General features: G+C 37.4%; 1 protein-coding gene across 2 annotated transcripts; it reads right to left on the bottom strand.

The window, feature by feature from the left end:
- Window positions 41418-135695, bottom strand: KCTD8 (potassium channel tetramerization domain containing 8). 2 transcript variants are annotated; one of them, XM_021396290.1, is made up of 2 exons: window positions 134776-135691; window positions 41418-42719 (listed from the first exon to the last, which is right to left on the bottom strand). In XM_021396290.1, exons 1-2 carry the CDS (start codon window positions 135617-135619, stop codon window positions 42259-42261), a joined length of 1305 nt encoding a protein of 434 aa, XP_021251965.1. In that variant the 5' UTR covers window positions 135620-135691; the 3' UTR covers window positions 41418-42258. The 2 variants fall into 2 exon arrangements, with proteins under 2 accessions (XP_021251965.1, XP_021251966.1); XM_021396291.1 differs by lacking the exon at window positions 41418-42719 and adding an exon at window positions 122996-123285 and having other exon boundaries at window positions 134776-135695.

Raw genomic sequence — 144179 nt, 5'->3', positions numbered from 1 at the left:
AACAGCAAGAAGACTTTACCTACATGCACACTGAGCAATTTGTTTGTTGCAGCTGTTACATCCTTTTACTTAGATGCACACACAAAAAACCACACAGCCTTCTTGGTTCAATGCTTCTTGCCCCTCCTCTCCGTGGCACAAACCATAGAATAACCCAAGGTGGAAGGGACCCACTAGGATCATCAAACATTCACCAGCAAGGCATAACAACATCCTCTACTAATCCACCCTGACTCAATATTTTCTCTCTTACATCTTTGGCTCATCCTTTTGTCTTGAGAAATTCAGCAAAAACTACTGCAAAGTCATCTTTTTATCAAAGCAATGCTATTTCTGTGGAATATCTCCTTGTTTTAAATTCTTACAATCATTTTTATCAAATTCAGGTTTGTATCTAAGAGTGACTTTGTATTTATTTGTTTTTTTTGTGAAGAGTAGGATTTGATACATCTCATTTTGACTATCTGAAAGTTAATGATCTATCTATGCTAGTTATATAGTCCTCTTGAAGACAGTGGAAGGAGATGAACTTGAGTCAGGAAATGGTTCAGGTTACGAAGATAGATATCTAAGATCTGTCTCCACTGACTGAGGGAACAAAGTTGTTAGATAATTGATAGCTATCTCAGTTAAGACGATTTTTTTGGTAGGTAAAGCTAAGGGAGATGCATCTCTGTTTCTGTCTTTCACTGGAGGGTTTCTGGATAAATTTATCAAATCTAACAGGGAACAAAATTCCTCTGGTAAGAACATGGAACTTCGGTCCAGGTTTCAGTGAATATTATTTACATGAAAAGAAAAAGTTCTAAGACAGAGAGAGGCAGATCAGGATATATTTTTAGTTTTCTGGCTTTTTTTTTTTTTTTTTTTGACATCTTTTTGGATTTGGGACAATCATAGAGTGGCTTGGGTTGGAAGGGACCTCAAGGATCATCAAGCTCCAAACCCCCAGGCTGTCCAGGGTCCCATCCAACCTGGCCTTGAACACCTCCAGGGACAGGGCATCCACAACCTCTCTGGGCAGCCTGTTCTAGCATCTCGCCACTCTTTTGGTAAAGAACTGCCCCATGATATCCAACTTAAATCTTCCCTCCTTCAACTTAAAACCATTTCCCCTTGTCCTGCTATTATCTACCCTTGTAAAGAGTTGACTACCCTCCTGTTCGTAGGCTCCCTTCAGGTACTGGAAGGCTGCAGTGAGGTCACCGTGCAACCTTATCTTCTCCAGGCTGAACAATCTTTCTGAGCACTCCACAAAATTTCTGTCCCAGTCCTAAAGAGGACAGAAACAAAACATAAAAATAGAGTTCTGATTCTAAAACATTGCCTACATGTTTGGTTTAAATACACTCTTTTTCAATGCAAAGTCTCTGAGATAAATTACTGGTGTTATATTTTAAAACGTCATATCTTATTCTGTACTGAGCTGTTTCTTTGTCTCTTCAATATTGCAGTATACCAGATTGTTTTTTGAGGAACCTCTTACCCCAATTTTTTTTTTCCCCTACTTCCCTCAGTACAGGCAGCAGCTATAGTTTCTTGCATGTTACTTGAAACTGAAAAAACCTCCTGGACTTCTTCCAAGAAGAAAGGACATATCCAAAGAAAGCATCAAAGTGTATAAAAATACATTCATCATGTACTAGAATTCATCTGAAGACATCCAAAGAGAAACCAGTCATCTGGGTTTATTTTTATCTAGCAGGTGGCCAACTTTATACCTTACTGAAGTCAATGGTAAGTACCTGTTGACTCCAATGACACCAGGATTTTGCTCAGACAGCTCAGCATTGTATCTGAAAGTCTTCCTTCCAGTCACAGACAGCAAGAAAAAGTAATTCAGAAGTACACTTAGAAAGAGAGAAATCACTTCACAGTAGTTTCTTATGATAGAATTTAATCTACAATATCTTATTTCAACAGGATGTAGGAACTCTCCCCCCACCATGACTCGTATTATCACTAAGAAGAGAAAAGATTCACTTATAGATTTTAAATTCCCTAACATTTACTTTTTTTTTTTATTATTTTGGGGGGAGGAGGAGAGCAAAATTATATTAGAAAAATGACAAATGTGAAAAACAACTGGTTTGTCAATTCTTGTCAGTTTTGCACCTTCTTGTCCTGGAAAAAAACACCATTATCAGTTTAAGAAGGGATGTTCTCAATTTTTCTTTCATTACTGGTGAATTAAGATTAGCAAAGGTAGTTTTGTTCTGAGCCATATGAGACTTCATGAAAGTACTAAACTTTGAGATATAAGAAGAGATATGGAGTGTTTTTACTTCAAGTCACAGCTGTCACATGGGATTAAATTCCATTTCTGTAATGAAGAAGCTTCAATAAAGTCATTCATTATCATTATGGATTGCTTGTAAATATCCTTTTTTTGACTTCATCAAATTACCTAAATACAATATACTCTTAACTGTAGACACTTTACTTGAAAGCAGTGTAGTACCTATTTTTTTTTTCATCCGATTGATGTTAGCAGAAAAAACTAGAAGTACTAGCAGTACTCAATACCTTGAATGTTTCTGATCACTGAATACGTCCTCTAAAAGCCAATAGTCTTGCACGTATGTGTTTGCAGTATTTAGTAGTAGCTTACATGGAACTGCAGAGCCAGGAGATGGACTCAAGGGTCCTTGTGAGTCCCTTCCAACCTCTGATAGAATATTCAACCAGATACTCCATGATTTCATGATTCGTTCTAAACAGGATGAGATTACACAGATGTTGCACCTGAATGACTGGTCAAGATATGGCAAAAAAATAGAAGTGGTACCACATATATATCACTACTTTTTTTTTTTTTTGATAGTTGAACACATAATGGATTTTTCTAAGCTGTTTTGGAAATACATAGCTGCCTTTGCAAGTTGATTTATATCTCCTTCTCAGCTCCAGTGGGATAAAGAGACAGAGCTTTGTCTTGTATCCACATTCCCTCCCTGTATACTGTAGACGAATTTCTGCAATGGCTATGTTTAAGGATAAATCATTCAAACTGCTGTCTTGTGGCATGGTGTTCTACTGATACTTCTCTTATTACTGCATACTGATGCTGAAAATTAATAACTTCTCCTTCAGTGAAGAGAAAGGAAGTTAAATTGTGCCTAAGAAAAACACTCTCTAAGCTTAGTGCTAGAGCATGTTAATAAGAGCAGAGCAATCCTGCCAGTGGCATCACCAAAGGCATGATTTTAGACAGTGAAAGGGAAGTCAGACTGTTCCTTATTAGCAAATGCTAATTCCTTTTAGAATTTAATATTTAATTGTGGAATGGTGTCACTCAATTATCAGGTTTCCACTGGGCTATACGTACAGTCCTTACTGGCAAAGCTAAAGCTAAACCTTTTGTCTTGTACAAATGAATTCTGGGTTTGATTGCTGGTGGTTATGAAACCATTGTTCAAAATTCCATGAATAATTCAAAACATACTTTTGTTTGCAGCAAGAAGCCCAGAGGAAAGAGTTCCTGAATTGCTTTTGTAATTTTCCATGAAGCACACCTGACTTTGCCAGGAGATAACACACTGAGATATAACTCACAGTCAAAGAGTACTTTGCTACTGGGGCTGAGTAATAAACATGGAAATTCAGAATTATCTTGATTATATTATCCTTGGTTTCAGCGTTGGTGTGATCCTGCTCTATTCTTTGAACTGAAGGCACAGTCTCATTCTTTGAAAAAGCATGTTCTAGCTTTGCTGACTAGCAGCCTTTGAGAGCATGTGTCTGAAAAGGTATCACCATTGTGCTGACATCTGAATTTGCCAAGAAAGTCACACCAATATTCCTCTGATGTAGCTCTGCATCCTATTGTAGGAAGAAGAATCAGCAAAGGATTCTCTTCCTGCCTTTGCAGTAGAGCTGGCAGTGATGGCTTGCTCACTTCCTAAAAATAATAATGCAAGTAAATCCCCTTACATAAGGTGACAGGAAGTGGAATGACACATATTAGATATGTTCTGGGAAAAGAGCATATATTGGACAAGAAGAACACACCTCAAGAAGCTAAACTTCTGTTTCACAGTGGTCTTCTGGGAATGTACATTAAAGTGTGATACAAGGCAGCTCTGAAACCCATCCAGAAATAGGCTCCTTGAGCCTCTCCTTTACATGACCTCAGCCAAAAGGGAGGATAATCAGTGAGAACTAGTCTGACTCAAAAAAAGGGCAGACTTATACTGACTGTACAACGATAAAAATATTGATAAAGCTGTAAAAAGATCATCCTTCAAAATGAAATTCTTTACATGTACAAGCCAGAATTGCTTGCAAAAGATTAGTGCAATTAAAATAGATATTCTCTGTACAGGTGCAGCAAATTACCATCTGTAATTTCCTGAATCAAGCAAATAGAGTGGATTATAAAAATTAACTAAAATAAAAATATCCCTGAAATGAAACCTTTTCATTGGAAAATGGTAATGAAGGTTTGATAATAGAAAACCTGTCAGTGCATGGAATGAAAAAAGACTGGATAGAAGGATTATATTATTGCACAAAAACCTACAAAGCTGGAATCTGATGCTTTGTCAGGTGGGTCATATTTATCAACTTTAATACATACCCCGTTAGAATGGGAACAAAGATACGTTAATTTAGAACATCAGTTTGTAACTATTTTACATAAACACTGAGGGATCAGTTACATTCTATTCTTTTTTTTTATTCTTCCACACTTCTACTAATCAAAGCTCTCTGCAGACTGTATTCCCACACCAGAAGTATTTTAGAATAAGAGAAATAAGATATGAGGCCTGCTCTGTTCTTTCCCAAGAAAGTGTCATAGAATGGTTTGGGTTGGACAAGACTTGAAAGATCATTTAGTTCCAACCCCCCCGTTGTAATCAGGGACACTTCCCACTAAACCAGGTTGCTCAAAGCCCCATCCAGACTGACCTTGAATATCTCTAGGGAAGGGCTGAGGAACAAGGGAACAAATACTGTATGTGATATTCATGCAAATACATCTGTGAATTAATTCAAGGCTCCATGAAGCTGAGGTACATATCCCCAGTGGACACATTTTTCTATACATTTTTGAAAGCATAAGTATTTGTCTTTTTTTTTGGTCTCAGCTTTTCATTAAATATTTATTGAAACAAGGATCTTACAACTCAGTTCAGTAATGATTATCTCTTGACTTATCTCAAAGTCATTTGATTTTTTTTTGGAGCAAAGACTTTCGCTCACTGGTAACTAGTCTGCAAGATACAAATTCATCTCCAATAAGATCAATATACTTCCATTGTTTAGGCTATATTTTGATTTCTATGGCTATCCTTATTACATGTTGATATATTTCTCCTATACTCAGAAGAAATAATCCTACCTCAAATTTACTGAAATATGTATGTTAGTACTTACTAGAAGATATTCTTGTCACTTTTTCCTTGTTTTCAGATATCAGGTATAAGCTTACAGTTATTTTAGTGTTGTAGTCAAATGTAAAATAGATGAAGGCAATGAAAATTATGTTTATATTGAGTCTGCAGAGAGGTGGGATACACAGGAGAACTTCCAATCAGAGCCTGATCATTTTAGGCAGGCTTCTGGTGAATTTGCTTTTAATCTATTTGGCTTTTAAATTCAGGTCTGAATGCAATGTATCTAATTTAATGTAATTAACAGAAGTGTTTCTATTAAGATTACAACCACCCTCTGCTTATTTAATAGTCAATGGAGAAAATAAACACATACAGACAACATCTTAGTTCAGACTTCTCAATTTTTGTTTAAGGAGGCTCATTCCTGTCTTCCTGGTAATGGGAAGACTCTGAGGGGACAATATTCCTATCTCCTGTGCTTTACTGCAGTGGAATTATATCAGGGAAGATGTAGGAGTTTGTCCAAACTCAGGCATGGTCAAAAATAAAATCAAAGTAAATATGCTGAATCTAAAATTCAAGCTCCTTAAAAATATTTTTATTTTGGTTTGTGGTTTGCACATGTACCATTCTGAAATAAATTGATTCAGAACTTTACTGAGATGTATTGAATTGTTCCTTGGGAAATGGTTAAAGTTATAGATCACTGTTACCATATCCCTCTTCCTTCTCCAAACCACATTTCATGGTAGGTCTTGTCATTTGATTGCACAGTAAATATCAGGTAGTGGCAATCTAATTATAAGATGATTACTATAGACATTACAAAGGAAATAAAGACAGCATCATTTACACAGCAATTATTCCTTGCCCTACTTAGCATTTTACCAAGTAATCTGCAAGAACATGTAATTATATTCACATGAAAGAAAATTAAAACTACCTTCTCAACTTTCACATTCTTCATGATCTCCTTACAGATTTGCTACATGCTGATCCTATGTCTCAATCTCCTTACGAAGCCACTCATTTCTGTGCTCCCCATTAGATGATATATATATCAACATAAGGCAGTGAGTTCCCTATCTTGCCATATTACAAATGCAAACATTTGCATTTCTTATTTTTTAGGTAACCATTCAAACATATATAAACTACTGCTTACGTTCACGCTCTAGGAAGACACAGAACCATTAAGAAGGTTTTGTTTTCTGAAAAATTCCTGTGAAGGGATTTCTGCAGCTTTACAAGAGACTAGCACTTTTCTAATGCAATTTTTGCTAGTGTGAGTTTTGAGAACATTTGTTTGTTTGCTACATCTTGAATGACAAGAACAGCTTTTCTATATTGTGAGAACAGCCCTTCACATAACTTGAGCAGATATAAACTGAAGGACAGGAGGCTTCTGTAAATGTAAGCTCAAGAACAGAATACAGAGGAAGCTGCAGAACTTGTTGTCAAGTGAAGATAAGAAAGTAGAACAGATGTCCTGTTGTTGAAGATAAGATGGCAAAACAGATGGCTCAGCTCAGCATAACATCAGTGGGAACTGGTTTGGGCTACTCCCCCCTACGGGGTTGGAAATTTACGGTGAGGATGTATCCCAGGTTAATTATGTTAAGGTGTTAATTATTTCTTGGAATTTCTGCCCATGTCCTTGGAATGTAATGAATATGCATACACTAGACCTTTAAATATGTAGTTGCTGCTTCTCTTGGTGTGCACGTTGGTGGAGCAATCCACCAAGCACCCAGCACTGTAATAAAGGGAATACCTGCTTGACATAACTCATTGGCATGTCAAGTTACTTTTTGTCGATTCTCTCAGCTTCAAGTTATACCTAGGATTTTCATAGTTCACTGTCAATATATAGAACTTCCTCTTTGTTCTACTTCCTCATTTGTCCAGTTCTCTGTCATAGTGAGGAAAAAAATGATGTGGCAGAAACAGATAACATTTTGCTTTATATTTCATATTTCTACTACTTATCTGATAGTTAAGCATCTGATGATATTGAGAAAAACAATTCAGTATTTAGTGTAGAGGGATAATGAAGACAAGACAAGAGCCCATGGTCCACCAGTATTGAAGAAGTTCTTCAGCATTTTTTCCTTAGCTGACGTTTTTCTTTCAGTTTAAATAGGAATGGCAGTTGCTGAACTACTTCACTAGGGTATGTATATGCTAATTTGTAGCTAATTTCTGCCTCCATTAACAAGCTTTTCAGCAGCCATAAGTAGTAGGAAAGACAATATTTGCAGCTATTAACAAAGGCACCGTTTAATGACATTATAACCCAGACTGACTGTAGTCTTTCACTAGATGCTGGATTGCTTGTTGAAAGTCAATTTTAAAATAAAATAACTGTTTTAGTGACAAATCTCACTGTTTTAGTTTTCAGATGTAGTTATATACCATACACTCCAAAGAAAAAACATAACATGTGCAAATGAATTTAGATACACAGCAACTGCATTTCCACTGGTGATATAATTAAGGTTATAAAAATAGCACATGTACATAACAGCTACTGTGGGAGCCCCTCTCATGCTCTTCTATGAATGATAATGATATTTTTTTCTAGGTTTCTTGTCACATTTTGCTTGCCTTTTTGTAAAGTAACCAAATTATTCAGTGTCTAAAAAGTTTCTAAAAGAATGAGAAACATAATTAGACCACTCAGACTCAAACTTTGCATTAGAGAAAAATAAACATTGCTGAATCAAAACGCATCCAGTTTGTTAGTGTTCTCATTATATACATATATACCTCATGAGAACAAAGTTAACGTTCCTATTTTCAGTTCTTTTCCAGGATTATCACCTGATGTCTGAGACGAACATCCATTAGCACTTCTCTTGCTTTAAGACAAAAATATTGATCCACTTTGGCTTCACTTATGATCAGGACACTACCAAGTAGGCACAGTGCAATACTTTCTTGTGTATCAAGGGAGGCTTCATTGCTTTTTTCCCCTTTACTACTACCAAAGGAACTGACTAAGTGCTGCAATTACAGGCACAATTCATCTTTCTGTTCTCTTTGTTCACCTGAGAAAGAAGATAAGTGATTGCGGCTCTCTGTCAGATATAGCACTAGGTCGGAGAAAGGGGGCTGCTGAGTGTTGTAAGCACAAGAGTAGAAGGAAAGGGAATATAGACACCGAAACACAATGAGCTAAGATCCATCACTGATCTTAACTTTTTTAAAATACATTTTGGAATTCATGAATAAGAATGTATTAAACCAGCAGTTTAAAAGTTCATAAATATTAATAAATTGAACTTCACTCAGTATTATGAAGTGGAGAATTATCTCAATAGATAGTCAGAGCCACTTTTAGCTCATGTTCTGCATGTAAAATAAATTTCATAGGTTTCTCGGGGAGCTTTGTTTCACTCATAAACTCAAAATGGAACAAATCAAACAAGTAAAAACAAAAAAAAATAGATATTCTGTTACACAATAAAATGAAATTATTTCCCTTCCATCACAAACTAAGCAAGTGCAATACTTAATAGTCAAGTCAGGACAAACATTTCACTCCCGGTAAACTGCTTAATTGGGATTAACCAGTGCATTTTTTTCCCCCTCCTTGAAAATAACTGCTTTCAAAAGAAATGATGGTACTATGCTAGAAAACCAAGTGTTGGAGAAATGAAACCTTTGAAGTTTTGAATGAGAACAATATTTTCCAAAAGATGAAGAAAAATAAACTCAGTGAAATTTTCTGCTGTGAATTATACTAGTTAATTGAATTCTAGCTCATAAATCATGCAACATGTCCCACAACTTCATTAAGAGGTGATAAAGAAATGAATAATGTGAGAAATAGCCAGGATGAAGAGCCCATCAAAACAGAAGAATGAGATTATAAATCCTGAGTAAAAATTATAACAATGCCTTCATTTGGCATGTGCCACCAGTTTGAAGAGAGTACATCAACATATATCAATTTCGGATCAGTTACTGAAAAATTGAACTTTTCCTCCTTACAACTGTGAAGTCTTAAAGCACTCTCAAATCTATTAAAATATTTGCTACATATTTTCATCTTTTTATGTAATACACATGCTCACAAGGCACCATTCTGCACAAGATGTAATTTGTACCTTATTGAGACTATTATTCCCTTATTGCCAACTGAACTCCCAACTTCAATATTTTTGGACCCTTGCTTCACTTTCATTACACATGCTCATGGAGCCTCCATGGTTAAATTTGCTGGTGCTTTAGATCTCAGATTATATCCACATAACAGCTGTCAAAAAAAATCAGAGACACTTTCACAGCCAGCATCAGGAGTAATAAAGATCTATAACATGCTATTAAAAAAATAATAATAGGGGGCTGCAAGGATGTCATTCAGTCCATTTGTTGTACATCACTGCTATTCTTTGCCAAAAAAAATTCATTTTGGAGGTTTTGATAAAAAGAGAGGGTTTTTTTCCTCCCTTCCCTCTAATTTAACCACTTAAAAGCTCTTCATAATGCCCTGTTCTCCCTCAAAACACCTTTAAAACAGTACTAGAAATAATGATATTTCAAGCTGCAAGTCCCATATACCCTTGAAATCATATAATCCTATCCTTAAGTCAATACACAATTAAATCTGTTGCAATATTTCCATTCACACACGACTATTTCAAAGCTCCACAAGTTCAGAAATGAAATATATCTGCTCTTCATAATTTTCTATTCACCTGCTACAAACTCCAAAAACTTTTGTCAGAATCAGGAAAAAAAAAAATTGTGATGACCTCTTCATCACCCTTCAATAGAAGGGCATTTGGATACTTGAGAACAGTTCATAGAATTCAGTCCCACTGTCTCTCATCATTCAAAAGTGAGGAAAACAGTTGGCAATGTTCCATAAAATTTTTAAATACTTGAAAAAATAATGAATGTTCACAGTGATTTATTGCATCATAGCCCTGGGTTGCTTCCAGTATTCTGGTTGTGGGTTTGTTTTTTTTTTTTTAAGGAGTGATCACATGAGCTCATTGAAATTTAAGTTTTGCTTCTACCCACAGGAGAACAAAAGGAGTCAACTCTACAGTATGATTACAGGATCTTTCATGTTTTCCAGGCTTTTCATGATATTACATGATACAAAAGTATACTCTGTTGATTCTCAGCTACTTAACAGGTTAGTTTGTTCTGCGATAACAAAGAAACACCAAGTGCTTGGACACACAAGACAGACCTCATTCTTAATAATACCCTGGTGATCTGCGGCTCTTGAAGCAAAACATCAGAAATGTAGCAGCATATTTAGAATGTTTCTTTTTTGGCTACTGTTGCAGTAGCATGTGATTCCACCAGCTCTAGACTTGACATCTCAGCCTGTTATTAGAAATTTGTTGGTTATCTGTGATGGTTTTCCTTATTTTCATTATTGTTGTAAGCAATTGAAAGCACAAAATAAATGCTGACTTCTGAACATGCTTAGTGTGACAACTGGTTTCACAACAGCGAAGACTTTTAAACAAATGAACTCACAGCTGCTTCTTTGGTATACCTTGAGGGGCAACAGACAATTACAAAGGGGTATATAAAGAGAATCTAAGTAACACTTTTGCTGAATGTGGAGAGAGGAGGGAAACATTTCTACACAACATTAGCTTACCTCACAACTATTATCACCTGCATCTCAGCAGTTACAATCAATTAGCAGGTGATACTCCTTCAAACAGTCTGAAGTTACAAAGAGAAGAGTCATTACATTATACATGGAAGATAATGGATGATATGATCAATGGTGTCTCATGCTTTAAGACAGGTATTTCATATAAACACTAACACTGTAATACTAAATAAGATCACCTGAATGAGTAAACATTCACAAACATGAGCAAGGGGTACACAAGATCCAGATATATAATTTTCTACCAACTTGAAAATGATAGTTTTAATTTCCCACAGTAGAAACAACAAAACCAGAACTTTGCTTCTCCTAGAAGACTTCAAAACTGCCAAAGCGATAGAGAATTGTAAGGTCTCTCCTTACAATATAAAATATTTTCCATCAGGTTTAGTGGAGCTCAAGTTGAAGAGCATGAAGCAAAAACTAATTTAAGATAAACTTCCTCCTCAGGCTCCCAGTGCATCCCAGGCTTGGAAGCAACATGCTCCAGTGGAAAGTTACTCTTTTATTCAACATGAGGTTACTCTTTTATTCAACATTTGTTCCATTGTACTGTATAATAAATAAAGAGCATTAAATAAATTTATTTTGAGATCCATGTGCATCTCAATTCAGATGCTGAGAGTCATTTTAAAGACAGCTTTTCAGAACTGTGTTGCTGAAACCATACCATTTGAGCAAAATAAATGAGCGATGGTGAGTACTAATTTTACAGAAATGAGAACTAGGAATTGAACTGCAGGGAGAACATAGGTTAGACTAAAAGAAAAAGGCACCATTCTGAATCCATTTTGTCCAGTTATTCTATGAGAGGTCATAATAAAATATTCTAAATACTAGAGAAGGAGGAGGCTCATGGTGGTAAATATGCCTTCTCGCATCCCTAGTGACAGATTTCATCCCCATTTCCAATATTTATATAAAATACATAATTCCTTATGTTATATATAGTTTTTAATTTGGATCAAATAAAATGTAATATAAAATATTAATTTCAAAATGAAAGCTATGCTTGCAAAGGCAGAATTTAAATATTGTCTCCAAAACAAGTAATGTTACTGGGATCACCAGTTTATTTTCTGCTTCAGGTTACTTCCTATATGCATTTTGTTTACAAAATTTTTTAGTGTTGTTTGGAAGATAAATTACTACTGTGCAATGAAGGTGAGGTCATTGCTGCTCATTCAACCTTTTAACTGATTATTCTGAATTCAGAGGATTCTGATTTCATAGAACAAGGGATCAGCAAAGTTAAACAGGAAGGTAAAAGCTACAGCCCTCTTTTTAATCTACAATAATAATACATTTATTATATCTTAATATAATAAATATAAAATGCCACAGGTTAGTCATAGTGCTGATCAATGGCTTATAATTTGCTTAATAGTGTTTCACAGCCTCTTCCAACACAGTTACATAGCTTAAGCATTGTGGGAAAATATCTACATGACAACGGACATGTTTACTTGGACGTGCTGGACGCTTGAGTTGTCCTTGATACCTTGGAACAAGTAACTTGCAAGAACAGCAAGAAGCATAGCGCTGGGAAAAGCAGAAACTTTGAAACAGCAAAAGCATACAGAGACTTGCTTAAGCCAACCAATCAAGTAATGCCATGTTGCAGCATGCCTTTCACAAATGCACAAGTCTGATTGTTCTATCAATAAATGAATCACTTGCCTAACCATGTTGGTATTGTCTCGTGATCTCCGGCGTGCGTGCTGCGACAAAGCATAGCTAGGCAATAAAAGCCTACAACCATCAGAGAATGAAAAAACTGCATATATCATATTAAACAGTAGAATCGGGGTCAGAAATGAGTCACTATCTCTGTCCAAAGCCAATTTAATAAATCAGTGATATTATTGTTCTTAGACTTCATAACCCATCATCAAACAACTATGGTAAAAAGTACTGAAATTCTGTTAGTTGCATATGAGCTATTGGTTTCACCTGGTAGACACCAGCTTTTCAGCTGTGTTGAATTTGGTGCTTCCATGGAGATAAGAAGAGGTTTTCCTGTCCTGCTAAATCACCCCTACATATTTTTAGAATCCTCTTGTATTTATTCACACAGCGCTCATCAGTGTGTGAAATTAAAGCATGAACTGATCAGGATGCAAAAGTGAGGTTCCTAGAGTTAATTGTAACAGGAATGCTGAATACATTTAAGAATGGCTGCACAGCCTGCTTAAATGAGCTACTGCTACCTCACTGACAGCTGAGACAGGAATGACTGAAAGTGGAGATTGGCTTGTATTTACTAATGCTAGGCAGATATTAGCAAGTTACTTAATAAGGGAAATTAATTTTGCTAGGATGGCTGGTATGAAATCATATCTTTAAACATGAAAAGTGAGATCATAGAAGGTCTGTTTTACTGTCTTTACACTGTACATCTTTACAGTGTTTTTATCTATTGAAATTGCTTACATGTAAACAGCACTTCTCTGCTCGTGTTATTGAAATCAATGCTTCCAGATGTAGTTATATTATCTGTGCATTAGGAATATTAGTGCTTTTTCTCCTTATAGGCATTTTGAAGCAATAAGTGGACTTACCTGTTTAAGTTAGCCTGGAGTGCCTAAATAAACTATCACTTTCATACAGTTTGCTCTCAAAGAGATTGTGAGCCAAACATGGAACCAGGAGTACAATGAAAGGAAAATAACACTGCAGATATGTTGTAGCAAAATGCTCCATTAAACATGAAATCCTCTGGAAACTCAAAGTCTCTGGGAAAGATTTAAGCTGTACACAGTGTACTGGTAGGAATACAATCAGAAGGTAACCTGATTTGCACTGATAGAAAGTTCCAGTGCACTGGAGACATCTAGGCAGACAATCATGCATGCCAAAACAACTTTGCTGGAGATAGGATACCTAGCACAGTAACATCAGACACTATTGAGAGCTTATGCTCCACTTCACAATGGAATGATGGGCTAAGAGTAATATAGAGCTATTTTACAGCACTTGGTAAGAAGTATTATGTGGAATTCTGTGGATATGATGATGGAGAAAAGAAATAGAATGCAGACTACCTCCTCATCTTCTAAAGTTTTCAGAAACGCTCTCTTCCTAAGAGCAAGTTCTGAGCTGTTCCACCAGAATTTGACAAGTAGAGTGATGCAGACGATAAAATTATGAAACAATGGAAAACTGATGACAGATACTCTCCTAGAAAATTCTTTCAAAATTGTAAGTTTGAAATTATATTTTTAAAACATGATCATATATGCACAAATACTGTATAAAGTTGGAGATATGCACCTACGGTAAAGCTGCTGCTAAACTGGAAGACATGTTCAAGTCTAGAAACTACTAAAATTAATGAAAACGCTTTCAGAGTATCTGTTCCAGCCTGGTAATAGCCACCAAAAGGAAACAACATCCTTCAGTTTTGTACACCATGACAGCTGTGTTACTCTGCTATAAAAATACAGATTTCTAATTAAATAACCTAAGAGAAAAATAAAAGCAATTATTTCATTTTTTTAAGTAACAGCAAAGGGTGCATAGCTCACTGCATCTTGTCACTGGTAGGTATGGGAGGGATGGAAGAACCAAGTTTGAGAGAACTTGGGTAATTATTCTTTCCAGCGTGCATCAAGAACAAGGTTAATCATATGTAAGCTAAACCCCAGCACTGAGATTATCTTTCCATATTCTTAGAGCGGGAAGATACTGATTTTCAGATTCTTCTGTGCTGTGAGATCTCCCTTTTTCATTTCTTTCTACCTATTTATGTCAGCAGACAAGGTGGTTCCCTGACATGATTACACTTCTCTACTACAACAAAACTAAAATTAAGTACACAATTTCCAGTACTCTATGCTTCTTTTTTTGGTCATCTTTCCCAAATGAATTTATATTAATGTAAATCTGTTCCCTGAGAATTTTACTCACCTAGCAGTAGATAGGACACTTCTGTGACACAATTCCACTTCTTTAATCCCACAAAGAGAAGATACTGCTCATGATTTCCAGTTTTCAGTGCTTCCCTTTTTCCTTTTTGTCTTTTTCTCTAAAGGAATTTATATTAATGCAAATCTTCTGTTCTCTGAGCTTTGTCTTGCTCTCATGTATCTTTTCCTTTCTATTGTCTTACTGATCTTGACTTGTTTACTCTATTTCCTGTCATTCACAGCAATTTTCTTGTGCCTCCATAGGTTCCAATTTCTATGTTAGTAATTTCATTGACTACCCTTCAACTTAAGTATTTTGAATTAAAATTGAACAAACAATATATATGGTATGGAGACTACATTCAGTTTAGAGATTTTTCTCTTCAGGTGTGGAAGATCCATTTATTCCTAGCTAATAACATTGTTTTGATACCCTCCTCTAACTTCTCTAAAAATAACTAGGAGGAAAGAAAAACGTACAACTCAGCCCCACGCAAGCATTTAATTACCCCTCGAGAGGGATGAGGGGGAGAATTAGAAGGAAAGTAGAACTTGGGTAATAAGATAAAAATCATTTACTAAAACAGCAAAAGAAAAATGGAAATAAAAAATGTGATAATATAAATCCACAATACAATTACTCACTATCCAATGCCCAGCTAGCAATACAACTGTCCTTAGACAAACAGCCTACAGACTAACACCCACCCAACTCCTCACAGCTTTATGGCCTTCTGCATGTCACCTGGCATGGAATAGCCCTAGGCCTAATTCAGGCCACCTGTCCTGACTACACCCTGCCATAAAGGCAGTGGCTCTTGCCCAGGTGTGCACTCATCACTCAGTAACAACCAAAATAATTCTGTGTATTAACATAGTTTTGGCTCAAACTAGAGTGAAAACCATGTTCTACTGGGAAGTTTTACAGAAGTGTAAATGTTCAAAACACAAACTCAACGAAAACATCATCACAAATTTCAAGCATACACATAAGAGCATGATTCCCAGGAAACTGCATGTTTCCTCAAACATTTGAGTAAATCAAGATTAAACTATTCTTCCTTAGTTAACTATCAGAAAACTCTCCAGCTTTTATTATCCAATTTTTAACTTGCTTTTGGCTGGAAGCACACATATCACCTGAAAGGACACAGCCATTTTTGCTCCTGTTAGGACCACTTTTATGGTACCCTTTACCTTTGAAGGGAAATGAAATGTTCTAAGTTTATTTAAAAGCAAACAGGTTTCTAGACATAAAAATGGAAATGTGATCACCTGTATATGCGTAAGTTGTACATAATTTACATTTTAAAAGTCTGTAATCCTCTGTGTTCTCTTGTTGTTTCACGTATAAAAGTACAACCTCATGCGCAATTAAATCATAGAGAGAATATATTAAGGGCTCTAATGCTGCTGTGTATGGCTTGTGAAATAATGAACATGTTCTGCTCACAGCCTTGGCCATTATAATGTTATTACATAGTCATTAAATTGAAGCTGTTATTCCACTTCTAAAAAAACTGATCAATATCCATTACCATTCAGCGATGGTTGGAGCCAAAATGCGATTATACTGCAAATGAGCCACAGACAAGGTAATGATCCCTCTACTTCAATATATTTAAAGGCATTCCCTAAAGCAGATAATTTCCTTAAGCAAAACAGCAACTTTTCTATCAAGTCTCCAATCTAGGTGAAAAAAATATGCTTTAATTATCAAGAATCTTATGTAATATGGTTTGTAATGAAATAATTGTGTCCTAGGCAAAGATAACTACTGCTTGATCAATGAAATTTTCTAGCTTCCACCGCGTTCTGTAAATTCTGCAGTTTTACATGCTGTGTGAGGTTGAGCCTATGCCTTACCAAATAAACTTAGCAACTGATATAGGCCAGAATTCAGTCTCTTAATGGGGTAAATTTTAGTTTGTCCAAAAATAAAAATAATAATGAATGGAGAAAAGTCCTTAGAAGGATTTTTGTGTCACCTCCGTATGAAATCCGTGGTAATTTTTTTGTTCCTTTTCTAACAATTTTTAAAGTTCTGTTTAAAACTCTTTCTAGTTGTTCTTGGGTAGTTCCTTCAAAGGCCCTTCAGTCATTGACTTGAGAGATCTTCCCTATCATCTCGCTGGCTCTCTAAAGTGTTTTATTTATTTGTTTGTTTGTTTATTTATTTATTTATTTTTCCTTTATTTTAATCTGATATCCTCACAAAACAGATGCCCTACAGTCCAGGTGTCTGCGTCTCCTTTACATTCCACATTTCCTTATGGCATGCAATACTGTGTCCAGTTCTGGTCTCCTAGTTGGAGAAAGATAGGGACCTTCTAGAGAAAGTCCAGCAGAGGGCCACAAAGATGATGAGGGGCCTGGATCATCTCCCATATGAGGAAAGGTTGGCAGACCTGGGACTGTTCAGCCTGGAGAAGAGGAAATTGAAGGTGGAACTTAACAATGCTTGTAAATATGTAAGATGTGGGTTTCAAGGGGATGGGGCCAGGCTCATTTCAGTGTTGCCCTAAAGCAGGACAAAGGGCAACGGGCACAAACTGGAACACTGGAAGTTCCACAGAAACAGGAGGAAAAGCCTTGAGGGTGACTGAGCACTGGAACAAGCTGCCCCGAGGTGCTGTAGAGTATCCTTCTCTGCAGATGTTCAAAACCCACCTGGATGCTTTCCTACGCAACCTGCTAAAGGGAGCCTGCTTTAGCGGGGGGTTGGACTGGATGACTTCCAGAGGTGCCTTCCAGCCCCTACAGCTCTGTGATTCTGTGATTGAATGTATTCTAGAATATTAAGAGCACCGTAACCCTCATTTATACAAAGCAGTTGAAAAAGTACAGCCTTACTTTTGAGACTATATTGACTATCTTGAAGGAAAAACTACTAGCAATTACGATAGGATTACATAGGAAATTTTACACTAAGTATAAATGCTTCTAGTGTCTAAAAGAATATTTCCAGTGCTAATGTAAACATATTGAAAGTCTAATAACTCCTCCTTGCACACCTACTTGTTCCTGTGAGACGTAGTCTCTGTCATACAGTTCAGTCTGAGCTCTGCAGCAAGATCAGAAAGACTTTTGGAGTGTCCAGATGTCAATTTCTCTGCAAATGTGCTGAACTAAATAGACAAAGAAGCTCAAGTTTTAACCATGCATATCCATTAAACAGAAGCTACAAAATTGACATGTTGTCTGTGTGAAGTATGAAGTAGAAAAACCCTGTTGTTTATAGGCTGGGTTCTGATAGAAAAATATGCCATTGCCCCCTCTCTCTCTCTCTCTCTCTTTTTTTTTTTTTTTAGTGTAAAACTATGAACTCATATTTTTCACAAAGGCCATGTTTCCAGACCATTTCTTTGAACAAGTCACCCTTAGTTGCTCCTTTACCGAGCTTGTTCTTTTGTTGTTCTCATGAAGTTTTCTCTCTTACCAACCCTATTTGCTATCTCTTTTTTTACCAAATACAACTGGGTTTTCTCTATTATTACCCCTGAGGCTTGAAAGGACTCTACACAAATATTTAGTGAGTTATTTCCCAAACCTCCTCTCTTTAGAAGCCTTGAATAAAAACTTTACTAGATAGGCAGCTGGTGTTATGTGACTAATGCAAAGAAGCTTCATTCTTTCCTCTATTGCCTGTCTGCCTGTGTTATTACACCTTGTCATACATCTTCGCTTGTTCATTGTCCGCTTCTTCCTTCTGTTCCAGCCATGAGAACACCCGTTTCCATTTCTGTCCTTCCACAGGGGCAACTGGCACCGACACTGGTGCCTCCTGTGGTTGCTCAGGTTTAGCCTGGGGACTTCCCCCTCTGGTTTGAATCTCAGCCAGGAAACTCTCAAGAGCAGTGTTATATAGAGCTTGATAAGCACAAGCCAGGCCCCAAATAAGTTGTGCCTCCTCAACCTCACCACAGTGCTGTTTGTAAAACTAGCCACTCCCTCAGGGAGGTACAAGCACCAGGCTGGTATCTCCATGAGTGCCATTATGTAGTTAAATGTACACACAACTCCAACACAGAACATGATAAACTTAACCAGAAACCAGTACGTTCCGAGGAACATGATGGTCGTTAATCCTTTCTACAGTGCTCCAAAAATGAAAAACAGATTCAATGCCTGCATTCTCCACCAATATTTGTTACAGTGTTATCTAAAGATCTGCCTCCGTGACAAGGGGGACAGGCCCGGAAAAAAAGAAAAATTGTCGTTGGGTAGGGGCCAGCCCCAAGTGGTCCAGTGGCTAAAGTGGCAGGGAAGCCACGGACCCACACCCTGGGGAAAAAAAAGGGAAAAGGGGAAAGGTAGGGAATTTGTAGACAGATCTAAAACAAAACAGCGGCACCAATCTGAGGAGGAACAACCAATTTTACTAAATGTATCGAAATTGAGGCCAGTAAATCAGAACAGAGAGAGTTTACAAGCTGAGATTCTTACACCGTAAACTGCAGGAGGACCACGTGCTTCTCCACCGGGCAGGAAGGAAGGTGAAGCCAGGCGGCTTCACCAGCCCCGCCAAACACAAAGACCCCTGGGGAGTGCATCTCGTCCCCTCCCCCTCAGAGGACCACACACCAAAAAAGGCAGTTTGCAGTAACCAGGGAATTAACTCTTTAACTGCCAGTGCTTTACATGATGTTATGATGTGAAATACCGACAACAAAAATCACAAAACCATGACACCATAATGACGTTCAGCAAATGTTCAGCTACCTGGCTTGGTCACCACCACCATCGCTGTTGCACCACAGACTTCAGTGGGAGCACTGTAAGACCATCCAGGATTGCAGGAATGGGCTGAGGTAGCTACTGTATGTGTAACAGTGATTTTGCTGCCATGTTACCCGCGGTAGAATGAGCTGACTCAGGCTTGCCTGTTATGCTGTGTTTCTGCCTCTGATTGCTCATTAAGCATACTTTCAATCATAAGTTCCTTGGCAGAACTGTGTACTCCAGTGAGATCCATTGGATCATAGTCCGTGGCTACTCGGAGGCACAATAATAATATCAATAATAAATAATAAACAACAGCAATAACCTTGCATCATTTGGTTGCTCAAAGGCATATTTAATGCAAAAATAAATAAATCAGTGTTGTGAACAGACTCTTACAGTCCCTTCTGTACTACTGTATTCTGCTTCATTTAACGTAAAGTATGCAACCCAGTCTGACAGCCCTGATAGCAGAGCTGTCAGAAGATTTAGTGGAATTGTATGATTTTCCTTCTCTGATCAAACTGAGAACCTCCTTGTCTTGGCAAATCTGTAATGAGGTTTTGAATGTTGACAGAAGAAGGGCATGGTGGGGGGAGGCACAGGTCATAAAAGCTATCTAATCTAATGAATATTATAATTCTTATTAGACTGTGTCTTTTTTTTTCTTCCAGTTGTTTTTAGGCAGTCTTCTAGTCTTCATTTATGTATTCTATATGGATGCACTAATTACATCTCAGCTTTCAGAGATCTGAGGCTTGTGCTGGTAGCAAAACTAGACGCTCCTATTTTTAACAACTGTTTGATCAATAATATATTGCAGATGCACATCCCATAGTATGGTGTTACAAACATACATGTGGGATGCCTTCTTACAGCACCCACACTGTGGTAACTCGCTTTGCAGTGCCCAGTGCTCTTTACACCAGATTAGAAGCCTGTGGAAATCTTGCTATTTAGTTGTGTGACCATTAGAAAAATGCTATAGCTTAAATTACTGCAGTACTGATAATTAACTGGTAAATAGACAAAGCCGAAACTGCAGAAAGGAAGTGTGATGTTATTTTTATTGCATGAAAGGAACAACTGTACTGAAGTCATAAGGATATTTCTGCTGTTATTTCAGACCTATATAATCCTTGGCTTTGGCTGAATATAATAACAGAAAAAAAGAGGAACTTAATTTTCTTTTACTTACACTTGCCTCATTAAGACTAACTACATTGCATTAATTATGTAGGTGAGCTGATTCTGATAGACTTATTCTTACTTTTATGACATAAATACCAACTGAATAGAATCAGATTTTCTCATTACTTCGTTAAGTTTGGTTGACACAATTGAGAATAATCACCAACATAATGCAATGCAGTATAGACAGGAGGTATATTTAGATTTATTGTCATTACAACAAAAAAAGATACTCTGACAAGTGATAATGAACAACTTATAAATGCCTCAGCTTGACAGAGTGGCTTAAATAGCTCTAAGATACATACATAGTAATGAGAAAATGTGTTATTTTTCATAAATAAAGATTCCAAAACTGCCATTTCCTGATCTGGATGCAAAACCTTTTGGTAAAATTTTACTCTTTTGTTAAACAGAACAATATAATGGTCTCTTTTAGTTTTAAAGCTAATAATATTACCTTTTGTAGCATTACTATCATTATTTATAACGTCAGTATTATACATAAGCAGCATATTCAACATCACTTAAATGATAACACACATTAAAATAAAGACATTTTGTTGTTTTCAAAAGCTAAGTTAAAAGTTCTTAACATACTAAACTGAAAAGTTTGCTGTCATTCTTAAGTTTTCTTTTCAGTGAGTCTCTTTTGTTATGTTTATTGTTATACACTGTCTTGCACAACTCCCACTGTCTTCATAAATGTTTAGCCATTCCAGTCAGACTTCACATAGTCCATTTGAATCAACTAATGTTAACTGAGTGGCCAAAGATTCTGGTGTTTGAGAATAATTCAGAAGATAATAGTTTTCTGATTATTTAAGATAAACTTGATAATAAAATCTTTCTTATGTACTAAAAAAAATTACAAACTTTGATTGCCAAAGCCATTCTGTAGGTAGAATACTTACAGTAATGTTTACAGGCTAGCTGGTAATCCTAACTCTATTTTATTAAATTTTATTATTATTTTTTTTAGTATTGGTCTTATATTTCTGAATAAAATTGCATAAGTTTATCCTTTGTTGTTTGATCCTGCTGTTTTCCTAAAAGGTCTTTTTTTGTACGTGAAAATAAAAATGACAGCTATATAGTGTTTTATATCTATGCAACACTTCAGTGTATAAAATGAAAAAAAAGACAAATTGTTCCAACTCATCTGTGTTTTCTTGCCTTCTAAGCACATCACTGATGTGTGTAGTGTTGTCCGTGGGATATCACTAAATGATTGATGGTACTTCTTTCTTACCTAAATACTGTAAGTGTTTAGAATAAAATTAGTTTTTCTAATGGAGTTTACTGGATTATGAACATCATCAGGGAGTGCACTAGCAACTTTTAGTTTAAACAGTCCAGTCCTGCTCCAGCTGAGGTCAAAGAAATATTTCCATTAATTTTCAGGTACACTGGTTTAGACTACAAGAAATTAAAGATAAGAAGTCATAAAGCATGAAGATACAGTGGCTAGATTCCAGAATCCTTTATACCAACTTTTATGTGTGTAACTCTGTCAATATCACTGGAGCTTTTCCAAATGTGCATTGATATATAAAACAAGTAGGCCCACCCAGAGATTAAAATAGGTCACACAAAGCTTCACCTGATGCAGTAATTCTTGTTCATCAAAATAAGCAATCTAATTTCTGCAGGGTTACCTCCATAGACTAAAGTGTCCAAAGTTCAAACCAAAGCAATAGGTGTCTACAGTTTTTCTGCACCATTAGTTTAATCATAGTGGAAGATCGCACGAAGGTTTTATGCATCCATATGTATGTTTGGCATGTCTCTGAGGAGCTGGATGTTCATGACTTTGACCCTAAGTAAAAAGGGGAAAAATGCATCTTTTTCTTTTAGGAACTTGATCTACCATCACACTAAGCACATTGTGGAAATGTCAAGGGCTTTGAATTGCCATAAAAGTCAGAAGCTTGAAAGGTTGAGTCATACAGACATTTATTTTATAGCAATTAATAACTTGAGACATGAAGTCACTAATATGCTATATATCTTAATTAGAAGCCACATCTTCAGTTCAATTTAATTACCCTCCTCTTTCACATCTTCAACTCAATTATTTTCCTTTGCAGCTTGCACAACAAAGGTATCTATTCATTGTAAGATTTACACTGGATTTAACTGTTGTTTTGTTGTTTGTTTATATGAAACTTGATGAGAAGACGGATGAACACTAAGTGATTGATTTACACTCATCAGTTATTCCTCCCCAGAAAAGCCCATTCCTTAAACAGGAGCCTCATGACACTGCCCATGCCTTAGTCTGACATTCTGAACACACATCAGCCACCAGTGTCCCAGTTTTTCACTTTCTCATGTATGTGCTAAAACAAGAATGAGTACTCACACGTCTCCCTCATACTGTAGCCTCCTTTGAGCAACAAGTTAGACGTTACTCAGCGACTCAAGTCACATGTACAGTTGGAAAACACAACAGAATATATTATACTGGCTCATCTTCCAAATCTGCTTAGAAGGATGCTAGTATTTTGTTTTTTTTCAGCTGTGGCTTAATGATTGGATTAGTGCTCTGGGCTGGGTTTTATGTCTTTTTCTGCCTGAAGGATTTCAAACCAACATCTCTTCTTCTGTGAGCTACACTAGCATATAGGGCTCTTCCTCTGCTGAGTCATACAAGTCCACACAGCATATCTGAAGTCTTCTTGATAAATGAAGAATGAGACAACTGTGGTCCTATCCTCCAGTGGTAGAATATGAGAAAAGGAAACTTAAATCTTTGTAAGTGCTCCACAGAATTTATTTTTGTTAAATACATAAAGATAATAGAGACGTGAACTACCCTGAGTTCAAGGACTAGAAAGAAATTCTCTCTTGCTGAGGGTCAAAATCTCTACTTTACAGATTTCTGCTTCTTTTTCACTCTTCTGAAATAATTAATTATATTCAAGACTTAGGAAAATAACTTGAACAAGGTAGAGTTAAAACAGCCATGCTACTCCCTAACTATTCTATAACTTGGTGGGTACAGCACATATGGTTTTCTATTATAGGCATGAAACTGAGGGCTAAGTTAACTGAACCCAAATGTCACACATCTGTGTTGAATATGCTAATCACCCAAGTTTAATGGAAGAAAGAATTAGCCATTGAACTGTAAAAGCATAGATCTACAAATTTACACAACACTCAGAGAGGGTTAGATGAATCCTGAGCTGAATCCCAAGGAAAACTTCACATAAATCCTTTGCTCAGTTTTCCTACTAGTAAGTTCAGGGCCTGAGTGCTTAGTGTTGATTTCAGTAGTCTCTGTGTTGCAGTAATTTCTCCATATTTTGCATAAAGAAGCCAAGATCACTAAATCAGGGCTGTGGATCCTGCTTCTATGAGGGCTTCTATGAAAACAATTCCTTGTATTCTATTATGTTGGCCCACTATGTCAGAGGCATTTCCCCACACTTGGAGATATTCAAGGTCAGGCTGGACAGGGCTCTGGGCAACCTGATCTAGCTGTAGGTGTTCATTGCAGAGGAGTTGGACTAGATGATCTTTAAACATCCCTTCCACCTCAAACGATTCTGTGATTCTGTAAAAGTATAAACGTGTTCATAGACACAGTCTCAGAGAATAGATGGCTATCAAATATTATGACCATTCTTTTATGTCAGGAAAGCCTCCAGCGGCTGACTATCAGTTATAGGGTGATTGGGTGTGAAGATAAGGACACTCTGTTCTACAATGTTTCCAGAGATGCCTATTACAAATGGCTTTCCAATACAAGCCATTGAATGGGATGGGTGTTGTGATCGTGCAGAGATGTTCATAAGTAGTTTAGATGCCTAGATTAAGATATATTTTGATTTAAGATACTTGAGTTTCCAGAATAAATTCAAAATGAATCATTGTTATCTGAAAAGAGAATTGCCAACACTGGGGAGATTAAATTTTGTTATAAATATTATCCTTGAGCAAAGGGCAAAATTAATAACGATGAATTCTTCAGATAACAAAGTTCCTTCATTATAAGGTTATATATTCCTTAATTATAAGGTTCCTTCCTTAATGTAATTTTTTTTTTGTCCCAGTGAACTGTGCATTAAAAAGCTTAACTTAGTTGTATCATAAATATACAATAACAACAACTGAAAAATATATGTACGTACGTACATGCATGTGGAATTCTGCAGATTTTATCTGTGAAATATTAAGAAACTAAGTGTTGATGTTAAGGATATATTGACAAGGAGAAGAAATGAGAGAAAAAAAAGCAACACTTAAAATAGTAGCTTTAAAAGTTGCACTGACAATATTAGGAATTCTGTGAATAGGCTAAGCCACTATTGTCTCTCCTGAAGCTAGTGGATTTTTTAACTGTTTTCTCTGATTCTTTGTACAGCAAACTGATAGATAGAGTAAATCTACCCTCACAACTCTCCAAAGACAGTTACTTTTCTGACATTTTAATGGCCCCAATTCACATTTGATTACCATCGCTGTGGTGTCAGAGCCTTTCCAAAAATAGGGGTATTTCCAGCAGCTGTGTTTCTATCTCTTTGCTTGCAAATGTTAGGCCACCGGTTCTTAAATAAATATGCTGTAGAAATAGTGATCAGGGAGTGTTCTTTTGATGGATGGTTCACCTCTTGAGTCCCAGACTGTTAGATTTGTTCAAGCTAGTAGAATAAAAGGAAAAAAATTCCTGGATTGACAAAAATGATGTGCACTGTTTTTCAAAAACCTACTTAGTAGAAAGATTTCTGTAAGAGGATTTCAAAAACTATTTTGGCGGAGCAGATACAGACCACAGAAAAAAAAAAAGAAATAAAATAAAACAGAATAAAGAGGGCTGCAGTAACCCTTTATCCACCTGCAAGGAAGGGTTATACATGACTAAGTAATTTTTTACAACCTGACTGAGAGCAGCTCTCTTCCAGCTGGTGTTAACTTGGCCGGCTCAATGTTTGTGAATAGATCTTTGCCTTTTCAGAAAGCAGATGAAGCTGAGGAAGGGAAGTAGTCCAAGCCCATGGAGACACACAGAGGCCATCTGAAGGAGGAACATGAGAGAATTTGCAAGTCATAACATCAATAAGCATATGATTGACAAAAATATACTGCAAAATATATTATTTATCCATATCTCATTCAAATTTATTCTCCCATATCTTCTTTGAACTAGCTCCAAATCAGGTTTTTCAAGCCTCACTGACAAAGAATCCAGGTATCGCACTCTTCACAGGCAGTGCGCAAAGGCCTCCCATAATGACAAGACAATATCTTGAGGAGCTCTACTGGTAGCCTGTCAGTCTGCTGAGCAGCCAAAGCCTAAAACTGTCCTTCAAAGAAGGCATCAACAGAATTTCTTCTTGAAGAACTCTCTCACTTGTGGTAGAATGTACACAATTATAATCTCATAATTTAGCAGTCAGAATATCTCATGGGCTTCCACCATATCTCTGGGCAACCTGTTCCATTGCTTCACTACGCTTCTTGTACCTTTTTTCCCTTATATCCAGTCTAAATCTTCATCTTTTAGTTTGAAACCAATTCCCTTTGTCCTACCACAGCAGACCCTGCTAAAGAGTCTGTCCTTACTGATAGCTCCCCTTTAGATGCTGAAAGGCTGTACGTGTTGTTGCCATACAGTGCCACTGAAAGGCTCAGGCACATCCCTCTGCTGATATTTTGCTATCCCCTGTGCATTTCTGTCAGCGTCTGCACTGTGCTCCTTTGGCATCCATCACTCAGATATTAGGATAGAAGCAGAGGATTAACAATCAGTATATCATTTCTCCATGTTAACTTGTATGAATATAATGAGAAAGTTTTCTCTCTCAGATCAGAGCTAGTGAGAATTCAGAAATCGCCACAGGCAAGAATGCATCCCCTTATTCCTTTTTCCAGTTTGACACTTTCAAGACAACCGTGAGCCTTGTGCTGTGTTGCTCTCCTGGGCAGAGCACAAAGGTCAGTGGATGGTTTGCCAGGAATGTTCCACATCCCTACCATGATGTCCTTTGTTCACTGCATTCCCTGCCTAAAGCATTTCTATCTAGCGGAAGCACTTCTGATTCAAACAGCCCAGCAACTCTGAACAATGAGCTGCACTCCAACAGGTACCTGCCAATTAATGGTGCAAAGTCCTTCATAGAGGCTACTATAGCATCTCCCCATGAAAAATCACTCACATCCTGGGGACTGAGAGCAATAACCACTCCAGACTCTCAGCTGTTAGCGCAGATCTGAGTGACTTGACCCCTTCAGGTCTCTGAATACCTTTAGGCTTTGAAAAGCCTTTCTTCAGAGTATCTCTTCATGTCCTAAGTTCAGCCAGCTATATTCTTCATAAGCCTCATTCTAGAATGGTTAAAGTCCATTTCCATAAATGTTATGGATGTCAAAACAATTTGCTTTCTTTTCTTTCTTTCTATCTTTTTTTTACCACTATATTAAATTCTACACCAGAGAACTTGAGCTCTTGAAAACACCTTAGCCTCTGCTATTCTTTCTGACGATGTTAAAAGTAATAACAAAGTACAAACTCCAGGATAAATTCAAGAGACGATGAAAAGCATTCAGAGATTTATACATAGTATTATCAAGTATTTTTGAAGAAGTTAAAAAAACAAAAAACACAAAACAGAGACTCCTCTGCTGCAAATGAGTGCACAGGTGCATGACAAAGGGAGTGGGGAAGACAACTTTTTTGTAACGTTTGCAAACATTTACAATCAAGAAAATGACAATTTCTCAAATCTAATTTTTTTTAAGTATTTAATATTAGAAACAGTTGACAACATAGCAGATACTCATCATGTGCAGTAGGTCACAAAGGTTTTTCTGTGTCATGTGAAATGGAAAATTTTGGATAGTACTGATAATATTCATAACTCGGTAGATCTAGGTTAGGTGAAACCAGGTTAGGTTCTTTTGAATCTCTGAGAAATGATCGATTATAGTCAACTGCTCCTTATGAAATATTCTCCTTAGAACTCTTCTCCCATCCTGGAAGATTAAGAGAAGACTAGGACAGAAGGTGAAGAATTTCAGAAAGCCAAAATGATCAAGGAGGCCTCAGCTCTTGAGAATGCCCAGTTCCGGAAACTGATCTTTCAAGTTATGAGGAGATAGAAATCAGTACAAATAATAGATGCTTGGTTGCAGTTTTAGCTGTAGAGACCTAGCTAATTAACTTGCTACTTGAAGCCATTAGTACAAATGCAGATCCACGGTAATAATAATTCCATTATTTTGTTTTCTGAATATACTTGCAGGTTTAGGTTTTGCAGAGAAAGGATGATCTCAAATACTGTCATATTAAATCAGGACACCAGATTCACTCCATACACTTTAAATTAAAGAGCACTAATAAAGATCAAAATTCAACCGGCTTCATGTTTCAAATTCTTATTAAAGTAGAAACTGGGACTCTCCAGTTTAAAACTGTTACTGTCTAAACATACACGACTCATCAGAAGTCAAAGACCTTATCTAAGACTTATTAATATTGCTGCGAACGTCCTTGCTAATTTCAATTGGCAATTTCTAATTTCAATTGGCTGCAGGAAATTTAACTGAAAATGCATTTGACTACATTTGTAATTAGAAAGAGATAGGGATTCCAGGATCTCTGGGTCACACATGATGGCTAGAGGTTAAATTTCATTCATAAACATCTTAGTTTGAAACTGTCGTCTACTGCCTACTTTTGGTAAATTGATTTTGCAATTTTTTTCCTTGTTCTGATCATTACTATTTGTTCCATCAGAACTGATAGAAAGTTTAGTTTGTTAAGACAGATGGTGCTATCTTAATAATCTTTCTCACAGTTCTTCCTTACACTACAGAAAACAAATTTGCAAAGACAACGCTCCATTAATCAGATTGAATATAATCATTAATGACTGGTAATTACAATTTACAAATAAACAAACATATCCCTCAGTTGTTTTGCTCCCTTCCAGAGACTCCTTTACAGACTTTTGAAACTTAGATTATTTTTAAAATGAATATGCTCCACTTCATCGGTAATATACTTTAATTTTAATATAATATGCTATGATTCCAGATTAAAGTTTTTGTAAAACAGTAATGTATTTTTACTAAGATAATGGTTTGTGTTTCACTATATTAATATTTCATTTCTATTCTTATGATTTTAATATGATGCAAACTAAATGATTGTTCACTGAAACAGAAATAGTTATTCCAAACAGAATTGCTCTATACAGTAAAATATTAATAACTTTTAATTATATATACATACATAAATTATATATATATAATTATATATAATTATATAATGGATATACGTAACTTCCTTTCCCCAGTGCTTCTTGAATGAAATAGTGTAAAACTTTTACTTCAGAGCAATGTTTCATAGTAAATAATTAGAAATCTGTCAAAAACAGAATACCACTGAATTAAAATGTTATTGGGGAAAAAAAAAAAAAAGAGTAAAACCACAACTTCCACACAAATATCTTAGATATTTTTCTAATCAGAGCATCCAAGTCAGTGAAAACTCAAGAAGACTCACAGTCAAAATACTTGCTATCTTAATTGTGTTTGGTTGGGTTCATAGGCAACTGAATCTCTGTCTTTGAGAAATGAATAACACAATTTGCATCAGCAGGCTCCCAAAAATTGTACTAAGTTTCAAAAACAAGTGAACGTAATATGGTTTCTGCTTCTTCTCAGCAACGTCCAACTCACTTCTGGGAGAGGACAAATAACTTCATTATCCAGCATTTATACTAATACATGCATAGTCTCCTCATCTGTGGCAGCTGCTGCGGAGCACTTGCTCCAGGTTTACACATATCCATAGTTTATACATCTTCATCTGTTTGTCCACAGCTTAAATTCAAGTGAAAGTTTAGAATGTTATTGTCAGTAAATTTAGCAGCAATTGTCCCACCAACTACAGACTTTCAAGATAATACTTTTCAAGCTTTCCTTATTGATGAATAATTAAGAAAAAAATAGACAACTTCTTATTGCAGGTCACTGCTGTGAATGGAAAAGCTATTATTTGATGCTGTGAAGTATGTAAGTTTTGCTAGTATGATAGATGGCTAAGAAGTGGAATTTAATTATTTACAGGGAGAACTAGTGTTCTAAAAAGTAGAATAAAAAATGCCATAGGCTCTTGCGTCAACAAATATGAAAAATCGTGCATGGATTTTTTATTTTAAAAGGCTACCCCTTTCGTTTAAAATCATAGAAAATAAATCTGACAGGCTATATGATGTGAGAGGAAAAGAATTATTGAGTGTGAGCTGCAGATCACAGGGGGAAAGAGCTGAAAGTAAAACTAAATGGAGAATTTTCCCTGATAGATTGGGTACTTACCTACATTTTACATACACATAAAGAAGAGGTAGTCTGAATTGTACGCCTCTGTTAGAGTGATATGTTATCCTTTGTTTTAAAATATGGCTTTGTCTTAAGGATATATTTCAAAGATTCTTCAACAGAACTTCAGCCAATATATGATAGCAACCATAAATAGAAAAAAATAGGAGCAGAGAATTTTAATTGAAGATTTTTGGAAAAAAAAAAAAAAAACGCAAACTCCAAAGGTAGAAATAAATACATAATGATAACCTTAAAGGGGTTGGAGGGGAACAAAGTGTAGGTTGTATTTATTTGGCAGAGCATGTCTGTCATAAAGACCGATGTGAGAACTGAACAGGAAAGAACTCCAAGATGTGACAGGGAGACAGATGAGAAGTTTGGGTTATCAGGGAAACAGGTTTAATTGCAGTGTTTCTGCAGGTAGCTGAAACCACACTGATGAGCAGAGCGTGGCAGAAGAGCAGGGAGCAGCTCTATAGATGACACCCACACATCTTTGCACTTTGAAAGGAGAGTAGAAGGGAAGTAGATGCCACAATTGGCACCAACAAGTGTTCGTAGAGTCAGTAGCAGATATTTGTATTAACACAATTCCCGAGTTACATTCTTGCTGGGCAGAATGAAAGAAAACATCTGTTGCAGAGAATGCAGAGGCTTTGCATTCAGGAGACATTTGAGCTTTTATGCACAATTCAGACTTTTATGCATATTATGAGACTTTTATAGTGGAGCCTCAAATAAACTGTGTCTCTCTTGTGAAATCTCACATTGGGTTGGTTATGGGAAGACAGTAGCCATTACAATGGTAATTTGAGCTGGGACAGAGTAATAGCACCACATTATGAAGGAGTAATGGGATACTAATGTTTGTAGTGCACCCTGGTAGTGCATAATAATGAAGGGGAAATATAAGTTTGAAATCAATCCTTAATTAGGTGAGTGACTTTCTGATTCTGAGAAATATTGACACTTGCCCAGAACTTCAGTACTGATTCAAAGTTTTTGCAGTTTTTCTACCTTAGAACACACAAGTACCTGCCCAGCAGTTTTTCAGGGGCCATTTGCTTTAGCTTTGATTGAATACAGCCACCTGAGTCTCAGAGTAGCTTCTCAAATCCCTTAGATTTGCATACAGCTTTATTCCTGTAGTGCAAATTATTTTATGCCTTTTGGCATCACCTGCCACTGTGATGAATAAATTGCATGATGGCAGCAGAATGAGAAAGCGATGAAAAGGAAAAATGCTGGCATTTTGGGTGCACTTGTCTTCATTTTGATAAGTGTGAGGAAACAGCTGCTGAAAATGATTTCAGTAAATCCAGTCTAAACGTACATCCAAGCACTTCAGGTGCTTCCCAGCATGGGTCATGGCTGGCCAGAAGATTAAACCACATGGTTGTGTCAGATCCAGTGCAAATGGCACCCGCAGGCATGATGTGGGGACAGCATTCTTCAGCTCCTGGATGGCCTGAATATCATACCTTAGTCATACGTGGTGGGGGAATTGGTAAAATAAACAAACATATGGCATGATTAAATCTGCCATAGTTCTTACATGCTGGCCCAAAGACGTTTATGCTGAGCAATGGCTTTGGTCAATGTAAATGGGAGTAAGATTGGGATCCTCAAAAGCTAGACTGTGGAATTTCATTTTTACTTTAATATTTGTGGTTCCTTTTAAAAATTTATTCATTTATTTATTGCAAATGATGTGTAAGAATTCTGCCCTTGGGTTCAGCTCACCAGCTTCATAGTCCATTAAGTTAAACGTCCCTACTATTCTCACTAATTGTATAGATGTGGTGTAAGGGTTAGGCAACTCTGCTAAATATCTTGGAAACACATTATCATCTGAAGAGTACAGATACTGTATATAGAGCATGTTCATCAATCTATGTCTTCACACACCTGGAAAGCTGACAGACTGCTTGTTGGGCACTTGCAGCACAAGGGAGACAGGAGTTTGTGAAGGCAGCAAAACAGTAGCAGGAGGCAAGCCCTCCAGTTCTCAATTCCTGCTTTAAATGCTCATTTTGGGAATTCCTTCATTCATAATACTATTTGAAGTCCCTTTGCTGAAGCCTGTGGGTGTTCCTAGAAAAGAATAGAAACATATTTATAATGGTAATCTTTATGGGTCAGGAATTAAATGATATAAATATTTTGTGTTTTCATAAATAAGTGTGTTTTCTTCTTCTTAGAGTATTAGTAATTCCACCTCACATTGCTATTTACTGCTTGTTCACTGGTTAGGTCAAGCAGTTTGATTTTTTACTGTCCAATCATGATTTTAGGTCATTTCATTTAGAGCAATTAAGTAAGTTGCTAGAAATTTCAGGACATTTCAGGTCAATTCATTAAGTTTTAGAATTCTTCTGACGTTTAATTTTAACACATTTCAGCTGAATTACAGCTCTAATTAATTATCCTCTACACTTTGCATCAAAAGCAGTAATCTTCTATCTTAATCCGCTAATAAACGGCAGTGTTTATGAAAAGGAATTTGCCAGATTCTCATTTTCACCAAGGCACTCCACAAAAAAATGACAGTAGAAGAGTTTTAAAGATACTTCTCTTCTGATATAATGGACAGGTTTTTTATAGTATCTAAATAAGGAAAGATCTAAGATTTTGTGAGTAGAGAGGAAAGAGGCAAAAAATGAAACATGCTAGATCTAGGATTTAGAACCCATTTTGTGTATATATATAAATATAATATATATATGTACACTCGCTTTTGGTTGACATAATGTTTTATATTGCTGTGGGAAGAGATCTTTTCTCAGTATCCCCAGGGACATGCCTAACTCTCTCCCTCTTGACAAGCCTTTTTAAGGTTCATATGTTTTCTTCTACCAGCTTTGTTGTTTTTAAAAGCCAGCCTTAGCAGTTTTATAAATCGAAGAGATTGGAGTGGGAGTGGGAGGGCAGAGAATGGGGTTATTTTTTTTGTTTCTCTGACAAATGGTTATTTGCAGAAATATGCTGACAGTTTATCATCCTCAGGTCTTTTCTGGTCTGGAAGGAGAGCTGTATTTTGTGTGCGACTGCTTCTGATCCAGAAAGTAACAGCTTCATTCCTGTCCTGTATAAGCACATAACCTTTTTTGTCCCGAACAAAATCACTACGAGCTGTTTAGAATGCAAGGAAGAAGAGATGAACAGTGAGCAGATCTGTCCAAGGCAGGTATTTGCACAGATTCTATTCTTTGACCTGAAAAATACAATAAAATTGGAGGAAAGAGATTATTTTTAAACAACCAAAATTGCATTATGGTAATGCATTATTGCTGAACTTTGGTAGTTTTTTTTTTTTTTTTTTTTAAATTACTATTTTAGTATTCCAGTCTAATTTTTCTTCCTAAAAATGGATCTAGTTAAACAGCTCCTGTACTCATACACATGGTCAGGAACTTGAAGCAGGGGGAAACCAGGGCCAGCTCAACCCCTCAGTCAGGACCAGGGCAACCAGAGGGCAGCCTGAAATAGCTCCAGCCCTAGGCATGAAGGCCCTTCTCTGGGATTGGGAATGGAGAGAATCCAGGATGTCAGACCCCAGGTAGAGTTCCTTAAGAAGCAGAATGGCAGCTTTGTTTGCAGTCTGGGCATCTCAGACATTGTTTAAACTGTAATTCATCTGATGCCTCCTGGAATACCCTTGCTGCTCCAGATTTCTCGGAAAGGTTGTTTTCTTCACACTGAGGCAAGGAAGGGACCTGTCATGCAGTCATGCTGAAGCTGAGTAGTCAGTCCCCATCACAGAACTATGTCCCACAATTAACCCTGCTGCTAAGCAATTTTTCAGAGGGCATCTGGTGAAGAAAACCACATCAGCAAATGGCTAAGGAGGGGGAGAGGCTAGGTCTGCTTTGGCACTTCATTTATCTCTGGGGGCATGTGTCTATTCTCTGTGGCTTGCAAGGGAGAAGGAAAAAATAGTGTTTTATTTCCCATTTCACACTCACCATCTGAACAGCCTCTGTTTATTTTAATGTTCCCAGTCCTAGCCTCAACCTCTGTCACAACCTCTCTCAGGATCCCAAGAGCTTCTGATGGCTTCCTCACAGCAAATTCACCAACAGTTTCCACTTCAGCCTGGGCAGACCACATTGGCTAAGCACAACACACCTGCTTCAGCCTCTTCCAGGCCCCCTGGGATCACTTTTCAATGGTGGTGCCAGGACAGCATTTCAGCGCTGTGTCCTTAGGAGGAACTGAGATTGGTTCATCAGCATCACTCCCAGGGCTCTGCTTGGCCAGAAACCTCCCTTCTGCAAGTGGCTGACTATCCATGTAGCACAGTCTGCGCAAGCATCACTTGGTTGATATAAGCAAGCTGTGCAGTCTTCCGCTGCCCTCTCTGCTCAGTCTTATTTTTATTCAAGAAGAGACAAAGTTGGCTGCAGGCCCAGATTTGCAGCTGGTGTCTCCAGAAGAGAGCTTACAGAAGGAAAAGAATTACAAACCAATAAACAAAATGACCCAAATTCCATGCTGAATTTGCAGGCTATGCAGTTGGCATTGTTCAGCCATGTAAGATACTGGAGATGTAGAAGAAGGTTAAGGCTTAAGCTAAGCAGAGAGTAGTAGTAGCCACATTTCTCATCTGATCAATAAGCTGAGAATCCCAGGGGAGGCAGTGCTTTTAGTTACATGGCTCTGCTGTACAGTCCAGGAATTATAGCCTAAGAAAGAAGAAAGAAGAAAGAAGAAAATGGGGATTTGCTGATCATGACTTGCAGGGAATACATTATACTTCTGTCATAAAATATCCCCATTGCCAGAAACAAATTGTTGTCTTGAAAAAAATTTATGTATTTTTAAAAAGCAGATTGTTTTCCCACCTGAACTGTACATAAAACAACAGAGTCAGAAGGTAAAGAAAGGGATATTCTGCAAGGAGGAGAACACAGGTCTTTTCTACCATTCACATTGTGCTTGGGTAATTTTAGCATACTTACAAATGTAAGTATTACAATGGTTGAAAATAGTGATGGACCAAGAAAATTGTTTTGGACAAGTGTGTTCCACAGAGGATAAGCAGTCCATTTTCATGGGCTTTTTTGAGAAAAGTGGAGTATCCTATATGAAAGTGAGCAGAAAGATGCCCCAGTAAACAAAGAATTCTGCTGTATGGCATCCAGATTGAGAGACTAACCAGAATCTCAGGAATGGTCTGGATCTGTTTTTACAGGCAGTTGAACTTGTAGAACTCCTAAATGTTCACTTTTTGGTTTTTTTTTTTTACTCTTCTCAAAAACCATGATGCTCTTTCCACTATCATTAGAAACCTTGGAGCTTACCTTCTAACTGACACAAGACAAAATTTCTCAGGTATCACACACCAACTGGAATGCTCAGTACTGAGATAGATTGTATGTAAGGTCTTTTTCCTCTATCTTGCATTCATATGATGTGATTTCTAAATTAGCTGATCACACAATTGGCGCAACCTAACTGACAATGATTTTCATTGATTTAAAAACAAAAGAGCTATGAAGGGATTGTGATCATACTCCACATTGTAATAAAGTTTAAAGAGCCGTTCTAGGGAATACTAATAGAAATGACATGAAAAAAACCCAATCTCATTGTATTTATGTTATATGCATTTCAACTGTCCCAGTTCCTGTTTTGTCATTTTCAATTGTTTTAAGACAGGAGACAAGTTTGCATGCTTAGCTGTAAAGCACTAACCATGTATCTCATACAAAATATATAAAAAATGAAAGAATCATTACAGGCATTCAGTGTTATTAAGTAAATCAGCACACACCTACTGCATCAATAATTATTTCTACTAAATATCCTTCAGTGAATGAGATGCCAGCAGGGAAGGGGAAAAATAAATTATGTATTTTCAGAAGTGGGAGGAAGCATCAAGCAGATAATTGCACAAGCAAGCATACAGCTTCCAACCCTGGTCACATAACAGCTGAAAATAATCCCTTAACAGCTAAAGAGTAAGAACACAGCAATTCTGGACATAAGTCCTGCCTAATATTGCCATTTTGCTGAGATTTGAATTCACAGATTATGGTGGGATGTGGTATGCATCCAAGAATGTAATTCCTGTGGGTAGTATATGCCCTTCCCACCATCATTACAGGTACGATCTATAAACTTACCTCCCTGATTTCTATGGTGGTATATTGAAGGTTTTAGGGAGATGAAGTCCATGATGGCTATTTAGAAGTAATGCAGGATCTCATCTCCTGAGTACCAGCTAGGAACTATAAACAAGGAACAATAAACAAGGGGCTCCAGCCCATAGGCTGCCCATCAGCATGAATCAAGGTAATCATATACAGAAGATAATTTCAAAAGACCTACAGATCTCTTAGCTTCCCAGATACTAAGAGTGGAAGAAAGGTCTCAAATCACTTTCAAAGCAAAGCCATGCAGATTTTTTTTGTCCTTTTTTTTTTTTTTGCTTTATTTTGCCACTCTTCCCTCCCCACAGCAGCTTCACTGTGTATAGACATAGAAGGGGTTAGGGTTAGGGGTTAGGGTGACAAAAACCTTCAAAAAGCTTTTGCAAGTTTTCAGAAACACTGATGTACATCTAATGTATTGGTAGCCTGTATGTATGAGTTCTCATTTCTGTACCCCAGAGAGCAGGACAGTGGCTTCCCTCCTGCTGAGATGCCTCTCACAGGCTGCTCAGGCAATTGCTGTTTACTGCAGTGTGAGAATGAGACAGACTCACAAGGAGTATTAAAACATAGCTCTTGTCAGACAAACTTGATTATTCCTTTTAGTAAGCACTACACAGTTAGTGGATGAAGGGAATGGGAGGTATAATCATGTCTGATTTTAATGTTAAGAAACCTTTCTTGTATGATAAATTCCAATTGCCTTGGAGTGGAAGAGGAAAGCTGCAGTGAAAAATGATTGACAAGTCCTACTGAGATGAGGGGAAAGGCATAGATAATAGATTTTCAGAGGTAGAAAGAAAGAGTCAGGTACCCAAGTCTCAATAAAAGCCATGGAGAATTAGGTCTTTCTCACCTGTGTGTCTTTGAAAATCTCTCTCATATTTTCATTTGCCATCTTCTCTAATTATGTAAGATAAAGTAAGTGAGATGTTCATAAAATTAAAAAAAAGAAGAAGATACAAATACTCATGACTAATTAGAATTGTAGAGGAAGTTCAAATGTATCTGACTTTGTGAAGAAAGTGATCTGGTCAGAAATAATTGAAAATCGGTGTATTTTCAGGGGGCTGAAGAAACCAGGAATACCAACTAAAAGAGATAACAAGAGAGAAGAGAAAGAGAGAGAAAAAAAAGAGAAAGAGAAAGAGAGAGAGAGAGAAAGAGAAAGAGAGAGAGAGAGAAAGAGAAAGAGAGAGAGAGAGAGAAGGAAAGAAAGAAAGGAAGAAAGAAAGAAAGGGAGAAAGAAAGAAAGGAAGAAAGAAAGAAAAGAAGGAAGGAAGAAAGGAAGAAAGGAAGGAAGGCAACGAAAGAAAGATAAGGAAAGAAAGAAAGAAAAAGAAGGAAAGAAAGAAAGAAAAACAAGGAAGGAGAGAAAGAAAGTGATTCTAACTAAACTTCAGGCCAGACGTGAGTTTGCAATACAAAGAAGCAATAAAAAAGTGACCATAAAATAATGAATTCTATAAACGTGACCAACCTTTTACAGTGCAGGAAGAGAATTACTTTTTTTCTACCTCTGTCCTTCCATTACTAATCAAAACAAAAATATGTGCATCTGTGGGTACTTATTTCCCAAAAGAGTATGGAAGAGTTGGAAGATGTTCAAGGAAAGTAAGAAGACATGTTTGAAGGGATGAAATAAATCCTGGTGTCAGCAGAGATACTTGCCAGGGAAATTCTGGACAACTATTTGCATAATTTAGTGACTAGTCATAAAAACAGGAGCCAACATTTCTTTCTATTTAGGGATCACGAGGACATTCTGGATCGGCATCATAAAATCTGTGAAAGAGCAACATTTTCTTCTGCAAAGACTTGGCCTAGTTCTGTGAAATGGTGAAACCAGGCTTTCCTTGGAGAAGGAATACAGGGAGCTCCTTCCCTTCCTGCCTGGAGAGAGAAGCATCGCGGGCTGTGTTCCACATCCACAGCAGCATGGAGGATTATTTTTAACACAGTCTTCTTAAAAACCCATTTCCCCAGGCAAGGTCTCTGGGGCAGACTGCATGGCAATTTTTTCACCACTCAGCAGTCATCTCAATTGCTGCTGTCAGAAGCTTACGAATGTAATTTATATCAAAGGTAGGTATAAATCAAAATAATTCAGGACCAATGTGCCAGTGACTGTTTTGTACCGCACTGGATCTTATACTACAGTCAACAGATAAATAACATCAAATGAAACACACAATTCACCTAAACAGGGACAAAAGCAGAAAAAAAAAGCATTTTAAGGCCACTGATTGATGGTTCCTACACTTCATCCTAGGCCAAACTAGCAATCTAGTAGGGATGAGAAATATTCCATCAGGTGTAGCCTGCTGTCAAAATTTACATTTACTATTCTCAATTTGTATTTATGAACTAAACAGCCTGTCAGAAATTTAGCATGAGATGTTGGGCACATTACGAATTGATCAATATTAAATTAATGAATTGCATGCATGATAAGCAGACAGTAGATAAAATGTTGGCATTTCAGCATTAAATGTTGCTTCAGAATCTAGAAAGATTATTTATTACCAATTGTGATCTCCCTTATTTTTATGTTAATTTAATTTTCTTCTTGTTACTGGTACTCATTTATTATTGGGTGAATTATTGCTAAGAATTACACAGTATTTGAATCAAAATGCTTACTATGCTCAATACTAGAACTTCATACAATATGCGTATGAAAGATTACAGTTTAGTATCTCAAAATCAAACTCATCAAGCTATTCCTACACTCCTTCTATCTGTACATAATGGAAGATAAAGCAAAATTTTATACAAGCATAGTATTTCTAAAAGGCAATACAACACAGAGACTGAGATATTCCCACTACCTCTGTCACTTTCCCTTTCTTTTTTATCTGAGGAAAAGAGATGGCCCAGCAAAAAAACTGGACAAGTTCTCAGGGGAAGAGAAAATTCTCAAATGCTTATTCCCTTATATTCATCATTCACTGCACTCCCTCCATTTGCTCTTTTCCCCATTTTTCAAAATACAGTGTCTGTAATTGAGGGGTACTAGGGTGCCAGGCTCCAAAGAAATGGGAGCACAGTTAGTGTTGTATTTCTCTTCTGGGCACCTTTTATACTCTGTTTTCTCAGTACCCAGTGTGCACCTCTGTGAGGCCAGTTCCACGGATGGATGAGTGTGCCAATGCAGCAGAGATCACCATCTTCTGCTCTGGAGCTGCATGCAAAAATATGGTCCCATGGAACAGTTGTCTTCAGTGCAAATAGTGCTGATCCAGCAGGATGAACCAGTGGTCCCAATTTAGATGATCAAGGGTTTGCCTCTGAGAAGGCAGATACCCACCACAGCCCACAGCAGATGGTGTACCTCCACAAACAGATATTGCATGAGTGGTAGCTCTTACCTGCTTTGTACAACACAGCATTACCATATCTGAACTTGGATTATCATCTCGGTTGCAGTACCAACACAAGGCATGGGTGGTAAACTGAATGTTGACAGTATCAGACTCTCATTTGTCTGTGGATAATGCATTTTGTTATTGCTTCATTTAATGACCAGACAACACTAAAAAGATGTATAGCGATGCCCCTGATTTAACCTTCCAGCTTGTGCTAGGCCAAACTAGCAGTCTAGTAGGGATTTCTCATCCCCACTAGAAATGATAAATGTAATGCCAGCAATGCTTAAGGTTCTGCAAACCAGCAATACTCCCCTATGTACTCAGTTTCACCCCTCCCCCTCCCCTTTCTGATGCAAAACTTGCCGTAGTCCCTTCCATATCTGGTTATGTGGCTTTAAGTAAAGAACATATATGCTCCTAAATAAAAGTGATTGTAAGAAAGTCCATATTAAAACAATGGAGAAGAGAGAGAGGCAGAGCAAAAAAAATATGAAATGGGATAAAAATTACTTCTAGATAACAGAGCCTGGAAAAAAATAAAACTATTTGTTGGCCTGCAATATATAAGCTGAAGTAAAGTGTGAATGCTATTTTTATAGCTATACCAGTGGTGTCATCCTGCAAAAAGCTAAAGCCCTCTTGAGAATTTCTGAGCACTCCCAAGCATCTTGATTCAAGACATGAATCACTTGTACAGTGAACATAGCATTGCCCTTTTGTTATCAAATATACTAAACTGAGTCTTCCACCTCCAGTAGGAAGTGTAATTTTGAATATCATTACTGGAACCAAGACAGCATTAGAAAGTCAAATGATTTTGCATAAGCACAGTTTTTAAAGGTGGACACAAAATGACATTTTTAATAAAATTTAGTACTTTTAAAATTCATTCAAAGTGAATCAAACTGAATTCTGAAGTATACTTGAATTAATTTCAAGTCATATGCTTGGTGATAGTATTATGAACACCAGTGATTTCTGTCTAAACACTTTTGCTCATCCAATTTATTTAGTAGATTTTTCTTTCAGTAGATAAACTGAAAAATCAAATCTAATTCTAGTAAATTTAGGTTAGTGGAAGAAAGGCTCAGAAATAATCATTCACCATTAATTATTGCACCATGTGATTATGATCTTTTTTCACACATTATAAAGGTGCCAACTCAATTGCATGTACCACTATTCCCCATCTGTTCAGTTAGGACAATAATAATATAAAAATAGGCAAATATAACATCCATCATGTGGTCTAAAATTAATTTTTATAGTGAGTAAACATGAGTGATAAGATTTTTTTTTTGGCAGATGCTGAATAGAATAGAATAGAATAGAATAGAATAGAATAGAATAGAATAGAATAGAATAGAATAGAATAGAATAGAATAGAATAGAATAGAATAGAATNTAGAATAGAATAGAATAGAATAGAATAGAATAGAATAGAATAGAATAGAATAGAATAGAATAGAATAGAATAGAATAGAATAGAATAGAATAGTTTGTGAAAACACTCAGATTTTTGTTCATCCCCCCTCTGCTTCCTTCTGGAGAGTCTGCATGATGATTTCAATTAACTACACTAGCACTACTCTAAACAGTGTTTACCCACTCCTGAATTTTTTTTTGTTTCACTTTGGGTTTTTTTTCAGCAAAGTGGTATGAAAACATTGGCAAAATATAACAATTGCTTGACTCTTTTAAAAAGAGATAGGAGATACCGATAGTCAAGAAATTCTACCAGATGGTTCTTTCAATAAATACACCAAAGTCTCTTTTATTTTTCTCAAGTTTTAGCAACTAACATAACAGAAACTTTCAGACCATCAAATAAGTTTTCAAAATCTGCCATAAGTTTGCATTTCACAGAAATACTCCTGACAAGCACTAATAGATGAACGTTGTTGGTGCAATAATAAAACATTATAAGGCATATTTACACCATCCTTACATACAGAACATTTTACACACAAAGAAATCACAGACCCAGAACAAAGCAAATTCAATTCCTTAGACGTTTTATGCTTATAGGCTTGGAATCAAAGAAATAATTCTCCAAGCAACAGACAACCTCTTGTTCTTGTGTGATTTATTTGTCACATTGTGCTCATGCAAAATAGGTATTTGCTTTATTGCATTAACATTGAAAGAACATTGGGATTTAGTTTTGAAACCAGTTCAATCAAATTTTCAACCCTGTTTCTCTTCGTCCATAGCAAGTCTGAGTCATTTATACTTGTGACATAAAACAAGGCATTAACTGATGATTGAGATTTTTATTTGACAAGTTCCAAAATGATAATGAAGCTCAAATGACTACAGTTTGAGAACCATCTTTCTTCACCATGCACATTTTTCTTTGTTATTATGAGGTGGTTTAGATGAGACACTTCTTGTATTTTTAAGTTTCTATCTTTTTATATATATATTTTAAAGAAACCATGTACTATCCAACATCCACTGTTCACAGAAAGAAATAAGCAGCAGGAATAGCTCTTGTGGCAGCACTGGCCAGAAGAAGAACATCAGTAAGTTAGTGGCAACTCAAAAAACAACAAACGTCCCAGAAATATGTCATGAAAGAGCTGAGTACTATAACCCATATTTCTGTAAGAGTTCGGACTGCCAGGGACGTTTGCGCTCTGGGAAGTAATCTGGAATGTGGATTTTTTTAAAATCTTGGATACATTTTCTCATTTCTTCTTCAATACTCAGCTTCTCACATACCTTCTTTTTGGAAAGATTTGTTTCTCTGGACTTGCTAATGAGAGTTTGAAAAAGTTCACTGTTCCTGCGTTTGTCTGGTGGTGGCATCCACTGCACTGGGGCCTTCTTAGACGGACGATCCAAAGTTAGAGTATTTGGCTGGTGGGCTGTGGACTGCTGAGTGCCAGAGGCATTTTCTTGAGGAGTGCTTGCATCTGAGTGGCTGTCACAGCTCGAAGTGGACAATTCGTTACAGGAAGTTCCACTTTCACTGCCCTTGTCCAAGACTTTGTCGTGCTTCCTTTCCTCATGGTCTTGTTTGGGGGAAACAGTTCTCTGTGGGGGCCCTAATACAAAGGAGGAAAGAAAAAGTATTAAACAAGTACTGGTTTACACAGAAAACTGATCAGTTAGCATTCACAAAAACATGACATGGAGTCTTGGCTGGGATAAAATAGTGGTAACATTTTCTTTGAGTCAAAAGAACTACAACAGATTGGTGCGCATCTTGAAAGTCTGGTCCTACACATGAGTTCAGCTGAAAACATCCTCACACTTAAAAATGTTTTAGGCAAGAATTAATTCACTGCCTGCCTAAGAATTCAGGTAATGAAATGTGCATAATCCTAGCAGATTATCTGCACCACAAATCCCTGCAGGCAAGTTTAAATGAGCTATTTTGCCATTACACTCCAATAAGCTTATTATGAGAAATCAGATTTTGTAGTATTAGGAAAATACTGCCATACAAATTGCAAACCTTCTTTTTCTTAAATAAAAATATTCCAAGAGCATCAATATTTTTTTTGGAAACTCTAATTTACATTATCAGAGCAGTTGACTGGCAGCCCTGCAGATGTCATCCGTGCAGAAGCCCCAGCCTGCAAAAGAATATTAATCCTGAAATAACAGATTCCTCTCTACTGACAGTCTTTAGGGTGTGTTTTTTTCTTTTTTTTTTTTTCTTTTTATCCTATAGCTAGTGATTTCACTGCACTTCTTACTGCCAGTTGTTATCCTTCCCTTGCCTCAGTGCAAGTTTGTGATTCAGTTGTACATCTCTTACTGCATAAGCTGGCAAGGAAAAGAAGGCTATGAAGTTATCAGCAAAGAAACACTCCATAGCAGCAGCAGAGAGAGATCTGGTGGCCTATCAGCAGGAACTGCTCAATGCTTCATGCAACTGAAAGTGGAATCAAGGCTGTATTAGCTCCAGATATTATTTTTGCTTTGAAGTCTTGAGCAGAATATGAAAGTGAAGAATTAGATGGTTGTCACTAAATCTTTACAAGCATTTTCAGTTCCAAAACCCTATTTGAAAACCTTAGCTGTGAGATGATGCTAGGCTGACATAATATAAATGTTGTGATCTCAGTTCAGGACTCTCTAAAGCTCCCAGGAATATCCACAGAGTTTAGCAGGCTTTGGATCAGACAAAAGAGAAAACTTTCAGAGATGTTTAAACATCAAAATGAAAATGAAGAGTGAGATTTCAGTGGCAGTTGTGTGTCTGCTAGGAATTCCAAAAGAGTCCAAACAGTTTTAGGTATCTAAATGTCTTGTCAAGCCTTGCTTATCCTTACAGTTTATCCAAGAATCACCAGTGTCAGTTATTGTCTTTGCCTGGACCAAACCTAACAGGTATGACAGGCCACTCCTAGGACAAAGTTGGAAGGAAATTTTTGAGTCACTTGTAAATGTTTTTCAGAATTACAAACTGGATATATAATTAAAATTATAAAGAATGCAGGAGCAGTAGGAACACACTACTGTCTTTGACAGTGCAGATTATGATTCAAAGAAGATTGCAGTATTTTATATGAGACAAAGGAGAAAACAAAACAAAAAAAAAAGCAAATAAAAAATAACCTAACAACTACAGTACTCAGCAATTCTCTTTTGTTTTGAACAGTATCCTACAATACTATGTCATTTGTCTGTAGTCCACCTAGAGAAACTCATGAATAAGCAAGATCAAAAGAGGAGAGATATTATCCATCAGGGCTTGTACTTACATTATTCTGAGTGGAAATCACAAGTGATTTTCTACTTCTTTGTATTCACTCCAAATACTTAGTGCATGGCTGCAGTATTTTCCCTCCTCCTTCTCTTCCAGAAATACGTTCCCCTTCTTAAATAGATTTACATGTCTGCCTTCTATTATATCTGGCATTGCATTTCACACCTCAATACTGTTGTATGAATATGCTAAATCTAGAGAGTCAGCTGACATTATGGAATTACTCTGGCTGTGCAGCATGTGATTACAAAACCAAGCAATTAGTCAGATAATTATTTCAGTATTGTTACTCTGATTTTCAATAACATAATTAACACCAATGTCTAATTTACAGTCTGAGCTTCTTCAAATGTAACAACATACTCTATGACTGAGAAATCAGTTTACTGCTTACTACATCCTGTACTCTCTAACTCTCTCTTGCCCCTTTTTTTTTCCTGTAACTTCATGAATGATGTCTAGTTGCTGTATTTATAATTACTTCCTTGTTGCTACTGCTTGCTTCTCCAGGACTCAATCCCACAATGTACTAAGAAGACATTGAAATATACATATATACCTTCAAGAATATGAAAAATTCCATTTCCCACTACAAGATTATTCAAGTCCTTGACATTAGCAAGTATTTAAATGCTTTTTTGGATCAGAGCCCTGAGGTTCAGTGCCTTTCAGCACTGAGCTCCCTATGCTTCACTGAATTGCCTAAATTCACAATGAATTTAATCCATGCAAAGGTTTCTCTCACACCTCTCCTTTTAAAAATTAACAAATACTCCCTCAGAAAGAATTCTTTATATGCTTCTGCACTTCTTTCTCAATAGTATGTTATTAACAGAAGTGATAGTTCTGCTGGGGGAGAGTTTTTTCGCACAACGTTTTCTGCCTGCTGAAACCCAAAAAGAATTTATAAATACACAACAAAAGATCCTCAGAAGACATTTGTTTTATTTTCAGAATTAGAGATCATCAGATAAATTCAGATATCTCTCTAATTCAGAAAGTATCTACTTATTGTCCTCATTTGTAGCTGGGACTGTATGATGGGATGCTGGCTCTACTGTACCTCCTCAGCCCTTCAAGACTATCATCAGAGACGTTCAAACAGGCCAGTTAAATCTATTTACTTTCCAGGAGTGTATAAAAATTCAGAGAAAGCATATTTGCTCCACCATGCATGCAACTCCGAAAAACTTTACACTGATTTCCAGCCTTCACCCTTTCCTGCCTCTCCTTCTCCTGTTCTTTTTAGAATCTCTCACTGCTGCTGCTTCTCCAGTTTAGAGAACTCAAAGTTATGGCATTATGCAAACACTTCTTGAGCACTGACAGGCACAAGGCATCAGCCACCTAGCTAGGAAGCCTATTCCAGTATTTGACTGCTCTCATGATAAAGAAATGTTTGACCCTCCCCTGGCACAGCTTTGTGCCTTTCCGTCGTGTTGTATTGCTGGTTCCCAGGAACAGAGCCCAGCATCTCCCTCTGCTTCCCCTCCTCGGGGAGCTGCAGCAAGCAGTGGGGTCATCACACAGCCTTCCCTTCTCCAGACTAGGCAACCTGAGTGTCCTTGAGCTCTCCTCATCGGAGAGACTTTGTCACCAGCTTTTGTAAACTTCTCTTGGTGCTTTCACGAACCTTAACATCCTTGTTATATTGTAGAGCCCAGAACTCCACACAATACTTTAGGTGAGACAGCAAAAACACTAAATAATAGCAAGGGAATAACTTCTCTGACCAGTCAGCTAAACTGTGCTTAATGCACACCAAAATGCAGCTTGCCATATTGGCTGCCGGGGCACAGTGCTGGCTCATGCTGAGTTGCTGTCACTATCACCCCCAGGTCCCTTCATGCTGAGCTGCTCCCAGCCACTCATCTCCCATCATCTGCATGTGTCCAGCATTACTCCATCGCATGTGCAGCACCCTGCATTTTCCTTTGTTGAACATCATGCTGTTGCTTATTGTCCAATGCTCCAATCTATCTAGATCCCTCTGCAAGATCTCTCATCCCTCCAGAGAGTCAACAGCATCTCCCAGTTAGGTATCATATTCCTCCAGTACCCAGACCACTGATAAAAATGTTGAACAAGACTGACACTAGAACTAGCCTGGAGGAGCACTGCTAGTGATCAGCCGCCAGCAGGTGAAGCCCCATTCACTTCGATCCTATGACTCCATGACTCTGTGTTTCTATGAGTCTATGACCCTTTGAACTCTGCCTTTCAATCACTTCGTCACCCAATGTAGTGTGAAACAGTTTATCTCACAGTCGGACAGTTTGTCCAGAAGGATATTCTGAGGGCCAGTACCAAATTTCAGAAAGGCTACAGTGGACTTCAGTGATACATAACCCTGTTAATACCCCTGACTGAATTTTTCTTCTACTTATGTCGTCCAGTTACATTATATTGAGTGACTATAACATGCATTCCATTGTGTTTTATGCTTTCATTTTAAGAATCTAAGTCAATTTAGTTAGTAAACTATCATAGAAAAAATGCAAATCAAATCTCACATTGTGATGGACTCATTCACCTTGCATATCTTGTTTTTTTTTATTACTTTTCACCAGCATTCAAAATATTACTTTAAGCTGAAAGCTTAGAGAGAAGTCACCTGTGAAATGTAATGACAGGTTATGGCTACTATGGGAACATTTTCATTACCAGACATTTGTGTACTTAGTATCACACTTAAATGGTAAGGAACTACGTTTCATATCTAATTTCACTTTGATTTTATTTTCAAAAAAGATTTTTTTAAGAGCTATAACAAGATAGTTCTATAAACCCAATATTTTCTGTGACATCTTAAAGGTATTTCCCCTGTTAGGAGAAAATCCTGTTCTCAGAGCCCAGCTCACTCCTTGAGACCAGCATGGGATTCAGCTTGGCTCTTACCACTGAAGCTGTAAGCTAAAACTAGGAACCATAACTTCTGTGCTTCATCATCTCACTGAAATCTCTGTATGAGCTTTATGACAGATAAGCTCACGAGAGGACCGCTGCACTCTGTCCTCTTTAATACACAGCAAAATAAAGCAAAATTCACTGTTCCATGGCCAGAAAAAAAATAATTTACTTTGTGTTTTTTGTTGCTGATGCTTTGTTTTGAAACACTATATAGTTTCTCAAGAAAAATTCTGTAGCTATTATAGGTCCTGCAGTTTGTACCTAATTAACTCCTGTTGGTAGAGTAGAGAAAGGGAGACATCCATGCACCACTTAATTGCAATTCTGAGACTACTATTCAGGCCTACACAGGAGTTAGACAGTATTCAGTCACAGAAGCTCAGCACAGCTGAGGATGGCAGGGACCTCCTGGTCCCTCTGATCCAGCCCCAGCTCCAGCAGGGACACCAGAGCAGGTGCCCAGGTCCATGGCCAGGCAGCTGCTGAAGATCTCCAAGGAGGAGACCCCACAGCCTCTGGGCAGCCTGTGCCAGGGCTCCATCACCAAAACAGTACTTATCTGACACTTGGCCTACGGATGAATTCTATTTATTGTTAACATCTCAAGCAAGCAATACTACTAAATAAGTATTTTATGTGAGATATATCTAAATGCTCTTGACAAACAGTACTCTTGACTAAAATATTCAGCATACAAATTTCAGTGGAGGAAAACTTTCCAAGACTATGGAGGTATGTGTTTGACTGTGTGGTTTCAATCACTTAAGGCAGTAAATAAATAAATAAATAAGCACAAATCCAGTTTTCAGTTTGGGCCTCATCTGGAACTAACTTGAAAACCACTTTTTGGATTAAAGGCCTGATCCAAAAAAAATGCTTAGTATAAAATAATGAAGTATTTTTTAAAAGGAGGGTTGAAACTCAGGTTTTCCTATGTTTATCCTCCTTTCAGATGAGTGACCATTTGTTATGGGTAGCCAAATGTTTACACTTTTATTTACTTTGACCTAGCTGAGACTTGGCTTTAGTTAATGCAAAGTAGAATAGCTTCAATAAACTGAAAAGAATGTTCCCTTCAGCTTCGATTACTCCAGAGCCTTCAGGGTAATATCTACAGTTGGAAAAAGTGAGTTAACTTCTATCAAGCACCAGAGAGAATTAGTATCTGGGAGGCTTTGATTTATTAATACTTGAAGTTCTGAACTCCTGTGTTAAAGGCCAGCACTGTTGACAAACCAACTTCAGTACTTAGAGCAGGACCTAAACTTTATGTGACCTAAGAAGTCCAGGCAAGTCAGCTTGCAGATGAAACTGCCACAGAAAAATCTTGTAAATCTCAACAGGGCTTCCATAACATGAAGAATAGCACTTCAGTTACTCACACTTTATCAAAACAGATTTGTAAATATGACCTATGTTCTGGCAAAGTTTCAAGTTCCTATCTGCAGGGCATTGGTTTGGCTTCATAAACAAGCATGAATCTGGTTCCAAAAGTGCTCCCATTTAAGTAAAAAAAAGTTTTAGATTAAAATGTTGACCTCATTCAAGTCAGAGGCAACATAATCTGTGACCTTAAACTACAAACAATTGATTTCAAAAGAAAGCGTGTTCTTTGTAGAGTGAACACAAAAAAATAAAAAATAACAAAGAAATCAAAGATCTTAGAAGGAAAGCAGTTTAATGGTGAAAGTACAAGGGGTGAAATATGCTGTCTTCTAGGTCCCAAATATTTGTGCAGGAACATGTGAAAATATTACATTCTAAAGAAAATCTCACCATAGAGCTAACTATCATCTTTGGTAGAATAAAGTATCTACAATTACAGGGTGTTCAGTGAGTCACTGTAGGAAACCAAAGAAATGATGAGAAATAAAAAAAAATAATAATATCATGGCTATTATGTGATGAAGGCAAAATATATTCCTTGATTATTCTGCTACATTTTGCTACATTCAGAACTTAATAGGAAATTCAGTTTTCCCCATGTTTCCTGCTATCTATTGCTATGCTCAGGAGAAATCTCACATACTTTGATTTCAATAAAAAATTTCAAAATGGAAACCATACAAAAAGTCTTGTTAATGTTTGGGAGCATTAAAATTTTTAGGATTGTTCACTTGTTGTTTGAATACGTGGATGCTTCAATAGCAAGAATATGAGTGTGACTGCATACCTGGTGAAGTCTTTTATTTAAATCCCCTTATCTGCCACAGGAAGTTTAATAAGCAATGCGTGGAAACTAGCAGTCCTGGGCATAGATCCCACAGGAGAAATTACTCTTTAATAGTGTTAAGCTTGGTGGTGTGTGAATGGTTATGTGGTACTTGAAGGGAGTGAACCAATTCATCTTTCAAATTAGGACCACATGCCTGAAAGTGATAAGTGGTCTGTCTCAAAAGAAAAAAAAAGGACACAACATAAATAAATTTTTTTCAGTCAAATTTACTACCATCTGATGATAAACTAACTTCTAGAAAAGGTATGGTAGAATGAGTTAAGTAAATCAAGGAGTTTTTTTGTTTACTTCCAGTTAGGCTGTATTTAAAGTGTTAACATCATTCACAATATAAAAAAGATTAACTTACATAGAGGAAACTACTTTTGTTATTTGAATGATTGAAGATAAGCAATAAACTCTCCTGTGCCCAACTTGAATTCGTTAGATAATTCACCCTAATCTTGTTTTGAACAGATAGCAAAACTATACCCTTTCCATTTATTAGTTTTCAGAGTGGATTTTGTTGCAGGCAGAACAGTATTTCCATACAGGAGTCAGTGATATTCTGACAATCTGTTGTGTTTCAATAAAATCAATGAGGTGTCCACAAATTTGTTTTTAAGAATCTTAATCTGAAAACTGTGAAGTTGTTCTGAGAAATGCCTTTTCATGGACCCAAATCTGAAAATGTAGGCATTTAAGATAGTTTTGGTACTTCAAGAAAAAATAAAAAGAAATGCATTGGTGACAAATGAGAAATACTTTCATAGACATCAAGTGTCTTCTTGCAACAGTGAACAGGAAAACTCAGTTTTTCAGTAATATCTCAGCATCTTCTGGTATACATCCTTGCCATTCATTTCCAAACCATCAAGTTGGTTTGTGCTCAGCTCTGTGTGCCAATATTGCCTGCCTCTTTTTTGACTGGTTATTTTTCAGCGGCTAGCAGAGTTAAGAGCAAAAATCTTTAGCTCTGTCCATGAAAAATATTAATTAGTTCTCACAAATGATGTAATATTATTCCTTTAAGATATAGATCTTTAAAAATAGTTGTTTAAGGAACAGTTCCCCTACCTAAAGCTGGGAGAAAGCTGTAAATATTCATCACTGGACATTAATCCTTGACACAGATGCCAGACTTCCAGGTCCCACTTGAAAGCTAAAAGGAAAAGTGCCTTCTCAATTCTTTTGAAACCAGAATAGTGGTCACTTCCAGAGAATCCCAATTTCAAGGATCCAGATGTCTTTAAGTTGTTCTGTCTAAACTATTTTCTTCAAATCACCTCTTCCGCAGCACTAAATTACAAGAAAAAAAAAATCAAAAACAGACAATGCACTTGCAAAATCTTTATGTAAGCAGAAGTGACAAGAAAAAACAATCACTCCATCTTTGTGTGGCAGAAACAAATCCTATATGTTTCTCCCTCTGAGGATTCACAGGACATACTAAAAATTACTGCTCAGCCTATGGGTTTGGTGACTCACTATTCTCTTTCCTATTGTATAACCTCAGACTGTATTCAGAGAAAACAGCTGTGGTGCTGGGGAAGGACAGTGACTTTGAGATCCCTGTGCTTTCCTCGAATCTCTGAGGTTGACAAATATTATCACTGACCTTCTGCACTCCCTTTCTTCTAAGAACCTACTTATGGATGATCAGGAATTTCAGCCTGTCATGAACTGCATTACTAGCTGCTGCCTTCTGCTTTGTAACTATTTATATCAGTTGGACATTTGCTCAGCTGTGAAATTGTCTTCTAGCCACTGACTGTGTTTGGCAAAGACATAATCAGAGTTTTAGGCAAAGAGAAGGTGAATCCCTTTCCACCAAAATAAGCCACATTTTTCTTTGAACCACTCACATTTTGTTTTTCCTAAGTTAGGTTTAACTTCTCAGGTGTCAGATGTGGCTCCCTGCATGGCCACACAAATGCTTGTGCCGGAACAAAAGACACCAGAGTGACAGGAACAAATACTAGGGAAGAGATTGCACTTTTCAGCAACGTCTTATGGAAACTTGAATCTGTAACTAGTCTTTTTGTGGCACACACATACAGCAAATATACCAACAAAATAACATCCTCATCAGGATACAGTTTACTTTCAAGAGAAGTTTGTTTGCATCACAAAAATTACCATCCCAAATAAGATCTACCAAACACAAACTTATTTCAGTGGGACTTCAGGGATTCTGTCACTGCTCCTCCCTTAGAAGCTCCAACATGATTTCAAAGCTGAAGGAGAGGGATTATGACCACTATCTCAGGAATCTTTGTCATAACATTTTCTTCTATGTTAAGTTCATTCACAGCTCTTACATCTGTAAGAACTCTTCTCTTTGTGGAGAACAGTATGAGCAACAGGAAAAAAAGAATAAAAAGGAGGCACACTCAATTGCTGGCTCACTTCCTGATTCAATTTCAGATACTAAACCAAATCTTTTCCTCCATAATTTTAATTCCAGTTTGTTTGGTATCATCTAACATTTCTTTGCTTTGACAGTTACTTTGTCAGTTGCTTTAGATAAAATGCGTAATCTTCACTTCTTCCTTCCAGCTCTTTCAATTTTACAGATTTCTTTCCTTCTGGCATGCAAAATAAATTAATTTTAATGTGAATTTACAGAATATGTCTAAAGCATGCCAGCTTAAAATTGCTGAAATACCATGTGCTGGCTTTAGAAAAAGCGTCTCTTTAAAGAAATATTTTAGACACCAGTAATCTTGTCAGGCTTATATGATACTAATGATAGCATTTTAGGCAATACACAAGTGCAAAACAATGAGAGAGAAACTCTTGAGTTAAGTCTGTATTTTAATTTTGGTTATTGGAAATTAGCAGATAAATCAACAGGGTAAGAGTTCATAGTGAATTTTTCCTAAAGGTTCAAAAAGTAAGAGAGCAGCAATTCAAAATATACACAGATTACATTTGTGTAGTTTTATGCCTTTCCTTGCTGATTCCTGGAATATTGAAAGTGTGTCAGCCTTCAAGAATTCTATGAAGGAACCAGAAATGTTTGCTGAAAGATTTTCTTAATGGCCATAAACAAGATCTTTTTCACTTCTCTGGTTGGACTTGATGATCTTTAAGGTCTTATCCAACCTGAGCAGTTCTATGATTCTATGATTCTATGTACAAACTTTGAAGTGCCATTCATATATTTTAGCATTAAGGTCCGGTATATGGAAAATATAATAAAATGTTATGAAATGAATGAGTCCTTGCATTCTAAACTTAGTAAAAGACATGCTCATAATAATACACTATCTTTAGATCTAAATTCCTAGATCAGCCTTATGGACCATTCAAAGCATTCACTGTAATAACTACAGAAAATACGAAAACATGCCAAAAAACAAACTTATTTATGTCTTATATGTTTAAACAAAATAAAAGTTATTGAATAATGAATTCACTCCACACGTCTTCTCATCTACAAAAACCAAGAGTGGAAATGATTTGTATCTAAAAATATTATATATACATACTTATACAACCAAAATATTATGACTATGTTATATAAACCCACAAACAGATAGAAACAAAGATTGAAAGCTGAATTCCTTAAATTAATGATCCCTGGGAAACATTGAGACTTCGCAGATTACAAGTGCAGTGCAGTAAAGTCAGTGTGAAATTCTTAGTAGAAATCCTGAGTATTTGCAGAAGAGCAAACTACATTTGAGACAACAGAGAACTAAAAGCGTTTAAGGAACAGAGGTACACCAATCACATTCAAAAATTCAAAACATATCCCTAACAGCAATATTTGAAACATCACAAAATTTTCTTCTCAGATGATACTTGATAAAAGTGATGTTATATATATTCAACTAAATATTATCATCTAACCCTATACAAGTAATAGAAAAAAAGGCCCAGGAAGGATTTACCACTATTAACAAGGTGCCTGCGGTTGTTAATATTAAATTCATTCCCCTTGCAGAATATGTACTCCAGTAATGGGCTACATTGCACACAATGTAGTTGGACTGCATCAGCATTAATTAATTGATGACCTTTGCCACCAAACAGTTAAAAATCTAAGAACAAGAGGAGAAACAACAGATGGGAAGATACAGACAGATGGGAAAGTACCAAAAAATTCAGTATTGGTCAGCACGATGGGCTGCTTGTCTCAGACCTCCAGCTGTCTAATCTTTTGTCAAGACTTATATGAGCAGCATTGAAACAGAGAGTTTTAAGGAGGATTTTGAAGTAGAACAATGAAGAAGCTGCTCAGATTTAAGTGGTATCTTCTCAGTCAGGTAAGAAGAAAAATCAGAGATAACATGAATGTGAGCAGTAGATAAAGTCACCAAGGTCTGGTTGGAGCAAAGAATTATATGTAATATTTGGGGTAAGGTGAGGATAGTCAACCAAAGGTTTTGATATGAGGACAAAGAGCCCACATTTGGCATAAAATGGAGAGGGACTAATAAACAAGGCTCAAAGTAAGAAACTACAAAAGTAATATTTTTATTAACAATACAAAGCAGATGCTCTGGAAGGAGATAAGTTGTGTTTTTCACAGTTAGACACTTAAAAATTGGATGGAAGAGGTAGAAAATAAAAACCTTTTCTTAAAAATATGGTTCACTAGTTAATGTTTCTAAGCAAGCCTGTGTAAGACTAAAAATCCATTTTGTTGTTAATATACACAGAACTGCCCTTGAGCAATTTTCATCCTAGCGCAAGAATCTGCTTCGTTGGTGCATCTGAATGTCACCTGAATACACCATTTGCCAGAAATTGTATATCCATTGTTGAAAATGCCAGTTACCAGAAGATTTTTCTGTGTCCTTGGCAAAGCAGCTACTTATGCCTATGGAGCAGGCTGGTCCTGGTTAGTTTTCTATCCTTTCTTCAACACTCCCTACAATACTTTCCTATAATGACTTTTATAGCTCTTACTAATGAACTCTTCCCATTTTACTGCAGTACCCATCAAGGGATGAATGACACTAGAACTGTTCTGAGCTTTGAGCTTGTAAGGTTTGTCCTGCAGACGCTATATACCTTTCTGATTCTGACTAGCTTATACATGCAATATGACATGTACATTGCAAGCAGAGAGATCTTGCCTACAAAATATATTTATTGTTTACATCTCTCATCAGAAAAAAATGCTGCAAAGATGCTATTAGTTGTGTCCAATAATTGTATTTACACATGACACTTCCACTCCTGACACTGGTTCCTACTTCAAAGGAAGCTAAGATTAAGAAGAGTTGTACGAAGTAATCTACCTCCTACTTCCAAAGTTTCAGATGTCTAATCAGGAAACACAATAAGTATACATAATTGAGATATTTAATCACTTAACACTGTTGTAATGAATAAATTATACCCAGCTCAGACTGAAATAAGTCAATTTAAACTTGTACTTTGTTGAAATATTAACTAGGTTTGAAAAGATTTTAAATAAAAATGTTAAATAATAAAACATGGACCGATTTTCTACTATCTCACAAATTGAATACAAAATGAATCCAAAAGACTATCGCTTCTTAGATTATTGTTACAATTTGGGTTTTTATGTAACGTACCATATCTTGAGAGATTTACAAAATTTGTCTTAGCAGTATTGAAATATAGGTACTATTAGTCCAGATATAATTTAGCCCTAATAGAGGCAACACAGACAAATGAGAAAAAAACCTTATAAGAAATAGTATGAGAATATTGGAGGAAAAGTACACATTCGTTTATACATTTTACAGTAACCCTAGATTTCAGCAATATATCTGAAGAAAGCCTCAGTTAAGAAGAGAGAGGCTTCTGTACTTTTGCATGGAAAGCAGAAGAACAAGAGCTGAAAGGAAAAAATATATTAAAAGTAATTTTGGGAGACTGGAAAGTACTATTGAAAAATTTAACATCAAATTTCATTTGCCAAACAAATCAGAGCAATTTTCATTTTAACATAGTAATCTACCTTATAGTAAAAATACTTCATAGAAAATTATAACTTCAGTCTAATTATTAGTAACAGTTCTGCCTTAACACGACCAAAGTAAATAACTGTTTTACTAGAGTTTCACTAAGTCTAAACTAATTTACTTTGTTTATTTTATTTTTCCATCTTGGACTGGCTCAACAGAGGATTGACCAGCAAATGGAATAAGTGTTTAGACATATCATCACAAAAAGCCACTGGGTTAGATCAGCAGCATTCAATGTATTTTAGAAAGCAATCATTCACAATGATTGCTATTTTGTATTAATTGGCATTTTCATTGCATTCATCTTAGTTGTACAAAAAAAATTAAAAGGCACAAAACATGAAAATAAGGGACAGTTGATATGAAAACACTTCTTTCTTCTAATAACCATAAGGCTGGGGAACACTCACTCCTTCAGAGCATAAGACTCATTTGCGACCTTACAGATGATGAAAAGAGCCAAGAATAACAGTTGCAGTTCTGCACTGGGAAGTTTCCAGCAACAGACTAAACTGAAACTGAATTCTGATGACAGCTGGGATGGTGTCTCCCTTCTATCATTACCAAGCTATGATAAAAGATTAAACACAAGGACTGGCAGAGGGCAATGTTGTACCTGTAGTAACTCCAACTTCCAAGTACAATCTATAAGGTGATTGATCAAGGAAAGGGTAAATTGCCATTTCATCTCCCTCTATTTCCCAAAAAGAAACTCAGGGTTAAAATAATCCTCTCTTTTTACATTCATTGGCCTCATCGCTTTTGTACTGAAAAACTTTGCTTCCAACGTGCTTCTTTCTCTTAATATTACTCATTTGGTTGACTTAATGCTAGCTTCATTTAACGAATGATATACTAGCAATGCAATCTTTCCTATTCAGCTATACATTGAGCTGTCAAATGCAAGAAGACATTTACCCAGAACAAACTGTTTTTGTGCCTGACAATGTTATTTTCTTCTGCTTTTCAGTGTCATTATGAAAATCAGAGTGCCTCTGCCTTTGTGCCTGAGTTTCTCCAGCTGTTAAATTTGGGTGTTCTCTTCCATAAGGCTTCAAGATCTACCACTTGAAAACAGTGCGTGACAACTGGATATTAATAATATTAAACCAAAATAAATTCTACTGAGAATTCCTACTATTTAGGAGATAAATTATATCTGGGGGAAAGAGAAACTAAAATCAAGATCATAAACTCAGTATTCTTGGTCTGCTAATGGGTGATAAACCATGGTCTTATTGTGGTTTAACAAATTTAGGAAAGTAAAGTAAATCTTCTGAGCTGCCTGTATTCCAGGCAAAGTCTTAAATGTGAGATTAACATTGGCAGAGACTTTTACTAAGAGATACGCATAACAAGAAAAAGGAAAATTATTTGTAATATCATAGTCATAGTGGAAGTTTTGTATTTTTTAAATATATGAGGTCTCCTCTGAAAGTAGTGCATCTTATTTTATTATGTTGGCCTACAACGTTAGAGGCAAATGTTGGTGGTATGGCACTGGAGGTTGAACCTTCCCGTCAATATTCAATTACATTTTGTTGCCATGTGACAGATGGCAGCAGAGGGACACTGACAAAATGACAGCTGACATGGAAGTGCATATGAAGCAAAGGCGTGTCACTGAATTCCTTCATGTGGAAAAATCTGTGGGCAGTGACATTGGGTCACCTCCACTGGTGCAGACTCTTATGAGTGCAGCATGCAAGCTCTTGTTGATCACTGGTGAAAATACATAGCTAATGGTGGTGACTATGTTGAAAAATAGTGTTTTGTAGCTGAGAATTTTCTCTAATAGTGTTATTGTGCTCTTTGTAGCTATTGTAGTCTCAAAGGAAATAAATAGGAAGCATTACTTTTGGAGTGACCTATGCATGCTTGACAAGAGTAGATTTCTGTTTTCTTTTGCTCGGTGTTTTTCATCTTTTGTCTCCCATTTTATGACATAATTTTGCCATTTCAGCAAGTGAGATGCTTGTTCTTTTTTATCTATAATGTAAAAGAAAAAAAAATCCATATAATTTAAAAAAATAATTAAATTTACTAAATGAACTTCCAAAACATTGGAAATTGTTCATTTTTTTTATTTTTTTTAATAGGAATAAATTCAGTTAAATCCAAGTGCTTCAAATGTTTTAGCTTCTGATAAAACCCTAATTTTTAATAGAAAAAAATATTTTAGTAGATTTTTCTGAACAGAACCAGTACCATAAATACATCCTCCACTTTCTATATTTCCATATGTCTGGGACACAACAAATCGATAGATCCACAGATTATTCTTTTACGATATATTTCTTAAGCTACTTAAAGTCTTTATATGAAAGACTAAAAGGAAGAAAGGGGCAAAGGATACAAGTAATTTTAATGTGTATGGTAAAGTAATTAGAAGAAGAGTATCTATGTATTATGCAGAATCCATAGATAATCCATTCTGCATTATCCACAGATAATGAAGACAGGGAACTAAAAATATAGGTATATGAATACATTGATACTAATGGCAAGGCATTATATAATACAATGTACAATACAGCACTTTTTCTCAGCAGATGGAGGCAGGCAATTATTTTACTATCATCATATTCTTTGCTTCCTATCACTATTGTTGTGCTCAACAATGAGAATTTCAGTTCTGGCACGTTCATAAGAATAATCTGAGAGTGTGGATCAGATCCTGATTCAAGTTGCAATGCTCTGAATCTAACTTCACTTAAGCAGTGCTGACGAAGGTGCTCTGGTCTTTCACCAGGCAAACAGAACGTGAGTTAGGTTCGGTGAGCAGTTCTGATTTATTCTCATGCATCAACCTGAATATATGGTGAGAGCCACAGTCCCATATTCATAAATGTTATAGTTGGACCTGGAGGAACATAGCACCTTATTAAACATCTCTGTTTCCAAAAACTCATAAATGCTTTCACAGTCATCATTAAACAGCATTGCTAGGATTGGAACCAATGTATTTCTCCCGCAGTTTTTTATCGTTTGCTTATTTTGATATATTTTTAAAGCATAGCTGCTAGGAAGGGATTCATCATTTTTAGATGATTATTTTCTGCCTTGTGGAACGATCTCAGTAGGCGGTCCAGGCACACAGACATGGGAAGCTAAAAGCCTGGAAAATGGAAAACTGCTGTAGATCACAAGCGCGTCCACAATGAAGAAATAGCTGAATCAGGTTTCTTAGGATGACATATCTGAACTTGTCTGAATTCATGAATTCATGAATGCCTAAATCTTTTTTTTTTTTTTTAATGTGATTTTCCATTTTTCCCCAACTGATACATAACTTAGAGATATTTGAAAAATAGTTGTTTGATTGAATGCTGTTCTCCTGTCATGTAAGCAACTGACAATTCAGTCATGCCTTCCTCCCTCATATTTCTTTGATAAAGACTTCACCAAGTGTATTCAGTATTTCAGTTTAGACAAAGTACTTGGAAAAAATGTATGACTAGGAAGTGAATGAGTGAAAGAGGCTTGGAAATGGTATATGATAGTGTATGGTTGATAAGGTACTATACGGTGCTATGCACTAGCAGAATCCCTGACCCTTGCTTGAGTTCTTTCATCAGGACAAAGTAGACATAGGTGAGAGCCCTATTTTTCAAAATAAAAATGAAGCTCTTGCTTGCATCAAGGGATATCCTGAGAATGGGCTTAATATATAGAGAAGCAAATATTGCCTGATACGCACCATTTCAGACATAAGAAATAGTGATAGTCACTGAATGGGAGTATGCAGCATTAAACTAAACCCCCTCTGTGAGCAGCATGTCTTTTCAGGATTAACAATTTATGAAGTTAATGCAAATCTAAGTATGCAGCTGTTCAGATTGTTCAGTCTGGAGAAGAGGAGGCTCAGGGGAGACCTCATTGCTCTCTATAACTACCTGAAGGGAGGTTGTAGTGAGCTGGGGGTCAGCCTCTTCTCTCTTGTAACTAGTGACAGGACGAGGGGGAATGGCTTCAAGTTGCGCCAGGGGAGATTTAGACTGGACATTAGGAAATACTACTTTTCTGAAAGAGTGGTCAGACGCTGGAACAGGCTGCCCAGGGAGGTGGTTGACTCGCCGTCCCTGGAGGTGTTCAAGAAACGTTTAGATATAGCGTTGAGAGACCTGGTTTAGTGGGGTTATGTTGGTGGTAGGTGGATGGTTGGACTGGGTGATCTTGTAGGTCTTTTCCAACCTAGCTAATTCTATGATTCTATGATTCTATATTTAATAACCAAAAAGAAAATGTCACCAAATAAAGGGGAAAAAAGCTGCTTCTCACCTGGGACTGCACAGAAAACAGTGAACACATTATTCTCTGGGGTGTAGAATGGTACTAACTAATTTTGTCGTGGAGCTTAAATTTACAAGATAGACAAAAGTTTTAATTCATTTTCCCTTCATCTTATTAAACTGTTCTTTGAATGAACTTCTTTTAACTGAGCATAAGATAAATATGACTTTATGTGTCATGGTGTGGTATAAACAAGCATTGCTACTCTAAATATTCCAGTATTTCATTGAGTTTTCTTTACTGTTTTACACAAGAATTAATATACATAATGCCTATCTTTCCTTAGTCATTTAAGCATAAAGAATCCTTAAGTGTTTTTCATAATTATAAACACAAAGGAAAACCTTTCAGTGTTTTAATGCAGCAATCCTGTGAGTTGGCTTTATATAAATGTATTTCCATTCACTATGTGTTTGGTGACGGGTGCACTATAAATACTTTGATAAGAATAGAATCTGCAGCTGCATGAAAAGTTTAATTCTGAGCACTAAATATTTTGTTTAGACATCAGCACAACTTCTCACCCTTTTGAAGAGTTTTGTGGAACTTTTATAGCAATGATGTGCAAAAAGCCAGACAAGAAGAAGGCCAATATATGAACACAAAAGTGGCTACAGCATTGACTAAATGGGAGGTGAAGATGCACTGCAAATTGAATTGTTGAGCTAGAGAAAAGTGACAAGTGGTTTCCCCTAGGAATCATTCTTGAGAGGAGAGTCTCATTTAATATTAGTAGTAATGACCTCTGTGCAATAGCATGCTGCTAAAATGTGTTGTTGACACAAAGCTGTAAGATATGGCCATTAAGAGGGAAGCTCAGGACATCATATTGGAGAAATGAAGTGATGCTGTAGACCAAAACGATGAAATCAGGATCAACATTTTGAATATTTTTAACATGAATTTATTCCTTAAGCATCTAAGCTAGAAAAAAAAGGAGAAGAAATAATTGGTTGTGCTAACTGATCACAGTGCCTCTGAACAAAGGAATGCAGACACAAAAGAATAAGATCTATGCAATTCCTCAGCACAAGTGAGGCATGCTCAGAAATATACTGAGCTGCTCCTTGAGGCAAAGGTAAGTCCTGACCCAGAATATCGCATTTAATTACAGCTTTCCAAACCCATGGAAGACAGTTTCAAACCAAAGGAGCTGTAGGAAGAGCTACTATCTTTTTTCTTCCTTTCTTGATCTTTTATATTTTTTTTTGTTTGTTTCAGAAACGACAGAGCTGGTACAAAGGTAAGTTGATTTCAACCAGTTATGAATACTGTAGCTTTTTAACAATCAAAACGGCAAGGTTTTTCGAAATTTGATATATTTATGATCAGGGCTATGTATTAATGCTTGTGATAGTACGTGATAGTACAGGAACAATTCAGTGAAATAGTAATTGTTTTCCAACTACATCTACGATGAGCCATCCAGATCAGCTACAACTTTGGAATGAATTTGCCAAGCAGCTTTCCTTGTTGATGGCAGCTTTCCTTATTGATGCTTCTCCAAGGTTCTTATTAAATGAGAAAAAAAAAAAAAAAAAGAAAAAGAAAAAGGAAAAATGGACAGAACAAAGACAGGTTTTCCTTGAATTGTTTCTGCTGTAGGCTACCAGATTTTTTCTGAGAATTATGCACAACACATCTTCACAGACCTTTTCACTTCCAAGTGACCCAGTGAGTGCACCAGGTGAAAGCAATTCTTCGTTTTCTCTGCCTGCGTAAAAGATTGCAGAGTACCAGCTTGAGGCAAAACAAATGCAACGCTTGCTGTCATGACTCCATGCCCAACTTGAAACTGGTCAGCTATACAAAACATATTTTTATATGAATCCTGCACCTTAATCAGAAAAGTAAACAAGCAAACAAAACACCCTACCTTATAAGAGTTTCTGAGATTTTGCTCTGTAGTTCCCCGTAGCACACGCATTATAATGTGGTGCTGAGAACATGGGAATTTTGGCCAAGGTGTGGGACCAAGACTCCCTGGGAAGAAGAGGCTACAAAATATTTTGAAGCCAAAGGAGGAAAATAAGAAAAAGAGAAGGGTGGAAAAAATATATTACAGTTCAGACTTTCTACTGATACACAGTAGAGGATGAGACTACTTTAGAAGAGCTTCTGGATTTGACGAACTTTGTTTATTTATTTAAAGCAAAACTTGATTCTCTTGATCATTTGCTAACAGATGTCTGTCTTATCAGTTCAGTTTGGGTGTAATGATTGTGGGTCTACCGTTCAGTGAAACCCTGCCATCATAATTGCCGAATATATACCAGTATATGCTGTTGATTTCCTAAGATTTCATCACTTCTGTGGCTGTCAGACTCAGCACTCTCAACACTATGTTTCCTCCTCCCACATTCTCTTTAATTTCCTTAGCATAGGGCAAGTAGTGGAGCATGATGCTTGTGCTGCTATCTCTGCTGCTTTTGCTTCCACATCTAACAAACTGTGAGACAAGTTGTTAAGTCATTTTGAGAATAACATACATTATGAAACAGGATACTTTATTATAAGGGAACTATAAAGAAATACTATTTTTAATATAAAAATAATTTTGCTTCATTACAAAAGTCTGCATAGGACCAGTTAAAAGTCTGGCAAAGAATCATATTCCAGGGTCATTATTACTCTAAGTTTCTAAGTTCATAAACAAATATGAAAACGTTTCTTCTAAATCAATAACGCAACTCTTTTGAGGTTATGTTAATAAGCTGTACATTTCCTCAGTGTACCTGTAGTAGATATCAGTTACTCTGAAAACAACAGTAAACTATACCTCTTTCTGGGGCAAAATCAAACATATTTCCACACTTTGAAGGTCTCAGCAGCAACTGTGTGTAATACAGTGTTCACTACCCATTGGAACTAAATATATGCTCATGGGAGATAAACTTTAGAAGTTTCTTCCATGCTCACCCTGAAAACCCAAGAGTTCTATGATTCTCTATGAAATTTAGACTTTCTAGTCCCTCTAGAAGACAAAGCGTTGCCACCGCATAGCTGTGTATGTACAGTTATCTGTTCTTTTTGTATATCTGTAGGGCAGATACCAATATACATCAACTCAAGTGGTCATCAAGAGGGATAAAATTTAGGGGCAGTATAAAATTAACAAGGACAGACATAATCTGGTGAATCTTACTAAAGGGGGATAGAAGATCTTAAGCTTAGTCTCATCTGTTCTCTGTGCACCTCTGAAGAGTGTGTGGATCCCTGAAACAGTAAAAGAAAATAATGCGCTTGATCAGCTACCTTAAATCACAGCCCTGAAGTCAAATCTATTAATTAAAGAAAAAAAAAATAGAGTTGGCTTAAAGGAATAAACACTAATAAATAGCTTTCTTGTTTGGTTCCATCATCAGACATGAGAAATGTTCTTTATATCACTGAGATATCATGCATTTCTGATGTTACCAACAGTACAGCCTGTTAATTTATATCTCGTATTTTTTACAGTCTGTTTTGCTGAATTATCCTGTATTCCACAAATAATATTCTTGGTAAAGAAATCTACTGGTATGTAGCAAACACTTCTTACTCGTAATGGAATATTTTCACGTGGATTCATATTCTCTAAAAGTTCACAATTAACACTGAAAATCAAGAGAAATTGCAGACAGGTATAGCACCTCGGTGATTAGCATCACACTGCGTGCAAAACAGTCCACAAGAATGCAAGCTTTTGTATATTATGCTAAGAGATTGCAAAGAATATCTATTAAGACTTGCATCTTGACTCTAAATATTGGATGGCGTCTATATAAAATAGTCTAAATTGTCTTGATATCAGTGCTATTATGAATGTTTGTTACAGGAATCTATTTGGACTTATGTTTATTTTTCAATTTTGTATGTTGCCCAGTCTGACTTTTACTACTCTGAACAGACATTTAAGTGTTGATTTTTATTACACCATGACATTTATTAATGAAATACAGTGCAATCCTTGGATCATAGCATAAGACTGAATTGTGCAAAGGAAAGCTCCACAGATAAATAAACACTATTAAATAAAGAAGAATTCAGCTACCGGCCAAGGGTTGTCTAGAATGTATAATTGCAAGCAGTTTTCTTCGGACAATTATACTGAATGCCAACAAGATCTTTTCCAAACAATAACCTAACCACAGTAACCCCAATAAATCTAATAAAGAAAATAATTCTAGCTTGAAAGCGGGTCATGCTGAAAGTAATGCCTCCTGTTTATTTCTGTGGAAACCAACTGATACAAAGAGCAAAATAACACCTTTTGATAGAGTGGAATATCAGCTACAGAACACAGTTTTTCAACATAGTTGCCCCCATTAACTATGCATTTTCACTGGAGATGAACAAGAGCCTGCATGCCGCGCTCATAGAGATCTGCATGGCCATCCAGAATGTGACTAGTCTTTCATGTCTGTCACCACTGTTGAAATGTACCATCCACCACCTCACTGCGCTCACATCCACTGTTTGGTAACCATAAATATTCAGCAAGCATCAACAAATGTCAGTGGGTGCCATTTTCTCCTCATGAGAAGTGACACACCTTTGCTTCATCCACTCTTCCATGTCAGATGCCATTTTGTCAGACTGCCCCTCTGCTGCCATCTGTCACACAGCAACAAAATGTAATGGAATACTGGTGGGAAGATTCCACCTCTATTTCCACACCACCATACCATTCACCTCTGATATTGTGGGCCAACATAATAAATTTGGAGGCATTACCTTTGGAGATTAATTTGTCTACTTAAGGGAAGTATTTTGGAAAAAGAGAGAATGTAGGTGAAGAAAAAAAGGATGTATAAGATGTCTTCCAGGTATATAAGCATACATCTTCATGTCTTGGATGCTTCCTACATGTAAAACTTTTTTTCTATATGGAAACCTCAACATCTTAATTAAAAAGAACTATGTTTAAAAACTGAGGAAGAAACATTTCCTTATCGTATACGGCAAAGTGATAAAAAGGCAGCTAAAAGCATAATGAGATAAGGAATACAGCCTAATTGGTGATAAAATGTCAATATTCCAATAGGTGCATACCATCAGTCCATTAGATTTAATTAGGCTCTCTCAGCAAGCAATAAATCATGCAAAAGACAACCTGAAAATGAAATCAGCTGACTGATGTGAAACACTCATGGGCTGGTTTACCAAAACTAATCTCTGGGCAAATTAAGGACCAGCACAGACATGTTAAGCTGAGGATTTGAAAAAAAGACCAATGTCTAATATTAGTACAGGATTAAGAGATTACACATGAAGATCTAAAGGCACTGTTGATCTGCTCAGTTTTTAATTATGATCTCATTTATTGATATTGTAAATAAGTATTAGGAAAGATTTGAATGAAGTGAAGCACTAGACTGGAAAACCAGGCTGCTTACACACAGCCCAGTTCTAGAAACTGTTAATAATTAGTTTGCAGCTTCATCCTGTGTTCAGAAGGGATCAATATGCCTGCTTCTGTACACACTAGATTAAAACCTACAGTTCACAGGGCATGAAAGGAAAATGAAATGCAAATGACTCAGAGACCTCATTTGCAGAATTAGGGCAGAAGAGTGGGAAGTGCAACATGCACTGATTGAACATATAAAGACAAAGCAGAGGGTATGCAACTACAAAATAATAAAAGTACTCTTTCTTGGATTTCACTATACAGTGAAAATCCAATAAGATATAATACACGTCTGAATTAAAATTACTTTTAGATTGAGATCAAGGATGGGATTTTATTTTGCTACGACTCTTCTTTGCTCTTTATCAAAAGATGTCTGAAAAAGAAAATGTGACATCTTGAAAAGCTTTCAAAAGGGACATAAGGAAGAAAAAGAAGTGTAGTTTTTGTGCTAATATTTGGTGGAAGCCAAAGCATGACAGGAATAAGAGAATATAAGAAAACATACTTTCAGACCAAATATGAAAACAACAATTTAAAATATTTTTTTTCCCAAACTTATCTCAATAGTTTAGTTTTTACTTTATATAAAATGTATCTGATGAAAATGGGATAGAATTGGCACAGAGCTCAATTTCCCACATGTTAAAAGTGCTGTAGTCACGTGCAAAGCACAGTAAATAATTTTCATTTATTCAAAAGTGATGCTCTGACAGTTCGCATTAAGTACTGAGACAGGCATTCAGTCTGCACAGTATGAATAGAATGGGACTGGCAAGAGAGAATTTTCTGGGTTTTTTGGGGGGAGGGTCATCCTGGTAAAATTCTATATTCTTCTATATTTCTGGCCTTAATCTGCCCTCTGGGAAATTAAGGGGAAGAGGAAAAGGAGAGGAAGTTAGAAGTAAAGTCTGACAAATGTTTGCTGCATTTAATTATTACTTTGAGCTTGCTTTCTTTTAACTGTATATTAATATTCTATGAAATTATCTCATTGGTAAAAATGCTAACTGGAACAGTGATTTGCAGTGAATAATGGAGAATAGCAGCAGAAAATAAGCTTTCAATTTGTAATCCTGTAAACTCTCAATTTGTGTTTCTCTGTGGGAGATTGCCTTAATGTAGTATCAAAAATATTTAAAATTGAAAGTTAATAACCCATCTGTCAGTGCAGTAAAGATAAGTTGAATATTGGCCTTTTTAAAAGTTGTGCTTGAGATTTGCATAAAATTGATTAAGGAAGAGAAATTTTGTACTTTGCTTTTAAAATAATTACCTAATCTTCTTCTGTATCCTGCTCCTCTCTCTGTCAAACAGCCATGTGATTTCCTCTGTAAAATATGACCTCTCAAAAGAAGCCATATTTAGCTTGGAAAAAGTGGTCCGAGAGAGTTCGGTGTAGATCTGGATTGAGTATCCTGTACCCTCTGAGTATCCCATTGAACAGAAATCTTGGCTCCATGTTTACAGTGTATTTGCCCTGTCCACTTACAAGAAAAGGCTCCAATGGATGCTGCTTTTCCAGTTGTGCTTCATTTCTTCACATAGCAAATGGCATAATTCAAATCCAGGTGTCAATATCACATGGCTCACTAAGTCTACAACAATGTTGTAAGAACAAAAGTAGTGCTTAATTTAATGTGCTGCAGACAGGAGTATGGATTTATTAAACTCTTTTCACTCTGATAACAACCATTTGCTCTGTTAAGCTTGGGACAATCCAAGTTATGGGCAGTTAATACATTACAGCAATAAATATCTACGGCATATACTATACCTGATCGCCAGGGTACTGCTAAGAAGCATCAAATATATAATTTCTAGCATGGGGTGAGCTTCGTCAGCAGCAGCTTGGAGATGTGCTCCACTTCATCGTGCAGACCTACCCTATAGGAGTGAAGGGATATTCAAGTGCTCAAGCACACCTCAAGCAACTCATTCTCCTTCATTTTGTTCTTCATTATTGATTTGGAGATGATGTTTATATTTTCCATTTGTAGAAACAGAAGTCTCTCCGTACAATTTCTACATGGTTACTATGTTTTATATGCATTACTATTACATCAGCAAACAGTGACTCTACATGGGAAAATTTACTCGATAATATTTCGATAGTGTGGTTTCTGGAAGGCTGGACCTTGTCATCTGTCACTTGCTGGTAAATAATACTTTTCAACTTCCATTTTTTGCTAAGTTTCCTGTGAAAGTCTGTTTTTCCTGGGGGATAAAGATATTGGAAAAGTAGAACTCTACATGTAAGTTTACTTGATGGATTTTTTTTCATGATTACATCCATGAATGTAGTGTAGATGCTAAAGCACAGCCTTCTGACAGTATTAAAGTGCTTAGCTATTCAAATTATTGAATAAAACAATTCTGAGAAAATTCTTTAGTTAGGATCTGTACATCAGGGCTGCTGCCACTACCTTAGACTAACTTAGAATACATATAAATATAGGCCATTTCTGGTATTTGCTTGAAGATTTAATTGGTTTGATTATTAAATTTGAGTTCAGTAAAGAGTAATTTGCCGATTTGACCTTGCTGTAATAGAGTCCTTAATATTTGCTCAGTTAAAAACTATGTAGAGTAGCCTAGGTTTAGTGATGTGGTGTTGTAAGTGTTCTATCAAATCCTACTAATGCTGTCACATTCTGTGAAAACATAATTTGGTTCATAACTGTAGAGGGTCAAGATGACATTAAACTCTCACATTAATCAGCCTTTGTTTGTCACAAAGATCTTGCACTGAACTTTTCTCAAGGAAGTTACAGAACAAGAATTAAATACAATCCAATGCTTGCAAACCACCCTGAAAAATAATTAAATAAATTAATAGCTACAAATTATTTACCCCGTGGGAGTTTAAAATTTAAGGGAGAATTTTGCATTTGAATTCTGTTTCAAGCTAGTTACGTACATGGATGAAAATAATAAAAACAAACAGCAGCATTAAACCTGATCAATACATGACAGAGTAACCCAACTGAGAGAGCACACTGGTGGTGTTTACTGAAAATTGCTCATATGCTTCTGTTGATGCATATACTATATCTTTTTATAACCATTGAAAATTATCCCAGGAGAAAACCAATTTGGTATTTTCTGAAACTAACTCTATATTCAAGCAATGAACAGCACATACTGCCTAAATCAGCTGCAGAGGTATCTCTGAAGTATTTTCTGGTAATGGAAGAAAAGCTGGTTAGGCTGTGAAAGCTAGATAGAGGATTGAATATAAGGTGTGCCTGTATGATTTGGAGCTATCTCTCTAAGCCTTAGAGGTTAGCTTCATAATAGAGGCTCAGCAAGGCTGAATGAAACTTCCAGAATCACTGAGGTGAGAAGGGGACACTGGGGATCTTCTGCTTCAAACCCCTACTCAAAGCAGGTCAGCAAGGTTGTCCAGGACACTGTCCTGAAAGAAGACTTCATAATCTCTCAGGGCAACCAGTGCCAGTGTTCATCCACCAAAGCTGAAAAGTGGTTTTTTTTTTTTTTTTTTTAAATGTTTAAATGGAACTCCTTTTATTTCAAGTTCTGCTAATTGCCCTTGTCCTGTCACTGGGCACCACTGAGAGGGGTCTTCCACTTTCTTGTTCTCTCTCCCACCAGGCATTTATGCACATCAATAAAATTCCCCAAGACTTTTTCTTCCCAAGTTAAACACTTCCAGCTCCCTCCACCTCCTCCTATATGACAGATGCTGCGTGCTTTTAATTTTCTTTGTGGCTAGGCCTGCTCCAGAACATCCATGTCTTTCTTTTACTGGGGATCCCAGCACAGGACACAGAATTCCAAACACACCTCACCAGTTTTGAGTAGCTGAGACATGTTCAGGATGTATCATTATTGTTTATGCAGATAGCATGAAAGAATTTTGCTACCTGGGGTTGTTCCTGAATCTCTTGTTATTACAAGTGACTATAGGCGGTTGACAGGAGACTAAAACCCATGTTTAACAAAGAAGTGTTAAGAGAGAATCAATAATTCCTTTTACTATTAATTCCTGCTCTTCCACGGGTTTTAAGCAGTTTACTTTCACCTAACTACAAAATAAAAAGTTGAAAAAAATGCATGATACTACTTTACCAGAATTCTGTATCACATGGGAGGAAATTATTAAGATTCTCTGAATTAACCTGCAGAGGCCCAAGAGCACTACTTCTTTTATTCAGGTTGGAAGTCATCAATATTCCTGAAAATTGATAAAATTTTAATTATATTTTCTCCAATTCGGAGTTTTTCATGGGATTCTTATGGAGAGAACCATGTGGAAATCCAGAAGAAACTCAAGGAAGAGCTGTCAGAGCCATCCAGCTACAACTCAGAATATGTAAGCCCAGTTAATGCTTCAAGGACAACTTTATCATGGAGACTGATGACAGAGGTAGCTACTGAAGCAGCAGCTCCTTAGCATTTGTGAAGCAGCTGACAACTCATCAAAATTTACAAACCTTGTATGGTAGCTTTGGGGAGAGCAAGGGAGTAACAGATTATTCTAGTCTCCATTACTGTACAGAAAGTGAGAACGCACAAAAGATACAGGCTGGCCCTAATAAGTTGTTTTCTTAAGATTAAGATAAGTTCAACTTATCTTAAGAAAATTTACAGATTAATATTTCATCACAACTAGTGTATTTCCTTCAAAGCTTTCTTTTCCTCTATGCGTGCACTCCTCATCACATATGCTGCCTTAACCCTACTTACAGACAAAGAACTACAGTGCTTTGATATTTCCAAAAAAATGAATAGTTGTAATTATGGAAAACTTTTATCAAACTGCCAAAATATTATACCATTTCTAATAGCCATACCTGCTAAATACAAAAATGAGAAATAGAATTGCATGTGTCTAGCATTATTTCTTTCAAAATATTATGTCTCCAACCCTGCAGGCATCCATCAAAAATATGAGCTTAAGGAAACATTTCAAAATATCCCTGTTTCAGGTATCTTTTTTTTCTTATTTATGATATTTACGCGTCACTGCTTTTACAGCATCACTACTGTACTGTAAGGAAAAGCATTTTCTTTAATAGAGAAAAATGGGCAATAAGCCTCTATTTAGAAAATGGAAAATAAGTGATTCTGAAATCAGTGGCTGTTGGAAATATTTTAAATGTTATATACGACAGTTCATTTCTTTTATTCATCAACTGTTCATCCAGATAATATGAATGAGTATGTACTAACAAACTAAATTTAACACCTATAAATATTCACAAGGAAAATACTTTTCCTTCACACGTATTCATTATTTCTACCTAACTAGTGTCAGCATCCAGCTAAATTCCACGATGAGAAATTGATATTATCTAAGCATGGTGACTGAATTTTTTTGTGGGTTATTTTAGATATGACGCAATGATTTCCCAGTAGTCATCCTTCTAAATGAATCTGAAGAACTCTGAATGTTAGGACTTTCTAATGTTCTGAAGGTTTTAAAGCTGAAAGAGATATTTAATAGAAAAATGCAGGGTACAGGAAGCCTGAGGGGGGTTTCAGGGTAGGCTGAATTATGCTGCAAACCATGACTTCAAAGATATTTGTACAACGTACAGAGTAACATTTAAAAATCTTTGAGGTTTTCTTTTTACATTTTCAAATTTTTAAACAGTTTGAATCACAACTATATATGACTAAAAAAGGTTGATAGTTTTAACCTTTGATGATAAATCATTACAGTTTGGGGATACATTTTATTTGATCTGCTCATCAAACACAATTTATCAAAGCCTGGATTTCTCATGTATTTTAAATAAATGAGAAAACACTAAGAAAAAGAATGTAATCTAACACACATATGCATTAATATATAGGTGTAGGTAGACTTTTCAAGGTGTAATAAACTGAATTCTGCAAAGAAAGTTGGAAATAAAAAGGGGCAAAAAGGTTAATGAGAAAACAGTTTTGGAAATATTTAGAAAGTACTTTCTTGAAGAAAGAAGGCTAATTACAGAATATCTTCCAGTTTACGAAATGTAGCTTGGTGACCACAGACTGAAGCAGTCACAGAAACTGGGCACCAAAACTCTGAATTTAGGACCCCAATCCAAATACTGTCAACAGCTAGTGCAGAATGAACACCACCAAATGAGCACTCTCTTGGTGCTTGGCAAGTTTATTTCCTTCTTCCTAATTATCAATAGAAAGGCTGACGGGCTCATTATTAACTCAGTTTTGTGGAAAAATGTGAGCTGGAATTTCTCTGCTGTGCAAAAACTCCTTTAACAATTTAAAGTTCAACAGCACAATGCCTTGCCATGTTCTAGCTAACCATCCTAAACTCTAAAAAGTGAAAACGTAATAAACAAAGAATGAATATAGGTATTCACAGAAAATGAATTATTATTGTTTATTGAGCCAGATTCTACCACTCCCCATTGAGATCATGGAATCATAGAATGGCCTAGGTTGAAAAGGATCTCTACTAAAGCAGGGAAGAAGTGTACACATCTTGGAGCATCATCCCAATATCTTCAGTCTGAGAGGCGGAAAAAGATATGGATTCACCCTGAACATCCTCCTCTTCTCCTCTCTTGTGAACAAAAGACATCTAATGACCGAGTAGTGCTGATAAACAAATTAATAGTTTGGCTGAAGTCTGTGCCATGGAAATTTCAGAAATAAATTCCAACTATTTTTTCAGAAAAGAAGTGTTGCAGTAAGAAGAGAAATAGCTGTCAGAAAGATTTAACTCACTAACAGAAATGTTTGGTGGAATTATATATTGTTTGATATTCTTATCAAAACACATCAATTCAAAACAGATTTACACTTTATGAAAACTAATAGAACAAGAATGTTTAAATTATCTCAAGTAAATAAAAATAATAAAGGGGGCAATTCACTTTCATTCATGCTTCAGGCTGTCCTTCTCTTGAGAACTGAGTGGGGAAGAATAGTTATTTCTCCACTTCAAGCCAGTATTTCTGGAATTAGCTCTTAATATTTGAGTTATAAGAAGCATCCGCTCAGCCCAGGGAGTATAATCAACCATTTTATAGAAGAATATATTTGATTAATTTTACTTTAGACTGGCAGGTCTTGAAGAACAGACAGATGATAGATTGATTTTTCTTTTATATATAGCATACTAAACAAAGGAATTACAAAGCATAGTTTATAACTCAAAATGAAGTACTTGGTAGATAGCTCTGAAACAGCAATTCCAGGATTTCTCTCTAAACATTTTTTCCCTGTTCCCCACTGTGCTTCATCCTCCAACACAGAACAGTCTTTACGCAACAAGTCACTTTACCGTTTTTTTTTTCCATTTTAAGAAAGCAGTCAATATGTTAAAAAGTATATATGAACTACTGAATTCCAGACTTCTACTGACATAACGAAGAAAGTACGCAATTTTACCACCACAATAATTGTAATATTTTATTATTCTGTTTCTATAAAAAAATCCAAAGCTAAGTTGCAAAATTCAGAGAATTATTTAATTTATACAGTTTAAAAAAATACGGCAACAAATACTGTAATAAGTCTTAAATCTGTCCCTAGGTAATATTTTGTTAGTTCTTTGAATGCTCCAAAGATAAAGACCTTATGATTTTTGTTAAAGGTGATGTGCCTATAGAGTCTGTCTGAAAATAATCTGTACTTCAAGTGGAATGAGTCATATTTCACACCCTCTGCTGTAACAGGAAGTACAAAAACTATTAAAGGAACAATATATATTCACAAATAAAGAACTGGTTGGAGAGAGGGCACAAAATTCCAGACTGAAAGAAATCAACCAAACAACCAATAACAGAAATCAGAGTTGAGCTTGGGTAGGACTACGTTCATAATTCTTAAATGATTCTGAAACCTCTTTGGAGTTTATTGCCTGTAAGGTAGGCAAAAACCTATCTGTATCCCAGTATTTAAGTGCTGGCTAAACTTGAACAACATACAGTTAAGTAGGCCTCTATCAAAGTCAGAGGTCTATGTTGCTACATTTAGAAATACAATCTTGGATATCGCTTTTCAATGCGCTGCATGGCTTTAACAGTTTTCTCATGTGAAGTCTAGATGTGAAAGAGAGAAAACTACTGAACTACACTTGTCACCTGTGTTTTAAGACAAAACCAGGTGGGAAACTGTGGCCTTAGAGGAAAGCATGTCCAAGACAATGAGTTTTGGTGAGACGGAATAAACTTCTGACAAAGCAGTCTCAGCATACATTGCAAAGCCAGCTACTGGGCAGAATTTGATCAGAGCTACTCAAAAGATGTACAAGTTTCATTTGCAGGTTACGCTGGAACAGGGAATACCTGCGCAGACAAGGGCTCCTTAGTGCATTCATTGCAAAGCATCAGAGTCACCACCATTTGCTTGTAAATGACTTCCAAAAATCTGCATTTTTACCTGTGCAATTTTCAGTACCAAAATACACACTAGTAAAGATTAAGCAAGCTTTTCTTCATAAAGGATGAAGAAAAAGTCTGACTGATCATCTGTTTTATTTCATAAAATTTATGAGCACCCTTGATGAAACAATATCATTTTTAGATAAATTCTGTCTTTATCTATGGGTACAGGGCAGGAGGCACAAATCAAGACATCCAATCAAAATCAGGGAAGTAAGAGGAGCAGATGGCCTGAAATAAGATTTTTTTCAGGCAGTGCCAAATCTCTTAATCCTTAAAATGGAAAAAAAAGCCAGTTTCTAAAATTATTTGGCCAAAAATTTGTATTTTTAATGTGATAATTACTTCTCATGTTTTATTAATGCAGTCTTCAGCATAGGCTATAGTGTGTTTTCAAGAACATCTTTATTAAATTGAGCAAATATTTTACCTAAAACTTTTCTGAAGGATGAAGATTAACAATATTTCATTGTACTAGAAATCTGATTTTGAGAGGCTTCGTTACAATTGTCTTTTATTTTTTTGTAAGTTTTTTTATGTTATTTGATCTCAACCTTTTCTATTTGATGATGTCATATTGAAATAGCAAAATATAAGTCAAGATGTATTCATGAAAGACTGGAAAATCTACATAATGGATGACATAAGCAAAAAATAGAGCAGCAGTTATGAAACACAGCTGTAAGTCTGAGAAGAGTAATAGATCTCTAGTATCAAAGAACAAAATCATGATTATTTTTTTTTTTTTAACTACATAAGCTCCAAAATCATGGTCTAAAGACTTTCAAGCTCATCAGGCTGTACCATTTCCTGTTCCATGAACTTTGAAGAATGCTTATGTGAATTCAAGATTTTCTCAGGGTTTGAAGTTAGTGACAGCAAATCTGTCACAAATAAACTCCAATTTTGAAGTACTATTATGCAAGCCAAATAAAGAAAGCAGTAATTAACTGCTCCCTCAGCTAGGAACTGCCCTATAGAGTGGATAACATTTCTTAAAACAAATAGTAGTGGTATGCTAATTACTATCCAGACAAGTAGATGACCATTCCAGATGATCAGAGGGTTTAAATGCCTAAAAATCTGAATTGAACCTATGAGCTCAGTTACACATCTTTGCAGGACTACATCTAGCAGGATTAGAATAGATAGAATCAAAACCTACCATTACTGATTGATAGGATTAGGGTGAAAATGAGTGCCTGGCAGAGACAGTTAATTTGTTAATGATGCTATTGCCTTGAACATATACTTATGAAATAACGGAATTCCTCCAGATTGGTACGATCACCTTACTCCACTCCTTAGCAGATAGGAAGTTTCATTGCTGGACTTAGAAGTTGATTTCTCTGACCTTATTTTGTAGGGAACAATCCAGATAATATAACCCGTGTGTTGGCAGCATTAGATATGAAGCTAATCTTAGCTCCAGTTGAAGCCTTGCTTGCTCTTTGATCACACTAAGCAACGTTGAATTTATTTTACCTGAAGGCGTACACTGTAAAACTTAAAAGAGTAAGTGCTACAAAGACGCAATGGAAGCATCCATAATTTAAATGACAGCACGTTTTATACAGAAGGATGTCAATGAATATAACAAAACTGTGGAGTAAATTGAACAGAATTTAAGGATTCTAGTGTGCATTTAGTAAAGCTAAATGAGAAGAACTAAAATTGTTAAGAAAGGGTAATGGAAATTCAAATATTTGGAGGTGTAAAATAATTTTTGTTATTGCCTAACACACTTCTATTATTACACAACATAAAATAATTGCCAGTTAGGAGAAATTAGTTATTGACATCTTAGTAAAGAAGAAAACTGAAAGACAGGAACTAGAACAAAGAGAAGACTTAGAGGAGGCAGACTGAAAATACTATTTCAGTTATTGGTAGAGATTCTCTCATTGGTTGAAGTTCTCACTCCGATGAAAATATGTCAGGGTCATACACACCTCAAGTGGCCTCCCATGGGTGTGAGCCAGAAGATACTGTGTGAATACATCATTCAAGTGAAAACTGAATGACTCGCATTAATTTCTTCAGGTTTCCAGTGCAATACTATGCTACATTAACTCAGGCATTTTATTTTATTTGTTTATGGTAAATAAACCAAGTTCCTTTTTCTCTCTCCAATGCATGCACATGCACACAGCAGCCTTTAAGAAAAATGCTGGACTATAGGTATCAGATTATTGCAAATTCATCTAAAAATAAAACTTTATGCTCTAATTATCAGCAAGATCACAAGAGATTAAATTACAGTAAGGAAAGTAAGAGCCTCTGAAATGAATGAAGCAGCACAGACATCCCAGGGATAGCTTCCATCTGTACTCATATCCCTGACATGTCCTCATTTGCTTGGCAGTATCTCATTAAGATGAATGGACCACTTCACAAGTCTTTGGAGAGTTTCTGAAAGGGCAAGGAGACATGAAAGAGAAATGATACTATTTACCTTCTGCACCATTTAGTGGATATTTACTGGCATCGGGATTGGATACTTTACATCTTAAACAACAAAAAGAAGGGCTCAAGTTCTTGGAGATGTTTTACTGTACTTGTCAAACTTTCCCACCCACTACTGAGAGTTTTGTTCTGTTTTACTTTATTTCTTTTAATTAACTACCTTCCTCTCATGTTTATAACTCTAAGATGTGGTAAAAGGTGAACAATGTAAAGTTACTGTTAATATTTGTAAGCCTCAAATATAGCTTTATGACAGGTAAGTGCAACATAAATACCTTCAGTATGTATAGGTTTAATTGAAAGATCAGTAAAACACCACACTTTTGGTACAGATTTACCTAAGGCACCTTCTCCAGCTGATCTGAAAGTTATTCATTTACCTTCAGAATTCACGCTGACTGAAATGCAAGAAATACCTAAAGCAGCAGGATAAACCTGTTACACTACCTTAATGAAAATTTAAGCCCACTTATTAAAAAGAAATGGAGGCAAGTAGAAAGAAGTGATAGTAGGTGAAGTTCTGGTACAGCTCTAATCATACCATTGTAGCATTCTGGGAAACTACAAGCAATTAGAAAACTTCAAGTCAATCTCCTGTTCAGGAAAAGCAGAGATAGTAAGCTTCATCCACCACACTTTCTGACAGGATCTAACCAAGCTCCCTCTCCTCTGAACCAAATTGTCGCACAATGAAAGTCAAGACTCTGAATTTGTGTCCAGGAACACTGGAATATGTGGCTCAGAGAAGTCCTGAAATCCCTTCTCTTACAGTTTTCACGACTCACATAGACAAAGACACATCTGACCTTATATGAGGCTGGTGACATCCTAATTCAGGCAGAAGACTGAAAGAGATGAGGTTCTTTTCAACCAGTATTTCTAAGATTCCATGAGCATTACGGACTTAGGTGGAGTTGGATGCCTTAAGTCAACTGTTGGAACTGTATTTGTAGAATTGGAAGTCAGATGCCTTGGAGTATTTGAATTGCCTTAACTCTAGGGTGCTCTGGGTTACAAATTCATTTCCAATGATATTCTCCAAGTATGTCATCAGTAAAGCTTTAGCCTTAAGGTACCTTCCTTAGTGAATTTGGGAACATGCGATCTGAAGTCTCCTGTTTTTAAAGCCATTGGCAATGCCATAGTATGATATAGGTGATAATGAACTAATTTTTTCCTGAGCTGGAATTTCAGGTCTCTCTATTTTAGAAACCACTAGATATATAACACTGCAGTAAAATCCTCAGCTGATGATGTAACACTCCCAATTTATGGAACACTTAAAACTTCACACTGTATTAAATTTGCATAAAGACAATTATTTATATGGTTGTATATATATATAATGAAGATCGAACAAATTAGCTGGAATTTATGTGTGTGTGCTGAACACATATGATTTTCAGAATTTTCAGTCTCTGTTGCTCTGGATCAAGTCTTTCGCACCGCAACATTTTGCGGAACACATCACAAACATGTACCAATACAGAAAAAGCAGAACATGTCTACATAACATTTTATAGATTGCTTTAGCAAATACTTAAAAGATAAAAAATTTAACTGAAGCATTTTCAGTTAAGTGGTAGTAATATTTAAATTTCCTACAATGTGTCTAGCATCCAGTGAAGTTACAAGTTCCCTAGGATTCAGCTCAAAAAGAGAGCAAACAATGCGTCAGATCATTTCTCTTGCACTAATATTTTTCTCCACTAATATTTTGCTTTGGATGTGTGAAAACACACTCACTCACACACACACACACACCATAATAGCAGCAAGAAAAGCTTTTTTTTTATTCAAAAGTGTAGCACTCCTTTTATGATACTTGCTATCTACTATTGCCATCTAAAGCTTACTCCCTTAATGCTGATTGGATATTTTTGCTGAGGCATGTAGCAGTGAAGCATGAAGCAGTATTTTCCATCTACTGACATATCAAAAGGAAGCTTATCGGATCATCTTAGTTTGCCATTTTTCTTGCATCACGGGTACATTCTTTGGTCGACTAGTCCTTGCTCCTTCGGGGAGGGGCCTTTCTCGTTACATCTCGTATCCTCGCAACCGCCTATTACAACATCAACTACAATTAGAATTACATTAAGTATGTGATGATTAAAATATTTTTGTGTTAAATCTTTCCTGTAAACAAATTCTAAACTTATTGTTAGTGACAGATTGTATATGCAAGCAAATTCCCAACTAAATCTATTCAAAATATCATTTGCTTTAACACACTTTCCTAGGTTATAAAAAAAATACTACTACTCTCAAATTTAAAAGCCTACATTACAACAGTTTTATAAATGCAAATTCACCCTAAGTGGACAAAGATTCCAAAGTATTTTACATATTTTACCTGTATGATTAACTGTTAGAGAAGAGAAATTAGAACACTTGTAAGCAACTGAATAAATAAACATTCAGTCCTCATGAAAAAGAACCATATGTCTATGGACATTAATTCTGTAATTAACATTTGTGACAATAACAATGCTGGGTAGCTGGAGGACACTATTTACTAAAGAGTGATTTTAATAACATTCAGATAAAGGAAGTAAATTTGGGAGTATAGTGATATAAGCAGCTCATGTGGAGTCATTTAACTTCCTTTTTTCTATGTTGATGTTAGTTTTGCAGTTCTACTTGGCATAACAGTTTTGATTAAACATTTTATATAATTGTAAGCTTCCTGAGGGGACTTAGAATGGAGCTATCAGGTGCTAGGTTTTCTTTCCAGATGGCAAGAGATTTACTCAGCTTCACACTCCTCTTCCCACTGATGATACTAAACCACTGTGGAATTCATTTGCAAGTAATTCAGGGAACCATCAGGTTGAATTTCAAAGAATTTTAAATATCATTGACTCTGGTTTTAAAACAAAGCAGACGAGTTGTTGTGCCTGCTTTTTAAACAATTTCCAGGTTTTCCCTTGAGTAATTTTTAAAACTGTGTCTACATGCATTGCACTTTAAAACAACGTTGCTGGAGTTAAGGTTACAGGTGAACTGAAACGGTCATCTACATTTAATCCTTTTTTAATGTGAATTTTATGCAAAGCTAAATAGATAATATAATCAACATAAACTGGAAGTGGATAGGTATAGTAAGGGAATCAGGACAAGGCAGCACAATCAGATTCATTTGGTCTACCATCAAACCTGGCCTCATTCAGACCTAATTTAACATAGAAAGTTAACTTCCGCAAGAGAAAACTAGGAAGAACTTAATCTCCTCTGCAGAAGTAGCATCCAAAGATTCATTCCCAAAATTCTCTTTGATGACTGAAGACTACTAAACTCAGTAGGCACTATTTTGACTCGAGATCCACTACTTCTGCTACGCACAAACCTGATCCAATCTAAACCTACTGTCTGTTTAGCTTGAATTTGACATTCTTTGACTTCAGCACCTTAAGACTTCACTAACAGGATTTTAGGCTCAACATGCAGCAAGAGAATTGCCTTTTATCCCTCCATGAACAATAATTATCCACTTTTTTTTTTTTTACTGATAATGCAGGAAGGCGAAAGAACAAACAGTTACACCAAATTTAAGTTGACTTGATGCTTATAGTAAAAGGTATCAAGGGAATGGCACAACTTTGAACGGACTTCACTGGAGTGTTAGTAGACTTTAGCTTTCAACCAAAGATTCATCCAAATATATAACTCATTAGTCTCTGCGAAACAACAAAGAAACTTAACTGTGGGTGGTAATTTGATAAATTAACATCAGCAGTCTAACGTCAGACTGTCTTACCAATGTAATTCAAGGCCAAGCAACTCTTGGAACTCATTTGCTCCAGCTGCGGGAGGTGTCGCGTTCACGGGCTCTTGTCCTGATGGGAGATTTCAACCACCCGGATATCTGCTGGGATAGCGGAAAGGCGGGCAGCAGACAGTCCAGCAGATTCCTGGAGTCTGTTGAGGATAACTTCCTTGTCCGGGTATTAGACAGACCAACCTGAAGTGAAGCCTTACTGGACCTGGTGCTCACTAACGTGGAGGAGAGCATTAGAGGGGTTAAGATTCGAGGAAGCCTGGGCTGTAGTGATCATGCCCTGGTGGAGTTTATGATCTGGAGGAATGCAGGCCTGGCAAAGAGTAAAATCAGGACCCCGAACTTCAGGAGAGCGAACTTCCAGCTGCCCAAGGAACTGCTGGGTGGGATCCCCTGAGAAACTGTCCTTAAGGGCGTAGGAACAGAACAGAGCTGGCAGCTCTTTAAGGACACCCTCCTGAGAGTGCAAGAGCTCTCCATTCCCCAGCAAAAGAAATTGAGCAGAGGAGGCGCGCAACCGGCATGGCTGAGCAAGGACCTGCAGCTTAAACTGAGGGAAAAGAGAGAAATGTATGCAAAGTGGAAGCAGGGTTGTGTAGCCTGGGACGAATATAGGGTTGTTGTCCACATGTGTAGAGATAGGATCAGGAAAGCCAAGGCACAGGTAGAGCTAAACTTGGCTAGGGGTGTGAAAAACAAGAAGGGGTTCTACAGGTACATAGGCAGGAGGACACAGGTCAAGGAGAGTGTTCCCCCTCTGATAAATAAGGATGGAGAAGTGGCTTCCTCAGACGTGGAAAAAGCTGAGGTGCTCAATAAGTGCTTTGCCTCGGTCTTCACTGGTGGTCAGGCTCCCCGTGTCTGCCAGGACCCTGAACCTCAAGGTGTGGGTGAGAGGAGCGGATTCTGTCCCACTGTAACAGTGGAACAAATTCGAGACCTCCTCATGAAACTGAATGTGTGGAAGTCCATGGGGCCAGATGATATCCATCCTAGGGTTCTGAGAGAGATGGCTGATGTGGTTGCCGAGCCGCTCTCCATCATATTTGAAAAATCATGGCTGTCCGGTGAAGTCCCTGGTGACTGGAGAAAGGGAAATATTACTCCCATTTTTAAGAAAGGGAGAAAAGATGACCCTGAGAACTACAGGCCGGGGAGCCTCACCTCTGTGCCTGGGAAGATCATGGAGCAGATCCTCCTAGAAGACATGTTAAGGCACATACGTGACAAGGAGGTGATCTGAGACAGTCAGCATGGCTTCACCAAGGATAGATCTTACCTGACCAATCTGGTGGCCTTCTGCGACGAAGTGACAGCATCGGTAGATGGGAGGAGGGCGATGGATGTCATCTACCTGGACTTCTCCAAAGCCTTTGACAGGGTCCCTCATCACATCCTTCTCTCCAAATTGTAGAGGTATGGATTTGAAGGATGGACTGTTCGGTGGGTTAAGAACTGGTTGGCTGGTTGCAGCCAAAGGGTTGTGATAAATGGTTCTATGACAGGGTGGAGGCCGGTCACGAGTGGTGTCCCCCAAGGCTCAGTCTGAGGACCGGTGCTCTTCAGTGTCTTTATCAATGACATAGACGATGGAATCGAGTGTACCCTCAGCAAGTTTGCAGATGACACCAAGCTGAGCGGTGCAGTCGATACATTGGAAGGAAGGGAAGCCATCCAGAGGGACCTGGACAGGCTGGACAAGTGGGCCCACGAGAACCTAATGAGGTTCAGCAAGGCCAAGTGCAGGGTGCTGCACTTGGGCCAGGGCAATCCCAGGTATTTATACAACCTGGGGGAAGAAGTACTTGAAAGCAGCCCTGCAGAGAGGGACTTGGGGGTCCTGGTGGACGAGAAGCTGGACATGAGCCAGCAGTGTGCACTGGTGGCCCAGAAGGCCAACTATGTTCTGGGCTGCATTAAAAGAGGAGTGGTCAGCAGGGAGAGGGAGGTGGTGGTCCCCCTCTACTCGGCTCTTGTGAGGCCCCATCTGGATTACTGTGTCCAGGCCTGGGGCCCCCAGCACAAGAAGGACGTAGAGCTCTTGGAAAGAGTTCAGAGGAGGGTGACCAAGATGATCAGAGGGCTGGAGCACCTCTCCTATGAGGAAAGGTTGAGGGAACTGGGCTTGTTTAGTTTGGAGAAGAGAAGGCTCCGGGGAGACCTCATTGTGGCCTTCCAATACTTGAAGGGAGCGTATAAACAGGAGGGGGAATGATTGTTTGTGAGTGTGGATAGAGATAAGGGGGAATGGTTTTAAGCTGAGACAGGGGAGATTTAGGTTAGATGTTAGGAGGAAGTTTTTCACACAGAGGGTGGTGACGCACTGGAACAGGTTGCCCAGGGAGGTTGTGGATGCCCCATCCCTGGAGGCGTTCAAGGCCAGACTGGGCGTGGCTCTGGGCAGCCCAGTCTAGTGGTTAGCGGCCCTGCACTTAGCAGGGGGGTTGAGACTTGATGATCTTTGAGGTCTTTTTCAACCCAGGCCATTCTATGATTCTATGATTTTTTCAAGACTGAACTATTTTAAACCCCAGGTCATTTTGCATAAGCAGAATAGAGAGCCATGCACTGGAGAGTCTTAACATAATAATAGTATGAACATGCATGGTTTCATTATGAGAAAAGACCTCTGCTTTCTTATCACTACAGTTCATAGACGTTACCAACAACTGACAGGAGAAGAAAATGTTAAAATACTATTTCACGACAGGGGATTTTTTGAATCAAAGTATTAAGTAATGCTAAATACTAAGTAAAGGTCAGATGAATCTGATCTTGAAAGATAAGGATGAGGAACAGCAACTCTTTAAAGCTCCTAATCTCTCAGGTAAAAAAATAAAAAGAAAGGTCAAAAAAGGATTTAGTCAATTTGCTGATGAGTAACAATTTAATGAAAAATAAATCTTATGTTCTATCAGATGATTAAAATGTCATGCCTGAACTATATTGCTTTCCACATTTGTAGCAACAGTTCTAGCAACATAATTGAGAATTAAGAGAACAGTCTTTCATCTCAAATATATAATATTAAAGGACAAGTATTAGAAATTTTAAACAGTAATGTATAGATTGACAGAGTTTTTCATTAAAATAGTCCGTAGAAGCTAACGTAGGAATAATAGGAAAACCCTTATAAAGTTAATATATATATAGCCAAAGGGATATAACTAATTAAAATTTAACTTTGAACTCCATTTTGAACTCACTATGGCAGGCAGTTAAATTTATTAGTATACAGCATGGATATTTTCTGTGTGCCTAGAGCTAAACTCTTAGAACTAATATTTTGATCCATCAAGGTTTTGGTTTATTCATGTTCTAATTTGAAAATACCAGTCCTATATTTGAATTGAATGATATCTTCAGGAAATAACCCAACAGACAGAACTACAAAACTATTGTATTCTTGTACATGTAGAAAAGTAAGAATCCATTCAAGGGGTGACTATTTGAATATAAATAATAAAGCAGTCCCTTTTCTTCAGTTCTTGTTAGAGAAGTTCTTATTCAACAGAAGAGTTGAAAAAGCACAGCACTGTAAGGAAATCTTCAGGAACATAATCAAGCAGGATGTTGCACCTTTGCAAGTAATGAGTTTGCTTATGATCCAGCTAATTTCAGTTTATGAAATGTATTTTCGCTTTTCTACTTCAGTTCCATGAAGGAACCTTTGAAGTTATTCTTTCTATAAACAGAACCACCAATAATTACCTCATCTTGTCTAGAAAGTCCTGTGCAATTATGTATAGTATCCAAAAGTTAGGAAAGTTAGATTTCAATCTAATAACTACTGACACTTCATTTAATCTTTGTGGACTTTTCATCTGTCAGTAACGTTTTAGAAAACGTAAACGTAACCACTCTCTATTCATTTTATAAATATCAGTCAAAGGCAATTAAAAAAAAACATTTAAAACTCCATTAGTTATAGAACCATAGAATCCTTAGAGTTTGAAAGGACCTTTAAAGGCCATCTAGTCCAACTCTCCTGCAATGAACAGGAACATGCCCAGCTCGATCAGGTTGCCCAGGGCCTGATCCAGCCTTGCCTTGAAAGCCTCCAGGGACAGGGCATCAACCACATTTCTGGGCAACTTGTTCCAGTGCCTCACCACCCTCACTGTTAAAGACTTCTTCCTTATATCCAACCTACATCTACCCTCTTTAAGCTTGAAGCCATTTCCCCTTGTTCTATCACCCCAGACTGCTAGAGTCTGTCCCCTTCTTTCCTGCAGCTCCCTTTTAGATATTGAAAGGTCACCTTGCAGCTTTCTCTCCTCCAGGCTGAACACCTGTCCTTGTAGGAGAGGTGTTCCACCCCTGTGATCGCTTCTGTGGCCCTCCTCTGGATGCATTCCAACAGGTCCAAGTCTTTCCTGTACTGAGGGCTCCACATCTGGGCACAGTACTCCAGGTGAGGCCTCACCAGCACAGAGTAGAGGGGCAGGATCACCTCTCTTGCCCCTCTGGCCACACTTCTTTTGATGCAGCCCAAGATACAGTTGGTTCTCTGGGCTGCCAGGGCACACTGCTGGCTCATGTCCAGCTTCCCATTCACCAGTACCCCCAGGTCTTTTTTGGCAGGGCTGTGCTCAATCCTTTCATCCCCCAACTTGCATTGGTAATGAGGGTTGACTCAACCCAGGGGAAGATCTTGCATTTGGATTTGTCGAACCTCACGAGGTTTACCTGGGCCCACTGCTCAAGTCTATCTAGGTCCCTCTGGCATGTCAGCTGTACCCCACAGCTTGGTGTCATCAGCAAGCTTGTTGAGGGTGCACTTGACCCCACTATCAACATCACTGATGAAGATATTAAAGAGCATCAAACCCAGCACTGAACCCTGAGGGACACCACTTGCCGCTGATCTCCTTCCAGACATTGTCATTGACCACCACTCTCTAGACTCAATCCTGCAGCCAATTCTTTGTCTGTTGAACAGCCCACCCATCAAATCCATATCTTTCCAATTTGGAGACAAGGGTATTGTGGGGTACTGTGTCAAAGGTCTTACTGAAGTCCAGATAGATTACATCAGTAGCTTTTCCCTTGTCCATTGATACAGTGATACCAAAGGCCACTAGGTTGGACAAGCAGGATTTTGCCCTTGGTGAAGCCATGCTAGTTCTCCTGTATCACCTCTCCGATTTCCACATGCCTTAGCATAGCTTCCAGGGGGATCTGCTCCATCATCTTTCCCAGCACAGAGGTGAGACTGACAGGTTGGTAGTTCCCAGGGTCATCCTTTCTACCCTTCTTAAAAATGGGCATGATGTTGCATTTTTTTCAAGTCACCCAGGACTTCACCTGATTGCCACAACTTTTCAAATATCATTGACAGTGGCTTGGTGACTACATCAGCCAATCCCCTCAAGACTCTGGGATGAATGTCATTGGGACCCATAGACTTGTGGATGTTCAGGTTCCACAGGTGGTCACAAACCCAATCTTCACTTACAATGGGAGGAACGTTGCTTCCCCAATCTCCTCCTACCAAACCAAACATTTGAGGACTGTACAGTGAGCAGTTATCAGAGAAGATCGAGGTATAGAATTAGCTAGGTTGGAAAAGACCTACATGATCATCCAGTCCAACCATCCACCTACCACCAATAACCCCACTAAACCATGTCTCTCAACACTATATCTAAATGTTTCTTGAACACCTCCAGGGACGGTGACTCCACCACCTCCCTGGGCAGCCCGTTCCAGCACCTGACCACACTTTCAGAAAAGTAGTATTTCCTAATGTCCAGCCTAAATCTCCCATGAAGCAACTTGAAGCCATTCCCCCTCATCCTGTCACTAGTTACAAGAGAGAAGAGGCTGACCCCCAGCTTACTACAACCTCCCTTCAGGTAGTTTTAGTGAGCGATAAGGTCTCCCCTGAGCTTCCTCTTCTCCAGACTGAACAATCCCAGCTCCCTCAGCCGCTCCTCATAAGGCCTGTGCTCCAGACCCCTCACCAGCTTCGTCGCCCTCCTCTGAACACGTTCCAGGGTCTCAATGTCTTTCTTGCAGTGAGGGGCCCAAAGTTAAGTACCTCAGCCTTCTCCTTGTCTGTTATTACAGCCTTGCCTGTGTCATTCACTAGGGAGGGTAAGCCCTCCTGGACTTTCTTTTTCCTTGTTGAATTCTTCAAAAATATTTTAGAACCTATACATTACATATTTCCTCATACTCAAGTTTTTTCTCTGCCAAGACTTATCAGAAATGTCTAAAACAGATCACATTTTTACGCTATCTCAGAGCAATCTCTATGTTTTTATGGATTTCTGTTTTATCATTCCTCCTGAAATGCTGCAAGGTAGCGTAATAAAAGTTTGCCCATGCTTGTATGGATAACCCAATAAATATTTGGAGAGGTTTGAGGACATGTGAAGTGCCAAGATAGTATGAAGAGAGAATAAAATTATTCATAGTTATACAATGCTACTACACTGATGTCAAGAAACAGTTTTGTCATGCTACCCTGTTAACGGTACTAATTTAAACAATAAATAACTAAAAATTAAGCATAAAAACTAATGTCTACTCTGGGTGTTTCTGAATTTCTTTCCAGTCAAAATTTCTCTGACCAGTTTTAGGATATGTTCTCTATCACTGAGCCAGAAAAAAATAACTATTTCCTACAGTGAGATTAAATTGAAAGTCCCATGAAGAAATCGTTAAAGGCATGAATAATTTCATAGCTCAGAATTATTCTTTTTTTTTTTTAAAATAACAACTGCGATCAGTCTGAGCCCAGGGCAGCATGATTGACTTGATAGTCATTTGAGGTAATCAGAAAATCTGTGGGGAAAGATGTACTGATAATGAATCCATTCTAGCACTTTCTTTTAACACAGGCCTGGATTGCTTTTAGATGCTTCAGGAGACAAACATGAATGTTTCAAATAAAAATGCAGCAGTTTCTTAAAAATGCACATTACATATATATTTCAAAGAGCAATTATAGGTCAGATGGTCCTTGGCTTCTCTGAAGCTTCAAAGAGCTGCAGAAAGGAATAAATCCCCCTTATCCTCTCTGGGAAGAACAGCAGTTCCAATTCTAAGTAACCTGCTTTCTGCAGTTTTGCTTTGGAAAAACCCTCTGGACAATCCTTGAGAAGGCAGAAGGAAGTGAATTTTCTGGTCTCTTGTAATAGGTGTTGCTAGAGGTGCACGTGTTCTGAATGCCATGCCTCTGGGAGGTCAGTGAAGGATAAGGATTTTTCTGAAAGAGTCAAGAGAAAGGGAAGTACACTGGCAGGCTGGGACTGCTAAAATACTGTTTCATGTGTCAGTCAAGTGTAAATAGACCTGACCCTTTCAGATGTTCCTGTGTAAATGAATCTGGGAGAAAAGTAGATCCCCAGATGCTCAAAAAAAAAAAAAAAAGGAGAAAGGAGAATTGGAAGTTAAGGAAATAGACAATTTTTTAGTTCCCTGACTATAATCAATGTGAAATAAAGGCCCACTCATCACCTGTAAATCAGTGATGTAGTCTTTACCCTCAAGGCAAATCAGATTGTTCAGATTAACAATGAAAACCTCCCATGGCACACAGTAAATACAGGATTGTCATTTTTAGGACAGAGGCCTGCCTACACAAAAGATTAACCTCAAATCTACTGAAGTTGGTAGTAGGGTACTGTTTTCTTTGTACTAAACTTAAATAGAGCTTCCTAAGAAAAGCAATGTGTATCCATTTCTTTTCCTGAACGGGCTCTAGTAGCTATGTTATCTCCTTACATGAAAAATAATTGTGATGAGAATTTTTACACCGAAGTGAAAGAATTTAAGGATAATGAGAAAATATCAGTGTATGTAACACTGGCAGAGCAAATCACTTTTGGATGCTCTCTTATGGCAATGTTTTCATTAACTAACAGTCACAGAGCATCTGATAAATATGGTGAAATAAATGTTTAGGAATAATGAATGAAAAGCAGCAGAAAACAGAGAATGAGAGAATATAATGATTTTTCAAGAAGTATTTGAAATGAACAAATCCTATGTATAAGTTTCAAGATACACTTTTTCTCCCATATAAACTTTGTATAACGAATAACAGACGCAAGCAATCAGAATTTGATGCAAATTTTTGAGCAATAATATGAAAAATATTGATGACAAGAATTTTCACGAACAAATGGGAAGTTTCTGTATAATCATAGAAAAAGAATACTTTGACATAACTCACAACAGTGTAGCTTTAACAGGTGTTTAACAGGAAGTATTTTAAACTTTACTCAGGTATCAAACCATATGACTACTCCCTATGCAACCCAGAGTTCTATGCATCTCTACATAGGGATATTTAGCCATTTTTCATTTATTAAGATTTATAGGGAAAGTTAGCACTGCCCTTTCATACTTAGTGCACTTATTTCGCCAGAGAGCAATCTACTTTAGCTGAGACCCTAGCCATATTTTTTTACTATGTTCCTCTTTAGCAAAGCGCTGGGCAGATTTTCACTGTCAGTTAGGTTGACAGTATACAAAAAAATATACACAGCACCACTGTTGATTGAAGAAGACAAGAAAATTGAAAGCTCCAATGCATTCTCAAAAAACCGTTGTAGTAAAGAAGCTGTAAATTTTGTAAATACTGTTAGGTACTTCTTGCTATAACCAGTAAAATTTGTACTTCCTCAGACAAAGCCTGCGTGCAACAATGGTAAACTGGGACTGCAGGACTCACTCATCTTTGATATTCTTAATAGTTGGAAATTTTAACCTTTCTACTATCCTTATACTCTAATGCTATTGTATCTCAGAGATCAAAACGTGGAAAAAATTTAACTAACAGTATCAAATCAGTTATTAAAACTGAAGCTGTTTTTATTGTCTTGGCCTGAGGTACTTACTAATCTTGTGAATTTCCCTTAGTTGTAACTGAAGAATTATAAATGTGACACTAATATGCAATTCAGCTACTAATATGCTTTATCTAATGACATTTAATTATTTTGTAGTTTTTTCCAAAAAGTTCAGGTTAATTATTTTCCATGATAAAACAGTATCAGTTTTACATTCCAATTAAGAACAATCATAGCAGATACTTTCCAGCTGAACATTTCGCTCTCTGCCAAGGTGTTTATGTGTCCTATGTCATGTCTCCATTCTTATATCAGCTAAATATTTTTCCACCTAATGGTATGTAGCGATAAGCAGGACTAACGCAATGGAAACAGCGTTACAAAAGGTGGAAGGAAAATACAGCACTCACCCGGATCGGAAGATTTGGGGCTCGCAGGAAAAGGCTCCCACGAAGGAGGGATCTCCAGGCAGAGATCCTTCCTCAGGGGCAGTCAGCCCTTAAATGAGGCCTAAGAGGGGTGGAGCCTGGCTCCACCCCTTCTGGTTGCACAGGTGAATTGCCTTCACCTGTGCTCCCAGGGCTGACTGGGTCTTTCCTCCAGGTGCTCAATCAGTGGTTCAGGCCATGACTCAGCAGTTCCCATACACAGTATAAGTTGGGTTATCAAGAGCTGTGACTGAAGACAAGAAAATACAAGATGAGCAAATGCCTTTATATTCCTTCTTATTACTTCCTTTATATACTCCCTCTTTTCCACCTTAGGTAATAATCATAAGCTTCTCAGTTATCCTGAGACCACAAAAGCTAGTCAGTAGGTATTACCATAGTATCTCAGGAGAGGCTATACCCAGAAACACAATCTGTGTGTCTACCCAAGAGACCAACACAGCTGAGTACAAAATACTTCTTACCCACATCTGCCATAGCACAGAGTTATAATTGGAAAGCCTCCCATGAGCTCTTGTACAGTATTCTCTGAGATGCAGGATAAAATATGCCTGACTTTAAAATTATTCATGTAAGTAAGCACAATGCCCTTCTTCTGCCTAAACAGAATTTTGGGTATTCTCCCCAGATTACCACCTTCTTCCCTATACACGTGAAACATCTTGCAGTCCTATCATGATCCATTTTTTTGTTGAATAACATCTTATGTAGATTAAAAGTTTAATAATGTTTTGATATAAAAGACCATTTGCATAATTACAACAAAAAGACATTAAACTAATATTAAATACAAAATTGTAACACTATGTTAAATCCAGTTAAACTTTCATAGAGCATCTGTAAAGATTTCCGTGCATTCTCTCAGTGTTTGCTTTGGTATGATCTGGTTTCATCCCTCTAAATTACGATAGCTGTCAGCAACTATTTGCAGTGGATGAGGTATAGGAAAACCCTCAGCACTTGAGTGAACATAATGAATAGAAGAGAGGGGTGAGTAGAGGAGAGAAGAGAACCCCATGAAAGGGACCTTCAAAGATGACCACCTACAACTGATGCCTGTATGGCCACTACAACTGACTTAATAATAAGCCACTCCAGTAATGAATAGCAATGGCTCTGAACCCTCACATTTCAGCCCATGTTATTTTGGGAATCTTATAAAGGAGAAGTAGACTTAGTTCCTGATACAGAGGAAACAATCTAATAAATCATTTATCAGACTAATAAGCGCAATGTTTTAAGAAACTTTAGAACAGTTTCTGACCTCAGTTATACATCATATACACATATATCAGTAGAGTCTTTTCAACTCTGGGATGCTAACAGATACCTACACATCAACGATAGGAAGAAAATGCTGATTTCTAGAACCAATTGCTCATTTAACTAATGATTCATCTGTCACATGATCCACTGGAGATAACGATCAACCATAGCAGTAATCATCAGACTTAGCCATTCCAATTCATGTGAAAAGTTCACGCTATAACACAGTACTGTGAAGAAACTATGATAATTATCTGTTCTCAATGTGCTGTGTTCACTGAACAGTGTCTCAGTCATCTGTTGTTTCCTGGCTTGTTTGAGAAGGATTTCTCCCATTTTTCCCCTACTTTTTTCAAGAGAAAATTGGAAAAACATGAAATAGTACCAGGCAGTAATGCATATCAAACCACATCCCAGTGACAGCAACCCAACTGCAAAATTTCTCAGTATAAGCCTGATTTCTCAATAAAAGCCTGTAACCTGTTACATGACAAATTTCATATCTCATTTATTTAATCTTGTTACATTTGCTATCATTATTAACATTGTTTCCAGTTAATTCCTTTTGCTTTATTTTTTTCTAAAATGAAAGATGCTTCTGTATAATACATGAAAGTAGATAAATGCCCTACATTTTTTCTTGGCCATTATGCTAGTATTTTATTTGAAAACAAACCTCCAAAGGCTTGCTATAAGTGGGCAGAAGCTGGAGCTGATGAATACATCCATATGTAATCATGACTGATTTTATTCTTTTTAGTGGATGGAAAACTTCCAAAAGTAATATATTTCTACACAGAACTGGAACTGAATGTATTTTCCCTTTTCAGAGAAGATACATTTCTCAGAAAGGTGCAACAAAAGACATGGGAGCATTCATCCAGCAGTGCTGAATGTTGCCTGTGAGGACGTGAACTTTTTTGACTTTGTGGAAAGTCAGCAATGATGGAGACACTCGGGGCTTTGATGTTAAAACTGACCTTTGCTTTTTTTTTCTTCCTTCTTCTAGCTAATTATCAATCTATTACATGCATGAATAACCTTATCTTAATTGCCAGCAAATGAAATCAGTCTTTTTTTCAATGCCTCAGACTTCATTCACCTTAAAAACTTATATTTGTGGTTCTTGCAGGGAACTGAAGCTCAAGAGAGACAGTTAAGGTAATCAAACCCAAATGGATCCATTCTGAGAAATGCGAGGACAGAGAAAGAGCAAAGGCTTTGATCTGAACCCAAGCTCACGCGAGAGGGCACATAGAATGAAGCCTCATTACAATGCACTGAATCCTGCAGCAAATTGCCGCCTAAAAAAATGATTGGGTTTAACTCAGGTAAAACTGTGAGGATTAGCATTGTGCCAGTTAAAAATTTTAGGTTATTCATAGGATTATGTTTAATAGCTTGATTTTCAGTAGGTTTTCTGGATTCCCTTTTTTTTTTTTTCCAGTTTTAGATTTCATTTCAAAATTTTTATTTTTAATAGAAAACTCCTCTGTCTCAGTACACATCTCAAGAACTGCTTACACATGCACAGAGGTCTTCCTGAAACCCAGGTGTCATGGAAGTCATACAAATACAAGTTGCTTTCCAAATAAGTTTCAGTCATGAAAATTTCACAGCAGAATTCACTGTTTCAGCTGCTGTTGGCCTTCTGGATAAACACTAAAACACAATTGGGGTCCCCTACCCCTCTAGAGAGTGAAGGCAAGAAATAAAGAAGGAGAGGAGAGAAAAGAAGAAAAAACAGATGCCTACCACTAAAACCTGCCTCCTGTTGAATTTGAACAAACACTGAAGCAATTCCACACAATTTTGACAAGGTTTTCAATGGACAGCAAGCAGTTGATATCACTCACAGCTCATCATGCTGACAAAAAAAAAAAAAAAAAAAAGGAGAGGGGGAGCTGAAAGCTACAGAACTGAAGGTTTCAGAAAGGTTAATTACCAGACTCTCATTTTGGAATCAAGGAAAAAGTATCTCTGAATTATTATTATTAAAGTTAGTGCAGAGTTTGTTAGTTCTGCAGAAAGAGACATACGGACAAACACATCCTTCCTTGTCAGTTCCAGCAGTCTGAACAGGTCTCTCACTCTAAAGGTGTATTTACTCCTATTTTGGCTTTAAAAATTATAAGGGAATATTTAAATTCTCCATACACAATTGAGTTATATTTTAAAAGGTAGACTTAATAATGGGAACTTTTAGGTTTTGCCTTTTCTGTGAAACTAAGTACATGGAACAAAAGTCTACTAGTTTAAATAGACAAAAAGGCAACAAAGCTAGTGAGGGGTTTAGAGCACAAGTCTTATGAGAAGCAGCTAAAGAAATGGGGATTGTTCAGTCTGAATATCAGGAGGATCAGGGAAGACCTTATTGCTCTCTACAAGGGCCTGAAAGGAGGTTGTGGTGAGGTGGGGGTCAGACTCTTCTCCTACATAACCAGCAATAGGACTAGAGGGAATGGCCTCAAGTTGCACTGGGAAGGTTCAGGTTAGATATTAGGAAAAATTTTTTTCTCAGAAAGAGTAGTAGTTCATTGGAAGTGGTGGAGTCACCATCCCTGTAGATGTTTAAGGAGGGGCAGATGTAATACTTAAGGACACGGTTTAGCAGACAATACCAACGTTATGTAGACTGTTGGACTTCTCCAACCTTAATGATTCTGTGATATTTTAAAATAAATAACATGAACTCCATGCACCCAAAATCAAAAGGCATAACCACGACAACATTGGTTTTGACGACTCAGAAGAAAGAAGGAAATGGATTTGGCTTTTACTTTCATCTTACTAAGGTACACTTTTCATTTTTTCTTTGTAATACAAGAATATCCAGTACTCATTTTGAAGTAATTAAGATGCTTGAGTTCTAAGTAACAAGATGAATCTAGCAATTTGATTTTGATTTCTGGAGAAAGATGACTGTAACACTGTAATGTGCAGGAAAGCGCAGCAATGACAGCATAGTAGCAAAGTCCTAGACTGCAGCAAGCAAGGAGTTGCTCAAATACAACAGATAAAAGCACAGAAATAAAGGAAAGAAGCTGCTTACCCTCAGAAGGCCTCAGGTACACAGAGATCTCCAGCAAAACCCCCTTGCCTCTGCTGCCAACCTTTAAATGAGGTCTGGGAAGGTGTGGATCCTGGCTGCACCCCTTCTGGTCACTCAGGTACATTGCATGCACCTGAGCTCCCCTGGATTGGCCCTGCCTTCTTACCAGGTGCTGGTTCAAGCATCTTCCGCTACAAGGACTGAGATGTGGAAGGATGCTCTTAGTAAACCGCGGGACTTGTCATAAAATCTGGGCTGGGTAAAATATTATATTGTTTCATTTTTTTTAATAAAAAGCTGTACATTTGTGAGTGGATCTTAAAGACATAGACTTAGCAAACAGATATCAAAACATTTCATGAAAGTAATCAAAGCCAGTACAACTACTTTACAGATACAAAAACTGAGGCACAAATAATTGAAAACCCCGGAGAAAATGAGTATCCAGCAACCCTCTCATATTAAAGTTATATCTCAAAAATTCCACAGAAGTATTCCTTTCCCAATATTGTCTCCAAAGAGGCATCTCTATGGTTATGGATTTTAGTCATAGGTGATAAACTGACCAACTTAAATAAAAGCCAACTTGTTATTACATGCAGTGCCTTGCATTTTGCCCATAAATTTTTCTATAAATCTTGCCTCAATGCATAGTAAAACTGCCCAGTAAGAACCATTTTCTGCAAGCCTCAGATCAGATCCAAATATAAAAATTTATTCAGAATGTCTTTCTGATTACATAAGGCTTTCAGGACTTAAACTAGACTAAAAATATACTCCAAAAAATTCTAACTGTTTTGACTATGTGCCTTTCTCAACAATGACTTAAGTAAAGGCAAGTACAAAAAGAAAAGGGAAAAGCGGGAAGGATAATTTCAGTGTAATGATTAGTTTCATCATCTACTTGTCACCAAGGCATGGTAAAATGTTAAATCATTGGAAGACCCGGCCACAGCACAGCTGTTGGTAGTTCACAAAGATCTCCTTAGTAACGTGACTTTGCCTGTGCTCTAAGCCATGGGAAAAAACAAGGGGTGGCATATCGTTAAACAGAGTTAATCAAGTAGAATACTTTTCCAGTATTTAGTTTAAGTAGTTTGCAATCAGCATAAAAATTTTATGATGTAATCCTGGGAAGACTAATGTTCAGGTTTAAATTTACTCAAATGCTCGGAGTTTATAATTGTCGTGGTTTTGTGATTTTCGGTTATTGATATTCCACATCATAACATCATGTAGTGGATATACCTGGTTCTCAGAAGAGAAGGACTACTACAGTCCCCACGGTACTTTTCTCCTCTGTTACCATTTCCAGCCGGAGGGAAAAGATAAAAGCTCGCAGTATAAAAACTTGCAGATCACGAGACCTCATCCCTTTTTCCACCGTCTCTCGTCTTGGCAGCACCTCGCTCTCCAGCCGTCTTATCTTCGGTAGTAGAGTAAGGCCTACCTTGATTTTGGGACATTCTCTCTCTCTGTATTGGATTTATCAGCTTACATTGTAATTATTGTGTGTTGTACTATAGTGTGTTGTTTTGCATTCCGATATCTTATTTAGTAAATTAGTTTGTTTCTCCTCAGATTGTTGCCACTGTTCTTTGCTCTCAGGGCCATCTCCCTACCCTTTTCCCCTTTCCCCTTTTCCCGGGACGTGGGCCCTTGGGTCCCCCGTCCCCTTTGTCACGGAATTGGGCCTAACGCCCGTAAACTGTTGACAATAATATGCATAAATCTTTGTGATTATGTTTAAGTTAACCATTTAATCCTTGTGATACAAAATAATGTGCCTCTGTGTAAAATATTGTATCAGTCTAATTGTTTTTGGAATGCATTTTTTTGTTTTGTTTGGAAGCTCACATGAGCGAGGCAGCATTTCCGAACATGAACACAGAAAAAGTGGAACATGAGAACATTTAGAATTTTCAGAATTACAGCTGAAGGTTTACGGATCTCAGTGATTTGGGAATATAAAATAATTTTACTAGTTATTTCCAGGTTACAGCTATGGCCTAGCTACAATCTGTCATATAGGACAAGAAGGTAAGTTCTGAAAGAGAAAAAAAGAAAGCAGACTTGAATGGAAGCTTGCACCTAAAAAAAACAAGTACAAAAATAAAATAAAAACAACAGCTTACACTTTTCAAGGCTCAACTATATTTTAGAACAACAATATTCACAGGCAGCTTCTGTTCATGGAGCACGTTTCTAATTTCCTACTGCTGGCTCACAGCAATTAAGCTAAGAGACACAGCCCAGATAAAAAGTCTCTTGCAGACAACTCACCGTTGGCAGAGTAGCTTATTCACAATAGTGAATTCAGCTCTAGTGGCAAGAAATGAGGTGTCATGAAAACCTACAAAGGGACAGTTTTCTTGTGCTTTGATTTGAAAAAGAAAGAGATGCATGGGAGAATTATGCAGACAGCAATGTTCTTTTAGTGGCAGCAGACAAATTCAGAACAAAAACGAGCAATTGGAAACAGAAGCAATCTCAATAAAATATTGGGTTCCTCCTCATCCTGAATGTTTCTTTAATGAACCAACAATCTCTGTCTCCTGCATTAAAGAAAAGTTTTGCATAAAAAGAAATGCACTGTTCTTTCAATACAGAAGCAGCATGTATAAAAAAGATTAAAAGTGTAAAATTGCAGTGGTGCAAATCACAGAACAATTCAAGTCATGCAAGGGGCTTTTGCATATGATCTTGTGAAATAAATACTGAGACTCCAAGCCTCCAATGGCTAGGTTACTGTATGAGGGCTGTTCTGAAAGTAATGCCTCCTATTTCATTGTGTTAGCCAACAACATCAGTGGCAGATGTAGGTGGTATGGCAGTAGAGGTAGAGCCTTCCCACCAAGATTCCATTACACTTTGTTGCTGTGTGACAGATGGCAGCAGAAGGGCAGTCTGACAAATGGCACCTGACAGTGCATATAAAGAGAAGGAGTGTCATTCAGTATCTCCTTATAAAGAAATATTGCAACCATTAACATTCATGGACACTTACTGAACATTTATATAGATCAAAAAGAGGATGAGAGCACAGTGAACCAGTGGATGGTGCATTTCAGCAGTAGTGATAGCAACATGAAAGAGAAGCCACATTCTGTACAGCCATGCAAATTTTTATGAGCGTGGAATACAGGCTTCTGTTCATTGCTAGCAAAAATGGAGAGCCAATGAGGGTGACTGTTGAAATACAGTGTTTTGTAGCTGAGAATTTGCTCTATCAAACAGTGTTATTGTGCTCTTTGTATCTGTTGTAGTTTCCATGGAAATAAATAGGAAGCTTTACTTTTGGAGCAACCTACATATGTCCTCAAAAGTTTGACTAATGCTCTGTCATAGTAATGGCAAACCTTTGCAGACAGTTCCACACATTTTATTCTATGTGCTTTTTATTTCTTTCTTCGCTGAAATCAGCTGTGAAACTAAGTGGCTGCAGTACAAAATGACAGAAAAGTCTAGGTAGCTGATTATAGGCCCTACTCCTATGTTTGCACAGGACCCAGATCAGAGCTAGCATCATAGAAGTGCAAAGTCCCAGAGAAGCTGCCTGTAACCAGCTAGATGCAACAAAACCAGTACCACCTTCACCACACTCTCATAAGCATGACCACGGTAAGATTTGATAGATGAAAATGTTGCTTCAGCTTTTTCATATACTTAAACTGAGAGAACACCTTTACCTTTATATACAATAGAAATAATTGCATTTTTTTTATGTTTTCCATGGTTTCATTCTTTTTTTTTCATGTACAGTTCATCCCGTAAGCTGTCTTTTACTGTGAGTTTTAGCTAAAAACATTGCTCACCAGTAATAAATCCTGTTTGTTTTTTTTTTTTATCCTTTCTAATTCTACTATTTTTCACTCAGCAAAGTTTATAAAGCTTTCAGAAACAGGTTCTATCTGCAAAAGTAGATTTCATTTGGGGTTTATACTGCTCTGCATTTGATACCTTGTCAGTTGTATCCATTTGCCAGTGTATGTATTTTTTTCCCAGGTAAATGCTTTCTAAATGGTGAGAGGATATCACGTGCAATTTTTTTTTTTCATACAGCTACTTTTTTTATAATTCATGTTATCCATTTATCTTGCCTTCTTTTTCAAAATAGACTTCATTTGGGTTATTTCAAAATAAGTTTAATTTTTACATATATGTCCTTCAAAGAAGGAACAAGTAGGGTACATGTTACTGATATTTCAGTGATAAAGAGTATTTTGTGTTGTAAGATCACGTGTTTAAGAACAGTAGGGTTAGTTTATATTTGAAACAGTACTTGCAAGGATGATATTGTAATAATCATTAAGGTGTATACAGCAAGACTATTGGTCTGAGCAAGTCTTTCAGCACATGAAGTCAGATTTTCAACAAACAAAGCAAAAAAATTGTTTCCCACTTTGTCCTTGAGCATTTGGAGCAAAGCAAATAAATGAAATAAATTTGATTGGTATCCAGTTTCAGAAAAAAATACTGAATACTAGTAGAAACACTGCTCTGGAACAAACACTATGTGCCTAGTTTTCTAAGTAAAATTATGTGTCTGAAAAAAGATGCATGCATTTTAAATAATAGTATACCTGAGGCTAGAGAGCTTACAAATATTTTTACCATAAAATATAGAAATGGACATGTGTTTTTTTTTGTTGTTGTTGCTTTTTGTTATTTATGCAGACTATGTTAATAGCCTTCGCTACCTTATTGCCATTTAAAATGTCCAAGCACAAAGCAATATTACTTAGAACTCAGAGACTATTTATCATTCTCAAGGTCAGATGCTTATCTACAACCAGCTAGACCTTAATCAGTGCAACTGCTCTGCGACAGTAAACAACTTAGATCGTAGATTGCTATGAAGAAAACATGAGGGTGGGAAATCCCATCTCTCCTGAATTCCATAAAAGCACTTATGGTTCCCTGCCACTGGTTTCTATTGCTTCACTATAATTTTTTCTCTTCTATAATTTCTTCTCTTCTCTTACATTTCATGTGTCATTTATCCCATAACAAACTCCTCCTAAGATTACAAACTTACAAAAATATTCTACTCCATTTTTCATGAGCATTCTTCAATGAAATAATTTCAATATCTTTGGCCATGGACCTCAGAACTCCAGACAGGAGATCACAAAGGTAACTGAAGCTTGAGATACAACTGTCTAAAGAAAATCATTATTAATTCTCATTTCTACAAAAGTGTGATGTGCAGAGTGAGCATTACAAGACAAAAATATCCTATCAGTCAAAACACGTCAAGTGTTCATGAATTCAGGGACTGCTGACAAAAAAATCCTACTGACTGAAACTTATGAACTTAACTCAAAACTCAGTTCTCAGCACCTAAAGCATTTGATACTTTGAAACTGTTCTATGTGAAGTATTCATGAAGGAGGGAAAAAAAAAATCAGCAACTAAATTATGAATTATTTTCTCTGCTCTTTTCAAGACACTACACAATGTGCTTCGGTGCCTCAAAGTTTTCTGTACATTAAACATAAAAAAAAGATCAGATTTTAAGATTTAATGAACAAGTCATAAAGAAATTACAAAGGATCTGTGAATGAAGGTTACCTTAGAAGTATTTTAGGTAGGTAAAGTCTTCTGTTGGCTTTAAAATAAGTAGTTTAGCATTTGTCAACATAATCATCTCTGTTTTTACTGGTAAAATATTTTCTTTACGGGGAGATACACTAAATTCAAAGGAAATTGCTTAATTTGCAAAATTATTTCAGACGAATATCCAGAAACTTATTTGCTTTGGTATGCCAGCATTTACATTTCAAATACTAACAGAAAAATATTTCTTCTATCCTTATATATAAGTAGAAGTATCAACACTGGATCATGAGGTATTGCTACACATTTATAGGCATTTGCTATTTGACATTATCTTACCTGTTTTTCATGACTTTCTAACTAAATACTCTGCCCATTCACAGAATCACAGAACTATAGAATTATTAAAGTTGTAGAACACCTCTAGATCATCAAGTCCAACCGTCAACGCATCCCCACCATCCCACTAACCATGCCCCTCAGTGCCACATCTACACGTTTTCTGAATACCTTCAGGCGACGGTGAGTCCACCACCTCCCTGGGCAGCCTGTTTCAATGCTTCACCACTCTTCCTGTGAATAATTTTTTCCTAATATCAAACCTGAACCTCCCCTAGCACTACTAACTACACAGACATTTGGTTTGACACAGCATAGCCACAGTAAGCATAAGCCTTAAGGCAACATGTACAGATTATATTTCATTTGGCTGTATGAAACTTTCTACTCACATATTTTCTTCCTTTTGTTATTTCCATATGCTATTTCCTCTAAGTGGATAAACAGCTCATTGTGTTTTACAGCATTATGATTAGTTTCACAGAACCTCTGGAAAACATTTAAGACTTACTAATATTTTTCAGTTTTATTCAGATGAAGCTTTACACTTGAGAGCATGAATTTACTCCCAAATGAAATTATATTAATACTAAAGAAGGTAGTCTTATTATCTTTAAGAAGACATGTGACTGCAATCATTTTGGCATCCTCTAGAGGTATCTCTCTCTCTCCCTTGACTGTATTAAAAAAGCCAAACCTCTACACTCCTGATGACAGATACTTTAAACCTTACCTAAACTAGATACTTATAGGTAGCCACTGTGGACATCAGTCATGGGCACATTCAAGGCATAAGCTTGTCTTTGAACTCCAGATGTGATTGCTGGTTTTTAGTAAAAATCATGGTATGGACAAGCTGATGCATTATAGAAAGGCTGCCAAAACCAAACTGAAGTATATCTAACTTTCAGTGGTGGACTAAGCTTATTAGTAAAGAAGGCTTTATTTGAACAGGGATCTAAAAGCAACAAATATCATACCATCAAACCCATCAATTCTTACTAGCAAGAATTTATCACTGAAATTAAACACAAGTACATTAAAAAAAATCTGCAATATGGTTAAAAATTGCTTCTAGATAAATATTTTAGATAATAATTATGTATTAAAATTTTGTTTAAATTTTGTATACTGTGCAATACATTATTATTATTTCTTAATTATGTTTCAGCATCAGCAAGTAATTAATTTTCATCGTACTTTTCTACTTGAAAGGCTTCAAGAACATAAAGGCATTCTGCGGAAGTTTTGAACTTCTATTTCCTTTGTACTTTCCACTTCTCTCCTTGTTCTACTGGTTCATACTTACACACTTAATGATATAGCAAAAAGGTCACAAGTGAAAAAGACATCTCAAGCACCACTGAAAATGATACATTATTGGAGTAAGGAGAATGAAAAGTAAATCTCTACAAATATAGTTCAAAAAGGCAACACGTTGTTGAAACAATTTAGTAAATGGCTCCATAGTGACACTGTCGTCAGTAAAGCTTACATCTCATCTTCAAAGCTACTAAACCAAAAGTCCTTGGAACTCAAGTTTTGCAAACCATGTGAGAGAAAGTTAGTTCTCAAGTGGACTTTCATTACTACACCCTGATGTTTTACAGATTTCCCCATGAATCTCAGGCCTCATATGAGAACCTCTCCTTTTATTCATTATAGATGTCTTGGAACCAAAAAAACATTGACTATTCACGATTAGGATTGTCATTTTTTATATAAAAAAGTAAAATCATCCAAGTATCTTAAATTTTACAGTCTTCTAAGATGAAAAGGCTACTGAGCTTGTTTCAGAGCATTTCCAAACAGCCATGACTATGTAATATCCAGGTGGAATAACTAGCTTTCTGTAGCAACAATTCAACAAAGCACTCCTAAAATCTTCCAGAAACAGTTATTTAGGAGCAAGGTGTTCATAAAGCACACATGGGAAGTCTTGACAGTTCCATACTTTTTACTATGGATCACTGTTGGTGAATATATTTATGGCATTATAGCCTAATAGCTTAGCTGTATTTTGCAAGGATATTAATTTAACAATTTTTAAAATAGAAGTAATGTTAACAAATCTGTTATTAATTTTTTCCATTAATTAAAAAATAAAATCAGGTTTCAAAGTATTACTGAAGGCAGTTAGTAAGCAGCAAATACATCTATTGCCAACAGTTTGCATTTCCACTGCCAGTCAAGAAATGACATATGGATAAAAGCTAACTGGAAGGGGATAAGTCAACAACAAAAAGGACAAGGTTCTAACAGTTGATAATGGGAGTTTTCCATATCAGGCAGCTGATGGGTCCTTGAAGAGATGCAAAGACTAAAGAAGCAAAGGTGAAGAGAAACCCTGGTACTGATAAATGCAAAGAAGGAAACAATAACAATAACATCTGGCGCACTGGTCTTGCAGATGTTCTCTCTGAAGAAGGCCGTAGGCTCCTACATAGACAGGAAAATAAGAGTTGGAGGCAGAAAATGTGTAAAAGGACACAGAACATCCTAGGTACAAATATCCAGATGAGTTGCCACTGCTGTACATGCAGAACATTGTTCCTTGCCTATAAGGAAATAACGTCATGCACAGTCCCTCCCTATTAAGATGAAGCATGTGAGGTTTTGTTCATTTTATTAACCATAAAAAGTTAAATTTTCTTGCTTTTTGCTTTTTCAGCCACACATATGAGCCCCAAATGCTGCTCCAGGGCTGTTAGAGGAAGGGTGGAATCCTGCTGAGGAATGAACACAAGCAGGAGAAGTGTGGCATTACTCCACAGGGAAGGAAGCGGTGGTCCTGAGCATGAGCAGTACTGTAAAAGGCTGCTGCAGCAACTGATATAACGTGTGCCTATAAATTAGATCAGCACAGCTGGGGTGCATTGAGGAACACAGTATAAGTGCATCTGCATCATCAGATTTGGTTTCAGAACTCTCTGAATTACAGAATAATTTTGAAACAAGAGAGATCACTCCCAGGAAAAAAACATGCTGTTCTTTCAACTGTCCACGTTTGCCATTACAGCCACTTACTGTGCCTGCTGGGCTGAAGAAAAAGTCATGAGCTGGTATCATAGCCAGTTATATTTCCTCCTGTATCATTTGTCATTGACTTGGGATTTCAGCTCCATAAATTTGGCAAACTGATGAGGACACTGCTGAGTTCTTCCGAAGCACTGCACACTGCAACGTTGGTCATTCCTTCAGCAGTGTGTTACAAGTCTGTGTTTCATCCATGCATTAATTCATTGTCATCTCTGAGATGCATCTCTGCATCTGACATGCTGCCAGATCCTACAGTTCCTGCAGCATTCCTGGCCCTCTCTGTCAGGACAGGCAAGTCAAAGAAACGACTGCCCCAGGTCCACCACCAGAACATGTTCTTCCTGAACACTGAGAGGAAAAACATCTGAAATAGAGATTTAGAAGGGAAAAATCATATGGCTGTTCTTAAAACAACTGAGCCATCTTAACCACATTGCAGCATATCCAAAAACTCTGTTTGAAAGCATATCCAGAAGGAGGTGATGAATGCGTGTATCACTAGGCAGATTATTTTATGTGACTTGCCAGATGCCATCCGTGTTGTCACCAATCTGTGTTAAGGCCTCTGAGTTTTTTTTAAAAAGAACAGTCGGTGGCAAACTATAGATTAGTCAAGATCACTAACTCCTACTGAAGTTTTTCTGTCTTTAGTCTGTCTTTAGTCTGCATTTTGACTAATGAGTAACCAGGTCTTATCACCTGCATTTCTTATAAGTTTGAGCTCATTTCTTGTCAAAGTCCTCATTTAAGCCAATTAAATGATCCAATTAAATGATCAGAGTAAATAAATGATGCAGGCAGGTAAAAGTAGCTCATAAAGAACTGAGGGCGACCTGCTGACAAGGTGTGCAGATTTCTCATCCCATAGCAGGCCCTTTCCACAGCAGGACAAGGAAAATCTCAGCAGCAGTACAACAGCTTCCACTAGTATCTCTGCTGAATGTATAGTGTTTTATTTCAACATCCCACCTGACACATGGACACTCCTTACTGCTGGGCATTGCTCCTCAAGAAAGACACACTGCTGTTGTGCTCAAGGTACATGGGATTGGCTGTCTCCTAAGAAATGGCCCAGCTGAGAGAAGTAGAATTATTGCCAATACATCCTGTAAGTCTGTGTTGTATGGATATGTATTTCATACAGAGAGTATGTTTATGTATAAGTGAGACTACAGTTCTGATGGATAGGATGAAAGACAACAGCAGGTAGGTAGATATTAAAAATATATTTGGAAGAATTTTATCTAGACTTACAGATTTCTCCAGTAACCTCCTAGATAGAACAGGCAGTAGAAGCAGGAAAAAGAAGTTATACATATCTATGTAAGCATATGTACATGTACACATGCTGTTGTTTAATATGCTGTGAGTAATCATTCAGCTGTAGTGGTGGCTATACACAGAATTTCCCTGTGCAGGTGGTAGAGCTTTGTTGCAAATTGGTTAATCACCAAGTTGCCCAGGTAAATCAGCCCTGCAGATGGGTCAGCTTCTGTCATCAGTGGCCAAGGTTCTGTCTAAGATAGGAGAGACTAAACACAGGGAAGAAACTACTGCAGGAAGTCTGTCAACTGCTGTACTAGAAGTTTCAAATAATCTAGGAGAACAGGATGAAAATCTTAGAAGACAGTGGAAGAGCAAAACTTGTGGTTAGCTCACATAGTCTGGCTTAAAGCAAACCAAGACTGCCCAGAAGATTTATATTCTTCTGTGCTTATGATTCCCAGCATGGAAATACCTAGGGCAGAGTGGTGTATATCACCTATTTGAATTTCCACCCACTTGTTCTTTCAGCTAGAGGACTCTGCCAAAAAGTGCTCTATTGAGAGATATACACTTTCCAGTCCAATATAGTTTCAGAGCCAGGAGGGATGAGCGGAACTTAATGCATGCCTCCTTACCAGCTGCTGGCAAGCAGAAGATTGCTGCAGAAATAAGTGGACAAAACCAATAGTCTTAGCAGAAAATCAAGATACTTTCACAGAACCACATAGCAGGCTGGAGGATTTGAAACCAAAGTGAAGATGCAAGTATGGCAAAGCAGTGAAAGAAAGGATTCAAAACATAAGACAGAAGTCTTTGCTTCTGCAACAGAAAGCCTCCTCTACTTTCTGATTATTTTGTGCACACTTCACAGTCTTATAGCTATCTACACGTCTTGGTGAGCTTAAAGGAAGAGGTATTTTTGAAGATGAATGCCTAGGTCCCTCAAGTACACCTTATGTAGAGTGAAATTAGATCATCTGGTCTGAAGCAGCTGCATAACGATAACATGAAGGCACTTAGTTTTGGTGAGGTGTCTAATTGCATCTTAGGCACCACATTTCCCATATCTGTGTCATCAGAGTGAAGTAACTGGAACCTTCTTAAAAATCAATGTAGAGGGAGTTCTGTGACACAGATTCAATACGAAGATGCAAAATCAGATGCTGGATGGTTATCATTGAGGACAACAATAATAGATTGACCTCAGTGGTCACAGAAGCATGCAAAATGTCGTAGAACAATTACTTTTAGTGACAGTGCACTTGAACAAGAAGGCTAAGGCTTGAAGAGCAGACACTAATGCTCTAGGTATGGATAGAAAAATATTAAACAAATGGGCATAAATGGAAGAATGCTGGTTACAGCTGGAAAAGAAAGTGACTGAGAGCTACTCAGCAAGAGGCAATCCTTCTCAGCACACAGTTTATTAATTGTTCAAAAGTTGCTTGAAACTAGCGTGAAAATCAGTTACAATTGCAACAGCAAAGTAAAGCGATACAACAGGATGGCAAAGACAAGCAAAGCACAGACTGCCATGAGGCAAGGAGTCAGAAGTCAAAACTCTGGGCTGATATACGAGTGTGAGTTACCAGTCAAGTTCTTTCCTAACAGAAATTATTGGATACGTATATACACCCTCCCTCCATTCTTCTTTTATATATAAATATTTGCTGAAGATTATGATGAAAGTGTCTAGGAAACTGAAGATAAATAGCTCACTTTAAGAGCAGAAGCTATGCTGATTTTACTGGCAGCTGTGTGCTAGTAATGAGGAATCCTGAAAACTAAAGTTTTAAATATGAAACACCCTCTTATCTTCATTACCATATGTTCCAAAAAACAAATGCTACCTATGGTCTTACTAGCAACATCAAAGCTTTTGAAATTTTTGTGGAAGTCTTACATTTTCCATTTGGCTCAAAGACACAGAGGAAGGCTCTTCAAAGCCTCTGGGAATATATTGCAAGCACAGTTATATTAATAAGAAAATGCCCTGGCCTTGTAACAAAAAGTCCAGCGTACATATTATAGCCAAGTCCAGAGGGACGTATGGGGGTGGACTAATAGGCAAAATTACCAATACCAGCTTATTTCCATTTCAACAGGAACCTGATTCAACATGCTAGATGAGAAAGTTGGAAATCTTTCAAAGAAAAATTTGCTTGTTATTTTAAAAGCAGCTATCATTTTAGCGTATTATGTGGAGATAAAGGCCAGAGGAAAAGATTGTTATTCAAAACCCTCATCATCTTCTTTTTTTCCCCACTTACTTGGGTAGCTCCTGACAGAGACATGCAAAAATGTAGATTTTAACCTTTCAGATATCTACTTCGCATTTCATGGAGTGTAATATTACACTGTCATATTTCTCTGTAGAGCAACTGATGATGTTGATGAAACAAATGGCATCTTATGATAACACAGGAAATGCCACTGATTGACCAAGAATTCAATTATATGCAGCTTAGTGATAAAATCTGAAAGACTGCACAGTGGAGTGTTCTAACACACAATACATATTATGGAAGTAACCAAAAAGTGAAAAGATTTGAACCCAAAGTAGAAGCTTAATTAGCTCTTATATCTTGGAATATAACTCAGTGGCTATCCTAAGTATTTAAAATGTGCTTCTGTCCAAAAAAAAAAAGTTCCAGGAGTTCATATTACTACTGAAATTTACAATTTTATTTAATTTAAAAGCAGTGTATGTATTTTAAATGGCTTCGCATTCCACTATTCCCAAATAACTTTGTCTAATACAGTCCATAAACAGAATTACAACTCATAGGATACAGACAGGGTTTGTGGTTGAGAATCAATGGCTATGACAGCACCAATGATGACTTCTGTTAAAATAAAATATAATTTCACAGTCAAAAATGACATGTGAATATATTTGTATAATTGCCAATCTAAAACTCATGACACGTTGCGGTAAAGCATTCAAAACAACTGATGAGAATTTTGAAATTCTGAATGTAAAAGTAAAAATATCATAAAGCAGGGCTTAATTAGTACTTGTTGTGAATGGCACGTGAAATAAAATTGTGTGAAATTTAAATCTCTTGCTACCATCTATTTATTCTGAAGTGCACCTATTCCATACAAAATTCTGAAGTGGACTGTCTTATCATTTTCTGCAGAAGAATTACATTGCAGGAATGGTTTAAATTCAGCTTGCACCAAAAGCCCAAGGCAAGCAAAACACCTAAGTTAGTAGTAAGTATGCCTTTTTGCCACCAGAAGAGATAATGAATCCTATTACTAAAACACAGCAGTATGCCTAATTTTTGAAGTCACATGCAAGTTATAACTTTAACATTAGCATTTTTAATTTTAATCCTATTTTTAAGAGAGCTTCCTAGCAAATTGGTACATAAAAAATGTGAGGAGAAAACAGCATGCAACAATCAGCTCTAGATTATACACTCTCAGACTCTGAAGGGATTGGATAACCTAAGTAACCCAAAACCAAATATAATACAAAATATGTGTAAAATGAGGCCTTAAGAACACAGCAAGGATGTTACAGATAAATCACCAACTCCACCAAGGCTGCACCAACAAGCAGCTAAGAGCACACCATGCTGTGCTCCTCCTGCAGGAAGCCAGCTCAGGCAGAGCCAGCTCTGGTGTCTGCATCAGCAGTACATTTAAACCCTGAAACTGAGTAATGCATCCATAGATAATCAACAGTTGAGTGTAGTTGGATGAGCTGAATCCTTTTGTTAAATGCATCACCTACAGCTGTGGCTACAGAAAACGAAGGGTAGTTTTCCCTTGTTATGTACTGTTTATTGAACAGGGCTTAATTGTTCACATCTTCAATGCGTTAGTTCCTTGCTCAATTTAAAGAATAAGATAACATTTCTCATAAACTTTCATCCAGCATTATGGATGTTGTTTTAGCCTGCCATTTTGCTATTATTAGTTACTAACTTTTTACATATACTCAGAATGTTGAGGTTGTTTGCACAGAATTAACTGAATGTATTTTCTTTCCATTTTCCTTCTCTTGCTTTCCACTTCAAACACGTTTCTTCATGTTATTCCTCACCTCACTTTTAATTTCACAGTATGCTGCAATCTCCAGTTACTCACACACTTAGCGTAGCCCGAATAAATGCCTTGCAGATTCATATTCTCTTCCCAGATTGCTTTACGTTAAATTTAAAGGAATGTTAATCCTGATGCATTTTAAGGATGATGGAAGAAGTAAATCACAGAATCAAAGAATTGCAGGGGTTGAAAGGGACCACTGGAGATAATCTAGCCCAACTCCCAGATACAGCAGGTTCCCTACAGTAGATTACACAAGAGAGCATCCTGATGGTTTTTGAATGTCTCCAGAGAAGGAGACTCCACAACCTCTCTGGGCAGCTTGTTCCTCACTGCTGGCTCATGGCCAACCTGTTGTCTCCCAGAACACCCAAGCCCTTCACAGAGCTCATTTCGAGCAGGTCAGCCCCTAACCTCTACTGATGCCTGTGGTTATCCCTCCCCAGGTGTAGGACTCTGTCCTTGTTGAACTGCATCAGGTTACTCTCTGTCCAACTCTCTGACCTATCTAGGTTTCACTGAATACCAACATAGCCTTCTGCGGTGTCAGCCACTACTTCAAGCTTCATATCATCAGCAAAATTCTGAGAATGCATTATATTTTTTCATCTAGGTCATTGATGATAATGTTGAACAAGACAGACTCAGTAGTGACCCCTGGGGAACACCCTAGCTGCAGGCCCCCAACGAGACTCTGCACTGCTGATCATAACACAATGAGCTTTGCTGGTCAGCCAGTTCTCAAACCACCTCACTGTCCACTCATCTATCCCATACTTCCTAAGTCCACCTATGAGGATCTTAAGGGAGACAGTGTCAAAATCCTTGCTGAAGTCAAGATACTTCATCAACTTCTCACCCCTCATCTACTCAGCCAGTGATGACATCATAGAGGGCTACCACATTAGTGAAGCATGATTTCCCCTTGATGAATCCATGCTGGCCATTCCTGATAACCTCCTTTTCTTCCACTTGCTTGGAGATGAGATACAGAATAGCCTGTACCACCTCCTTTCCAGGGATGGAGAAGAGGCTGACTGGCCTGCAGTTTCCCAAATCCTCCCTGATCTTTTTGAAGACGAAGGTGGCACTGGCTTCCTTCCAGCCCTCAGACACTCTTCCCATTCAATAGTATGTTTCAATCATACATTTAAAGTGCATTAAAATCTTCGGGTGTGAGAGAATATAAAAATTTTAAATACTGCTATTAATATGCACTGAGGGAAATAAGACTATGTGTTGCTATACCTCCACAGAACATTATACTTCCACAGTCTCTGGTGGAGAACGAACAATATGCTGAAGCCTGTTTATTTCACTTCAGTTAAAAGGTCTAGAAAAATTTTTAGTGCAAACTGCGAGAACAGCTACCAAATACATAATACAACTGAAGGCTGCTGCTGAACTTTCTAACTAGCTAACTGAATATCATGCTAATATTATTTTGTATTTACCCATATGAAAGGTAGAAATTTGAGATTACTGGCATGTTTTCACTAACACATGCTAAATTTGTAACTTTCTTTTAAATAATTAAAAAATCATATAACTAGTATCACTTTTAATATAAATAAACAGACTTGACTTTGAAAATATTCAAATATTTAAGAATTCTATGCAGCTAATTTTCTTGAATTTCTATATTAAAAGCTTAGTAAAAAAAGAATGCATTGGGTAGCAACCTACTGTTTAAATATTTAAAAATGTATTTTAAAGACAGGATAATTTAGTGCCTAGTATACAATGCAAAGTTATTTCAACCTTAATGTATATAGCTCTATGGCTACCACAGTCCAGTAGCAGAGCTGGAAACCATAATTAGACCAATACTTTTCTACAGAGAAATATGTTGCTACTATCTCAGTGGGAGATAACCCTGGCCTTTAACTTGAAATAACTCAGCAAGTTACCTTCCTGATAAACAATGCAATATTAATATCACAGCTGGGAGCAGTTCTATGAACACTCACAGCAGGGATCAAATTTGTTGTTCAGTTTTTGTTGGAAATATAGCATTCTTTTCTAACGGGCATCTTTAGCTTCATGTAAGAGAACTAGTAGAGTTCAAGATATAATTAAAGTAATGTTATATTAAGTTAAAGGACAAAACAATCCACAGAGCAACAAATATTATATCCTAAAAAGCATAAATGTTGAAAACCGTTCAAGCCATGTGTAATGGCATGAAGTAAAATTCTTAGTTTCAGTACACTTCTTAGCAATACACAAATAAGCATATAAAAGTTGAAAAAAACACTTGGGGAAACGGTTGTGTATGAGTTCAGTTTATGCTGAGATTCTAAGTCAAACAGCACAATATATAATGAGATAGCCAACATTTTCTTAAAGAAGAAATTATCTTGAAAAGTAAATCAATTGTAATCTCAAGCACATTATTTATTTTTAAAATAGAAGAAACAATGCTATTTTGAATCAGAAGTGGTGAAAAGTCAAACATGGCTATTTACTCCACTTTTGAACATCACCAAACCTAACAGATCACTTCTACACGTTTTGATCCACAATATCAACAGTTGTCTCTATGGCAATGCATATCATTTTGCAACAGTCTGAAATCAAATGCAATGTAAATGCAATGTAGAAGTGCAGTACGCTACTCTGCTCAAATTCCAGATTATTGTAAGCTTCATAACCAAGAAATTCTCTTGGAAAAATATTAAACTCTATACATATGAGATTTTCACAGCTTGCAATTTTCCATTAGCAAGTTGTGACAAATGCTGCTAAGTGTTATGCTGTTCTTTCATCCTAAGCCTAGGTTTTATTGTTTTTGCATCCATCACAACTTTTCTTCCCCTTCTATTAACACCGTCTTCTCCTTCTATAATCAAGATTGGAGTTTAGTGCACTGGAAAACTAAAAAAATAAAAAAACAGACGTTTCCCGAGGAAAAAAAACAAACTTTGTGGGAAAATATGTCAACTGTTGATTTTGTCGCTGATGTTTAGCTAATACCGCTTCATTATGATGGCCATGTTGTGAGGACTTTTAAAATAACAGTCAGAGTTTTAAAAAGCACTTTATAGATTGCCTCTAAATTTCAAAAAATGAGGAAATTTTATCAATATAAGGTGCCCAAGAGCTTATTTTCTTGCACCAGAACAGCCAAAAATAAAGTTCAGGAATCTCAGTCAGTTGCTCTTATCTACAGTTGCACTTAATTCTACATAAAATGAAGAAGAGAGATAAATCAGAATGTCAGCTGTCCTGCCCATCAGTGCTATCTGCTGATGGTACAAACACACCACAGAAAGCAGAGCCTACATAATGCAGTGCATTAAGAAAAACACCCAGTCAGAGATTTTGAGTTGCCTTTTATAGAACCCTTCCTTCCAAAATTCTTGCTCAAATCTTAGCAACTGTTGAAATTAGATATAATCCACAAAAAGTGTCCAGAAGTTATTGCTATATTCTCTACATTTCAAAAATGCCCTTTTCTGTTGTTGTTTTTTAAAATAAAAGTAATGCCAAAAAGCCAATGATGGCTGTCTGTAGAAGCATCTGCAGGGTACAAGAAACAAGACTGGATCCAAAGCAATATGAAGAACCTTTCTGAGCAACAAAAAGACCATTCTTTATCTCTATGTTGTGATGTCTGCTGTATGGTTGCAGCGTGGTTGCAAAAAGCCACAAGAGCTTATAAACAAACAAACAAACCAAAACAACTAAGCTCACAAACAAAAATATTTGCTAATCCTTCCAGAAAATGAAGTGTTCAGATGAGTCAATAAGCTAAAATCAAAATATCATAAAAGAAGAATTTATGTAGGGGGAATCACAATAGAGTGAAACACAGTACTGGTTGCTAGACTAATGACAAAAATTTTCTCAGTTGGAGAAAACAAAGGAAGAGAAATATATGACTGTCTTAGTCTAGTAAACTAATGTCTGTTTGACAAAGGTTTTGGGGGAAAAAGTATACCTTATTCTAAAACGTGTGAATGCCACAATAATCATAAAATCTAGTTGGATGTACTCTATTCTAACAATCTTTTTTTCTTTCTTTTTTTTTTTTCCCCTCCAGAAAATACACAGTTAAGAGGATCAGATGCAGAAAAAAGAGCTACTGGGCAGGTCAGAGGTACAGTATCAAGTAACAATACACAACAAAATCACAATGTTCATGCTAACAAACCAACACACAAAAATCCAGCTGTTCCTTACAATGGAACAAGATGACCTATTAAAACCAAAAGCAAATAACAACATATCACAAAAAGAATGAATTGATTCTTGCTAGAGCTAAGGCTGGATGTTTTAAGGTGGCTTCTATCCAACAAAAGTAGTTACAACAGACACAGTGGTAAGTTTCAAATTGACATAGATGCGTTAACGGGACTATACATACACTATTAATTGAAGAAAGGAGCTGGACCTGAGATGTCAATTCCAGGCTTCTGTTCAACATTCCTCCAAACAAATTAGGGCAGCTGAAAGTTGCACAGAGTGAAACAAAGCTACGGATGTCTCAATAGGTTATCTATTATTTTGTCTTCTGCCTTAATATATAGAATGTATTCCCAAATTAACATTGAGAGAGCAAATAATTCACCTCACTTGGTCCCTAGTGATATATGACCTCTAATCATATTTTGTTCTTTGATGAGATTTGGGTTACTTCATCTTTCTTACAACAGGAAGTGTGGGATTACATGTTAAACTTTAGGTGTACTTTTAAGAGTGACTTCTGAGATCTGCAAGTAGGAAGGCTGGCTCTGGGAGCAGAGGAAATACATGTACACCACTCAGTCCCCACACAGCCACATCAAAAAGACTTGAGAATCTCTATTTTATCTCACAGAAATAAAATTGTTACTACACTCTATTAATTTACATATGTTTTAAGCTACATAAAAATGCAACAGACAACAACCAGTTTCTCATTGAACCTTAGCTGGATCTAATCCTTCATACTCTTCCTCAGCAGAATTGCGTAAGTATGGCAATTTTGTAATTTTCATGCCCACTGCAGTATGTGCTGGAATTACATCTGTCCCAGCGGTACTGCTTTTCAAAGAACAAAATATTGATGTAGTGTGTCCTCGTGTTGCAAAGCAGGCAAGACATTTTGGCAACTTTGAAACACAAAAGCATGGCACAATACTTCAGGAAGATGAACAGGTTCTGTAACAAAACAAAGCTAGATGTTTTAGCTATCTTCTCTCAGCTCTTCTATCTTATAAATATAGTAAATCAATACAAGTTTCATGACAATGAGAAGCTAAATTCTCTACACAGCTTGCACTGAACTCTTCTGCCTTCATACACACATCAGGCTGACTGCTGCTTACATTGCCAGTTTGATGTAGAACCTAGATAAATGCAAAGCATAACCCATGGTGCCACACACATCCATTCAGACCATACAAAAGAACCACATAATCAAGTCAAATTTTGCAAATGTTCTATACATGTTACTATGAAAAACGAATAAGCACGTCTTTTTTTTCCCTTTTTCTTTTCAGACATTCCATTTCCATTTACTACAAAATCTTATTTTCAAATTCTTATAGGTCCTGAAAATTGCTTGTAAGCTGAAAGGAGGAGTGAGATAAAATTTCTAATTTCCTTGGACAAAAATAATAATAATTAGAAACAAATTCCACCCTCCAGCCAAGAAAAAGAGAATTACAAACTCAGGGTGAAGGCTGACCAGACAAAAATACAAAGATATTCTGAATGATTTTCAATTGATTTCTCTGATAGATTAAATAACGTCTTAATAACATTAAAACCCCATCTGCTTTAGGACAGATGTTCTATTTTGGAAGATTTAATTCAACTGATACATTAAATGTCAAATAGTAGAGAGAGTACACTAAGAACACCAATGACAAAATATGAGGCAGGTCCACAAAGTCCAAGAGGAATATCCACAAGAATGCATGACAGTCTGAGTTCTGTACTACTGGTTAACTAAACTGTATTTAGCCACTCTGAAAAGTGCTAAAAACTCTCTCAGCTGCATTTGTCCATGTTCTCAGTTTCCTATGCCTGCTCCTCCTACAGAAGCACCTCCATCTTCCTTTCTTTTGTGACCACCCTAGTTTTCCCAAGAGCGAGCCGTTCTAGCCCAGGCTGACCACTCTGAGTGTCACCATCAGCCTGGTGAGTCTAGGGCAGCATCCCAGGCTGATGGCTGTCAGCACGGCAATGCTGAAATAAGAGACAGAGTAATTTTAATAGTGATACCAAAGATCCTCGGGACCAGCAAATTGGATATTTAAATTAAAATGCCAGTTCTGGTTTTGCCTCCTGTATGTATACAGTACTGTGATAATTCCAGATAAATACTCCATGTCTTTTGTGGCTGACTTCTTAAGACAAGGCATGATTGAATATGATCCTCCTCTTCCCCTCAAACAATTCCTCTCGAATTTTAATGCTTTGTGATTCTCTTGCTATCTTGGTAGGAAATATTGTTTTCCATAAACACTCAGCTAATATTAAGTTTCACAAAGTTAAAATGACAGTGAGGCAATGGTAAAGTTGCACACCTAAAGCTAGAAAATTAAGCTCACAGAACACTGAGAATAAAAATAAAGAGTGGGCATTAATTTTTAGGATAGCTATTTTCTGTGTTTTCTTAATCAAATAATGTTCCAAGTGGATAAAATCAGCCATTTCCCCTTTAATTTCTTAGGGACATCTTCAAAGAAGAACATTCATTACATAATAACATAGTAATATTAGCACATTAATTATTTTATTTCACCTAAGTTATTGCCTCTGACTGAATAAGACATAAATCTGCCTCACTACCTTTGCTGCTACTATTTCATAGCATATTTACACGAATTGTGGGAATCTCTAAAGTGAGAGTGAAAGTTTAAGAGCTGCTACAAACGGAAACACAAAGAAAAACACAGACTCTAATGTCTTCAAAGCTTTCAACTTTTTGTGTGTGTATGTCTACATTAAGAAATAAAAATGCATAAAGCTTTACTCTTTTGCTTTAAGGCTAGCCATGACTTGGCTTTTCATCTGGACTGAGGACTAGGTTCTAAAGCAGAAAACAGAAGTTGAGAGTGGAAGCACTTAACAGCAAGATTATATATTTCAGCCTCTATTTTAAAATACAGATGAAAAAGTAAGGAAATATGACATTTCACAAAGAAAATACAAACCTCTTATCTCTATTATGTCACCCAAGGAACTGACACTGCTGTGGAACAGAATGTGACTATAGGAAGAAAGAGTTAAAGAATGAAAGCAGAGTAACCAGCTGTGCCCTTATGGAGATGAGAATCATAGAACAGCTTGGGTTGGAAGGGACCTCAAGGATCATCAAACTCCAACCCCTGGCAAGCAGGGCCGCCAACCTCCATATCTAATACCAGACCAGGCTGCCCAGGGCCCCATCCAACCCGGCCTTGAACATCTCCAGGGACAGGGCATCCACAGCCTCTCTGGGCAGCCTGTTCTAGCACCTCACCACTGTCTTGGTAAAGAACTTCCCGATATCCAGACTAAATCTTCCCTCCTTCAACTTAAAATCATTTCCCCTTGTCCTGCCATTGTCTACCCTTTCAAAGAGTTGACAACTCTCCTCCTGTCTGTAGGCTCCCTTCAGGTACTGGAAGGCTGCAATGAGGTCACCCTGCAGCCTTCTCTTCTCCAGGCTGAACAAGCCCAGCTCCCTCAGCCTGTCCTTGTAGGGGAGGTGCTCCAGCCCTGTGATCATCTTGGTGGCCCTCCTCTGGACCCTCTCTAACAGCTCCCTGTCTTTCTTGTACTGGGGGTCCCAGACCTGGATGCAGTGCTCCAGATGGGGCCTCATGAGGGCAGAGTAGAGAGGGACAATCACCTCCCTTCCCTGCTGGACACCCCTCTTCTGATGGAGCCCAGGATACCATTTGCTCTTCAAGCTGCAAGAGCACACTGCTGGCTCATGTTCAGTTTTTCATCCACCAGGACCCCCAGGTCCTTCTCTGCAGGGCTACTCTCAGTGATTCCTCCTCCCATGCCTGGGATTCCTCCAGCCCTTCTGCAAAACCTTGCACTTTCCTGTGCTGAACCTCAGGAGAAAACAAAAACAATTAAGAAAGAACCAAAACGGATGTCTTTTAAAGATTTTAACTTTGCTAAGAATTAATAAATCATGAAATAAGATAGACTGGCCTGTATGTTAAAAATCCTTGAACATAGAGTCTTCAATTGCTGGTAGAACACCTTCCATAAAGAAGCAATTGTATAAGCCTTAAAGAGACTTTTAAATTAAGCAAAGATACAAATAAACAAACAAACACAACCCTTAAATGTAACAAAAGAAGCAGAACAAAAAGAGCAAGAACAAAATACAGAAATAGAAAAACTAATAGTAACAGCAAAAAAAAAAAAAAAAAATTAAAAATGCATGCAGAAATCAAAACCAAGAAAGGCAAAAGAAAGATGATGCCACAGTCAAAAGGACAATAAACTTATTTATAAGCCTTGTAAAAGGAAGATGATGGAAAACAGAAAAATATTATATAGGTTCATGTAAGGAGAACGGCAGAAACAAGGAGGACAACAGGAGTGCATACTGAATGTTTTGTGGGAGTACCTGTCGCGGTGTGACAATTAATAGATCCTAGAGAACCGGGATCCCATCCCAGGGAAAGAGAGACAATCACAGATGCTGTGGAGTCAATCTCGTTTACTGGAACTTTCGCGTGGTCTTTTATATCCATACATCCGCTGCGCATGCCCGATCGCACCCAAGTCACGCACTCACGCACCCATCCCCCCCTTAGCCCACCTAACACGAGGCATTACATCAGCAAGCATGCACCTGTGATTGACGCCCTTCCTTTTGTTCACCATGCCAATCAGCACACATCCCCCTACCGCTTTTACCTGCCACAGTACCTATGACAAGAAAAGCTATTCAAAACTATATTTATGACAGGATGCTTTTCCCAATTCCAGTGAGTCAGAAGGATATCTCCCAGATGAGGTTTAGAGTAATTCAAGTGTAATCTGCAAAATTTGACTGGTAAGTAATTGGACAGCATACAAGCTGTAATAAGGAATGCTGACGTGAATTCAGGAACATTAGGGAACATTAGTAACTTCATATGGAGGTGACATTTCAGAACCAGGAGGAGGCAAGCAAAATACTGAGGAGGGAAAGCAGTGGTAAAAACTCATAAATACCTTAAACGTTTACTTCAGGAATGCCAGATTATCAAAACTGTATAGGCCAAACATTTTGTTTTGTTTAACAAAAACACAGACACAGTAAACCCAGGAAAACAGTCTGGAAGAGCACACTGCCTTATTGAGGGAATACAACTAGGACTACAAGTGTGAAAATCTAACAGATAAGTGTATTCCTTATGCTTGCAAAGCCTGATTCTTGAAAGCAAACCCACTGTTAAGTCATGGATATGAGTAAAGACAAGTCATCTGGGTGGTTTGAAGAATCCTGTCATTCGTTTATTCTTCAGATCTGACCAGATCCACCATGTGAGCCAAATAAAAATCTGCTATTAGAGCAAGTTGCTCGTGGTTGCCAGAACAAAAGAGGGTTTCTGCTGCTTCTCCAAAGTATTGGACATGGCTGTTAAAAAAAAAAAAGTGAAAATGGCTACAGATTTATTGATGAGATAATCACATTTTAATGAGACTATTTTTAAAATATAGCTGTCATGTTTCTTTACTACTTACTTTAAAAGTTTACAACTTATTTTTCTTTAGTTGGATTTTGATCTGCAGACTACAGGGATTGGATAGAGGAGTCTCTGAAAATGCAACTACGTTAATATTAAAGAGATTCTAGCTGTGTGGGATTCAGAAGGACCCTGCATCTCTGGATACTATGTATCATCCAGTCCCTGAAACTGCACTCCTAACAGAAAACAGGAAACATCACTCCCATTTTCAAGAAAGGGAGAAAGAAAGACCCAAGAAACTACAAGCCAGTGAGCCTCCTGTCTCTGCCTGGGAAGATCATGGAAAAGATCCTCCTGGTTGAGATGCTAAGGCACATGCAAGACAAGGTGGTGATCAGAGACAGCCAGCATGGCTTCACCAGGGGCAGATTGTGCCTTACCAGCCTGATGGCCTTCTGCCATGGAGCAACAGCATCAGTGGACAAAGGAAGAGCAATTGATATCATCCACCTGGACTTCTGCAAGACCTCTGATATGGTCACACACCACAACCTTATCTCTAAATTTGAAAGATAAGGATTCAGAGACTGGACTATTTGCTGGATAAAGAATTGATTGGAAGGTCACAGCCAGAGGGTTGGGATCAACAGCTCTAAGTCCAGGTGCTGAGTGGTGGCAACTACCACCTCCCACATAATTACAAAAAACATTAGCCTCGCTCTAGCACAATATTCTGGATAAATTCCAACTTTGCACCATTTGTTGCTTCCCCTATCTAACAAGGAATTGTTTAAGTGGTACTTCCAAATAAAATTTGCATTGCATTTTTATGGCTATCCAGCTGCATCTTCACTTCTGGCAGAGTTATGAAATGAATTATAGGCAGGATTATCACTTCTTGTGATATGCAAAAAATGACAGCAAATTACAGCAGCCTATTTTGCTAAAAGATTAACTTTCTGTGGACATCATGATAGAAGACAGGTAAACATTTCTTTGGCTTTCCTTCCAGCAGTATTGATGAATTTCCAGCTACTGTGGCAGACCTGGTAAAAATCAGTGTAAGAAAATTTGTTTTCCTGCATTTCAATTTGTTTTTATTCAGCTCATTCAGTAGGGATGCAGCAAAAAAAAATAAAATAAAATAAAATAAAGCTGAATAAATAAGGCAGAAGCTACATGCACTGAGGTCCCAGGAGACACTGATTTTAGTTAAATTTTCTTGAAGTAAACATATTCTTGGCAGTATTCTTCTCAGCCTCAGGCAAAAGGTTTCCTAATTTTAAAATGCTTACCTCCAGTGAGCAAGATAAAGGTAGTACAGCAAATTTATCTCCTGTAAGTATAAATTTGAATGAAACTTGAAACAATTACCTTATTTTTGAGCAAATCCCTTTTGTGAAGAGACATTTACATAGAGAGAGTTTGTTCTTTGGTAACAATTCACTTTCTGATACCATTTTTCAAGCTCTTTTACATCTTCTTTTGTTCAGACCTTTTTCATACAATTAGTTATTTCCGTGTCAGATCTCTTTTTTTCTTCTGACGGCTACTTGTCCATTTATTTATTATTTAATCACTCCAAATAGCACATGTGATTTTTTTTTTTTTAATAACTGCAGAGGTCGTTCATATATGCTGTTTTTCAAATTTCTACATCCTCCTTACACAGGTTTAAGTGGAGGTTTTCTTGCACAGCTGTGAAAGACAGGATTGAAAATATGAATGCCAAAGATTCAAAAAATGAATGACAAAGGGTTGTGGGTGGTGTTTTTTGTATGGATTTTAACATGCTTTTAACTCCCTCATCCATTAATTTCAAACATTGTATCTTAATTTGAAGTTAAATTTCAAGTCCAAGCTTCCCATTTTCAAGTTTCATGCCTTACTATCACATTTACACCTCCAGAGCCCATTTGTTTCTAACCACAATCTCTCTTCATCACAGTTCTGCAGACCTTTCAGTTAGTCAAAAGACTTCAAGCTACTGAACCTCCAGTATTTCACCTAACACACAGCTGAGGAGTGCATTCTCACCCGTAGGAGTATGTACGTGCCCTGGCTGCCCACTGGCACCAATACAGCAATACACAGGAGCCTCCCATCATCTCTCCCTTCTCCACATCCCCCACCTCTCCAGTTCCCAATTTTCTTGGAAAGAGAAAGGATCTGTTTTCCTTTCACTACACTTCTCAGTATAGACAACATATGGCTCAAAACTGTGAGGCAATCTGCTCTGAGTCTGGATGCACTCTCAATAAAGTACTTTGCTTTAAGTTTATAGATTTAATTCTCTGGGGAGAGCGCAGAGAGAGATTTGGTTCACCTCATCTATAGCCAATGCAAGCCTGGTTCATTCGGCTTGAATGGATTTTCTTTTGTATAAAGGAAGAGGGGAAATAATTTGCATCTTCCTTTGCACAACCACATGTGGCTGATCATAATCCAGCCTCCTGTCCGTAATTCTTTCAGCTATGCATGCATGAAGAAATATGAAACAGGATTTCTTCCCCCTTGGATAAATTAAATTTATTCCTGTCTTGCGCTAGTGCTAATGCACTGCCACCTAGTGTGGAAAAATTAGTATAACAAAAGCAGGGGGAAAAAAAAGGATTTGCAACATAGTAGATGAAATGTATCAGCCCCTCTTGAAATATTTTGAACACCTACACATAACATTCCTATCACAACATTAGTCATTCTTCTGAAAGAAAATACAAATAAGCTCTTCTTTTCATAGAAAACTTGACTTGATAGACTGCAGTGGTTTCCATTAGACAGTGCTATGACAGGGCAGAAAAGCTCATCAGAACCCTCAGTCTATGTAGCTTCGTTTGGAGTAACTTTGTAAAACTAGAAACAAAATTCTACAGTATTTAATGGCAGGAATCTCTTGGTGGAAAAGAACTTCTTAATGAGCTCAAACTTCATTTCAAATTCATTATGTCAAGGCTTTACTCTCTAACTCACCTTATCAGATGGACTACAGGACCAGATATCAGGAACTCTTCAAATCTTACCTCTATATCTACATTACCTGAGGATCTTCTCTTATTTTTCAAGAATATTACTCTCCATACACCCCTAAGTTTCTGTTGTTTTGTGCCCTGTGCAATTATCTGCAATAAATCTTATTCAATAGACACACAAAGAACACACACCTGTTTTGCCTGGACAAATTTTGCACTGATGAAGCCGCAAATAAATAATGTGAGCCAATGGAGCCTAGCATATTATTTTACAAAAGTTACAGATTGGCTACAAAGATCATAAACACCTCCCTATTTCTTCAGTTTGCTGTAACCTCTGTATTACCACTGTGCTAATCCAGGGGTTTAATTAGCGCAGATTACAGCGTTACTTGAGTTTTTTTTCTGGAAATATATCATGACAGTATGATTGAGCAGTACAATTATTCCATATCATCCCCATCACAACAGAAGTCTGCTTTGAATCCAGGCTGTACCAATGTCTCTGAAAGTCCAATAGCAAGATTCTGCATCTTGATTAAAATACTTGTTATTTTTGTCTCTAACGTGGCAATGAGCCTATTTTTTGATCCAGTCAGGTTTGGAACATCACAATTTTAAGAGAGAAATACGTGGATGGAAAGTCTTGTACAAAAAGTAGAACTCAAAAAAAAATATACAGAGGTAGAATTACTTGAGCATCATCTTCTATACTTGATAACACAACTCTTACACTGCATGTAGGATTTAGCACTACATAAAATGATTACTGAAAGAATATTTGTATTTTGATAACTGCAAGTAGCCTGTGTGTGTTTATATAGCTAAACTGAATGCAAAGACTTCGAGAAGTTTTTGACTAAGATTGAACAGATAACTTCTTGTGCAAAGCAATCTAGGAATGCTTTTGAATTACAAGTCATACAGTAAATAAAATTACTTCGACACTAACCATGCTGATAAGCACATGGGATCACTGGGATATTTATCTATTTAAGAATGTATGAAATAATGGAAGTTACACATGATACAGCAATAACATCCTGAATCATGTTAGTACAGCTTTCCATTTCTTAAATATTATTAAAAAAGAAATAAAGTATCTTGCCAAGTATTTAATGCTTGTCAATAATTTTATAAGGAAAAATACCTTTCATAAAGTGCTTTACTTATCTCAAACCACCATAATATGACTCAGTTAGAATATTGAGTGAGGTTATCAGTTTAGCTAATGACTTTTCTTTAAGTATTTATAGATGTAATATATATATTTAACTAAGGTAAGTCATAACCTTAAGTAACCTTAAATTAAGAAATATTTACTGTGTTCTTAATTTGTTGCTGTAGTTCCACTAGTAGTCTACAAATAAAGGTAGAAAGAGTCACTGAAAAGCTTTGAAAACACAGATACTAGGCTCCTGATTCGCATGATCACACATAAATAAAAGGATTTTATTTTATAACATAAAACAATTATGCAGCCTTCAATTTTGTGAAGAAAAGCTTGCAGCTGATAACACAGACATAAACAGAATTATGAGATAAATTAAATTCTGGAGAAGAGCCTGAAAGAAGTCTCGAGAGGCTGCCCCATGCAAACTGCTTCAGAGCTAAACTTCACGTAACACCAACTTAGGGACAGAAGGGACCTGCTAAAACCTTGTGACTGCTTTTCCTCAGGAAAAAATCATCTACAGTGAGGGTGGTGAAGCACTGGAACAGGTTGCCTAGTGTTATGGTTGATGCCCCATCCCTGGAGACTTTCAAGGCAAGGTTGGATAAGGCCCTGGGCAACCTGATCTGGCTGTGGTGCAGGGGAGTTGGACTAGACGGGCTTCAGAGGTCTCTTCCAACTCTAAGGATTCTACAGTTCTATCCCTTCCTCTCCTCTCTGTGAAGGAGAGATCCTGAGGAAGAGCAGGCATTCACCCTTCTCCATCACTCTCCCAGAAGCAAAGCACAGCCAAACTATAGAGTTTTAAGCACAATGTCCCATAAGTTCTCTATAATATTTAATGTAGACAGAAGGGAATAGATAGTTAACACCATTACGACATGCATACCTTCCTTGAGTGGATGTAGGTGAACTCATAATGAGGTATCAATACTAATCTGCCCAATTACCACGAATGCTGGTGGAAAACACAGCATGTTAGCAAAACAAGCATTACCCCAGAGAATAACTTTCAATGAGTAAACATTTTAGCAGGTATAGCTGTCAATTTCATTGACATCAAAATTGTTTTGACAACTTACAACAGTTATAAGACCTGACTTTAGGTATTTTTATAATGCTTCTTCTTGAAAACTACTCATATATATTCATCTATTAGGTGTCAATCAATGCAAGCAACACTACTTTTTGTTTTAGTCTGCTAGCAATATATCCTAAATAACCACCTCGCTATTATGTCACACATTCATTCAGCTGAATTGATTCAGCTGTACAGATGTGAGAAACTGGTCTATGCATAGGATTGTCCTGTCTTGGACAGGACTGTGCTCTTTCTTGCTTATGGAAAGAAAATAGAGTTCATGACTTCGAGTGTCCAGCAGTTTCTTCTAGGTATAATACAACAGATGAAATAACAGTAGTAGAAACACATAATAAATTTCTTCTTTTGTCAGACTGCAATCAAGATTACCACTAGATTACCATTCTTCTCTTGTATGAATTATAGGGATAAATAAGAACACCATAAAACACACACATCTACACTCTCTATATCTTATGATGAAAAAATTGTAGCATGACAACACCTTCTTGACAGCATCTTAGCATTTTATTGAAGATGCACCACAGTGGAAAATATGGTGGGTATGAAGTCTTCAAACATCAAGGAAAGGGAAAAGGTTCTAATGTATCATTTTTTCTTCACATTTAGTTAGTTTTTCATGGTGATAAAGCACACATAGCTGTAAAAGATGACTTTCTATCCAGTGGAACACAATTAAAATACAGCACAAACACAAAACCACAAAGTCAAAATAGAAATTGCCCCAGAAGCGCAACATATTCTACGGTAAGTCGTAGGAGGTTTCTGACACTTCCTTGCAAGGCCCTGAGTAGCTGTAGAAATCCACCACAGATCAGGCATACCTTAGGAATAAAGTATGAATTATTAAGTCAGTACTTACAGATTAATATAAAGCCAGGATAACCACTAAATTTTTCAGATTTCTTCTTTCAAGTAACAAGTGATCAACCACCACAGTGTCACCCACTGAACTCAGCTAAATTTTAGGAAAATATATTCTAGACCATAAGCATTGATTTGGAGCTCAATTTTAGTCTCATGCTGTTCTCAAATATGACTAATTATATGGTTCATTAAAACGTAGCCTATTGATGAAAATATGATAACTTCTATTCAAAAAATACGAAGTATTTTTTTTAAAAAAAGAAAATAGAGCATCTTCTAGAACTTGAGATTATTTTCACAAAGCACAGCTAAGCAAAGCTCCAAGTTCCTTTAAACTTTTCATGCATCTTAAGCATGACAACATAGATCGCCTTACATAGAGTCATGTTGTCAATACTAATTATAAATCAAGTCTCTGTTTTATATAGTCTAAAAAGCAAATCAAATATTTTTCTTCCTATGTGCTTTTATTCTAAGTTACCTGTTGCTTAAAATGACGTTTTTCCCCTCTTATATTTTGCACTCAAACATAAAGAGTATTAGGAACAAATTTACAAAACTTAAGTTTGATGTGAAATTTGCACCACTTAAGCAGCATCATTGTAGAAGCCTAAATAACATGCAGCATCACTGAATAAATATTAGCTAGATATAACTCTCATCGGTGCCTTTGACCAGAAACCTGCCATTTTCACAAGTAAGAGTAACTGAAACCTTTAGTTCCTGTGTATTTTGTGTATTAAAAGTTCATGAAACTACGCAGAAGGAAAACAAAAATCAAAACACAAAGCAGTCCTGTGATGATGGTGGCCTGACAGGAGCCCTCAGAAAATGCTGCTCTTGGCTTCTCTGCTCATAGTCACAGAAAGCATGTGTGGCCATAAATGCTTTCCATCCATGGTTGCCAGGGCCAAGGCCACCACAAGGCTGAAGGACCCCAACTGCCTACCTAGTACTCCTACATGGCCCAGAACCCCACATCAGGCTGCAGGGTAGAATAAAACACAGGTTTTATTTTTTTTTAAAACTGCTGAATAAAACACAGGTTTTATTCATCACTTCCAAGGCAAGAGGATTTAGGAAGAAAGCACTGCCAGAGCTCAGTCATCAAGGATATGATTAGACAGGCAACATTTACCCTAATCTCTCCTACAGCAAGTGTTTTCTTCTTCCTGTAATTAGATGTGATCACAGATGCAGTTATTTGGGGGCATAATTTCACCAATTTAGACACAAACTACTTCCACTGCAGGTGGAAAAAGCAAGTAATGAAAGGGGGTGAGTGAAAATGTGAGTGTTGTTATGACTGGAAGCCAGGTTGATGGCTAAAGTTCATGTGAATCTATAAAGTTGGTAGCCGATGGGGTAAAACTTCAGGAATTCCACCAGTACTAAAAACATCACATACTAAAAACCAACACTTTCCTAAAAGCTTGTATCTTTTATCTTATGGGATTATAGAATTATTCTGAAGCTGAAGGATAATGCAATTTGTTATTCCAAACGTCTTGTTTGTTTCCTTTGTAAGGGATTTTTGGAAGGGATGAGTGGTAGCTTAAGGAGATGAACTTTGTCTGTCTTTGTAACATTTAGAAATGGTATATTCACTTACAGCAACCCCAGAGACAAACTGACAGCATGAAGAAATTTCACAGGAAAAAAAGAAAATGGTCGAAGATTGATGTTTGTGAGTTACAACAACACTGAAACAGGTTAATATGCACTGCTTTCTGATGAACTGCTAACAGAAAATTAAACTCTGTGGATACAAGGAAAGTAAAAGTTGCAAGCAGAATTACAGGCTACATTAGTCTTAGTTATATTCCTTACACTTCTTTAGTTTCTGTTTTTAATAAAAGACGTTTAATGTATGGGTTACTCCAAAAGTAATGCTTCCTATTTATTTCCATGGAAACTACAACAGATACAAAGAGCACAAGATCATTGTTAGATAAAGCAAATTCACAACTACAAAACACTATTCTTTTCAATGTAGTCACCACCATTAGCTATGGATTTTTGAGAGCAATGAACAAGCGCCTGCATTCTGTGCTCTTAAGAATCTGCATGGCTGTCCACAGTATGGCTTGACTTTCACATTGCTGTCACCACTGTTGAAAGGCACCAGCCACCACCTCACTGTGCCCCTCTGCTGCCATCTGTCACACAGCAACAAGATGTAGTGAATATCAGTGGGAAGGTTCCACCTCTACTGCCATATCACCAGTATCTGCCTCTGACCATCATGGGCCAATGTAATAAATGTAGGAGTCATTACTTTGAAAGCAGCCCTTCCACAAGTATAGACACATGGTTCTGTGGACTGGTACTATGAATGCATGTCACTCAGAAGGATATGAAGCCAAAATTTCAGAAATTAAAGTGCAGATACAACCTTTCTTGAAACTATTTTGCCATGCATTATATATAGCTGAATTATTTCGTTCTATTTTTTTCCTGAAGTCCAAGTAGCTTCGATAATATTGATCACACTTTTATAAGGTTGTATTCTGCTATTTTTGAAATGATGGCGTGAGTGATATTTAAATTCCTAAACATGGGAAAGAGACAAATATAGATGAAAAGGCAAGAATAGCCATGTCTCCACTTTGTTTCAGACCAATTGAAAAGCCACAGTAGGCATTAACAACAGAAATAGTAGCAGCTGCATGCAAATAACAATACAGAGAAATAACTGCCTATAAATGGGTGACTGTTAAGAACTAAGCAAAAGAAAATGTGTTTGTTAAGGAAAAAAAGCAGAAAAAATATTGTTTAGCTTTGTCTTTCTCTACTGCATTGTCTACACATTACAGTGATTAAGTTTTTCACTCTATTTTACAGACTTACTTTACCTGCTTTCTAACACTTCAGTAGCTCATTTTCACGTTATTTTGTATTCATGAGTTTCAATGAGAATGGAAGAAGTTTGGATTAAGGACCAGAAGCATTAGAGAATACTTCTACTAAAGCAAAATGGATATTTATCACCATTACTATAGTTCTGCAGGTATGGTTGGTTTAGTTGGGATTGATTAACAAGTAGGAAGAACAAAAACAAAACAAAAACACACCTAGTTCAAGTAAACTGTAAGAGTCACCTTACAAAAATAACAGTTTTACACACATTTATATAATGGGTATATACACAATTCTGAACCTTTTTAAGATAAATAATCTCTAAAATAGATTTCTCCATGTACAAATACAGATACTACCCCTTTTTATTATACTTGTAAAAGACCAAGTCTACTCATTTGAAACCCTATAAGTGTCATTCATACCGTAATTTAGCTTACTGAGGAGCACATTTGGGAAAGAATAAATAGATTTGTCTCTGGCCTGTTGACATTAGAGATAACACGAATTTGATTTTTTTTCAAAATCTTTTGCTAAATTCATGTTTCTTTTCTGAAATTAATTATACCTGGAAAAAAAAACAAAAAAAACCCAACAAACAAACAAAAGCGCCTGCCCTGTCATTAAGGCATAATAGTTAAATACATGGCCAAGTGCATACCACTATCAAACTTCTACCTTTTATCAAACTTGCATCCAGCCTGCTTAGAGCAAAGTGAGAAAAGCACATGAAAACTTTAGTTCCTCAGTTCTGGAGCAAAGTGGGGAATTGAGGCAATCAGTTAAACAGAATAACAAAGGAAAAATGCAAAGCACTAGTGAAGGAAAGACAGATAGAAAAAGTATGTGTGACCTTAATATGTTTTTTTAATTCTGGAAATGTGTGGGGTTTTTTTTTTGTTTTTTTTTTTTGTTTGTTTGTTTGGGTTTTTTTTGCAGGAAAGGTTAAGAATTTTTTGAACACTTAAAATCACACTGAAAAATAATATTGCACTAGACCACTTCAGTTCTTTCATATTCCACCACCTTTGCCTGAATGTTAACCTGCTCTTTTGGGTACTCTTACCTTCCAGAGCCCTAATCCACATGATATTTCTAAGTAGGTTATTGAAGAGGTCAAAGTTATCTCTGATGAAGTCCAGGCAAGACTTTTTGCCCTGCTTCCTCTGTGTAAGATCCTGAACTCCACCATTTCATGAACAATGTTACTAAATTATACACTTATGAATACCACTAACAATGCATTTATACAAGATACATTTATCTATGAATATAGACATGCTTGCACTAGAATTTCAACATTACTTTCTTGTAGTATATAAAACATTTACTGGTAAAAAGCCACTAGAATGATAGTACACAATTTCCATGGAATTCAGTGACATAGTTATAAATCTTGAAAGAATATGCAAACATCCAAATTCAATAAAAAAGATAAAGCAATTTCACTATTAACCTAAGTTGCAGAAGTCTGTTTGCGACAAAACATGACAAGTCCCTGAGCACCGACTCCTCTGTCTCTCTAGGGATATTTGCTAATACTGCCAAAGAGTAAATCCCAGTAAGGATGAGGGAGAAAAGAAAAAAGCATTTGAACATTATAATAGATAAATAAAATATACTGATTTCATTTCTGCATCATTTCTTTGTGCTAATGCAAAGAGAACATCTGCATGTATTATGTTCAGTGAAACTGAATCTTTCTAAGTGAAGAGCTGGAATATTTAATTCTGTTAATAAGAATGAATTACAGCGTTGATTTCACTCTTTAGTTTTTCAACCTTCTTCTTCCCTGAAGGAAATGTGCAGCATTTGATGCATTAGTTATCCTTACAATGTGCATTCACACTTTGGATAGAGTTGCTTGTCTCTGGACTGTTATTCATAGTGTTTAAGAGGTGTTGTAGAATCAATTCTAAAAGGAAGCTTTATTACTTTTTATTCTATAATCCACTATTCTATAATCCAGTTTGCTTTCCTAACTAAGTGCATATCACAGCATACACAAGTACTACAAAACAAACAGAACAAGCACACAGCCCAGAGGCATGGCAACCACACAGAGGTGGCAGTCCTCCCAAGGCAGCAGCTCCTCTCTCTGTGCCTCCTTTGCTCAGAGACCCTGCAATAGAGTTCAGGCATATGGAGGAACAATGAGAAAGGGAACAATTGAATTTTTATCCAGCTACTACCAGTTGCAAAATGGTGTTGAAAGAATAATTTTAACAACCATAACTGACAGCAGTCCTGACACAGCTTATGGCCTGGCAGGCACCCAGAGGGCAAAGAATGGGTAAATATGCTGATCCCAAAGTTTGAATACTGTTTTGAGCAACTTTGGCCAAGACAGTACCAAGATAATATTCCATAACAAAGAGAAAACATTTTTAAAGCACTGTGTTCATCTCTTTGCTAGCAACATGGAACACTCATTGACACCACTGTGATATTTACAAGTGTGGCAAATTCCTCTAAGTATTTAGAGATGCGATTACAGAAATGAGGTGACACCTTGCAGCAAGATGTACTCTTTCATTCAAATGTCTTCTGAAACTAAATCAAAAAGTAACAAGTGTTTTCTTAACACATTCTGATAAAATGAAACCAAAATTGAATGGCATTAACAGCTGCAAGTGCCATGAAAACTATAAATCATCGCTGCTCGCCTCCTGCCAGGACTGTGTGTTCTACAAACAATTATGGCACCACATAATTACTCACATAGCTTGAATCTCACTTGATGTGAAAGACTAGTGCAAGACTATTTGGTGCTTCAGTCTCTATGAAGGTCTATCTTGCAGCTGTGAATGGGACTTGAGTGCAAGATTCACACACTATTTATGACTAATCCCATTTAGCTTAGCATGAACCGCCTTCCCAGAAAATCCATCCTGAAGCGTTTGACTTGGTAAAGAAAAATATGATTTGCCAGGTTATTTATTTAAAAGGATTTTCCACTAGGCTTTCAGTGACTCAGTTTATTAAAAAAAAAAAAAAAGCCATTACTATTCCTGCCACTTTAAGTGATCTGCATCTAGTGATGAGAAATGAAATAAAATCAACCTCAGATTAAAAAAAAAATGAACATCCTAACTTAGCTAACAGATGTTATCTGGTATAGTGACTCCAGATTACCTCAACAGTTATGTCAAGTCTAACAACCCTTAACCAAATAATCAGCCTGTGTTGTGGAAAAACCCTGTTGACCAAGGTCAACTCATCCCTGTAACAGACTTGCATGACTGGTAATAGAGTAATCCAAAGCTGGAGACAGAAAATGAGAGGGCAGCCCAGAGCATGGCCATGTTATTCACTTCCTCTGCAGTGGCATCCAGGATCTGTCCAGCTGCTGATATAATTCTGAGTTGGGAGTTACAGCAGGTACCACAATGGTCCTGAGCAGAGATGAGGCAAAATGGATGCACATGACCTCACATACTTTTTCCTTCTTTGCGCATTTAGATACCTGGCTTAGCTTGCCATTATACTAGCAGCCCACCAAAAAGTGACTGCTTATTTCTGGTTGCATTGTTTAGGTCACGCTGAGGTTCACCTAAGCCTTGAACAGTCCCTTTCTTTCTACCACTTCATTCTTTCCTCATCTCCTTAGCATTTCATCTACAGCATCTTAGAGAGGTGGCTGACTGGCTTTTCATTTTTGGAGACCTGTGTTTAAATGCAGAACTGTAGCAGGAAGAGGATAACATGAGTATTGTTGAACTCTTTCTTTGTGCAATGCTCACTGAATTCTTGTTCACTGCACAAATTCTCGTCACAGTATAATGGATCTGGTATTTGCTGCAAAGGAAAAAAGCAGCAGCAAAATTACCAGCCATATCACACTGTGAAAGCAAATACATTGCAAAATATATTTGATAAGCAGTAATGTTTTAATTTTAAATCATGAGGCTGGAATGATATTTTATGAAAAACTTTTGTACTTAAATTCTGTGCTTGAACAGCAGACAACTAGAAGTTCATGCTGACAATAAAGAAAAAAAATAAGATATGACTTGCTCATCCCACTGTTGAAAGGCAAACATTTCCCTGCAACTACTGTCATAAATCCTTGAAAATGCATGAAGTGATCTGACAACAATAAGCAGTTTTCCTGCAAAATATTACAGATCCAGCAAAGTCAGCTTCTCTAACACTGGAACTTTGTTCCCAAGCAATGCACAAGAAGTGTAAGTCTGGAATAGTTATCAAAACCAGTGTTTCCATTTCCAAATACCAGAAGCTGCTTGTGTCAAGGTGTCTTTACCTACTATTGATGCTGGTATATAATATCCAGAACAGATAATAACCACCAAGTTTACTTTTCAAATACTATGTAACAGTTCTAATCCTCAGCTCCAAACATCAAGGTGGTTCTACACTGATTAAAAATATAACATCATTTTCATAAAAGCAGAATGCAAATATAATGATTAAAATCAAATCACAAGTCACTGTACTGAATTTTGCATACTTCTACTCAAATGTAAAACTCAAAATGTTCCTTCTATAGCTTTTTTAGTGCAACAGGGTCTTTATACACTAGTCTTTATACACTAGCTGCAGAGGAATTCAGGTGTTTTTTCTTTTTTTAATTGAAAAGCAGAATTTGTTCTATTTTCTTTTTCATTACACGTTTTAAAAATCAGCCTCTCAAACTGAGTTGCTTGATTGAAATTGTGACTGAAATTCCAATGACAATTTCAGTATTCCAGATTATCTCACTATATCAAATGGTGAGATAAGAAAGACATTCTCATAATATTAATTAATGAGTCTACACTTTGATTCATCCTTCTATGCTTGGGGCATATATTTTGGAAGAATTAGAAGATAATATTATTATTTAAAAATAAATAATTAAAGTTGAACTGGTCTCATAAACAGAATATCCTGAAGTTTTATATCAGTTCTCCAGAGAAATAGAACTACCTGCACAATCACTCTAAATTTTAAAAGACTTTGTGCAATAGTCCTTCCAGGATCAATGTTTTTAGATTCTGATACTGTCAGAAATCTAAAGCTTTCCTACACTGTGCTTGTGATACATGAAGACTTGATGGATTAGATCAGTACCATCACACTTCCCTCTAACATTCTGCAGAGATGCAGTACTCTTCTTTTACTTTTTGGCTTAGTCTCCTCTCTCTAAGCCTTGTTAGTTCCAAGCATTCATTTTATACCCACACACAAAGGAAAAAAAAAAAAAAAAAGGAAGGAAGGAAAAAAAGTGTTGTATCTCAGACACTCCTTGTAGCAAAACCAGCAGTGATGGATGGAGGGAAGCTTGGCTTAGCATTGCCACAGAAACCACCCACTGGATGGTTCTCCTGAGCAGGTTCCCTCAGAGCAGCTCAGGGTTACCTGCCAACCCACCATTCCCAAGCTATTCCAGGGTGATGCTGAACTGAATTTAGGCCAGTGTAATCTCAGAGTGCTATGACCAAACAGAAAAATATGTGCCATAAGTTCATGCAAATGTCACCTGTTACAAACAAAATCAGGAGACAAAGAAACAGAAAACATCACATATAGAACAGGAGCATTGAAACAGCATATATGTCAAAACTTTTTTCATGAAACATTATTGCATTCTTCTTAGAGTATGCATGTCAATTCAGAACAGGCAGCTTCCAGCTGAGCACGAGGCTCTCAGCACCCATAAGTCAGATTGCATAGCAGATGTTAAATGCAAAATCCATTAAGACCAATTAGATTCTGCAGAAGAAGACTGTGTAGTAATAGCATGCACAGACAATCCTGCATTACACAACAGTATCAAGAGATACAGTGAAACACAAAAGAAAGGCAAAAGCTTAAAAATGCAAATTAGCCTTTCCTCATAAAGAGATTTGCCAACAGAAGGCCTGCTGAGCTGCCTGCAGCCATGTGAGACAAGAACTCCTCGTTTCTCGTCTCCTATTCCATCTAGGTGGAACTTATGTGAAGGCTATCACCTATTGCACACCGAGTAGCAATTAATCAGTGGTCCTGTATTGCAGCCCCAAACTGTAAAGAAGCAGAAGAGCTTGAGTCTCTTTCCCAAATTGCATACACACTTCATGTTGTATTAACAGAAGTAAATAACTCTGTGTACTAGGGTGAGAGCTTCCATACCTTAGAGACCATAGGTAGCCATCAGGCTCTGACTTTTATTATTTTTTTAAGGAATTACACAGCCTAAGAAAGACTGTCCCTGTACTTGTCAGGATGCACTGCCAAAAATCTGAAGCACTATCTCGAACAAGCCCCAGTTCTTGAATTGGAATTAATCTGCAACAACATTCGTGGATACCAAGCAATCTAAAAATTTAAGAAAAGTGTGTACAGTATAGGTAAATTTCATCGGCCACAGCATTTAAGAAAGTAATTTCCATTTTTTAAAGAAGTAAGATGATCTTTTCAACTCAAAATACCTAGTGAAGTTAGAGAAACAGAACTGAAGTCTATTCCAGAAGCAGAGACTAAAGGCCACCTTTGGCCTTCAAATGTTCCTCAGTAGCTCTTAGAAACCTATCCATGATCCAAGGTAATGGCTGGAATTCATATATCCTCATACATTTTTTTCCAAACACTTTCAGAGTAGTCCACAACTCCTCAGGAGAAATGATCAACGAGGACAAGGACTGTGTGGCTGCCACAGAGTCACAGACCAACAGCTAACATAGCTGCTGGTTGCAGAGGCTCATGCTGTGTACGAAGCTCTGGTTTCTTGAGTGAGTAAAGGAATACAGTCCTCACAAATGCTCTTGGAAAGACTACAGCCAGTAACCCTGACCAGCCTTCTCATGCCAGTATGGAGCAGCAAGGCAGGCTCGCATGGTTTTCTGTCCATTTGATAGATTCCTGTGCAGAAGTTGGGCAAAACTACAACAAGGACTCAGTCCGCCTAGGGATTTCATAATAAAGCATTATTTTTTATCAAAGGCTCCCATCAACTGAGCATTTAGTCCGATAGAAAAAATAAAATCCATTAAGCATTACTTCAGGCATTGTTCTTCACCTGTTCTCACTCAGCTGATTTTTCAAGTTATCTCCATGATACTTTGTTTTGGAAAGAAATAAAATCATCCAATCTTACAGAAATTTATAAAATTACTTAATTAAAAAGGTTTTTAAATGCATAGCTAAGCAATCAAAATTATGCTCCCCTTCTTTTCAGCCTACATTAGCTCAACCAATTTTCACACCCAGAAGCAGGAAAAGCATATATTAATATTAAGCAAAACCAGAATTTTTCAGTTAAATATCAAATTAAAAAATTAGCTACCTGCTTCACTTTTTATAACACAGTAAGCTGGCAGACTAAAAATCAAAACAGAAACAGTGTTGTACAACATCCAATTCATCCCTGGCATTATTCCACATAAATCAGTGGTAATACACTGGGGATTAATTTGGAACACTGATCTGAATTAGAGCACTGTTCTACACAGCAACCGCCTCATAACACGCATACATCATAACGCAAAACATTCTAAGCATCACAAATGCACACAAATAATTATGCACCTAACAAGCTATGTCAGAGCAAACAAGAGCAGCTATTCCATAGTTTTTACAACAGCAAGAAACTTCTACTGTTTTTAAGAATTAGTAGGTCCATTTTATTTCCGGAATGGAGATTTAATTACGACATATTTTACTTCACTAAGTCCACCCAGAAGAAAGCAAACCTCCACCCACTACTCATTTTTTACATTTCCTAATTAGATATGGCCAGCTTGCTAGGTTACATAATGAATCTCCAGAACTGTTTTAAAGTAGTTGTGAAGATTGATTTGAAGTACTCAAGTTTGTTCAGCAAAGGGCAGACACCAGCTATATAACACACAGTAGTTTAAGTATTTAATGAGTTTCTCCTCTGAACAGAAAACCGTTCACATTCACAGTGACTAGGTGCAGGACCCTCGCCGCTGCTGGGGCCGAGGGTCGCATCTCTCCTGTCACAGGTACAGGTGATGCTGAAACAACCGCTCAGGCAGAGGAGCCCACACAAAGGCTCGTGTACCCGGAGAACAGCGCTCCACTCGCGGGGACTACTCAACTCTCCGCACACACCGCAAGGCTTCAGGCTGACCTCTACCTTTCAAAGGCGAACCTCTGCCGGGGGCTGGTGCTTTCTACCCAGCTGCGTTTCATCAGCCCGAACCCTGTCCTGAGAGACTGGCTGAACGCCACCGCACAGGGGGACTTCCCATCTGCGAGCGACTCGTAACCCCCGGTGCTGCGGGGAGCCAACGAGCATTCTTACCTACGGGCTGTGAACACGCCGCACAGTTCCCGCGGGCTTTTCCCCCTTTCAGGCAGACTTCTCACTCCCCGGGCAGCTATCTCTGCCCTCGCTGCCTGCCCCATCACCCAGCGGCAGCGTACCCGTTGTCAGAACGCCGCTCAGACCGCAGCGGTAACGCTACCCCCCGCCTCGCTCCGCCGATCGGGGTCGAGACCCGGCGCGACGCCTCCGGGAGACCCCGGCACGGGGCAGGGGCTGTTCCACCCTGCACAGCCACCTCCGAGAGGAGGGGGCAGCCCCGATATCCCCGCGTGTGCATGGGGGGAAGGCTCTGGCGGTCCCAGAGAGCACTTACTGAAGAAGATGTACTCAGTGTAGCTGCTCCAGATCTTGTCGTCCCGGTACTGGTTGATGAAGGCGGCCGTGCCGGTGGAGTTGCAAGCCACCATGTGGAAGCCCGCCTCGGAGAGCCGATCGAAAGCTTGCTCTAGGTAGGTGAACTTGAGGTAGAAGCGGGAGGTATACTTCTCGGGGGGCCTGTCGGGGTCGCGGCTCTCGTTTAGGGTCTCGCCGAAGACCTCCTTGGCCAGAGCGATCCTGCCGCACACCATGATGCGGGCGACGCGGCGGAACTTGGCGTCCGCCTGGTTGTCCCGCACCGTGGTGTAGGAGCCGCGGTAGCCCACTGTGAGAAAGCCCGAGCGCTTATCCAGGCCGGCCCGCTGCAGCCGGTCGCTACTGCCCTGCGAGGTGCTGTCCTCCAGGTCGCTTTGGCAACCCTCGTCGTTGAGCGAACTCTGCTTGGTGACCTTGGGCGAGAGCAGCTTCACCAGATCGCCCAGCTGGAAGTATTCTGCCTCCCGCAGGAGCCGTTCCTTCTCGGGGAAGTGCTCGGGCAGTGCCAGCTGCTTGTCCCGCAGGTAATCCAGCACATACCTGAAGAGGAAGCCGTCGCGGTCGATGAAGAAGCGCGCCCGGCTGTCCCTGGGCAGCTGGCGGGCCGCCGCCGGGCCGCCCCGGCACGGCGAGAACATGGTGGCCAGCGTGCTGTCCGGGACGCTGAGCAGCGTGGAGTGCCTCGTCACGTACACTTGGCCCCCCACGTTCAGTTCCACCACCTCGGGGAATGGCGAGCCCGACGGCCCCGACACCATGTCGCTGATGGGCAGGATGCTGCCGCCCGCCTCCTTCAAAGCCATGGCTGCGAGCGGGCGGCCGCGAAGGAGGATCTCCCTCCTAAAAAAGGCAGCCTGATGCTTCCCTCCCTCCCCTCCACCCACCCCACCCCTCCTCCTCCTTTCCCCGCCGCCCGCCGCGCCCGGAAGCGCCCGGACGGAGTTGCCGCTCCCGCCGCCCTCCGGCACCGCGCAGCGGCTGGGGGGCGTGCGGCTCCGGTCCTCTCCTGCTCGCTGAGCCCTCACTGCCCCGCAGTGGGACGGGCCCGGCCCAGCGCTGCGCTGCGCTCCGCCCGGCGGTAACGGGGGCTGCGGGGTACCGCGCTGCTCAGCGCCGAGCGGCCGCTGGAGCCGGCTGCCACTCGGCAGAGCGCTGCCGTGCTGCCAGGCGCGGCCCAGGGGAGAGCCAAGCCCCTACCCCGGCTCCTCCCCTTCGCCTCGGCTGGTGGCTTTTTCGGTTCGCTTTGGATATTTTTTATTTATTTATTTTTCCCCACTTAAATACCTCCCAGCCTCCCCCCTCTGCCTGCCTTATGCTGCTGCGTCGGTTGGTGCTTGTGGAGTTTAACAGCCAGAATGATGGACGTCTGTCCAGAAGTGGCATCCCACTGGGTGTGGCAACGTTTTTTTAACTGTGTGTCAGCACACCTTTACCAGGAGGAAAGGGGAAGAATTTAACTGAGAGCATCACAGAGGCTGTGCCAAAGTGTAGGTCCAACAGACCACGCTGGGACGCAACGCCGTGTTTGCTGTCCTGCTGCTGCCCTGAGCACAGTGCACACAGAGCTTTGTTCTCAGCATACTGTGGCAGGAGCTCAGTGAGCTCTCTGGCTTGACAATGGCTATGGGGTGATTCAGAGCAGAAAAGAAAGTCATCTGTCACTAGGATACAGGTGCAAAGTGCAGATTTTCACTTGGAATATAACACATCATTGCCTGATTGTTGGCTGTGTAACAGCTAAATTTGTGCTCTGTTTAAACAGTAGATTTTTATAATTTTCATTTATTTGTTCTTAGGTGGAGCCACAGCTCACCTGCATCCAGATTCCTGGTGAGTGCACTTTCAGTCAGGGCTGACTGAATGCACCAGGGTGCAGACATGTGCCCAGGTATTGGAAGACAGGCATGCAATTGCTCTTGCCGGTAGGAGTTGAGGCCTGAGACTGTCAGGGGATATGCTGGTGCCAGATCCAAGTGCCATTCCACTCAGCTAGATAGTTAGTGTATGGCAGCCCTCTAATTTTGTTGTTTATAGTTCCTTAAAAGTTAAGGATTCAAGCCTTAATTGTGCCATATAGAAGCAGGAGCCTAGTCTGTTCATCATTTAAGTAATGATTGCACTTCAGGCCCAGGCACAAAAGATAAATTCTCAGTTAGATCATTGTCACCTGTTACTTCCTCACTGGAAGATGCTGGTGAAGACAAGGAAGTTTCATCACCAATCACCTGAATCTTGGTTGTGTGCTCTAACATATTTGTCCAGACTTCTTTTAATGTACTAGTACAGATATCCCTATGCCACTCTATCCCACCTGTCACTGAATCATTAAGGCTGGAAAAGACCTCTAAGCTCATCTAGTTCAACCATCAACCCATCACCACCATGCCCATTAACCATGTCCCCCAATGCCACATCTACATGTTTCTTGAATACCTCCGGGGACGGTGATTGCCACCTCTTTGGGCAGCCTGTTCCAATGTCTCATCACTCTTCTCTAGGACCCCTCCTTCAACGCAAGATGAATCAGTCCATGGTGCTGCCTTCTCCATGCAAATCATCCAAAACAACTAGGTCATCCTTGTAAGAAACTTATATAGATACAGGTATGCATTTACTGCTGCTCAGTTCTGAAATGGAAATTAGGACATTAGGAGTTAATACATTTACTTGGCTTACAGCCCAGCCAGGTGTTGAACTGATACACATGAAAAAGGTATCCTAGCATTTTAAAAATGTTTCTGTAATCTCTATGGTGAAATTGTATTTGGTTAAAAACTGTTAACTGAAACATCTAAAGTTTCTGAGAAAGAGGGGTGAAGGACAGAGATTCCTTCATGAGTAACTTGTCCCTAAGCAACAGTTAAGATTAGAACAAATATTTCAGAGGTACATTTCAACCTTATTTTAAAACAAAAATACAAAACCTGTTACTATCCAAGGTTATTCCTGCTGTTGCAGTCTTATGTAGTTGAATAATAAAAAATGAAAGATTCATAACCTCTTTTGAAATTAAATTGCAGAATACATCATATTCCCCTAGTGAAAATGAACAACAAAGTAGAGAATAATGTTTAGGAGAAGAATAAACAATGAAATTAGATGCTTAATCGGAAGTTCTTGGAGAGAGAATTATAAAACTCTGTAAATCCAGCAACTGAATAAATTAGGTAATTTTTTTAGTAAGATGAATCTTCTGGCAGACTTCCAGTGCAGTCAAAGGGAATTGTTCCTCTGTCCTGAATTGCAGGATCAGTCAGGAAGAGTAGTTTTTCATGCAGAAAAAAAATATTCCAGATGATTATAATGAAAGAGCCTGTAAAAATTACAGAAATCATCTGATAAGCATTTAAGATGATTATGTTGTCTTTCAAAAAGTCATCAGCCCCCCAAAATGGCATTAAAATTGTAGACAAGAGTGTGACAAACTGCCAGCCGAATCATATTTCTAACAGTACTGTACTCCGGCTCAGTAAACCCTGAAAGATTTGGCTACTTTCATGGTTCTCTCCTCTTTTTGTTGTCATTTCTGTCATTTTCTCAGTTCTTAATATTTTCATATTAAGAACTTGTAGATCTTTCTTGTTCTGTTAGATCTTGTTCCCTGTTGGCAACAAAGCACCATTCCAGATATGGCTTTTTCTCTTCTTAATACATTTTTCTTCTAGACCCAAATTCATCTTTTTAAACCTTAAAGGTATTTCTATGTAACATTGTGTTTTTCCAAAATGATTAGAACTCTGTCCTACAAGAGTTTAGAAATTATTTTATTTATGTGATTAATTCTCAGAGTTAAATGGAAGCACACATATAAACATAGTACTGTGGGAATTTGTACCTTCAGGACCTAAACAACGTTGGAAGTGTACACAACATTTCATACATTTAAATTAGTATTATAGATTATTTATTTGCACTGCTGGGACTGAAATCAGGGAAAAGTAATCTGCACACTTGTTTCTGAGAACTTTCTTCTTTACAGTCAGTAGTAATTGATTGTTCTAATGTAAGTTGGATTTTGAAAAGTAGCTGGTGGTTATTAATGCTTCAAAGATTATGCATTCTCAGGAAAAAAAAAATTGCTGAGAAGCTTTTTCAGTCATGTTAATCAAGAAGAATTTAGCAAGTTTTGCTTCTCAAGGACTGGAAATTTCATTTACTGACAGCTAATGTTTTCTGAAAGTATTTACTCGTACAAAGGTTACCAGTGTTAAATGAGCTCCGCTGTGCTGTGGCTGAAGTGATTTGTTTGAATGATTCACTGCTCCAACTGGACAAGTTTCACCTGATGAGCTCTTAGGGTACAGAGTCATCTGTGGGGGTTAGAAAGTGCTTGGCCTTTTGTACTGTGCCTGTTGGAAGTATTCCCTATCTGCTACAGTATATATTCCCTATGCTACAGTACAAAAGAAAAGAATGCACAAAAAAGGATAAGCCCAGGAATTACAAACTAGCTCAGCTTCTCTATGATATTTCCACTATTTTTAGCCAAACATACATGAGAATAATTTGATTTATGGTGTTACTGGATTTTTTACATGAAGAATGCACAATTTCTTTTCCATCATTAAGACTAAAACAGTAAAAAGCAATATAGCAATCTGAATTAACATTCCCAGAGTACTTAGACTCTTAGTTCCTTTACAGAATAGAAATGTGTCTTCTTTGTGAATTTACACTAACCTTTATCTAACTAAATTCTAACTTAACTGTAGCAAGTTCTACATTTAGCATATTCTGCATATAAACACCCCTTAGCAAGAATGTGTTAGCTCATTGTTAATTAGGCCTAATAGCCCGAACAGTTATGCAAGTGTAACCTGGGTATAACGATGATGTTTTTCTCACTTTTCTCAGTGTTGGCTATATTTAGCATTTCAATGTACTATTATTTTTCCATCTTCATTCATGCATCATTTTAAAAAATCCTCTTTTAAATGTTGATTAGTGCAAAGGGATCTTTATAAGAATCCTGCATACTGACATTCTGTTCAGCTGCTCATTTCTTTCTTAGTTTCCCAAGGCATGCTAACATCAACAGCCTGACAAAACACACATGTATCTGTACCACAGTGTTTAATTATAGTGAAGCTAGGTTATTTCATTAACACCTGGCTCCTGAATATTAAACATATAATATGGTCACTTAATATAGCTACAGTTTTGATGCAACTATGCATTTTGCTAACCAGGAACCTCATATTCTCTAGCTGCTACTTCTTTATGAACCTAAGCTGAAGCAAACCCAGAAGCACCAGGTACAGATAGCACATGCATGTAGTGGTATGAACTTGTGCTGGAACAGCTAGAGTCTGACTGTAACTGTTTTGCCAATAAAAATTTTGATTTTTCTGTTTTTGATAGATTCTATGTAATCACAGCTCCCTTTGGCTTCAGCTTGTGTTGGTGGTATTCAGGAGCTCATATAAATAGGCACTTAATGTCTGAGTGGGTATATATATACAGTCTAGCACATGGAAATTAATGCAGTGGTGTTTATTTCAGGAGCTCCCTACAGTGATACAAATTATGGCTCCACTAAACTTGGTATAGATTTTTCCTGTTTGCTGTAGGTTATCTAATATTGGAATGGACGATGATAATGATCTTTTCCTTTTTCATTAAGGGAGAAAATATCAAGGAAAATATAAAACAGAGTACTCGTATAATATAAAATTATACTTGAGTCTTTACATACACAAACCCTATAATCATGATGTTTCTGGGAATATCACAACTTGTCATATTGTACATCAGCATTTCTGTTGGATGAGTCAAAAAGTAAGAGGAACTTTTGGGCACAGCTCTGATTCTGCAAAACACTTAAGGCCAGATCTATAACAGGATATACAAGACCTTACCATAATTCACTGGAATTAATATGAACGAAGTGCCTAAACAGGAGGTAAGTGCTTCAGTACTATTTTGAGTTTCACATATAAAAACTTTTGCAATCTCTAAAGAGCCTTGTTGTACATGATGAGAGTACTGATCAATGCAAAAGTATTCACTTGCGCAGTATTGGAGATTATACTAAGTCTTTGCTTCTGTGTTAGTTACACTGATATTTCATTAGCATGAAACAATATATAGTGCATAAAATAATAATTCATAATGCTTTAGAGCTTACTGTCTAAACATTTTGCTCCGGAAGAGACAGAATAGTATAGTAAAATATGAATTTCTGTTTATAACTTCTATATATTTTTTCTTCTTTCTTTATGTACTTCATACTTTCTTCCTAATGTTCTTTTGAAGAACAAAATCAGAATATAAAGATAGAATTTCTTTGTCATGCGGGGAGCTGCATTCACAAAAGAAAGCTGCAGAATGGATTATAATGATAAATTAATGATAGGTTTAAAGTAAAAGAAAAATTATGAAAGTGGCAAGGCTCCAATGAATAGCACAGTAAATTTAACATGTGAATGCAAAAATAAGTATTAACTATGAATAGCAATGTGCATTTGATTTTTCAGTCAACAAAATTGCTGTCACTGGTGCTGGACTGCCCCAAAGGATTTTGGCATGTCTGCCTCCCACTTCTGTGAAGACAATAAAAAAATGAAGTCAGGATTTTCACAGGTTCAATGGAAAACTGAAAAAAACCAGACTCAAAAACACACGTGTAAGGAGCAATAACACCAAGAAAGACATATTTCAATTCAAACTCTGTACCATCATTTTCTCTTTACTGTCAACTTTTTAGTTCATTTCATGTTGTGATTGACTGACTCATTTTGTTTTGTAAGAAAAAGCCTTCTTATTGGTCATAAATGTGTATATTTTTTATATTAAAATATATTATGTAAACTGCTGTTAATGACTTGTGAATAACTACTTCACTGTTACAAGGTTTTTATATCAAAATAAGGAATTATAGCTATAGGTATATTGATTCCTCCTGTCCTTGTCTGGTTTAATACATTGAGTGGGGAGAGGAAGAACTTCTGGAAATTATCTGAATGCACCTGTACTCAGGGGTTTGTTTGTATTGTGCTGTCAGAAGAGTATCTTATGAGTGATAAGGTAGTATCTTACAGTCAACTGAACCTATTTAAGAAAACCCGGTTCTTTCCTGAATGTGGCCTGTCTAGCAAATGTATGCATAGAGATTATGAAAACAAAAAATAGAGTAAATGTTAACAGAAAAAAATGTGCTTTTGTAGTGGAAATGTGGTGTATGAGAGATTAATGGGGAATAGACATTAATTTACAGTAATGTAAGCTCAATGCTAAAAGGTTGTTAAAATGCCAATATAAAAATGGAAAGAAGTCTGACAATGTGGGTAGGAGAATGAGAGAGCTAGTCATATGAGGAAAAGCAGGATAGTACAGGCATAACTTAAATATGGCTTGAAGATTACATTAACTGGGCTATTAACAATGAAAAATACACATTAGATGAAGCTAGCAAAAATGTGAAATGGGAAGACTGCAATTTCCCTACAAGTAACTGCTCATAGGAGTGAGGCTACTTGGTACACTTTTACTTCAGGACAGAGGACCTGTAAAAGAGTGTAAACTGTTTTTCCATCAGCTTAAATCAGCCGTTGAATTCAATGTGGACAGCCATGCCATGAGAGAAGGGTTTATTTTTTCCTTCTTTTCCATGGTAGATCTTCGTATCAACATTGATTTTCTTGGTCTTTTGAGTGAGGAACAGTGGGCCCCTGACAATTCTTAGGGCTGCAGTACCATTAGGGAATGAATTTGAATACGTCTCAGAGAATAAACAACTTATAGGAATATTGTATATTCTGCCTTTCAGAAAGAACAGCTCGAGTGTGAAATGACTGAGGAAATGAAAAGGCATATGGAAAGGTCAAGAGAGCCATAGGAGTAATAGAAGATTTTCTTAACCTAGTCATAGATTTGAGAGAATCAAGTGGAAGAAATGAGGCTAGTAGTGTATATGTGAGATAAAACACAGATGCAGTTTTCGACATAATGAGTTTCAAAATACTTTGAGCAAAAATACTGCTGAGAATCATGAAACCTACAAATGTGAAGAAGAAGTGAGTATGGAAGATGTCAAGCTTAAACCTGAAATTAAAACTAAAAATAGAGGTGAAACACAGATGTGTTCTATTAAAAATCAAACATAGAGAAACTAATAATTACAATTCAAAGGGCTGAGGTACTGGGGAACTCAAAAGATAATTAAATACAATTATTGAACATACTAGAGGCAGTGGGTGCTGAAAGTTGGGAATGAATATAATAAAAATACTAATACATAAAATAAAAATAAATAATTAACATAGAATTAAGAACACTGACACATAATTGTGGACTGGACTAATAAACCTTGAATTGTAGATTACATTAACACTGATTTCAGTTTTATGAAAGTTACCTTAGTTCTTGAAATATTAATAATGTTGCTCATTTTTCCATCTGCTGAAATTTGGGAATTGAAAGATCATATTCCTAAAACAACAAAACATTCAAATCTTCAAACTGACTTTTGGAGGTGGACTTTATTTATTTATTCTTTGTGTAAATTCCACACGTGTCTTAAATTAGGGTTGGCAACGTGTGCTCTGTCAGCTCTTGAAGGGTCACAAAAATACAGCCAAGGTAAGAAGAATTCATGCGATGAGGTTGAAGTTTACTACACAGTAGGTCACACAAGCTTGCAGGGATTGCTAATCACAAAATGTTGAAGCCATCACCTTAGCTGAATACAAATCATACCTTCCTCAGAGCAGGTGCAAGTGGCCTACATAATATCATTTCAGAGCTTTTTATAATGTAAAATTGTCAAGTATTGTCCTCGATTCTACTTTGCAATGTTTGCAGCACTTGAGTAATCAAAAGGTTTCATGGTAACTCCACACAGAAAAGTCTATTGGATGTACCATTGCTGCTCCTGTCTACTCTGGCAGGCATGTGGTATGCAGTTCTTCATGGCCCATGTCATTTAGAGTGGACCAGAGACTGTCTCAAAATGTGCAATTACCTTTACGACCCAAAGCTATCTTTAGATGTCATGTATTTTTTGCTGTGCAACAAATTACTGCAAAAACCTTTTGTAACTGGACTGGAGAAGGAAGTAGAAAAAAAAAAACCTTCAGTATAATTTTGTTGGATTAATTTTTCAGAATGTGACCTACACGAATACTTACACTGCTTTTTCTGAGTTTAATTCCTACCTGTGAAGCTGATGACAGATTTAGTTGGCACACACAAAACCAACTTCACTCTTCCAAAGTGAAATACACATTTTTTCTAAGATTCATGATAGAAAAATACAATTATGCTAAAGCACAATATGCTAAATTCTAATAATTTAACCTATTGAGACTGCACTGCATATAAATCAGTAGAATTCAGCCTATGGGATCATGTTTATCTCAGGGA

Source organism: Numida meleagris, chromosome 4 (assembly GCF_002078875.1).
Source record: "Numida meleagris isolate 19003 breed g44 Domestic line chromosome 4, NumMel1.0, whole genome shotgun sequence".
NCBI classification, from domain to species: Eukaryota; Metazoa; Chordata; class Aves; order Galliformes; family Numididae; genus Numida; species Numida meleagris.
This window is presented reverse-complemented; position numbering and strand designations above follow the sequence as displayed.

What these genes read in the sequence shown, in the direction of transcription:
- KCTD8 (XM_021396290.1), bottom strand. Translation starts at nt 135,619, where the DNA reads ATGGCTTTGAAGGAGGCGGGCGGCAGCATCCTGCCCATCAGCGACATG. An exon ending in CACTGAGTACATCTTCTTCA is followed by an intron (nt 42,720 to 134,775) that starts GTAAGTGCTCTC and finishes CCTTTGTATTAG; the next exon opens with GGCCCCCACAGAGAACTGTT.